The 103,259-nt window shown below is 33.0% G+C and overlaps 3 protein-coding genes across 25 annotated transcripts; 2 read left to right on the plus strand and 1 right to left on the minus strand.

Moving 5' to 3' along the window:
• Nucleotides 1–957: 957 nt before the first annotated feature.
• Nucleotides 958–67,023, minus strand: LOC132746467 (multiple epidermal growth factor-like domains protein 6). 20 transcript variants are annotated; one of them, XM_060735624.1, is made up of 62 exons: nucleotides 66,791–67,022; nucleotides 59,738–59,974; nucleotides 59,019–59,155; nucleotides 54,568–54,662; nucleotides 53,599–53,684; nucleotides 52,594–52,728; nucleotides 51,639–51,764; nucleotides 51,312–51,440; nucleotides 50,517–50,648; nucleotides 49,392–49,517; nucleotides 48,695–48,829; nucleotides 48,220–48,342; nucleotides 46,712–46,834; nucleotides 45,839–45,970; nucleotides 44,594–44,725; nucleotides 44,025–44,153; nucleotides 43,145–43,279; nucleotides 42,544–42,675; nucleotides 42,127–42,246; nucleotides 41,738–41,869; nucleotides 37,892–38,023; nucleotides 37,331–37,462; nucleotides 36,709–36,840; nucleotides 35,735–35,866; nucleotides 35,363–35,494; nucleotides 34,740–34,871; nucleotides 33,781–33,915; nucleotides 32,709–32,834; nucleotides 30,240–30,371; nucleotides 29,364–29,486; nucleotides 28,594–28,725; nucleotides 27,434–27,565; nucleotides 26,086–26,217; nucleotides 25,482–25,613; nucleotides 24,817–24,948; nucleotides 24,220–24,351; nucleotides 23,537–23,668; nucleotides 23,077–23,208; nucleotides 22,411–22,542; nucleotides 21,799–21,930; nucleotides 20,774–20,905; nucleotides 20,111–20,245; nucleotides 19,407–19,538; nucleotides 18,904–19,035; nucleotides 18,267–18,398; nucleotides 17,765–17,896; nucleotides 16,462–16,593; nucleotides 15,910–16,041; nucleotides 15,170–15,304; nucleotides 14,501–14,632; nucleotides 13,924–14,055; nucleotides 13,323–13,445; nucleotides 12,664–12,792; nucleotides 11,975–12,109; nucleotides 11,119–11,250; nucleotides 10,487–10,609; nucleotides 7,683–7,817; nucleotides 7,182–7,325; nucleotides 6,511–6,642; nucleotides 5,574–5,726; nucleotides 4,639–4,705; nucleotides 958–2,713 (listed from the first exon to the last, which is right to left on the minus strand). In XM_060735624.1, exons 2-62 carry the CDS (start codon nucleotides 59,946–59,948, stop codon nucleotides 2,701–2,703), a joined length of 7,842 nt encoding a protein of 2,613 aa, XP_060591607.1. In that variant the 5' UTR covers nucleotides 59,949–59,974; nucleotides 66,791–67,022; the 3' UTR covers nucleotides 958–2,700. The 20 variants fall into 20 exon arrangements, with proteins under 20 accessions (XP_060591607.1, XP_060591608.1, XP_060591613.1 ...); XM_060735625.1 differs by lacking the exon at nucleotides 66,791–67,022 and adding an exon at nucleotides 62,276–62,389; XM_060735630.1 differs by lacking the exons at nucleotides 23,537–23,668; nucleotides 24,220–24,351 and having other exon boundaries at nucleotides 66,791–67,023.
• LOC132746466 (uncharacterized) lies at nucleotides 55,955–58,920 on the plus strand. Its single transcript, XM_060735623.1, has one exon. The coding sequence runs from the start codon at nucleotides 56,597–56,599 to the stop codon at nucleotides 58,568–58,570; it is 1,974 nt and encodes a 657-aa protein (XP_060591606.1). The 5' UTR covers nucleotides 55,955–56,596; the 3' UTR covers nucleotides 58,571–58,920.
• Nucleotides 67,024–86,846: 19,823 nt separating the features above from the next.
• Nucleotides 86,847–97,710, plus strand: LOC132746452 (uncharacterized). Of its 4 annotated transcripts, none has more exons than XM_060735603.1 (2): nucleotides 86,847–86,933; nucleotides 95,532–97,710. In XM_060735603.1, exon 2 carries the CDS (start codon nucleotides 96,148–96,150, stop codon nucleotides 97,261–97,263), a length of 1,116 nt encoding a protein of 371 aa, XP_060591586.1. In that variant the 5' UTR covers nucleotides 86,847–86,933; nucleotides 95,532–96,147; the 3' UTR covers nucleotides 97,264–97,710. The 4 variants fall into 2 exon arrangements, with proteins under 4 accessions (XP_060591586.1, XP_060591588.1, XP_060591587.1 ...); XM_060735604.1 differs by lacking the exon at nucleotides 86,847–86,933 and adding an exon at nucleotides 94,769–94,883.
• Nucleotides 97,711–103,259: the final 5,549 nt, after the last annotated feature.

Genomic DNA, 103,259 nt, shown 5'->3' on the forward strand with positions numbered 1-103,259 from the left:
TTAATTGTTTGCTAATTCTTAGAAAATATATGATGAACTGACAGTTGCACTATTTTGACCTTCATGCTAAACTAACTAAATTATGATATTTGATGTACTTACATATGCACAATAATAAGAACATCACACAATTTGAAGATATAAATAGAGGATATTGAATGAGTGTAAGTTCAATACTGAATTTATTGCACGAGTTGAATAAAATTATATTATGCGAGCCTCTGGCGAGCATAATATTATTTTATTCAACGAGTGCAATAAATTCAGTAATGAACTTACACGAATTTAATATTCTATTTATCACACACCCAAAATAAAGACCGTTTAAAGTGAAATAAGAGTCATTTTTCATTGACGCGCCTATAGTATAATGCCATCATTTAGCGCGTCTTTACACTATGTTTGTATAACGCTAATGACGTCACGTCAAAATATATGCACGGCCGTGCAATACCATATTTACGGAGTCGTAAAATCGGCACGGGTGTGTGATAAACTAAATTAATAAACGGATGATGATTTGAACAAACTGAAAGTTAACGACGCGGGAAATCTGAAATTTGTACAAAAATGAGTACGGCAAAGCAAGAGAATATAAACTTAATTCAATACCGTAAAGCCTTATCCTAAAATGATTTCCTTTTGAATTTAGACTACCTATAAATTGACTGTCAGATTTTGTCACTACAACTATACATGTATATAACTTCTAAATTTCTATTTACAATTTCTACTAACTTTTTGATAGCCAACTTCCTATCAAATTTAAAAACGATAAAACATATTAAAGTATAAAAACCTTGTAGAAAAAATAAAGTAAACATGTAGAGTATTGGAGAAAACGCATGGAATGTTGTCAGTTATTTTTTCCTAGTTTTAATCGGACGGAATGCTGCCATTTTTGTCCTAGATTTGTACGCAGGGAATATTGTCGATCAGTTTGTCCTAGTTATAAACGCATAAAATGTGGTCAGTTATTTTGTCCTGGATTTGTACGCATGGAGTGTTGTCGATTATTTTGATTGTCCTTGTTTTATGCGCATGGAATATTGTCAGTTAATATGTCCATGATTCATACGCATGGAATGTTGTCGATTATTTTGCCATAGTTGTGTATGCAAGCAGCATGGAATATTATCAGTTATTTTGTCCTAGTTTTATGCGCATAGGGTATTGAACGCATGGAATTTTGAAGATTAATTTGTTTTAGTTTTGTATATAATTAAGGCACATTCGTTGCCGATTATATTGTCCTAGTTCTGCACGCATAAAAAATTGATAATATATCACATAATCAGTTTATGTTCCGTCAAACATTGTCAATATGCACATAAACAAATATTAAAGAATACACATGAAAAAAATAACCAAGGAAATAAAAAAAATCTTGGCTACTGTGAGTAAACATCAGAAAATAAAAGTATAAAATAATTTTGACTACATAATAAAGCTAAATATGTCTATATACCTGTAAAGAGTAATGATTGTTGAATATTTTTATTTATATAATGCCTTTATATATATAATGTTTGGCACCATTATACACTATATCAAACCCCTTACAAAATACATCATTTATATCATACTATAGGTGCATTTATGTTTACAAATATACGTCATATACTCAGTTGCAAAAGAAAGTGTCCTTTGATTACTTTTTTGTTGGATTCAACGTCGCACCAACACCGTGTATGCCATATGGCAACTTTCTAGGTTGACTGGAAGAAAAGTAAGACCTAAAGTGCCCTGCCGTGCATTATTTCAGGCAAGAACGTGTACCTGAGTTGAATCACCGAAGTTGCGCAAGCTCGCTGAATAGCTTTCTTACATGAAAGAATCCAACGTCTGTGTCGGGATTCGAACCGACAGCGGTGAGGGGCACGTGGTTTAAAGTCCATGACCTGGTATCAAAATTTGCCAATATGTATTTACCATACAATTTACCACGTGCACGCTTTCTTTTGTAATTAAGTGTATACAAAACAACAGTTATTATAACATTTAAATATAATACATAGGAAAACAAAACAATTCTTTAAAATATATCTTTTATACTCAACAATAAACAATTTTGATTTTTTTTTCTCTGTCAATGACAGGGGAATAAATGCTACACTTCAAAAAACTTAAACAGCTAAGAAATAACGTACATACAGTAAGCGTCTTATAAACAATGATGTGATCAGACCTGATCATATAAACGCTTGCAACATTTTCATTCAAAGACAATGATGCAGCCGAACATTTTCAATTATGGCATTTAATATACTGAACAATGATTAAAAACTTTACATGTATACTTTAATCACAGAGGAAGTTAAGTCTATTATTTTCGTATATGATTATGGTGAAAAAAATGTCAACAGGATTCATGTTAGAATGAGTTAAATGAAACGAAATAAATCAATCTAGACACATTAAAACCTAGACGAAACTGATATGAACCGGGAATAGCAAATATAGAACGTAGTCCCGATTGTCATATCCGATTACTATACAACTTACAGAAAATTTATGCGAGTTCTTAGTATTTTGATTCATAACTCATAATAAATCTTCAAGCGAAAATGTAAATGTCCGTTGTTTCTTGATTGTCTGAACACGCTGATGTCCTTTTGCCATGTTGTATATATGTACACACACCCGTTTGTTTTGCTACGAAATGTTTTCTTCACATTTTGCATTTTAGTGTCCGACTTATTATTCGAAGAATCTGAAAAGAAAAGTGCTACTCGATTAAAAAAAATAAAAAAGAAAATAAAGAATTATATTCAATATAAACTGTCAACTTGCACGAACAAGGCTAGATATAGTGTGACAGTTCCTGTCAAATGGACAAACAGTTTCTGTCAAAAGAAAAAACAGTTTCTGACAAAAGGACAAGCAGTTTCTTATAAACGAACAAAAAAAGTTTCTGATAAAAGGGGAAAAATGTTTCTGACATAATGAGAATGTAAATATTAAAAAATAAAAACAAAAACAACAACAACAACATTCTGATAAAAAATATATAGAAAAAAACGACACTATTTTTTTTCTCTGTTTTATTGTCAATTTAAAGGAAACCAACCAAACTGATGCTGGTATAACTTGACATTGCAAATATTTATGGACTCATTTTATTTCATTTATCTATACAAATGTAAATACTGGTGTAAATCTTACTTTTCTCTGTCAATGAAGTAGGAATAAATAAATATCAGTGAATTTAACAAACCGCCAAAACGTGTATATCATATAGGGCGGATCTAAACTGTAACATGCTACAGTAAACTTAGAGAAATTCATTTAAGTTAACAAGCGTTTGACATATTTTTTTATTTTATTTTGAACATGATTTATATTAAATGTATCATTTAAGTATCAAAGATTTATGTTGAAAATGTAGCTATTTCGTATATGTTTGTCACGCATAGTTGACTTTTAAACTAATTGACAATTCACCTGTATTAACAAACACTCTGCCCTATACCAAATTAAAGTCTTATAAAAGGTGTTTCTTTTTCATAAACCTAATTTGTGAATTCTTAGTGTTTGAATCAGACATTTCCAGCCTTACACGTGAACACACTAATTATAGCTTCAATTACATATCGATATATCATATTAAAATAGAGAACAGTCCTAATCCGTGAATTTCTATAATCAAAATAGAGAACAGTCCTAATCCGTGAATTTCTATAATCAAAATAGAGAACAGTCCTAATCCGTGAATTTCTATAATCAAAATAGAGAACAGTCCTAATCCGTGAATTTCTATAATCAAAATAGAGAACAGTCCTAATCCGTGTATTTCTATAATCAAAATAGAGAGCAGTCCTAATCCATGAATTTCTATAATCAAAATAGAGAACAGTCCTAATCCGTGTATTTCTATAATCAAAATAAAGAACAGTCCTAATCTGTGAATTTCTATAATCAAAATAAAGAACAGTCCTAATCCGTGAATTTCTATAATCAAAATAGAGAACAGTCCTAATCCGTGAATTTCTAGAACAGTCCTAATCCGTGAATTTCTATAATCAAAATAGAGAACAGTCCTAATCCGTGAATTTCTATAATCAAAATAGAGAACAGTCCTAATCCGTGAATTTCTATAATCAAAATAGAGAACAGTCCTAATCCGTGAATTTCTATAATCAAAATAGAGAACAGTCCTAATCCGTGAATTTCTATAATCAAAATAAAGAACAGTCCTAATCCGTAAATTTCTATAATCAAAATAGAGAACAGTCCTAATCCGTGAATTTCTATAATCAAAATAGAGAACAGTCCTAATCCGTGAATTTCTATAATCAAAATAGAGAACAGTCCTAATCTGTGAATTTCTATAATCAAAATAGACAACAGTCCTAATCCGTGAATTTCTATAACATGTATTTGAATAAAACATTGCCAACCTTAAAGGCCTATTGTGCTTGAGAAATGCTTTTATTTTTCCAAAATTTTTAACTCAGCTGTGCCTCAGGGGTATTCTACCCGTTATCGGGTGGACATATCCTCTTTCACCCAAACAGCCATATGTTATTTATATAATATTTACTTTTGGTCATCATATTTCATAACTATGCCAAGTGAAAACTTATTTCCACGACACAGTTTTCATTCAGCAGACGTTTTTATAATGTAACATTTTACCTGAGTAGTGCCAGTGTCAAACATACAACCATCATCGCCAATGACGTCATCGAATTTGGTAATGCTCCTGAAACATAAAGTGTATCATATTCAAGAGCTTGTTTGTTTCTATAAAGAAAATACAACGCATTACCTCATTTGGTTAAAATGAATTCAACATTATCCACGAAAACTCACTCGAATTTTTTTTAATTCTGAGACCCATGGCCGTCACATAGCCAGTACGTAACCAAACTCCGACACAGTGGTTTCCTTTTGCTTCGCTAAACAGAGGGTAGCCAATCAAATCACTGTGTGGAGTTTGGCCAGGTACCTGGCGGAACCGAAAACGATCAGCTTTTGCAACCACTTTAGGGACACTGGCCAGTCTGCACGACCGTAATAAACAGAAATACTTTAAGGTTCAAATGGACCGGCCCAAATTCAAAACAGGACCGTTTCATTATATAAATTCGCCAGGTAGATAGGATAAATTGAACCATTGTCTTACCCTGGACATTTTAATGGTAGACCTGCAATACTACATATTGTGTCCTAAGATGGAAAGCGAAAATAAAACTTAAATTGCAACAACTTTGCATAAAATCAATATAAAACCTCCACAACTGTCCAATACAAATACAAAATTGTCAAAAATATAAAATGTAAAGTATTACAAACAAAACTGAAAAAGTGTGTGTGACGGCGTGACTGAATGGTTAACGTGTCTGACTAGTGATCGACCGCGCAGATTCAAACCCCGTCAGGGGCACGCCTTTGTTTCCTTGAGCAAGAAACTTTACACTTATTGCTTAGTACTACAATGTACTAGTTGATTTCAGAAACAAATTCGACAGTGTTTCAGTAAGCTTATAGCTTCCAGAACAATTGAACTAAAATAAATTTGTATAAACTAAATGTTTGAAATGATCAAATAAGGCTGAAAAATGTCTTACCACCAGTGTAGCCTTCAATCGCAACACATATATCGTTGTTTATATTACCCTCGTAACCGTCCAAGCACTTGCATCTATCTGTATTGATCACGTCACACACTGCGTTACCGATTCCAAAACAATCAGCGTTGCTCGAGCAACGAGAGTTCAAAACTGATCAAATAAAACAGAAATTGCGTAATTGATTTAGGGTCATACCGACAGCTGTTATGGTCATACGAATGTTATCCAGTTTACTTGTAGATGAAGATCTTGTATAATATCATTTCATATCATGTCTTATCATATCATATCATATCATGTATTAACATATCATATCATGTCTTATCATATCATATCATATCATATCATATCATATCATATCAAGTCTTAACATATCATATAATATCATGTCTTATCATATCATATCATGTCTTATCATATCATGTCTTATCTATCATATCATTTCACGTCATATCATGTCTTATCATGTCATATCATAACAATACATTATTTCATATAATTACATATAATATTATATCATTTAATAACATCACATTATATCACATCATAACATATCATACTATATGATATCATAAAATATCATAACATATAATATCATATCATATCATATTGTATCCTTTCATATCATATCGTAACATATCTTACTATATAAGATCATTCACCATATCATATCACGTCATATTATATCTGTCATTTCATATCAAGTCACGTAATATTAGATCATGTCATATCAATCAATATCATATAATGTGATGTCATGTATAATGTCAAATCACGTCACATCATAGCATATCATTTATTTACATATCACGTCATATTATATCATGTCATTACATATCACGTAATTTATATCATGTCATTTCATATAAAGTCATATCATATCATGTCATGTTTCTCTGTAGAAAATCACTTTTAATAATACACATCAACGTACCTCTTGGCGAGCAGGTCCGGGATTTGAACTTATAGTTTGCTGGACAAACACATGTATCAGTACCGCCGACGTCACATCTGCCATTCACGATGGCGCCACATTCTGCCCCTATGTTACATGTATCCCCAATCTCTGAAAACATTTTGAATGTTTGTTTTACAGTTATTTTCAGGACAAATCGTCAACAACAGGAAGACGCATAAAACCCAAAAGCTAATATTTTAAGCCGCAGATAGCCACTCGCTCATTTATTCCGTTTAAAATTAGCAGATGACATGCTTTTTGCAATAACACATTTCCTAAACGGTAGTAAAAATAAAAAAATTAGCCGAAAGAAGGTTACTATACAACGGTCAATGAGCACATAGACGTACAGTAACAGTGACACAAATGGAAGAGGTTAGCCCTGATAAAGGCAGTTTTTTGCCGTCACTGCATACTAGGATCTGCCTACTATAAGCTCAGAGCGTGTTCTTGGTGAAACGAAGACCAATATACCAACGTCCTGGGAATCTCCATGGCGTGCACGTATCAAGGGGTGAGCTGGGATATAAACATTGTTTTAAAAGTTATAGCGTCGGCGTACCAACAACCAGCTAATCAGAGAGAAACGCATTTCAAAGCTATTACATGTATTAATAAATTATTGACGTAAAACCTCGAATTATTACCTCTCACAACACAGTCAACATGTGTAACATTTCTCTTCACCTTGTAAGCTGTCATACACACGCACGTTTGTGTATTGTCCGTGTCACATACCGCCATTGAGATCCCTTCACAATCGGCATTGTACCTACAGCTATCGCCAACAACTGAAAGAAAACAAATGATTAGTCTTTGTCACCAAAAGAAGGTTTGATGTGTCAAAAAGGGCCATAACCCTGCCAAAAAAGGATCAAATAACAAAACCCCGAACATATTCGCAAAAGTATTTAATGTCAATATTCTGTGAAAGTTTGGTTTAAATCACTTGAGAAATGTATGAATGTTGCGCAGAGAAAATAATTTACTGCTGCCCGCCAGCTGCCATAAAAACACAAAAATGTCTAAAAAACATAAAACAACCGGAAATAACTGGAAATAATCAAACAGAACTGAAGTAACCGGATAAAACTGGAAATAAACGGATACAGCTGACTGGAATAAGCGGGAACTGTTGGTTACTGTACCTTTTGGTGAGCATTCATTTGCGGACGTCTGCTTTGTCCAAGGTGGGCATACACATTTATTCGAGTTTCCCATGTCACAAACTGACCTCGTTGCCGCCCTGCAATCAACGTTGACAATGCAGCTGTCACCAAGCACTGTAATAAAGTTGCAATAACACAGTTAAAATAAAAGTCAAATATTCCTTCTTTGAATGCTATACTTTTTTTTTTAAATCAGAACCAATTCGTATAAAATATATATATAGTATAGTGCTGAAATTTATAAATCAACTTCAAAGTTCAAGGTTTTCATTAGAAGCGGTCAAATAAAATCATACAGACATATGTTCATTACATAAATAAAGGGTGATATAACATAAAGTTTACTTGAGACAAATGGCGTCAACCAAGGCGGTAACATTTAACCCATCTTAACATAAAACAAAATAACCACGAGTGTTCTGATTTCGCCAAAAAGATTGCTGTTGTTTTTAACATTTCTTCAGTCAAAAGCTCGTGTAAATCCGGTATACATAGGCACTTTCCGTATCATATACATATGAAATATGCATTGACATGACTCGGAGCAACAAAACAGTTTTATTGACTGGACGCTTTCAAAAGAAACAAGAGGGCCATGATGGCCCTGAGGTCGCTCACCTGTATATAGGCCCCCAACCCCCAACCCCCAACGTTGCAGGGCCAATTTAACCCAAGGGCTTTTATTTGCACAAACTCGGTAGACACCCATAAGAAGATGTTTCATGCTAAACATCTAAGCTCTAGCTCATTGGGCTTTTTGAAAGAAGATTTTTTAAAGTTTTTACTATACACATATAGTTAAAACAATGACACCCCTGGGGCCGGACCAGTTTTGACCCCAGGGCTTTTATTTGAACAAACTTTGTAGACACTTACTAGAAGATGTTTCATGCTTAATATCTAAGCTCTAGCTATTTGGGTTTTTTCAAAGAAGATTTTTAAGTTTTTGCAATACACATATAAAGAAAATCAATGACCACCGGGGCGGGGCCAATTTTGACCCCAGGTCTTTTATTTAAACAAACTTTGTAGACACTCACTAAAAGATGTTTCATGCTTAATATCTTAACTCTAGCTATTTGAGTTTTTTCAAAGAAGATTTTTTAAGTTGTTGCTATACACATATAAGGAAAATCAATGACCCCCGGGGCGGTGCCAATTTTGACCCCAGGGCTTTTATTTGAACAAACTTGGTAGACACTTATTAGAACATGTTTCATGCTAAATATCTTAGCTTTAACTCTTTTGGTTCTTTAAAAGAAGATTTTTTAAGTTTTTACTATATGCATATAGGAAAAATCAATGACCCCCTGGGGTGGGGCCAATTTTGACCCCAGGGCTTTTATTTGAACAAACTTGGTAGACACCTATTAGAACATGTTTGATGCTCAATATCTTAGCCATAGCTCTTTGAGTTCTTTAAAAGAAGATTTTTTAAGTTTTTACTATATGTATATAGGGAAAATCAATGACCCCCGGGGCGGGGCCAATTTTAACCCCAGGGCTTTTATTTGAACAGACTTGGTAGACACTTATTAGAACATGTTTGATGCTCAATATCTTAGCCATAGCTCTTTGAGTTCTTTAAAAGAAGATTTTTTAAGTTTTTACTATATGCATATAGGGAAAATCGATGACCCCCCGGGGCGGGGCCAATTTTGACCCTAGGGCTTTTATTTGAACAAACTTGGTAGACACCCATTAGAAAATGTTTCATGCTAAATATCTTAGCTGTAGCTCTTTTGGTTCTTTAAAAGAAGATATTTTAAGTTTTTACTATATGTATATAGGGAAAATCAATGACCCCCCGGGGCGGGGCCAATTTTTACCCAAGGGCTTTTATTTGAACAAACTTGGTAGACACTCACTAGAAGATGTTTCATGCCAAATATCTAAGCTCTAGCTCTTATGGTTTTTTAAAAGAAGATTTTTTACGTTTTTACTATATGTATATAGGGAAAATCAATGACCCCGTGGGCGGGGCCAATTTTGACCCAAGGGCTTTTATTTGAACAAACTTGGTAGACATTTATTAGAACATGTTTCATGCTAAATATCTTAGCTTTAACTCTTTTGGTTCTTTAAAAGAAGATTTTTTAAGTTTTTACTATATGCATATAGGGAAAATCAATGACCCCCCGGGGCGGGGCCAATTTTGACCCCAGGGCTTTTATTTGAACAAACTTGGTATACACCCATTAGAACATGTTTCATGCTAAATATCTTAGCTGTAGCTCTTTTGGTTCTTTAAAAGAAGATTTTTTAAGTTTTTACTATATGTATATAGGGAAAATCAATGACCCCCCGAGGCGGGGCCAATTTTGACCCCAGGGCTTTTACTTGAACAAACTTGGTAGACACTCACTAGAAGATGTTTCATGCCAAATATCTAAGCTCTAGCTCTTACGGTTTTTTAAAAGAAGATATTTAAAGTTTTTTCTTTCGGTTGCCATGGCAACCAGAGTTCTGCATGGAATTAAATTCTTTGAACAATTTTTAAAGGTGACCACCAAAGGAACATTCCTGTGAAGTTTGGATGAAATTGGCCTAGTGGTTAATGAGGAGATGTCATTTAAAGTAAAAGTTTACGGACGGACGGACGGACGACGGACGGACGCCGGACGAAAAGCGATCACAAAAGCTCACCCTGTCACTTTGTGACAGGTGAGCTAAAAATAAAGTACGTGCAATAACGACGTTTATTGCACTGATGCGGCCATTTAATGGTCGTATTACACTACGTTTTTTTTCCAAAAGATATTCCATATACATGTTTTATCTACCTTTAGGTAAACACCGGTTGTTATCCAATTTATAACCGGAAGGACAGGCACATGTGCTCGTCGTCGTATCACAAAAAGCTGTTGGAATAGCTCGACAGTCACTAGTGGTGGTACACACGATTTCTGAAATAAAATACCATCAAGAGGTGGAAGGAGAATGCAAAATTTTTGTACAGAAACAGATTTATCCGCGTACACTGTCGATCAGCTTTGTGCAAAGCAAACATCATTTGTTAGTTTGGAATAAAAAAACCCCATAATTTCCCCTCAAAGGAATTGAAATAGGAACCTTTCACGTACCCCTTTACTTTGAAAAAGAAACACAGCAAAACACAACAACAACACAGAGCACAATAATTATACCCAACTGGAAAGTAAAGTGCTTACCCTTTGCTACTAGTATAGCGGAAGATTAGTTTGAATATTCGTGACCAGTCTGACAAGAATTGATAACTTAAACATTTTCATCCTGGTTTACCTTAAATCAGGAATGGACAGTTCCAAAATGGAAGATGGACAAGACCATTTCAGAAATTCAGCAGATCAAGGACAGAAACTACAACATGGCGTTCTTGACAATGGGTAGAAGACTGGAAAGAATTATTTTTACAAATGTTTAAACATGTAAATACCTTGGCGGACGCATACTCCATTTTGTCGCAAGTACCCGGATGAACAAATGCATGTTCTTGTTCCTAAGGCGTCACAATAAGTGTTTGATTGTAGATTACAGTCGTTGTTACTTGAGCATACGTCATCGAGTCCTGTAAGAGACATTATTTTTCACAGAAATAAGCATTTTTTTGTGCATTTGAAAAATGTACTGTAGTTCTGTTACTTCTTCACTGTAACACCATTTGGCATAGTGAAGTCGTATGGAATAAAAAAATCAATGGAATGGCACGAAAGTGTCGCATTGAATGTTTTATGATAGCCGCCCTATGAACACATCTGCGGACGTTTCTAAATTCAAAATTGCACCATGTTTATGTTTAAATGTTGAATTCTGCTTAAGCCGGTGCAAGGGGTGTGAACGGTAGTTTGCCCTTGACAGTATCGTCCATGAATAGGACCAATCAAACTGAGCCTGCAAAATTTTCAATTTCGCTGTTTTGGACTTTCTTAAGGGATTTTTATTTTCTCTACTTTACTTTGAGAATTGTTATTGTTGAAAAAACAACAACAGGTAATTGCTTGTATATTCTAACATATTATCAAACAAAAAATAATATTTAGTAGTAATATCAGCACTCATCGGCAATTCATACGGCCGCATGAAAACAATACAACCCCCTATTGCAAGAAACAGTCATTAAAGAACAATAACAACAATGCCACTAGTGAATTTTACCAAAAAATCGGTTAAAATTAAAATAAACTTGTAATCACAACAGAGGCTTATGGCATCACAACGATTTGAGCAATTAAATCTTTAGATATGTATCTATCCAAGAAGAAAATATTAGTATATCAACACCGGAAATGTACCTCGGATGACACACGCCCCTTCTACTTGTTTGTAGCCAATAGAACACGCGCACTTGCTATCAAGGGCGCTACAAAACGCATGCGGGATGTTTCCACAATCGTCGCTGTTTCTACACCTGTCGCCAAGTCGAAGACCTAAAGTAAAAGTGCGTTTGTTTTACCCATTTGTAAAGTATTGTCTTAAGTACGAGATGCAAATTAGTTTAAAGAAGGAAATATTATTTAAAGATTTTTTGCAAATTTAAAATGACAAATAAAGAAATATTTGTGAAAAAGAATGTATCATCAAGAATAATCTTGCATCTTATTGGTTTTTGCTGGTAAAATTATTCTTTGATTTGCAAAAACTATTTTACAAGTCCATTGCACGTGTTTAGCAAATTAGCAGTATAAATATTAATGTTGAATATACATTAAACATTTTTTTCTATGTAAAAACCACACTAACTAATACATCTGTTTTACTGACAGATAGGTTAGTGTCACGCAATAAATCTGACCACTATTCAAAAAAAAAAAAACTCTTTTTTTTAAATATCCGATAAAAAATCCTACTCGACAAATATACAAATTGAGGTTAGTGATAAATACTAAAATTTATCCATTATTTATTTTATTTACCTACTTATTACTTGCCTTATCAGATAACTTTTTACATACCCCAAAAGTTTAACTATTTAAGCACTTACTTTTCAAGTAACATTGTCCATTTCTTGGCTCATATAGTTCTCGACAAACACAGACGGACGAACTTCTGTCACAGATTGCCCATGAAACTATCGTGCAGTCAGAATCTATTCTACACGTGTCACCGAGTCCTGCAATTATCATGTTGACATACTATAACGCACATGCTCTATCCAATAAGTATGTTTTGTTGGATTTTAGGTCACACCTAAACTGTTCATTCAAGTCATACGGCGAATTGACAATTTAACTGGTAGAAGACCTCAGGAGTCCCTCCATGCACAAGCAGGCACCTGAGTAGAACCACCGACATTTCACAAGCTAGTTACATGAAAAAAATCCTGATGGGACTCGAACCAACAGCGATGGGGGCAATGGATTTGAAGCTATGGAGGCCCTTTGACATATATTATATATACATTCTTAGATTTGTAAACTCAAGTGCTCAATCGCTTGAATTGCACGTAGGTTTATGAGTCAACAGGCAATACAATATGGAGGGTAATGGATGAAATATCGGATAGAATTGGTCAAATCTTGTTAATTGTATAAGTCCCCGTCAAGGAACGTCGACAATTATATATGTAGGTAATATACTAAAAAACATGGCGGATTGTGTGCCTCTTATATGCTCCTTATATGTATTTTGTACTAGAAATACCTCTTAGTCTACATTCGTTGGAACGCTCGATAAAATTTGATTGACATTTGCACACGTTGCCTTCACAAATTGATGACGCAACGCCCCTGCAGTTATCATTCACATCACATTTATCACCCAGTTCTAAAAATAGAAATGCATTAAAAATATCTGAAAATAGAATTACAAAATATTCTAAAAATGAAACAACATAACAGCAAAGGCCTGATGACACATGCATATTAACATTAACAAACTAACTTGAATTAATTCCAAAACAGTAGCGGTTCATGTACCTTTCATACTATAATAAAAATGTTTGCTTTATGATGGCTGATTTCTGCCATGCTGTCGCGGTTGAAGGGGCGGCAACACGTAAGAATGAAATAAGGTCTAAAAACTAAATTCTCGTTTTGTCGCACTGTTTTTATAGTTTTCTCGTTACTTTCTTTCGGCGCCCTTCAAACGCGACAAAACAAGAATTTATATTCTGTTGTTATTCCGTTTTTTGTGTTGTTGCCCCTTCAACTGCGACAAGACGAAGTAACGACATGGCTGAATTAGCAACCATAATTGATATATAATATGTAATTATTGATTAGAGATAAAAATGTGGCCTTACGTCTGACAATGCAGTTTCCATTCACGGCCTTGTACGGCGTTTGACAGATGCACGTGCTGGTATTTTGTGAGTCACACATTGCCCAGTTAACTTCAGAACAATCGTCATCCATGTTGCATGGTTTCCCTAATCCTGTGACATTATATATTTAAATGACGTCAAAGTTTGTATGCAATTTAACACGAAAATAACCTTGAAAAAAATTTTTTAATAGGAAAATAATTTCTTAACTATTGTGCAAGTTTGACTAACACCTTTGCAAATGTATCAAATACCTTTCATATAGATGTTCCTAGCGGCAATCTTATATTCACAATTATACAAATAAAAATGACATTATTGTGGCAACTTCCATGCAAAAAACAAAACAAACAAAACAAACAACAAATCAACAACATCAAAGCATTAAAGAAAAACAATTATATTGATTCTTACACAAGAGAAAAATATTGAGTTATTTATAAAAGTATATTCATAAAAAACAGGGAGAAACTTTTACTTGAATTAATTTCAGCTAAAAGAGAAATATCCGTTGTTATAAATTAAATACTAGCTTGTCAGGTGTTAAAATTTTCACCTATTCTTATACAAGCAGAGCCTCTTTGTTCATAATTGGAAGGACACGTGCATTTCCTTGGTAACGACAGACCACAAACAGCATCTGTAAGCGCCCCGCAGTCATCGTTCTCTTGACACAAATCTCCAAACCCTGGATTAAGAAATAAATATTTGTGAAAACAGCTTTTCCTTGTCATGTCACAACATGAAAATATACAAATGACCCGCACTCTTAAAATTTTACTTATTTACAAAAGTCAACTATATACACTCGTATATGTCATATAATTGGCTACACTAAGAATTAGAATTCAAAGCAATTTCTTGTTGCTTTTTGTGTCGTTTGGTAAGTCGATTCTTGGCGCTAAAATTATCCCTCTTGTCTGCCATACCCGTATATTCGGATTATTGCTTTCTGTAGATGATGCGGTCTTTTGTCGTCCATTTTGTTATCATGTCGTATTAAAGTCTCCATGCTGGTTGTCTTAAGGCAGGCGATTTACGGGAAAGCAATGGTCAAATCTTTTGAAATTATATATGTACAAACAATCATAAATCCTTAAAACTGTATTGTAGATTATCATAAATGACAGAAATTGGCCTAGTTAATTTTATAATAACCCAATGTTTCATAAATTATTTAGAAGAAATAAAAAATTCAAATTAAGGCTTGTCATCAAGTACTCACCTATACGGACACATCTGTTGTCATCTTGTCTATACGTAGAGGGACAAACACATGTTCTTGAGCTCCCCAAGTCACACACAGCGTTGGTTAGATGTACTGTACAGTCCAAGTTGGACGAACAGGTATCTCCAAAACCTTAAGGAATGGAAATTTGTAATAACTCTTAAATTCAAACAACTTCTTACTAATTAAAGCATGTATACACACAATAAGGCTGAGAATCAAAATTATTTAGAGATAAAATGCTAATGTTTTGTTACATTAAATTCTTGTTTAATATTGGCTTTTTATTTAGTTTTGAAATATGTTTCGTGGTATTGTTTACCTAGAAACATAACGTATATTTATATTAATTTTTAATATTTTAATTATATGGTTTTATCGCACTCATTTTTAAAATATTTTCACTAAACAAAAAAAATTTTTGCAGTTGGTGAAGGGTGAATTTTGTTAAGATCAGTTTAACCTTAAAAACTGGAAAATATTTTGACATGTTTTTATTTTTAATGCTTTAAACAACATTGAGTCCAAGATAATATCTGTTCCTTTTTCTTTTATTTTAAGGAGCTCATTATCGAAGGCGTTGTTCAGTCCCGAGCGGTCAACTAGGCCAGACCGACATTATGCAAACAGTTGGATCGCATGTTCTTCCTCTAATAGTACCAGCCAAACTAAGTACGGGTACAAATATGATAATTCAAAGCCTAACATGGAAGAGACTAGCAAAAACAAGTTGTTACCTATTCTTTCACAGAAATTATTGTTCCATCTATATCCTGACTGACAGATACAAGTTCTAGTGTTTGTTAAATCACATTGAGCTGAAGTTAGTCTTCCACAGTCGGCGTTAGTTCGGCAACTATCTCCATATCCTAGAGGAATTTGTTCATTCATTGATTAAATGAAATCAGTTGTTGTATTAAATCAATAACACATCAAAGAACTTTTAAGTTTTAAGCTTTCGGGATTATATCATTACAAGTGTTTGAATACCATACATATTAAAATGTAAAATTAACTATGCTCATTCTGATAATTCCTTGTTATCTATGTTATATATGTGTTGGTCATATCACTTACTTTGCTGTTAAATAGATGCTCACGATTATCAATCATGCAGGAGAGATGCTAAATTGCTCAACAAAAGCTCTTTTGTGATTTTATAGTTAAATTGAAACAAAAACTCACTAAAACATATACATGTATCTTGTACTAAAGATTTGTAGATGAAGCAAATTATGCATTAAGAATACTAGAAAAAAAAACAACAACAAAGGTAGGTGCAATATTACCTATTGCTACACACTGGCTGTTTTGTTGTCTGTAAGTAACTCGACATATACATGTGCGAGTATTCCCAGTATCACATTCAGCGTTGGATATCCCAACACAATCGGAATTAGATAAGCACTGGATGCCAAGCCCTTTAATATAAAAATAAACCTTGTATATATTATCACAACACTAAAGAATAAACAGCGACTTGTATAAAATCTTAAGTGAGCAAATTAATGAAAGGACTTTTAAGGGCTTTTTAAAACTACTTTGACAATTTTAGGGCCCACGCTTTTATATTTCGGTAAACTACATGTTTTGTATCACCTCAGCAGTTCAATTTACTCGGGATTATCACCTTTGCAAATGGACGTCACATACAAAATTTCAAAAAGAAAGAAATGTATACCATTTAAACTCCATTAAATATATAATTATAACTGACAATGCAATCAAATGTTGTATTTAAGACACTAACTAACCAAAAACTGTCATCTAACTCTTACATTGAATTCATGGGTATTGAGAATCTGAATGATACTATCAGGTCTAAAAGTGGATCCAGTTTTAAAGTCATTCTCAATATAAATGCCAACATCAGGATAATATGTCATCTGCACGAACTGTGCGATTGATACAATCCTCACTATTTTTAGCGACGTTTTAGGGTCATTTTAGTGGCAAGCTTGATGTACGAAAAGATTAAAGTCAATACTGAACTAATAAAGGGAGTTTGAATGTCTGTACGCACCATGTAAGTTAGGTTTTAACATTTAGAGACAATATTAACAATTTTTTGGCTAAACTATCTGCATGAATAGTCCTTACTGCTGCGTTAGTCACGCAGTAGATATTATTATGATAAATTCAGTGACTGCAAAAATCAGTCATTAATCGCACATAACATATATATTATCACTTGAAATATGTATGAATCGTTTTAATTTTCTGAAAATCTCAGTACATTTTGATTTAAAAATATTTTGGCTCATCTCGAGGCATGCAACTTTAATATAATTTAACAATGTTAAACAATCATGAAAGGCATAATGTGTTATCAATAGAAAAGGGCCTTAGTATCAATATATAAAAGACAAACATTTTTAATTCAACTGAGTAAGTGTCAGTTATTTCACAAAACCAATTTTTCAATAAATTCAAAGAAAAATTTCACACATGTTCCATGTTCTTTAGTAAAAAAATACGATATCATTCTATCAAATTCTGTGGGCATGTTACAAGAAAAATATATCACAAACGCAATTAAACAAATCTTATAATCGAAAAAATAAAGTACAACAACAAACCAAAAGTAGTTACCTATTCTTTCACAGATATTGTTGTTCCATCTATATCCAGTCTGACAGATACAAGTTCTAGTGTTTGTTAAATCACATTGAGCTGAAGTTAGTCTTCCACAGTCAGCGTTAGTTCTGCAACTATCTCCATATCCTAGTGACAGTTATACATGAATAATGATTGAGGCATTTATTTACTGCACGAGGTGGCTTTTACTTTAAAACTTGTGTTTATGGAACCTTTTTTCAAAATGTAATCTCAAATTACCTTTAAACCGGTATAATCATCTTAGATAAGGTCTTTTTTTAAATGTTTAACGCATTTACAATAGGGAACAATATAACACCAAATGAATTATCGAGAATGGCATCTTAAAGTTTCAAATAAGATATAATTGAAGTCAAATGAAAAACAACAGTAGAAAAATGATTCAAACCAAATAAAAGCATGACACATTTAAACAGGGGAGTGAAAAACAAAGGAACAATGTTATTAAGAATGACAAATGAAAGTACAATATTACCTATTGACACACATTGGCTGTTCTGTTGTCTATAAGTAACTTGACAAATGCACGTGCGTGTATTGGCAGTGTCACATTCAGCGTTTCCTATTCCAGCACAATCAAAGTTAGACGAGCACTGGATCCCGAGTCCTAAAATTTATAAAATTGAGGCATTTAAAATTGGTATGGGAGAATAAAAATTACTCGAACTTAATATAAAAATGTGGCCATTTTATCAAATGGTATATTAAAACTAGCTTCGATTTAAAAAATAAAGCAGATAACAAAAAAAAAACTAATGTGAAACAGTAGTTCAAAACATGTGAAGTAAATTGGTATATGATAACGAAACAAAAGCAAATATATGAGAGGAAATAAATGTCTGACAAACCTTGGGAAATTCAATCAACTCGAAGGGCATAAGTTCTTATTCATCAATCTAAAAATACTCTACTATTTCAATCTTACTATTTTTTACTTATTTAGTACATGTCAGATGTTAATGTTATACAAAAGGCTTTAGTGAAGAGGAAATATTTAAATTCTGGTGGCAAAAAGAATTTAAGTGTTACATGAATATTTATTGCAAACGCAAAAATAATTAAACAATAGTGATAATTCAAAAACTTAAACACAATTTAAAACAAGAAGATACCTATTCTTTCACAGATATTATTGTTCCATCTATATCCAGTCTGACAGATACAAGTTCTAGTGTTAGTTAAATCACATTGAGCTGAAGTTAGTCTGCCACAGTCGGCATTGGTTCTGCAGCTATCTCCATATCCTAACGACGTTTATAATAAAAATTTGAATTCATTTAAAATCTTCTTCAAAATATCAGCTTACATTGATATGATTTAAATGTGCCTATAAAGTTATGGTTTACTGTGAGGAAACCTTAACTATAGTACATGTATATAAAATATATTTATCTTAATTATCTTCATTTCAAATGATTTTTTTCTAGAATATTTGTTAAGTTTCTAGTCAATAAAATCCACTGTCTAAACTAGTAAGTAATTCTGATTTACATTGCTTACTTAAATTTGTTATGGTCGATGAATTTGGTACAATATTTCATAACAAAATAGCAAAAGACATAAAGATTTTATCTAAAGGAAATTAAAAAATTAACAAATTAACGGGCGATATTACCTATTGTCACACATTGACTGTTTTGTTGCCTATAAGTAACTTGACAAATGCACGTGCGTGTATTCGTAGTATCACATACAGCATTTCCTATTCCAGCACAATCAGAGTTAGATGAACACTGGATCCCAAGTCCTGAAATTTATGGGTGGCATTCAAAAGGTAAAGACAAAACAAAACATAATACAAACTCAATTGAAATTTACATGTGACAATTTGGTGAACTGTTTTGTCCCAAGATGAGCTTTGACTTTAAATCAAAGAAAATTTACAAATATCTGTCTCGTGCTAAACAACTTTTAAACACATGTAAAACAAAAGTTTTAACTGGGTGGTGCAAATGTGAAGATTTAAATCAAAGACAAAAACATGCTATAAGAAAATTTAAGTTTTGCCAAACACTGACTATATTCAACAACTCTCCTGTTGTACTTTTTTATTTCTTATTTCATATTCATAAATTTTATATATTTATGTATCCTAGTATTATGATTTGAGAACTTTCACATTTTTTTAGTTTTGTAGAAATTAAAAAGAAAGTTTGATCAAACTATCTTGGAAAATACAATTTTAGTACAGCATGAAATTGAATCACCAACGCATTTTTTTTTAAAACATCAATAGTGATAATTCAAAGACTTAAAAAGATATTTAAACAATTGTTATGATAATTCAAAGACTCAGACAGATATTTAAACAATTGTTACCTATTCTTTCACAGATATTGTTGCTGTTTAATCGGTATCCGGTCTGACAGATACAAGTTCTAGTATTTGTTAAATCACATTGAGCTGAAGTTAGTCTTCCACAATCGGCGTTGGTTCTACAACTTTCTCCATATCCTAAAGAGATGTTTACATAGGAATAAATACTAGCATTTAGATTAAATTAAATTTCAATATTGTTCCAGTTAAACAGGAATTCAATAATTAAACATTATTCAAGGTGTAAAATTAACATGTATTATTTTATAGATCAATTCTTAGAAAGTCAATTTATGAGAAATATAAAAGCACCTTTACACCAGTTAGTCACTCCTTTCCAGTATAGTTAGCCCTTCCCCGAAATAATAATTAATTGTGATAAGGTACCATGCAATTTTAATCGGCTACCTTTAACAAAGATTAAGTGTCACCATATTCTAACGCATTAACAAGCGGTAAGGTCAAGCACCAAATTCTTGAGAATGTCGTCTAACAGTTTAAAATAAGATAAATTATACTTATTTAGCAAAACCTTAAAAAGACATTTTTATCTGTTGGGAAAGTAAATTGAAGAATTACTGTAGCAAAATGTATCAATACTCAAAATACTCAAAATAACATGAGAAATTTAAAGTAGACGATTGACAAACGGGGGTACAATATTACCTATTGCCACACATTGGCTGTTCTGTTGTCTGTAAGTAACTTGACAAATGCACGTGCGTGTATTGGCAGTGTCACATTCAGCGTTTCCTATTCCAGCACAATCAGAGTTAGATGAACACCGGATCCCAAGTCCTAAAATTTATGGTAGGCATTCAAAATGTACAAGACATAACAAATTATAACACAAACTCAATTGAAATTTACAAGTGACAATGTGGTAGAATAACAATTACTCGAAATTAACTGAAATATTCTTTTGGCCATTTTATCAAATGGTATATCCCAAAATTAGCTTCAATTTAAAAATTAAAGCAGACAGCACACTTTTAGACTCGTGTAAAACAGTAGTTTGAAATACTTAAAGAAAATGGGTATATTTAAACGAAACAGAATAGATATTTCAAGTTGAATTAAAGGTCTGTTTGTTTGTTTGTTTGTTTGTTTGTTTGTTTCATTTTACGCCTTTTCCCAACAGTATTTCAGTCATATAGGCGGGTAGTTTCCTAACCATCGTTCCTGGAGAGTTACACCAGTACAAAACTACCTTCCTCCGTGCTAAACTACCAAAGCATCTCCCGGGGATCAAACCCACGCCAGAGAGGTAACTGGATTAGAAGTCATCGACTCTAACCCCTCGACCACGGAGGCGGTCACAATTAAAGGTCTGACAAACCTTGAGAAATTTAATCAACTCGAAAGGCAAGTGTTCTTATTCATAGATTTTACACATACTTTAGTATTCCAATCTGACTAATTTCAAACCTATTTAGTATACGTGTCATATGTTACATGTTATACAATGTAGAGAAAATATAAAAACAGAGTGCTGTCAAATTATTGAGGCAATGCAATTTAAGTGTAACATGATTTTTTATCGCAAAAGCAAATTTTTTTATCGCAAAAGAGAAAAAAAAATAAAATAAAAATAAATAAATAAATAAAATAAAAACATAAATAAGAAAAAAAATAATAAAAAAATAGTTATAATTTAAAGACTAATACACAATATAAAAACAAGCAGTTACCTATTCTTTCACAGAAATTATTGTTCCATCTATATCCTGTCTGACAGATACAAGTTCTAGTGTTTGTTAAATCACATTGAGCTGAAGTTAGTCTTCCACAGTCGGCGTTGGTTCTGCAACTATCTCCATATCCTAATGACATTTATATATATACAATTTAGACATGATATATTTATTAAAAGAATGAGACCTTAATACTGCCAGAGATGACTTGTATTTTAAAACTTGCGTTTGATTAAAGAACCTTTTCAAAATAAATAAAAAAACTAACATGTGGGTGGATTATGACTTTAAAAGTCAACTAAGTAAGTCATCTCTTTAAATAAAGGTATCCTGTAATTTAATTATCTTCATTTTACAAAGATGATCATAAATAATAATTATGCTCTTATACATTTTAAAGTGAAAACAGTCGACCAAAAATATTTTCAAGTATGGCATTTTTAGTTTCAAATAAGCCATACTTATTTGGCAAAAATCGAACTACAATAGAAAGATATTTTTATTTGTTGGGTAAGAGAAATGAAGAACAGCTGCAGTTAAATAAAGCAAAGCAAATAAAAACATGAGGATTTTAAATTAAATGAATAGCAAACGAAAGTACAATATTACCTATTGCCACACATTGGCTGTTTTGTTGTCTATAAGTAACTTGACAAATACATGTGCGTGTATTGGCAGTGTCACATTCAGCGTTTCCGATTCCAGCACAATCAAAGTCCGATGTGCATTGGATTCCAAGTCCTAAAAATTATTACATTGTTGCATTTATAGTTGGTACAGAAGAAAAAAGATTACTCAAATTTAATTGGAATATAAATGTGGAAGTTTACTAAATGTTACATCCCAGATTAACTTCGATTTGAAATTAATGCAGATAGTACAATATCAGGCTCCCTTAAAACAGTATCTTGGAATATGTGAAGCAAATGTGTATATTTAAATGGAACAAAAGCAAAGATATTAGTGGAATTAAAGGTCTGCCAAACCTTGGATATCTATACAACTCGAAGGGCAAATATTCTTATTCAAAAAATTTACACATACTAAAGTATTACAATTTGATTTTACACATACTAAAGTCTTCCAATTTGACTAATTTCCAATCTTTTTAGTAAATGTTTCATATGTTACATGTTATACAAAGGGATTAAGTGAAGAGAAAATATAAAAAAGAGTGCTATCAAATTCTGGTGGCAAAAAAATTTAAGTGTAACATGAATTTTTATCGCTGAAATGATTTTAAGACTAATACACAATATAAAAACAAATAGTGACCTATTCTTTCACAGAAATTATTGTTCCATCTATATCCTGACTGACAGATACAAGTTCTAGTGTTTGTTAAATCACATTGAGCTGAAGTTAGTCTTCCACAGTCGGCATTGGTTCTGCAACTATCTCCATATCCTAATGACATTTATATATATACAATTTAGACATGATATATTTATTTAAAAAATGAGACCTTAATTATGCTTGAGATGACTTGAACATTGATAATAATTATGCTCGTATACATTTTAAAGTGAAAGCAGTCAAGCAAAATCAATTCTCAAGTCTGGCATGTTTAGTTTCAAATAAGCCATACATATTTGGAAAAAATCGAACTACAATAAAAAATATTTTTATTTGTTGGGTAAGAGAAATGAAGAAAAGCTGTTGTTAAATGAAGCAAAGCAAATAAAAACATGAGGATTTTAAATTAAATGAATGGCAAACGAAATTACAATATTACCTATTGCCACACATTGGCTGTTTTGTTGTCTGTAAGTAACTTGACAAATACAGGTGCGTGTATTGGTAGTGTCACATTCAGCGTTTCCTATTCCAGCACAATCAAAGTCCGATGTGCATTGGATTCCAAGTCCTAAAAATTATAACATTGTTGCATTTATAGTTGGTATGGGAGAATAAACATTACTCGAACTTAATTGGAATATCAATGTGGCAATTTTATCAAATGGTATATCCCAGATTAACTTTGATTTAAATTAATGCAGACTGTACAATATCAGGCTCACTTAAAACAGTTGTTTGAAATATGTGAAGAAAATGTGTATATTTAAACGAAAAAAAGAAAAGATAAAAGTGGAATTAAAGGTCTACCAAACCTTGGGATATTTAATCAACTCGAAGGGCCAATGTTCTTATTCATAAATTTTACACATACTCTAGTATTCCAATTTGACTAATTTCAAATCTATATAGTAAACGTTTCATATGTTACATGTTATACAAAGGGGTTTAGTGTAGAGAAAATATCAAATAGAGTGCTTTCAAATTCAAGTGACAAAATATTTTAAGTGTAACATGAACTTTTATCGCAAAAGCAAAATCTTTCATCGCAAAAGCAAAAAAAATAAATCAAAAATAGTAATAATTGAAAGACTGAAACACAATTTAAAAACAAGCAGTTACCAATTCTTTCACAGAAATTATTGTTCCATCTATATCCTGACTGACATATACAAGTTCTAGTGTTTGTTAAATCACATTGAGCTGAGGTTAGTCTTCCACAGTCGGCATTACTTCTGCAACTATCTCCATATCCTAATGACATTTATATACATGATATTTTTATTTAAAGAACAAGACTCTAATACTACTGCCAGAGATGACTTGTATTTTAAAGCATGCATTTAATAAATGAACCTATTCAAAATAAAAAAAAACTTACATGTGTCTGGATCAGTACTTTAAAATTCAACTAAGTAAGTTACCTCTTTATCCGTAAAATTAGTTAAAAAATGTATCATGTAATTTCAATTATCCTCATTTTTCAAGGATGAACATTACATTTAAAAGTGGGAACAGTCAAGCAATAATAAAATCTCAAGTCTCGCAATTTTAGTTTAAAATAAGGCATACTTATTTGGCAAAAATCAAACTACAATAAAAATATATTTTTATTTGTTGTGTAAGAGAAATGAAGAACACATGTAGTAAAATGAAGCAAATCAAATAAAACATGAGGATTCTGAATTGAATGAATGGCAAACGAAAGTACAATATTACCTATTGCAACACATTGGCTGTTCTGTTGTCTGTAAGTAACTTGACAAATGCACGTGCGTGCATTCGCAGTGTCACATTCAGCGTTTCCTATTCCAGCACAATCAAAGTCTGAAGAGCACTGAATTCCAAGTCCTAAATATTATAACATTGTTGCATTTTTAGTTGGTACGGGAGAATAAAGATTACTCAAACGTAATTGGAATACAAATATTGCAACTTTATCAAATAGTGTATCCCAGATTTACTTCGATTTAAATTAATGTAGATAGTACATTAATAGGCTCACTTAAAATATGTGAAGCAAATGTGTATATTTAAACGAAACAAAAGCAAAGATATAAGTGGAATTAAAGGGCTACCAAACCTTGGGATATTTAATGAACTCGAAGGGCAAATGTTGTTATTCATAAATTTTACACATACTCTAGTATTCCAAATGGACTATTTTCAAATCTATTTAGTAAACGTTTATATGTTACATGTTACACAAAGAGCTTTATTGAAGAGAAAATATAAAATAGATTACTATCAAATTCAAATGGCAAATCCTTTTAAGTGTAACATGAATTTTTATCGTAAAAGTAAAATTTTTATCGCAAAAGCAAAAAAAAGTCAAAAGAGTAATAATTTAAAGACTAAAACACAATTCAAAAGCAAATAGTTACCTATTCTTTCACAGAAATTATTGTTCCATCTATATCCTGTCTGACAGATACAAGTTCTAGTGTTTGTTAAATCACATTGAGCTGAAGTTAGTCTTCCACAGTCGGTATTGGTTCTGCAACCATCTCCATATCCTAATGACATTTATATATATATGATATTTTTATTAAAAGAACGAGACCTTAATACTACTACCAGAGATGACTTGTATTTTAAAACATGCATTTAATAAATGAACCTATTCAAAATAAAAAAAAACTTACATGTGTCTGGATCAGTACTTTAAAATTCAACTAAGTAAATCACCTCTTTATCAGTAAATTAAGTTAACAAAAATGTATCTTATAATTTTAATTATTTTCATTTTACAAGGATGAACATTACATTTAAAAGTGGGAACAGTCAAGCAATAAAAAAAGTCTCAAGTATGGCATTTTTAGTTTCAAATAAGCCATACTTATTTGGCAAAAATCGAACTACAATAAAAAAGATATTTTTATTTCTTGGGTAAGAGAAATGAAGAGCACCTGTGGTAAAATGAAGCTAAACAAACCAAAACATAAGGAATTTAAACTAAAGGAATGGCAAACGGAGGTACAATATTACCTATTGTCACACATTGACTGTTTTGTTGCCGGTAAGTAACTTGACAAATGCACGTGCGTGTATTGGCAGTGTCACATTCAGCGTTTCCTATTCCAGCACAATCAAAGTCAGATGAGCACTGGATTCCAAGTCCTGTAAAACAAAATCACTATTAAAGAATACAAAACAAAACAAAATTATGCATTTAAAATGTACGTTTATTACATGTTAGTGCAATGATTATATTCTGTAAAAACATATATGGTAATAATGTAACTTTAGAAATGGATAATTAGTAGATATTTTTCGATAACCAAATGACGCAATTAACTGTCAAAGATATACTATGCTGATCTTTAGATAAAAATATTCGTATTGCAGAAATATATTGAATTATTAACTGAATGTGTATAATTTGAATAACTGAATGCACAAATTATGGCTGGGAAGCTACATTCCGTATAACTTATCTAGTTCAGATAGTTCTTTGTTGAAAAAGTAAACGCCATTTTTTTAAAAATAATATGTATTCATACTGCATTAAAAAAGCCTTTAGTGTACAGAATTTTACAAGTAACATATCTTCTCTTTTTTCCAATTAAACAGGTACTGTATAGCAATTATCAACATTTTCAAAATTCAAATTTACGCTAGTGCAAGTGTGCAAATGGCAATTGTAAAAAAGTTTAATATTTTTATACAAATTAGAAACATGTACAAAAGAGGCTCCGCTGGCATCAACAGCTTCAGAACATAGAATTTGAAATTCTTTCATGCTAGGTAAAATTATTTTTGCCACAGCAGCTAATAATAAGTCTGGGATAATGCATCAGTTATTTCATTCTGCAAATACATCAATTGTGTTACAAGAACACAGATGCAATATTTTCACGAGTGGCGTGGCCACGAGTGAAAATAGACTAGCTGGTGTTCACGAATGAAATATAGTTCAATTTTTTATGTAAAACAAAGAAATTTTCTTTTCACTTCATGATTTTTAAGTGATTTTAAGTATTTTTACCGATTTTGCAGTGTAACGTCGCGCATTTTCCTTCGTGACATCATCACGTCATGACGTCACATCTTAGTTTTGAAATATAGTGCTGTTAAATTTCTCTAATTTCGTTACATTTTTAACATGATGAATAATAAAATCGACTTTCTTTTCCTAAAGATGCAAAATTTACGTATGACAGCATTTATTTCTGCCTGTTATTCAATTTAGTTGTGATTTTCTATTCATTCGCATTCAGATATAGTCCGGTACAGTGAAAATTTTATGTTACAAATTTCAGTAGTGGTTTATCAGAATATAATCATCTGATATATTACAGTAAAACACTGGAAATCATGGAATACAATTTGTTACCTATTCTTTCACAGATATTATTGTTCCATCTATATCCAGTCTGACAGATACAAGTTCTAGTATTTGATAAATCACATTGAGCTGAAGTTAGTCTTCCACAGTCAGCGTTAGTTCTGCAACTATCTCCGTATCCTTAAACATGATAAAACAAGTTATTTGCAATTGCAAATAGATACTCGAAAGATAATCATATTTCTTGACCAATAATTAATTGTCTTTTCCATACTCATACTGGGCTATATATATAAGTTAGATAGTTCCCGATTTTTTTGAAAAAAATTCAACTCCCTTGCCAGAATTGGTAGACATTTGGAGAGCAATATTGTATATAATATAATTTACAAACTATATAAAAAGAAACACTATAATCAGCTGATTTAGGTGAATTATGAAATTCTTTTACATATATGAAGGAATATAGTACTTAAGCACCAATATGTTAAAAGATTTTTTTGAAGATGACAAAATTATGAGAAATTTTTATCTTATCTTAAGCATAAGCATACAAGTTTTATAAAAATGACCCTTAAAATGGCAAGGAGAGGTAAAAATTGCTATGTGAAATGCTTCTATAGGACCATTAACGAGTTGCCATATTATATATAGCTAAACGATATAATTGAATTATAGGTATAGAATGTGAAAAAAATATTTTTATGGAATGGCAAAACTCACAGAATTCATCACAATTAATTTTCTTTAAACAAGTATCGTTGCCGCCAAATAGGTGGGTCCCTTCGGGACGGATATTACGATCTGAACCGCAACATATGACAAAAATTTTTATCCTTCTTTACTGCGCCAATGTTATTTCACACATGGGGAAGATTATAAGGTCATTATACATGTACATTGCAATACTAAAGTCTATTTGACGAAATCATAGTTATCAAACCTGTACTGAATGAGGTGCTGACCGAACCTAATATAATTTTTGCAGCTGTGAACGAGTCCAATAGAATCAGTACTGTACTCGCCAATAGAGAGCGACATTTCTATTTCACACTACCAAACTAAAGACGAAACATCAAATACAATATGAATTTTATATGATTTTTTGGACTCTGATCATAAAATTAAGGTTAATTACTATAGAGATTTTGATATGGATTGTTGCACTTGCAAAAAAAGCAAAATGAAAATGAGAATTTATTTATAACCTATTGATACACATTGGCCGCTCAGTTCTCTGTAAGTAACTTGACAAACGCACGTGTCAGTATTCCCAATGTCACATTCAGCATTTCCTATTCCAGTACAATCAGAGTTAGATGAGCACTGGATCCCAAGCCCTTTAAAACAAAAATTATAATGATAGTTTAGTTTACATGCATGCCGATAAGTTTTAATGTAAGTTGTTACAACACAAGGGACGTTTTATTTTCGCTAAATGGTTTGTTTTTTCGAACAAGAAATGCATCGTTAAAAGTTTACGTTATCAAGTGTTAGCTTAAATTTAGTAAAAAAAGTTCTTAAGATGCTTAGATGGTACAAAAGATGGTCCAGATATTATTTTCACCAGTTTTTTTAAATATAATATTATTTCTAATGGGATAAAGTTTAGAGACCGCTCATTCTAGTGAATAAACAAATAATAAGTTCTTTTTTTTTGGAGGGGGGGGGGGGGGGCAGTATTTTGTTTCGTAGAGTGAAACCGCATGAATTTCTAATTGTTCAAAAACAGGGTTTAAACTACAAGAAAAAAAATCTGATTTATTTCTTGTTTCACTTTACGATAAAAATACTTATTTTTACCAAAGTAAATTCTATGTAAGTGTTACTCACAAAAAAGAGCGGGCTCACCACTTTATCCCATCAAAATTTATGAAGTTTTTAACCAAAGTTATAGAAGAAACTATTTTCTGGTTTTCTGGATCGTTTGTATGATTATATGACATTTCTTGAAAAAAATATCATCAAAAATATTTACCTCGCCTGAAACATTGGGTGCCTTCCTGGGTGTAACCGGAATTGCATCTACAGATCCCGGCATTACAATTAGCAAAGTTGACATTGGCACATTCAGAAGTGCTCACACAGGTGTCACCAAGACCTGATGTTAAAATTGAAACACATAATTGCATTTAGTGATTTTAGATTTTTTTGCAAGCAAGTTCTCAAAGGACCACTGAGGTTTTTTTGATATAACGGGACTTGAAATATTTTTGAGATAAATGTTCAATTTCATGTAGGTCTACATAGTAACTTGTGTGCAAATTTTTTAGATCATACGCTTAATAATATTTATTATAATTGTGAAAAAATGACCCAAACTATAAAAGCGTCGCAATGCTTTTCACTCAGATCGGACAAATGATAGCACAAAAATAGATTTCATTTTACTTCGGAGAATATTTTTAATTGTCTTTAGCATTATCTATTTGCTACAACTGTTCTATGTGAAAAAAATGTGGCATACCCTTGAAGCGTTAATTCTCAGCCATAAATAAGACAAAAACATAAGTTATAATTACGTTTAAACTTTAATATGCGGGGGTATCAACACAAAAGTATTGTAATATTAACAGACACCGACTAAACTTATTTCAGCTAGTCTAAAAAAAAACAATACTGTGACAAGTAAGTTTTGCATTCACTGATTTAAGAATTATATTAAAACTTGTGTAGCTACGTTATATTTTTTAATAGTATGTATAATTAAGATACAAACTATTGTTCACAAATATTTTCTTGTTTGCTAACGAATCATGTGTATTGACAACAAATCAAAATCTTAAATTACAAACTCTAATGTCTCAATCAGAAATCAATTTCAACTCATATCAAGATATATTAAATTACTAACCTATTTGTAAACAGGCGAGGTCGATTTGTTTGTACGTAAACGGACAGGCGCACACTCTCAAAACATCGTCACTACAAAAGGCAGCTTGAAGTGCCCCGCATTCTTCGTGTATAGTGCAACTTTCTCCAAACCCTGGCAAAAATGTATTTAGTTAAAAAGCATATTTTGCCTCAGAAATATATAAAAACATATCTTTTACTTCTTCCGAAACGCAAACATGAATTTAATAGTGTTTAAATAATGGTTTTATGGAATGTTGAATGCTTGTTCCCTGAAGAAAGTAGCGATAAATGTGAAATAATTTGTCATAAAAGTAGCAAAATTATCAACAGGTAGTATTTTGACTTCCACACAAAATACTTATTCGCTATAACAGTTCTTATTGCCAAAAAGCAACAGATGAGTAAGATGCATTAAGTTATAAGTCAATGAGTAACGTTTAAGACATGTTATTTCAAAAGTACACGAAAAACAAACAAGAGGGTCATGATGGCCCTAGATCGCTCACCTGACTTATCAAACTCATCCAAACAATTACCTAGACAAGCATTCTGACCAAGTCTCACGACAGGTGAGTCAAAAATGTGACCACTACAGTGTTAACAAGGATTATCCATATTTGAGCAGTGCGACCTAGTTTTTTACCCAGGTGACACATATTCAAACTTGACCTAGAAATCATCAAAACAATCTTTCAGACCAATTTCCAGGATACTTGTATCAAAACAGTAGCAACTAGAGTGTTAACAAGATTTTTCTATTTTTAGCTCTGGTGACCTAGTTTCACATGCGATTTCGAACTCATCCAAGCAATTACCTAGACAAGCATCCTGACCAAGTTTGATGATAATTGAGTCGAAAATGTGACCACTAGAATGTTTACAAGGTTTTTCCATATTTGGGCGTTGTGACCTAGTTTTTCATCCAAGATGACCCATGTTCGATCTTGACTTAGAAATCATCAAAACAAACTTTCAGACCAGTTAACAGAATATTTGGATCACAACAGTAGCCACTAGAGTGTTAACAAGATTTTTTTTTTAGCTCCTGTGACCTAGTTTTTCATACAAGATGTCCCATGTTCGATTTATTCCAAGCATAAATGACCTAGACAAGTTTCCTGACCAAGTTTGATGGCAATTGAGTCAAAATTGTGACCACTAGAGTGTGAACAAGGTTTTTCTATTTTTAGCTCTTGTGACTTTGTTTTTCATCCGAGATGACCCATGTTCGAACTCATCCGAGCCATTACCTAGACAAGCATCTTGATCAAGTTTGATGATGATTGATGCAAAAATGATACCGCTAGAGTGTTAACAAGGTTTTTCTATTTTTAGCTCAGGTGACCTACTTTTTCATCCGAGATGACCCATGTTCAAACTCATTTGAGCTATCACCTAGATAAACATCTTGACCAAGTTTGATGATGACTGATGCAAAAATGTGACCGCTAGAGTGTTAACAAGGTTTTTCTATTTTTAGCTCCTGTGACCTAGTTTTTCATCCGAGATGACCCATGTTCAATCACATCCGAGCTATTACCTAGACAAGCATCTTGATCAAGTTTGATGATGATTGATGCAAAAATGATACCGCTAGAATGTTAACAAGGTTTTTCTATTTATACTTCCAGTGACCTAGTTTTTCATCCTAGATGACCCATATTCGAACTCATCCGAGCTATTATCTAAACAAGCATCCTGACAAAGTTTGATTATGATTGGGTCAAAAATGTGACCACTAGAGTGTTCACAATGTTTTTTTTCCAATTTTAGCTCCTGTGACCTAGTTTTTCATCAGAGATAATCCATGTTCGAACTCATCCAAGCAATTGACTAGACAAGCATTCTGACCAAGTTTGATGATGATTGGTTCAAAAATGTGACCACTAGAGTGTTCACAAGGTTTTTCTATTTATAGCTCCTGTGACCTACTTTTTCATCCGAGATGACCCATGTTCGAACTTATCCGAGCTATTACCTAGACAAACATCCTGACAAAGTTTGATGATGATTGGGTCAAAAATGTGACCTCTAGAGTGTTCACAAGGCTTTCTATTTTTAGCTCTTGTGACCTAGTTTTTCATCCGAGATAAGCCATGTTCGAACTCATCCGAGCTTTGAACTAGATTAGCATCCTGACCAAGTTTGATGATGATTGAGGCAAAAATGCGACCGCTAGAGTGTTCACAAGCAATTGTGGACGGACGACGGACGACGAACGACGGACATTCACCGATCCTAAAAGCTCACCCTGAGCAAGCTCATGTGAGCCAAAAGCTTCTGAGATATAAATAAATGCATCTCTAAGGCATAGTGGGTCTTTATATATATGTATATTAGTTCTGTATTAGACATGCTGGAAAGAGATTTAATATATGGTTATAATGAGTAAGTAGATAAGTTAACGGGCCCGCATTGCAGACCCGGCCTTTCACTTCCTCGTGTTAATAAATATAAACCATCTTACCTCTGACTTGGCATTCTTGGTTAACCTGTTTGTACGCAGTAATACAAACACATTTGTTTGTTGCACCACAAAAGGAGTAACGGACACTCTGGCAGTCCGTGTTGCTATCACAGTCCGATCCAAGACCTGTAATATGAAAAAGAAGTCATAAGTAATAAACAGGCTATTTAAAGATCCTGTAACACAATTTGTTTTATGGTTTAAATATCATAAATATGACGCTCAAATTAAGATTCATAAATTTTGTAAGTTCCAAAAAGCATTATTTGTAAAAATATTACCGAATTTAACATTTCATTTAAATAAAAGGAGGTAATTAGAAATTTATTTTCTATAATGTCTAAGTCAAATGTGTCAATTAGAAATGAATGCATACTTAATGATACAAATATTTGCAGCACATATTTTACATATTCTTCGATGTTTGAAAATTGTTTTATTAGCATAATAAAATACATATATATATAATTTAACTTAAGTGTGGTATACAACCTCAATTACATCATACATGATCTGTTAACTGCCTATGATGTCTTAAATATCAGTTTATTCAAATTTAAAATGTCAAAAATATGCAGTTGGTCTCTTAGATATAGGTAATTCAGCTGTAATATATACTTGTACCAGTATTTGATTTAAAAATATACGAGCAATGTATACCTATGTAATCCTATATATATATATATATATATATATATCATATATGTAGAGTAGAAATCTATTTGCTTATAAATAGCATTAAAAGTCCGAGTGGTTAAGGTCGCTGACTTGAGATCACTGGTCCCTCACCGCTGTAGGTTCGATCCTCACTTGGGTCGAAATCTTTCATGTGAAGAAGCCATCCAGCTGGCTTACGGAAGGTCAGTGGTTCTACCCGGATGCCCGCTCGTGTCTGAAATAATGCCCGGAGGGGCACCCGGGGTCTTCCTCCACCAATAAAAGCTGGAAAAAAAATCGACGAAAAAATCTCGGCGGAACGCTCTAGGATGGCCCGACTTGAGTGTACGGTCGCCCATATGGGCTTTCCGGCGGCGACCTTAAATAAATGCATTAAACAAAACAAAAAAGTTACCTCGTATCACACAATTACCAGACTCGGCTTCATATGGTGAACGACATGCGCATGTTCTAGGAGATGTGTTTGGATTACAAAATGCGTTAGAAACGGATGAACAGTCACTGTCGACAGAACATACCGAGCCAAGCCCTGAAACATAAATAAATGAAATAGAGAGAGAAAAAAATTAAGAATTCCTATGGACGTTCAAAACGGCAAAATGGAAAATTTTTGTAGGCTCGGTTTCATCAAGCTACAATCCTTGTGACCTTTGACCTGAATAACGGCAGGTCTTATCTTACTAGTACAGAGCTAGACCCGTCTGTCTGCATCTTCTACTCGAAATTTTAACTAGTGTGTATATCGTCGGTTGTATAATTTTAGTATATTTATGTCGCCATGATTCTTTAACTGGCCAATAGATATAATATATTAGATTATATATTAAAATTAATTGACAGACTATTTATAAAATGACAAAAAAAAAGAATGATGAAGGTGACAAATACAAATAATGATAATTAAAATGATGATGATGATTATGATGTTGACTACAATGATGATGATGAAAACAGTAACAAGCATATGAAGATGATGGTGATGATGATTAAAAATCCAACTGATGCTAAAAATGATTATGATGATGATGATGATGGTGACAAAATTATACTGAAAATGATGGTGATGATATTGATGACTTCAGTGATGATGATGATGGTGGTGATGGTGACAAATCCAAATTATGCTGAAACTGATGATGATGATGACTACGATGCTGTCGAAAATGATATGATGATGATGACTTCAATGATGATGATGATGATAACGATGATGACTAAAATGATGACGATGATGAAGAAGAAGAAGATGATGATAATAATAATGATGATGATTATGATGATGATTATAATGATGATGATGATGATGATGATGATGATGATGATGATGATGATGATGATAATAATGGTTTATACCAGTTTGTTGACAAACGCCATTGATATTAACGTATGGTGACTGACAGACACATGTTCTTGGGAATGTCGTAGAACAGGTTGCCTGTTGAATCAGCGAGCAATCAGCATTTGATGAGCACGAGCCTCCTAAAACTAAATCCACATACATGTATGAATTATTTATACATTTTGATAGTTTCAGATTCGGAAATACTTTTATATTACCTTTTGTAGTAATGAACCCAACACTTCAAATATTTTTAAAACCACTCATGAGAAAACAAAACAAAACGATCAAAAAAGAACTCCACTAGCTGAGGTCTAAAAATTTTAGAATATGAAATTTAAATTCTTTTCATAGATCAGTTACGGTAAGATAATAAAACGATTAGAAAGAAATATTCTCAGAAATTAATTGAAAATCGTATATTTGTGCTGTTCTTAGATTAGTGTAAAAGCATTGCAACGCTTTTCAAACTTTGGTTAATTTTTCACAATTAAAATAATTATTTTGGAAAATCGGAGTGAGCGAATGATCTGACATTTTGCACATAAGTTTTTTAGTGTAGATCTTCTTCAAATTGAACGTAACAATAATCTCGAAAGAATTAAAAGTTTATTTTTATCAAATCACAATTTCTTACCAATTCGTTGACAGAAGCTGTTTAAGGATAATGTATAACCAACCAAACAAACACAAGTCCTAGAATTTGCGTCACAACGTGCAAGCAAAAGCCCGCCACATTGGCTGTCCGAAAGACAACTGTCTCCGAAACCTTCAAAAATAATAATATAAATAAATGAATAAATAAATGAATAAATAAATAAATAAATAAATTAATAAATAACATCACTGACATATCATTTTGTTACAATGTTGACGAAAAAAAACTTCCAAGTAGTAATAGTAAAATGTGATTTTGTTGCTATATCCGAAAGACAACTGTATGCGAAACCTACCTTAAAAATAAATAAATAAATGAATAAATAAATAAAATTAAACAAAAAAAACTTACGTCTTAGAACACACGCGTTATTTTCCTGCTTGTAAGCTGTAGAGCAAACACATCTGAAAGTAGACGCTGTGTCGCAGACGGCATTTGAAATTCCTCCGCAGTCACTGTCACGTGAACAAGAAGAACCAAGCCCTGTAAGATTAAAACGATACTTATATAAAAAAATTCTGGAACACACAATAGATAAAACTCCTGTTCTGTCCATGTCAAGATGTGCACTGCAGTGAAATATATTTTACGCATTTTCATTGGCGTTTTACCGGACTACTTTTTCTTAATTCAGCCAATACACAAAATTAATGGGGAAGTCTTTTAAATTGTAATGTCAAAAAAAGAAAAATGTATATAAATAAATAAATAATAAAAAGCAAATTCAAGCTTTTTTTCATCTTAAAATACAGGACTTATTTTCAACTTGTGGTATGAAAATTATCATATTTCACTCGTGGTTACTAATAGCCTAAAATTATATTCATAAATCAAATGGTGCACTTAAAATGAAAAACTATACAAAAGATGATATAAAAATTTCTTACTGAATTGATAATCAATGTGATTTTTGGCCGATTTGAGTGAAAAGCGAAAAGCGTTGCAACGCTTTCATTTTGGCGTCAATTTGCGCAAAGATGTTGATTGCCTCTGGGTAACGGAGTAAGCAAATTATCTTGAATTTTGCACAAGAGTTATTGGTCCAGACCTTTATACAGTCAAACAAATAAATTTTTGTTCCTTCATGTCAAAAACAATGTATTTGTTCACAAAATTTTATGTCAATGTCTTTCCCAGTATACCGGGTATTTTCCGCGACCATCACCCCACCCACGCAGCCACACTTAAGAGACAACCAAATACAACAAATACACAAAGGCTCCACGAAAGGTAAAACAAAAAGAGAAGACGGTTAGAGTAAATCCCCTTCCCCATTCCCATATTTCAACCCCATCATGCAGGGTTTAAAGAAAATAAAGGTTTACCAGTTTGTTGACAAACTCCATTGATATTGACGTATGTTGACTGACAAACACATGTTCTTGGGAATGTTGTAGAACAGGTTGCCTGTTGAAGCAACGAGCAATCGGCTTCCGATGAGCACGAGCCACCTAAAACTAAAACCAAATTTAAACTATTGATAAAAATTAAATATATGTTTTTCGAAATAATGACAGCATTGATAAACAACAAAAAAACTTTTTGAGCCGAAATGAAGGAATTCTTTATCACTTTTTTTGCGTTTGCTAAGAATAGACTAAAATATCTAAAAAATAAATAAATAGCAAGCATTCGAACTTGATATTAAAAGTTTGGAACACATTTTGTTAAGCAGACACAATAGGATTAACAATTTCATTATTGAGGTCAATGCCCCATCCACCGCATCTCCGCTTTTTTTTACATATTTATGTCTTAAAATTCAGAATAATATCCCTACTAACAGAATAATAGCATAGTTACGGATGCATACTTGATTATATGGTCTAGATTATATCTAAAGGTTTAACTTTTTTATTTTAAAAATTATCTTGTTCATGATGTTACTATTCCAATTTTGCGCAGAAATAAATATTTCAAGACTTTTCTTAAAGATAGTTTTCTTACCAATTCGTTGGCAGACGCTATTAAAGGCCAATGTATAACCAACCAAACAAACACAAGTCCTAGAATTTGCGTCACAACGTGCAAACGAAAGCCCGCCACATTGGTTATCCGAAAGACAACTGTCTCCGAAATCTTTAAATAGAAAACATATAAAAATCCGCTGTAATTCATAATTTTTGTTTAAAATCTTTCTTTTCCTATAGTTTGATAAAAGAATAATTTCTTAAACGATTGATAAAACAATGTCACGTTTATTATAACAGACCGCGTGAATTTTTTTTTAGATTAAAGCGGCCTTCAGCTTTTTTTTTTCTTTTTTTATTTAAAGATAAATCGTTTCATATAATTGACATATCAAAAGAATTTAGAATGAAAATGCAATTTGCCGTCGATAAAATATATAAAAAATAAGGAAGAAACCTTTGTTTCCCGATTTTCTATTTTTAGAAACGAACGTCACTGGAGTGCTATAAATAGCTCCAACAGTGAGAGAAAATGAAAATTCGTAACTGAGATACAACATAAAACACAGTTCCGTTGATATATTGACAAAATTCTTACTTCTTAGTACACAGGCGTTATTTTCCTGCTTGTATGCTGTAGCGCAAACACATTTGAAAGTAGACGATGTGTCGCAGACGACATTTGAAATTCCTCCGCAATCACTGTCACGTGAGCAAGAGGCGCCAAGCCCTATGAGATTAAAAAGGATAGCTATAGATATAAAATACGACAAAATGCCATTTCGAAGTAGCCCAAGTATCGTACTATAAGAAAGGTTATTTTGATACAAAATAATACTAAATAAAAAACAAGAGGGCCATGATGGCCCTGAAATCGCTCACCTGTATATAGGCCCCCCCCCCCCCCCCCCCAACGTTGCAGGGCCAATTTAACCCAAGGGCTTTTATTTGCACAAACTCGGTAGACACCCATAAGAAGATGTTTCATGCTAAACATCTAAGCTCTAGCTCATTGGGCTTTTTGAAAGAAGATTTTTTTAAAGTTTTTACTATACACATATAGTTAAAAACAATGACACCCCTGAGGCCAGACCAGTTTTGACCCCAGGGCTTTTATTTGAACAAACTTTGTAGACACTTACTAGAAGATGTTTCATGCTTAATATCTAAACTCTAGCTATTTGGGTTTTTTCAAAGAAGATTTTTAAGTTTTTGCTATACACATATAAAGAAAATCAATGACCCCCGGGGCGGGGCCAATTTTGACCCCAGGTCTTTTATTTGAACAAACTTTGTAGACACTCACTAAAAGATGTTTCATGCTTAATATCTTAACTCTAGTTATTTGGGTTTTTTCATATAAGGAAAATCAATGACCCCCGGGGCGGTGCCAATTTTGACCCCAGGGCTTTTATTTGAACAAACTTGGCAGACACCTATTAGAACATGTTTGATGCTAAATATCTTAGCCATAGCTCTTTGAGTTCTTTAAAAGAAGATTTTTTAAGTTTTTACTATATGCATATAGGGAAAATCAATAATCCCCCGGGGCGGGGCCAATTTTGACCCCAGGGCTTTTATTTGAACAAACTTGGTAGACACTTATTAGAATATGTTTCATGCTAAATATCTTAGCTGTAGCTCTTTTGGTTCTTTAAAAGAAGATTTTTTAAGTTTTTACTATATGTATATAGGGAAAATCAATGACCCCCCGGGGCGGGGCCAATTTTGACCCCAGGGCTTTTATTTGAACAAACTTGGTAGACACCTATTAGAACATGTTTGATGCTCAATATCTTAGCCATAGCTCTTTGAGTTCTTTAAAAGAAGATTTTTTAAGTTTTTACTATATGCATATAGGGAAAATCAATGACCCCCTGGGGCGGGGCCAATTTTGACCCCAGGGCTTTTATTTGAACAAACTTGGTAGACACCCATTAGAACATGTTTCATGCTAAATATCTTAGCTGTAGCTCTTTTGGTTCTTTAAAAGAAGATTTCTTAAGATTTTACTATATGCATATAGGGAAAATCAATGACCCCCCGGGGCGGGGCCAATTTTAACCCCAGGGCTTTTATTTGAACAAACTTGGTAGACACTTATTAGAACATGTTTCATGCTAAAAATCTTAGCTCTAGCTCTTTTGGTTCTTTAAAAGAAGATTTTTTAAGTTTTTACTATATGCATATAGGGAAAATCAATGACCCCCCTGGGGCGGGGCCAATTTTGACCCCAGGGCTTTTATTTGAACAAACTTGGTAGACACTTATTAGAACATGTTTGATGCTAAATATCTTAGCCATAGCTCTTTGAGTTCTTTAAAAGAAGATTTTTTAAGTTTTTACTATATGTATATAGGGAAAATCAATGACCCCCCGGGGCGGGGCCAATTTTGACCCCAGGGCTTTTATTTGAACAAACATGGTAGACACTCACTAGAAGATGTTTCATGCCAAATATCTTAGCTTTAACTCTTTTGGTTCTTTAAAAGAAGATTTTTAAGTTTTTACTATATGCATATAGGGAAAATCAATGACCCCGGGGGCGGGGCCAATTTTTACCCAAGGGCTTTTATTTGAACAAACTTGGTAGACACTTATTAGAACATGTTTCATGCTAAATATCTTAGCTTTAACTCTTTTGGTTCTTTAAAAGAAGATTTTTTAAGTTTTTACTATATGCATATAGGGAAAATCAATAACCCCCCGGGGCGGGGCCAATTTTGGCCCCAGGGCTTTTATTTGAACAAACTTGGTAGACACCTATTAGAACATGTTTGATGCTAAATATTTTAGCCATAGCTGTTTGAGTTCTTTTAAAGAAGATTTTTAAGTTTTTACTATATGCATATAGGGAAAAATCAATGACCCCCCGGGGCGGGGCCAATTTTGACCCCAGGGCTTTTATTTGAACAAACTTGGTAGACACCCATTAGAACATGTTTCATGCCAAATATCTTAGCTTTAACTCTTTTGGTTCTTTAAAAGAAGATTTTTTAAGTTTTTACTATATGCATATAGGGAAAATCAATGACCCCCTGGGGCGGGGCCAATTTTGACCCAAGGGCTTTTATTTGAACAAACTTGGTAGACACTTATTAGAACATGTTTCATGCTAAATATCTTAGCTTTAACTCTTTTGGTTCTTTAAAAGAAGATTTTTTTAAGTTTTTACTATATGCATATAGGGAAAATCAATGACCCCCTGGGGCGGGGCCAAATTTGGCGGGGCCAAATTTGGCCCCAGGGCTTTTATTTGAACAAACTTGGTAGACACCTATTAGAACATGTTTGATGCTAAATATTTTAGCCATAGCTCTTTGAGTTCTTTAAAAGAAGATTTTTTAAGTTTTTACTATATGCATATAGGGAAAAATCAATGACCCCCCGGGGCAGGGCCAATTTTGACCCCAGGGCTTTTATTTGAACAAACTTGGTAGACACCCATTAGAACATGTTTCATGCTAAATATCTTAGCTGTAGCTCTTTTGGTTCTTTAAAAGAAGATTTTTTAAGTTTTTACTATATGTATATAGGGAAAATCAATGACCCCCCGGGGCGGGGCCAATTTTGACCCCAGGGCTTTTATTTGAACAAACTTGGTAGACACTCACTAGAAGATGTTTCATGCCAAATATCTAAGCTCTAGCTCTTACGGTTTTTTAAAAGAAGACATTTAAAGTTTTTTCTTTCGGTTGCCATGGCAACCAGAGTTCTGCATGGAATTAAATTCTTTGAACAATTTTTAAAGGTGACCACCAAAGGAACATTCCTGTGAAGTTTGGATGAAATTGGCTTAGTGGTTTATGAGGAGATGTCATTTAAAGTAAAAGTTTACGGACGGACGGACGGACGGACGGACGGACGACGGACGGACGCCGGACGAAAAGCGATCACAAAAGCTCACCCTGTCACTTTGTGACAGGTGAGCTAACAACAGTGCCTCCATGCTTATATCATATAAATTACATTGAAAACGTGTAGATGTTTCAAAAATCAATGACAACATAAGCGTTGAATACTTATCAATTGAAAGATATAGGATATTATATCCTAAGCCATTCATGAACGCGCTGCTCTGATTTGTGGTGACGTCCAAGTACGCAAAATGACGTTTCCGTTAACGTGTGATTTTCCGGACGTGACTCAAGTTATATACCGTGGACGATAAAGCATCTCCCAGATCCGAAAAAACCTACACCGACCTCCATATTAGTCATTCATTGCATAATATCAAAATAACTTATTGAAGTTTTAACAAAATTCGAAAATAGATCTGTCTACATCTCAAACTACAATATGTTCAACTACTGATTCGTCACAGACCCCTGTGACGTCATTCGAACATGCCATGCAATGCTTCCTTTCGGCGGATTAATGTCAACACTTCACATTTTAAAAATCCATTTGTTGAATGGGGAAAAAGATAACAGTTCAAAATTACCTAAAAATTGACAAACTCCATTTACTGCTGTGTATGAAGTTTTACAAATACACGTTCGTGGAAAAGAAGTACCACAGGTCCCCTGTGTAATTAGTGAGCAATCACCTTCGGATGAACATGATTCACCAAGATCTAAAATTAGATAACAAGAGCATACGAAACCAAGAACTCAGTAAGGTTTAAACGCTCTTGAACTATCCCAGGTTAGGTTATTGGATAAGGATGAACAATCTTAGTTAATTAGCCAGCAGTATAGAGCCTGGTCAGATTGCACGGATGAATGCGTGCTGGTCTGGCTAAAGAATTATTGTCACTCACGCTTATATTCGTAATTAAACATTATTAACACGTTCACCATTTTTGTTAAACATCTTGAAAAAAAATCTTACTTATTCTCTGACAAAAGTTGTTGCTAAGCCTATAGCCTATCTGACAAACACACGTGACATCACATCGTGCAGCAGTGAGTCCACCGCAGTCTGTATCTGAATTACAACTGTCGCCGTATTCTATAAATAGAAAATATATAAATAGTAAAATGAAAAAAAAAATCTATAAATATTTATAAAGGGAAAAACGCATGATATATCACGACCTGCGTGTCTCTTTAAGCATGTCACTTTCGATTTACAATCAATTTATTGGAAAATATTTCAATAGAATCTTTTGTAGTTAACCTGGCGAAAAGTTGCAAAGCAATAGCACTAACTACAATTTTTGTCATGTCATCTTATCGGATCCGATATTCCTTTCGGACTACAGCAGCAAGGAAAATGTTATTTCGCTCAAGGATTGGTCGTACTTACGTCTTCGTTCACAAGTGTTACCGACTTGCTTGTAGAAAGGCGAACAGACACATTGAGACGTGAACGCTGTGTCGCAGACAACATTCGAAAGCCCTCCACAATCGCTGGTACTTGAGCAAGACGAACCAAGTCCTGTTGACAAGAAATTCTAGGTATTTAGTATTTTATTTTTTTATTGTTTATATTCAAATGCAAATTTAAATCCGAGTTTTAAAAATGAGAAGTTAGAAAGTGACTTTTCGTACATGACTTTGAAGACCTCTGATAAGGCATCTCTTGAACGATGTCAATAGATAAAAAAAATGATTTTCTTTAGTTAGAAGAAGAAAATAAACGCCAACAAAAATAGTGCACACTGTGTAGTCACAAAATATAGTCCCTAATAATTTACGATTACGCAATGCAATAAGTGTACCAATATTAGAAATGATGTGTGAATCGTCGCATTTTGTTGGTTTTCATATTGTAAGTATGCCAATTGGTTGTTATAAAGCACGTGGGCTTATGACGTCATGCAACATTAAATTACTACGCACATGATAACAACATGTTATGACACGGTAACCATGCCACATATTTATTTATTAAAATTTTGTCATACCTATGAATTCACACTGGTTGAAATTGGTCTGTCTGTATCCAGTCTGGCATACACAAGTTCTTGGAAAGTTTGGATTGCAGCGTGCTGAACTTACTCCTCCGCATTCTGAATCTGACTGACAACTGTCACCTAAAACTGTTTACGCATACAAAAAATAGTACCAGTATGATTATCTATTGATGGTTAATAAGAAGTCCTTAATACCCCGTAAAATGCAGACTGGCTTACCGGAAACAACAAAGAGCGTGTTCTTACATCACAAGAATTACACATTTAACAGTTCATCAACTAGTGATCATTCATCTACAAATAACCATCCGGTTATTCTTGTTTTTAGTATTGTAACTCATCAATTCTATCCGAAAAGAGACTTGTTTCTTTGCCATGAACTTATATATTATATACATGTATGTACCATATCATTTTATCTCAATATGATTCGTATGAGTTTCATAAAGCAATAAAATCTTGATTATTATTTTTACCTATCTGGAGCACAAAACTGATTTATTTCATATAATCTACTCGGGTATATCGTGCCTGTTCGTGGAGATTGTATGATCGAAAAATCATGAGGTTGATATCAACATTTTATACGGTTGAATCGTAAATATATTAATCTAATAAAGTGAGGCATCACGAATTCATGAAGTTGAAATTGTAAATTTATGTAGTTGAATTGATGAATTAATGACGCTTACCGGTATGTCGTAAAAAGGAATGTTAATACCTATGAAGTGCAGAATAATGCATGTATTTATAGATTGTTTAACCTTTAAGAAGCACCAAACATTTTACTCGCGAAATTTTATAAAATACTTATTCCCTGCATTTATAACCTCTAGCTTTGAAAACACAAATCTTTTCAATGCACACTAACCTCTCAGAACGCAATTGTTGTTTACAACTTTATAGGCAGTCTGGCAGACACATCGCAATAGATTCGAGTCGCAGACGATATTTGGAAGACCTCCGCAGTCACTGTCGCGAACGCAAGGCGTATCCAATCCTGCAGACAAAATAAACAAATCGAAATAAATGTTATAATTTTACAGGATATTGATTTCACTTTTGACTAGCATAAAAAATAATGCAGATTTTGACGAAGACTATGGTGGCTGATTGTGTCATTCGTGTTTTCGCCCCACGACCCCGCTTAGCGAAAAGTAAAGCTTTAACAATTTAAAATGGCGGGGTTGCGGGACGAAAGCACGTTTCTTAGCGGGGGCGCGCGGCGAAGTTTTATTCATTAAACTTCGGCCCGCGCCCTCGCGTTATAAGCGCGTTTCCGTCCCGCGACCCCGCCGTTTTATTTCTTAAATATATATTGTTTATATATCTGTGGCACAAATCAGCCACCATAGAAGACTGAAACAGAACAAAATGTTTAATAGTTTGAAAAAGGTTTTATAAGTACATATAATGTAATTGTAAAAACAATACTTTTACCTATAGCTTCGCAGACATTATTGCTGTTAAGCCTAAAACCGGACTTGCAGGAACAAACTCTCGAGTTTACGTCACACGCAGCGTTAGTGAGGGCGCTGCATTCGCTATCAGTCTGGCAGATATCTCCGAATCCTTGAAGAAAACAGTATATGATACATGTATAACGTTGAGATAAAGTACTTAAAAATATCAAGCTTTTGCATGACTTGTAGTGACTGTCAAGAAAAAGTATGTTCATTATTAATATACGTAAATCTTCAGCAAATTTGGTGGGGTTCGTACACTCAGTGCCTGAAAGGGCAGATGGACCCTCATTAAGCATAGATACCCAACTACCAACCAGCAAAGTTCTTAAAAAAGCAACTTGAAATAAGAAATCAACAAATCTAGCAATTTATTCTGTAAGTTAATAACAACTCGTGCGAACGGCTGACGGCATTACAATGGTTTTTTTCAATTATTAGGCATCCTCGGTAACCCACGCGTACTAGTTACTACGGAAGACAGGCGGTGACATTTCAACTTCTATAATTCTTTGTTTTATCTTCACGAATTTATAATTTCACTTTTATGAATTCACGATTGATTTCAACATACAGAATTCACAATTTCAACTTCATGAAGTCAACATTTCAACTTCATGAATTCACGATTTGAACATCATTAATTCACGATTTCAACTTCACGAAATCAGCTTCATGAACTCGTTTTGAACTGCACGATTTCAACTTCGTGAAGATAAAATCTTGATTTTTTGAAGTTAAAATCGTGAATTTCAAAACATCAATTCATGAAGTCGTAACCGTGAATTCCGTATGATGAAAACGTGAATATACGATGTTAAAATTGTGAATTCTCAAGATGAAATATCCCCATCGGTCTTTCATACGTTACATTATAATCTTCATTCATGATAAATGAGCCGCGTCACGACAAAACCAACGTAATGCATTTGCGACCAGCATGGATCCAGACCAGCCTGCGCATCCGCGCAGTCTGATAAGGATCCATGCTGTTCGCTATCAGTTTCTCTACTTGTAATATAGTTCCTGATCAGACTGCGCGGATGCGCAGGCTGGTCTGGATCCATGCTAGTCGCAAACCTATTATGTTTGTTTTGTCGTGACGAGGCTCAAATGCAATTCTGCGGTAGCAGTATCCATGGGTTTTGACTATGGAAAAACGATTGCTTGACGACAAGGAAAAGGGGAGCATTTTTTTATATTTATAGAATGGAAGACTTACTTCTTAATCTACAGGTCAAACCATCTTGTATGTATATAGTTGAGCAAACACATTTGAATGTTGTCACTGTGTCACATGCGGCATTACTTACAGCTGCACAGTCACTATTCCTTACACAGCTTGTACCAAGAGCTAGAAACCATTGAGAAAGAAAGTACAATTACAAATGCATAAGCATTCTTATTCCATTTTTTAATCTCGATGGTGAATGTGAGAAGTGAACTTGAATTCTAGAAAGTCCATTGTGCCAAATAAGGTATTCAAAGTAAAACGATACTCAACATCAATAGGAAATTGTTTGGTTAATGCACGGCCTGACAGATAAGCATGGCTCCAAACTAGTGACATCACTCTAGTTTTATTCCGTCTAGATATTACAGTTGCGGCGTGCCATAATTTAAGGTTTGCTCGCCGCGTGGGTTAAAATCCCGTCAGGGGCAAGCCGTTATTTCCGTAAGTAACAAACTTTACACTCACTGCTTGGTACTGGTGGGTTCATGGAATGGATTTGAGTGTTACAATAAGAACATAGCTTCCTATACAATCATACAATCGTACTTAAATAAATTTGTTTTACAAATTTTACGAATGGCCGAACGAGTCAAATGAAGTTTTTACATTTACTTGAATATATAACTGTATTTTTGCCGGCACATAAACGCCAAGCTTGGCAGAAAAAAATATGTAAGAATCTAGAAAATATGTAAGAATCTAGGTCTTGTCATTCCATGATTTTCAAATTTCCCTTTCTTGGTCCCATTTTGCCCCTTTGCTGAAACCCTTATGCTTTAGTAATTCATCATTTCTAAAAATAAATATTCAGACTGACGCACAAAACAAGGAATCTAAACAAACATTTCTAAATGTACTTACCAGCCTGTACACAGACATTAAAGTTTAAAATAAAACCGGACGGACAAGCACACCGAGCAGTGTCACAAATTGCCCCAGATATGCCACCGCATTCCTGATTGCTTAAGCACACGTCACCGATATCTAAAATAGATATATGTTACTTTAAAAGGAGCGATGAACTAAAACATAGACCAATTCAACAATTAGAAGATCGGCGTAAATCTATAAATAGTTCAAGGAATCTATAAATAAACCATGTATTCTAAGAATAGATCAGGAGATTTATAAATAGATATTTGTATCTTTACCATACATAGTGTATAACTTGCTCTACTTGCTCTTTTATAAGTATTCATGAAGATGATATAATTATGAAATATTTTATATTATTTTAAGCATATAATAAATTGGGAATGACCCTAAAAATGCGGAGATGTAATTATTGCTGTGTGGAAAGCATCTACTTCGCTATTTGGATAAAATAGTTACCGTAAGCATTTTTTTTACTGAAAACGAACAGCCTCCAAAGAAGCTGCAATTAAAACAAGAACCGGTTGAACCGGGTGCTCCCCGAGAAGGTTTTGGACAAAGGAAAGTGCCCTTCTATTCAATGAGATTTATCTATCTATAAAGTTTCGTGATGATATCTCTTATAGTTTCAGAGTAAAGTCCCGGATAAAATTCAAAGTGTATAAATTAACAAAGGGCAATAACTCCAAAATAAGACAAGACTGTGTTTAGGTTATTTACCATTGAGGTATATTTACCTACAAAGTTTCATGTTGATATCTCTAATTGTTTTAGAGTTATGTCCCAGACAAAAGTTAAAAAGTAAAAATAAACAAAGGGCAATAACTTCGAAATAAGGCAAGGCAGAGTTGTGATTCTTTAGCACTGCACTTTTACCCAATGAGACCTATCTACCTACAAAATTTCATGTTGATACCTCTTAAAGTTTAGAGTTATGTCCCGGATAAAGTTCAAAGTTTTAAAAATAAACAAAGGACAATAGTTCAAAAATTAGGCAAGGCAGAGTTACAGTTCTTGTGCACTGCACACCTACTCAATGAGATCTATCTACCTACAAAGTTTCATGTTGATACCTCTTATAGTTTTAGAGTTATGTCCCGGACAAAGTTCAAAAATTAAGCAAGTCAGTGTTACGGTTCTTATGCACTGCACACCTACTTAATGAGATCTATCTACCTACAAAGTTTCATGTTGATACCTCTTGTTGTTTCAAAGTTATGTCCCGGACAAGAAAAGTGGACGGACGGACGTTCCAACATTTTGGGTTTAGGGGCTATTTTCTTTGTTAGTTTCTTTGTTTTCTTAAGGGGTACTAGCCCATAAACCCTTTGATCACGGAATGAACCTATTGTTCTCTTTTGTTCTCTTTACTGTTTTATAGCCCCTAAACCCAAAATGTTTGCTCGGACAGACGGACGGACAGACAAGGCGGCGACTATATGCTCCCCCGAAATTTTTCGGGGAGCATAAAAAAAAATCAGAAGTTAAGAACCGACCTCTCATAACACATGTGTTGCTTTCAACTTTAAAAGTTGTTGGACACGAACATGTATTTGCACTACAAAAAGCAGACGACACCCACTGGCAATCAAAATCATTCGTACATGCCTCGCCAAGTCCTGAAATGAAATACTTTGTTTCTAAAATGTTCAATAGTATCGAATGATCGTTTTAAAGATAAACATATTTAATAGCTATAGGTGTTGAAAACTAACTGTTTATCTTAGTCTAATGATATAAATGTCTGTCGAAAATTAACAGCGCTTTTCAATTTTGGGTCTTTTTTTTCACAATTAAAATAATTATTCAGTGAGAATGGAGTTAGCGAATGATCTGAAATTATGTACACAAGTTATTGGTCTAACCCTGTATCACATTTTAATCAAAAATCAATCTTCAAAAAAGAAAAGAAAAGTCCAGTGCAATTAATAAACTTCAGTGGAGTATTATTTTAAAGAAACGTGTACTTACCAATAATTTGGCATCCCTGGTTCACCTGTCTGTAACCCACCTGACAGCCACACACGAACGGAGAAACTTGGAAGTTACAAATACCTCCAAGGTAGCTTGCACAGTCACTACTTGCAGAACACACATCACCTATTTCTAAAATTATACAACACGTGACATTAATAATAATCACGTGACTTGAGCATAGATCAATTGACTTTATTAATAAATATCACAGATTTAAATGTACGATGAAATATATGGATTATATTATTTTAATAATATTGATCACGTAATTCAAATGTGAATCACGTGACTTAAATTAGATCACGTGACTTAAAGTAAAGTAAACATATCATGTAAATTAACCGCATCTACCATATTAAAAGACATTAAAAGATCACGTGATTTAAAGTAAAGTAAACATGTCATGTAAATTAACTGCAACTTCTATATTAAAAGACAAATATATGACCGTATTCTTTTTGCCTCAAATATTCAAATTTGAAACATATTCAAATAAATGTATTTCTTCTGTAATATGTATACGGATACGGTTTATCTAATAAATTTTTGTCAATATCAGTAATTTTTAAACAGAATTAGCCTTCCACGAGCACTAAGACTTTAGATTCCAAAATGTGGCGATTTTATTCCAAAAACAACAACAACAAAAGAAACAATCATAACAAAACAACAATTGTTCATAATTTGTTACCTTTGCGCGTACACGTGAAATCCGAAGTTCTTGTAAAACCTGCTGGGCACGTGCATGTATTAGATGCACATGTACCGGAAGTAATCAACCCGCATTGATCAGTGCTAATGCACGAGTCACCCAAACCTAGTTTTGAATAAAGAAAAGCAAAATCAAATAAACACAAAATATAAGTTTTACAAACCACTCTGTAAACAAATATTAAATACATGTAACAAGTATACAAATCTCCAAAGTTTAAAGCGGCCTTGAGCTTTTCTAAAGACTGAATATGTAATTTTAAGATAAATCTTTCATATAATTGCCAAATTAAAAAATAAGGTGGAAAATTAAATTTGTCGACGATAAAATAGAAACCCCTAAATACCTTTAATCTACCGGCCAGCTCACTATATTTAAATTAGTAAAGCTGGGTCTTCTATTTTTAGAAACGAACGTCACTGACGTGTTATAAATAGCCCTCGGGTGTGAAATTTCCAAGAACAAATTACCGAAACACTTAGTTGAAAAAACAATTATTGTTTTTTTTTCCAACAGAAAATAAAAGTTGAAGGACGCTTTTACCCATCGAAATGCTGGAGATTGATAAACTTTGTACAAGAGATAGATACCAAATATAAGTGATTTTCAAAAATAGTTTACATTTGTAGTTCTAGACATAAAGAATGGACATTTGATCAGGACTTGACATCATTTACTAGTGTTTAAACATATGGGTAGAACATATAGCTGTAGCTGTGTTTGCATTGTTAGTTAGATTTTTAAAGCTGCACACCTCCAGATAAGCAAAAATATTTCAATAAAATCAAACCCTGAGAAAAACGTACTGAGATGTTAGGAAAAGAAAAAAGATTCAAAATTCCAGTAATAGTTTGCATGTGATTATTGACCTATTTTGATCTCTTTTTTATCTAACATGGGTTCTAAGTGCCATTGATAATGTGTAAATTGCATTCTTTTTGGTAACTTTACAATATTATACTTTTAAATACATTTCAAATTTTCATGAAAATTAGCATGATTCTTGAGGCCTGCTGCTTATAAGGTCATATAATAACAAGAGGATTTGGCTATTCTAACTGTATGCAGTCTGACATCAAAATGGACTATTTCAACAAAACTTACGTCTTTGGTCGCAAGACCCTGTTGTCCTCTCTATGTACGTGGGCAGACAGACACACCGGTTCACTCCAGTGTCACAGAAGGAAGATGGTATTCCTATGCAGTCATTGTTGGAAGAACAGCTATCACCAAGAGCTAAAATGTGCGGGAAAATTATAACTTCTTGCACGAGCATTTTGAAAAAAAAAACAAAAAAAACGGGACGTAAAATGGGATGGCCTCTAGTGGACGGTCGGCGTCGTGACAGTGAGCCGGGCTTTATCTCCTAAATGCGCGAGGGATTTTAGTATTACTTTCAAGATACAAATTTCACGACCATAAGACGTTTTGTCCACGGCCATGAGACGTTAGGTCATTCAGTAAAATGTCAATGTCACACTTAGAGCTCAAAGTAAAAAACTTGTTCATAGCAAAACTTACATTGCGATATTTAATATCATTTAGCTAAAATGTTCGTCATTGTGAGATTGTGTGTTCCGTTAAAAATTCATGCCCCTGTTGCCAAGGTCAAAATTGCATGCATATTTAAAGATGCCACTAAGTCACTAAATCATAAACTTTAAGAACTTCATTATCATTTTTTTCTTTCAAGAAATATTTCATAAGAATATCCAAATGAAACATTTGATAAATTTATATAGGTTTTATCAATATTTGAAATACTTATGTTAAATGTACCCATTGTAGACCAATTCATTTTAAATTGATTCACTTTATTCAACAGAGAATAGAGAACACATTTCTTACGGTGGTCAGTAGGTACAAGTTTAACTGTAATATATAAAACCTTGCCCATACCTTTGGTCACACAAGAAGTGCCTGATTGAAAATAAGGTGAAGGACAATAACACGTTCTGGTCCCCGTGTTACACCTTGCCCAGTTTACAAGCGCACAATTAGAGTCTGTCGAACAAGTATCGCCAAGACCTAAAAAGTTCAAGGTCATACAAATATTTTCTTATGGCAATATTTTTCAGCGACAAAAACAACAAAAAATATTTGTTTTAAAAAGACGCATTAAATTGATTGATGGAAAACGGACACAAAGCTAGTGTTGCCTCGAACAAACTATAAATACCTTAACATATTGGCAAGCATAGATAATAAAGTAACCTAATCACGAACCTATTGGCGAGCAGGAGTTTGACAATTGTTGGGAAGTTGTTGAGCATCCACATTGTCCATTTGTGCCACAGATGCCCTGGACAATACCTTGACAGTCGGCATTTGAAGTACAAGTGTCGCCAAAACCTGCATTAGAAATCAAGCTTGCTGATTAATTTGACAAAATCCATTTAGATACAGCTCATTTTTGAACAGCACGATTCCAGCCTTGAATGTTCACCTATTGTCAAAAAGGCATAAGTGTCTTATTAGAATTAGGGTAATAAATTCGTCAAAACTCGTGAATTTCCGGGTTTTTTTGGCGGGTAATAGGCCTCATTAAAAACCTAGACAACGCTTCGGTATAACTCACAAACAACACAGCCTGGACTTTTTCCTATATTTATCTATCACCGTAATTTCTATTTATAGCACCGTAACTTCTATTTATAGCACAGTAACTTCTATTTATAACATAAATTCTATTTATATTCCCGTAATCTCCATAATTAGCAAATAGAGACAAGCAAGTCTGTGGTATACATATTTGGCTAAAGTATTTGCTTCTTTACATTTAGCTATGTTACGATAAGTAAATTTATTGATATTTCCTTCAAAAAGGGGCTTAACTCAATTCATATAAAGCACCATAATAGAAAAAAAGTTTCATTTAATTTCAGCAAAATTGCATAATACATGTAACAGGAAATAAAGTACCTTACACGAATTTGAAATCAGATTATGTATTGGTTGCTGCAAGTTTAGTTATCTGCTCTTGTAAATGGGCTAAACAAGCAACAAGGGCAGATAACTCATAAAGTAGGATAGTGAACCTATTTTTTTCATATTTTTTTTTCAATTATGATTCATTGAATTTTGCAAAGTACGAGAAAAATTATATTCACTAGTTGAAATTTACTCTCTCTGTAAATGTTAAAGATGATTATAGGAAACGTTTTATATTATTTTTCTTTACCTCTCAAAGTGCACTGATATTTATTGGTGACTTTGTATGCCGAAGGACACACACAAGTGAAAGTACCAAACGTATCACATCTCCCGTTTGTAACCGCAGAACAATCACTGTTAGAAGAGCAAGTATCTCCAATGCCTATATGAAAATGAACCAATCAAATCAATTGTTACAATTTTTGATATAGCTAAAGATACATTTACACCAATCAAATGGAATGTTATTTACATTTTACTAAAAGCACTCTATATCGAGTTTGATAATGTATTTCTATACGTAGCATCTATATTAATCATAATATTAAAAAGGATTTGAAAATATTTGTATTTTGCCGGTGACTCAATGGCTTTCTCTAAATATTGCACTACTAATAGGGCCCTTCTACCGATACGTTGTAGAAATCAAATTCTTAAATAGGTTCGAATTCAGCCTCAGAAGATATACGTTATTCAATGAACGTCGTCTGCTGGGTTACAGACGAACCGCGGTTAAACCAAGGAACCTACTTGAAATCAAAACAAATGCTGTTCATTCGCGGCCCTCGCGACAAAAGATCTTGATTAACTGTAGTTTTGCATCAAACCTGAACATTGTCGGCAAGTTGGAAATGATTTGTATAATTTAACTACAACTTGCCCCTCACCGCTGTGGGTTTGAATCCTAACAAGGATTTTGGATCCTTTCATGCTAGGAAGCTATCCAGCCACCTTACTTCTACTCAGGTACCCGTTCATTCCTGATTTAATGCAGAGGAGGACACCTGAGGTCATCCTCCACCAGTAAAGCTGGAAACGTCGCCATGCCAGTGTGACGTAAAACCCAATCAATCAAACAAATAAATAAAAAGTATAATCTAATTAAAGCATTAAGAAAAAGTAAAACTGTTTCAGAGTATATTGATATTGTATTATTTGCTTGTTTGTTAATTTGTTTTTTTTTATTTGTATTGCTTTCCACGTCTAGGAATCAAGTATATGACACCTTTTGTGCCATGTGGAGAAGACTTACCTCTTTGACAAGCGGTGGAGTCGTATGTAATTGCCTGAGATGTTAGTTTATTCCAAAATACAGACCGAGACTGAACGACCGTACATCTGAAAAATACGCAAACTACATTATAAATAAATGCTTTATACTTTGTTCTTTTAAAGTTTACATGAAGAATTTTAAGCGTTTTAATTTTCAATTATTTTTAGCGAGTTAGAAAATTATACAGCCCTAACATTAAATATGCCATCATTCAAAAGAAAATGAAAATATTCACTTTTTAACACTGACTTAAGACTTTTACCATTAATTTTAACAAAATATTTCTTTATAATTCCAAAAAACCACGATAATGCAAACGGAACACCATAAATCGCATCTTCTCAGTCATTTCCGTCAAACTTCAGATAAGGAGTAAGAATACACAGAACGGATACGGTATTTCGGTCTAACCTACGCTAATAAAATAAACATGTAAAAACAATAACAATTTAATGCTGGGAGTTGTTCCCCCCCCCCCCCAATATATCGAGTATAAGTCCATTTAAATTTAAGTAAATGTATAGATATAAAAGTAAACAGTACATTATTTAAGTACAAAATGTCTACTTGTTGACATTAATTCGGATTTGTTTATACATTATATTTGTTTGTACATCACTGGGCATTTTTAAACTGATTATGATTGTCAGACGCATTTTCAATAAAATTTTTTACCAAAGCAGACTTTATTTCCCTGTGTATGTCAAAAATATACGTTGGCTATACATTATCAAAGATAACACTCTAATTTTTCGTTTCTAAAACCACGTGGGAGAACTACTTTCAATCCGTAATAAGTCCGAGGTTATTATGAATAACAGCCGAAATGTTCCTATTGGCTTTATCATTAAAAAACATTATACAAAAAGTGATAAACATGATCAAATTGATAAATTAATTGAGTAAATAATGATATATGAAAAATCAAAAAACAAAAAAAAACCTTACACTATATACACAGTACCAGTACTGGTAGAAGACGGTCGCCACTGGAATCTGAATGACGTTTTGACGTTTGAATTCGAATGGGTCAGCGACGATCGCTAAAATCAGAAAACATATTTTTTATAATGTATTCAAATTGCTCACTGGTAATGCATTTGCGTGAGTGAAATTTCATACATTTTTCGTTCATAACATAATCATATTATATGGTGGCTGGTTTGGTACACATTGCGCGTTGCGGTGTCGATAGCGACAACACAACTTGTATTGATATCGCCTTATCGTCCTGTCGTCTTGTCGCTAGCGAAACGCACCAAACGGCGTGTTGTCTCACTGTCATTTTGTCGCTAGCGAAGCACGCAAAACGTCTCGTTGTCGTGCGGCCCGTGGTCACGATGTCACTAATCCTTCGATTTGAGCCAAGCGACAATGTGATATCGCCACCACAGACGCTTGGGGGTCAGATCCTGTCCCCAACGTGATACGCCCTTGTAAACACTCTAGCAAAACTATTTTAATATTTAAACACGAATGGGACATATATTACAACGATAAAAATGGTTTTCAAACAAGTTTTACATATATGAAAAAATACCGTATACCATCAAGTCTCAATGGTATACGGTATTTTTTTCATATATGTAAAAATTGTTTGAAAACCATTTTTATCGTTGTAATATATGTCCCATTCGTGTTTAAATATTAAAATAGTTTTGCTAGAGTGTTTACAAGGGCGTATCACGTTGGGGGCAGGATCTGACACCCAAGCGTCTGTGATCGCCACAACACGCCGCACAACAACGCGCCGTTTGGCTTGCATTGTTAGCGACAGGACGACAAGACGAAAGTCGCTAGCGACAACACGACGCACATTAGTGTTCCAGATCAGCCACCATAATATTAGGCAATAATCTTTAATACATGTTTGTATAATTATCCATCAATATTATAATAAATTTTAAGTATAGAGAATCTAGCTGTATTATAAATAAATGAATGAACGAATGGATGAATGAATGAATGAAAAAATAAATGAACAAATGAATGAATGAATGAATGAATGAATGAATGAATGAATGAACGACTGATCGAGTAACTTCGTTCAATAGAGGACATTGGATGAGTATAAGTTCACTTGAGTTATTATGCGATTTGGATCAAATTATATAATGCGAGCCTGTGGCGAGCAAAATATTATTTTTTATTCAAAGAGTTCAATAAATTCAGTAATAACCCCCTACATGAATGTCTTATTCTTTTTATTACATACCCCAAAAAGTGCAAAAGAAAACTGTTTTTATTGACGCGCCGATAGTGTAACGTGCTTGCACTACGATTGTGTAACGCAAATGACGTCACGTCAAAATATATGCACGACCGTGCAATAGAGCAACGTCGGGTATTACCGACTATCGGTAGTTATGGACAGTAATAATTATAATGTATTATCATGTCCATTATTTAGTACAAAATAGCTATTTTACGTCACTTATGATGTCATCAAGTATCCTGGAAGTCTGCGATGCCATTTTTTTCTGCAGAACCTAAAACACATTCTAACGAAAGCGAGCCAAAAAAAGGTACCGTATACGTTATTTATTTAAAAACATGCCTTACCCGCGCAGTTAAAACGGGTATAATCTATTTATTTCTTGCACGTTACTTTAAAGTGTTAAAATAACAATAAATGCCATTTTATTTGATTGCATGAACGTTTATCTTTGACATGTAGTGAAAAGATACTGTTTCGATTATGTGTGTCATTATAAGCGGGGTTGTCGATGAATACCGACAAAAATTGACCGTTAAGGCAAATATCGACAGGTTGTGTATGCATCCAAGTTAAATCATTAAATATGCCTATCTAATGGAAATGTCCTTATTATTAGTGTTAATTAAAGCTGTAACTTTGTTTTTCATTGTTATTAAGACAAATAAAGATTAATTTATGCTAATAAAATAAAAATCAATAACGGATAATTAGATAATACCTTTTTACTTCAATTTAATATCTTTTTTTGTGTATATACATATGTTTTTTACTTATTTCAGAATGTCTGGCCAACTGTTTAGTAAGAAGAGGCGTCAATATTCTCCTACGAAATTGGCAACAGCTCTTACCATGGTTAAGACAGGAGCAATGTCTAAAAATAAAGCTTCTAAAATGTACGGCATACCAAGAACAACGTTGATTGACAAGTTGTCTGGACGAACGGCGGAGGGGGTGGTACGTCCGGGTCCATCGACTGTCCTCACGTCAGCGGAGGAAGACGTCCTTGTACAATACTCAATACTCATGGCATCAATTGGTTACCCTCTGACCCGGAATGAACTTTTGAATGAGGTCAAGGTCATTATGGATATTGACGGCCGCCAGAATCCTTTTAAGAATAACAAACCAGGCAAAGACTGGTTCTATGCGTTCAAGAGGCGACACCCAGAGTTACGTGAACGCCAGGCAATGACTCTTGGTCATCAGAGAGCAATCGTTAACAAGGCCATGATTGATGGGTGGTTCGCAGGATTATTCGATTATCTGGCAAAAGAAATACCCGATCATGAGGTTCTTAAGAATGACCCGCGTCGCATATTCAATGCGGACGAGAGTGGTTTCCCTCTCTGTTTCAAAACGGGAAAGGTTCTTGCCGAAAAAGGTGCTCGTCACGTATATAATGTAACAACCAGCAACAAAACACAACTCACGGTCATGGTTTGTTTTAACGCTTTTGGCGACTATGTTCCGCCATTGATTGTATTTCCAGGCGAACGTCTGCGAGACACTGGTATTCATCAGTTTCCAGAAGCTATTTATGGCAACAGCGCGAATGGCTGGATGGACACAGACTTATTTGTTGCATTCCTGCAACACTTCTCTGCTTTCATTGATGCTAAGTGTATCACTAAACCAGTTCTCTTGTTTGTGGACGGACACTCCACGCACATATCTCGTGCTGCAGCAACATTCTGCGCTAACAGCGGGATAATATTATATTGTCTTTTGCCAAACGCGACGCATATTTTGCAACCATGCGATGTCGGCTTCTTCTCACCCATGAAATCGTCGTGGAAAAGGCAGGTTAAACTTTGGCAACTTGACCACATCGGAGAAGCGCTTACGAAAAAGAATTTCCCGGGAGTGTTCAAATCCGCGTGGGACTCTGTCACCACTTTTGACAATGCTGCACATGGTTTTCGACGTTCCGGATTATTTCCCTTGAATCCAAACGGCATAGATATTTCTAAATTGGAGCCGTCAAAGGTAGCTAATCCTCCCTGCACCGCTGGCGGAGATGCTGCAACAGTTTCTGCTGCAACCACTGTAACATGTACCACAAGTGAAACTTGCACAGCAGCCTCTTCTGCAAATGGCTCAACTACGAATAATTGCAAAACTGCGTTCATTAATAGTTTATCCTCTGCTCACTTACCAAATACGGTTTCTTGTAGGCAAACTTTTGTTTCGCCAGCTTTTCAGTGTCTTACTGTTCCAGAGCCAAAGCAACGGAAAGTAGTAAATCGATTTTCAGAAAAATTACCTAAGGCTATTTCTGGATCTGCGGCACTGAAAATGTTCGAGGAAAGAGAGGCTAAAAAGGCTGCCGAATTGGTTGAAAAGTTAAAAAGAAAAGAAGAAAAAGAAAAGAAAAAACTAGAAAAGGAGAAAATGAAAGAAGAAAAAAGATTACAAAGAGAAGAAGCCAAACAAAAAAGGAAGATGGAAAGAAAATCTAAACAAAAACAGAAACGTTCAAGAAGAGATAGTAGTAGTTCATCCGATAGTGATACAGTGCGAGTGCAGTTCATGGATTCTGATGACGCCTTTGACGAATCTAAACTCTGTCCCGGATGTAAAACATCAGAGAGCGTTGATGATGATGATGAATGGGTCAAGTGCCTAAAATGCCCACGACAGTGGCACGTGCTTTGTACCGGGGATGCCGTGCTTCTTGAAATTCCAGCAAATCAGCTTGCAAACTATCCTTTCTATTGCGAGTACTGTATTTAAAGGGAAAATTATGTCGAAATAAAGTAATGTCACTTACTTGTTCTCACAGATCGTAATAAGTAATGAAATAAACTAATGTTATGATCATTTTTCAGGTTTAACATATTTTTTTTAAAATTTACTTCACCTGTCGATAAATGCCTCCAGTAGTCGGTAACTGCCTCACATAGTCTTTGTACTGTTAGAACGTTATTGCATCTAATAAACAAAGTCAGTATACAAACATATGAATTTGTTTTAGATTAAAGGCAAACTGAATCATCTAAAATAAACCTAGGGTCTAAACGGGAAAATCGGTTAATTTATTAACAAATGATGTTAAACCTGTCGATGATACCCGACATTGCTCTACCATTTTTACAGAGTCGCAGAAGCAGCACGGATATGTGATAAATGTATATGACGAAGATTCCACAATACATGTATACGTATATAAGTTTAGTATTACCGAGCCACAGTTATTTTGGGCCGTAGATGATGTATCTGTGTCAATCAGTACCCCATCTGTTACACTGACGCTGGGATTTTGTCGTGGTTGGCATAAAAATCCTTTGAAAGTCTGTGTCCCTACTACGGTCAGCGTCACTGAAATATGCGCACAACATTTGAAACGTCACATTTCAATTTCACAAATGGACGGAAGTCGTGTTCGTTCTAATAATTGTTTGGCTCTTAAGCTTGAAGAAAATATACCAGGGCTCACTTGGCAAAGGTCATTAGAATAGTAAAAAATCAGAGTTTGTAAATTTCTGATTTATGATAAAGAAGATCTAATTATACATGTATAAACAGTGCAATTATCAATGTTCCTTTCAATTTATAAGTAGAATCGGAATATAATCCAAATTAAAAATTAAAACAAAAATTATAAAGCCAGCTACTTCCTGTTTAGATCAGTCTTATTTGTATAAGTCTTAAAATCATTCATGGCTAAATGATTAAATTCACTGATTTAGAGTCATTTGCTTTTCGTCTTTATGGGTTCGAAACGCACTTGTTACTATAATATCTTAAGTGAAAGGAATACAAGTACGCTAAAGAAAGGGTGTTACAATCAGGTGTCTGCATATGATAGTAATTAATTGAGTGTTATCTGAGGTCCCCCCCACCCTGCAAGTAAACTTGCCCTTAAAGTTAACAGAGCCGAAGTGGCAAAAAATGACCTACCATCTACATTTCTGGTCGAGCAGTAAGTCTGGGAAGAAAGCTGGATGACATAATTGGACGGTCCTGTTTGCGGTAAGGTGCCGGAAGTGATCATAGGTGACGTCGGCAACATATCAACGCACGCACTTGCAGGCGCACCATTTGAATAAGCTTGCACGGTTTTCACGGACCCACCGATACACAGTAGAAGGATTATCAACGTCTTATTCATTTCTCAACAGCGAAAACTTTTTCATTCTGAAAAAGGAAAAATAATTTGATATTCATATTAATTTAATAGTTTCAAGAAATTTTTGTTTCATTTTGTGTCAATACAAAATGCTTTTTTTACTTTTTTATCTTATATTTCTGGTCCGAATTATTCCAGGCACGAGCGATATTTGAAAGAAAGAACGAATGGGGGAAAAAACAACAATAAAATACAAAAAACACAATACAATCCAACAATTCCCCAAAAAGAAAGAAAGAAAAAAAAACAACAACAACAGCAACACAACGACAACAACATCAACATCAACAACGTCAAAACAGCACAAATAAACTAAACAGCAACACCAACAAAAAAAAAAGAGTGAAAAACAACAACAACAACAACAACAAATAAACAAGATTGGTGCCAGGAACAACCTGATCTTGATCCTGCTGAGTCCATGTACGCGTTGAAGCACGTGGTTTAACGAAGTTATGTCATGCGCAGGACACCATGGTACTGTATGCGCAAAAACACAACAAAGAGAAAAAAAAACAACAACAAAAAACAACAACAACAAAAGACAACAACAAAATGAATAAATAAGGAGATAAAAAGAATAAAAGGTGGAAGTGTTTCCTGCATTCATAACTTCGTCTTTCTTCCCTTCCCTGAATATCTAATAGTTCCAAAACTATAACATTTTGGCAGAAAAAGTCAAATGACACGCACCTGCTCAGAAACGTTTTTGTTGTAGAAATCGAATTTTCAATTTTGTCGGAATCACATTGAAACACGTTTCTAAATGGTGAAAGTGGTGTCCATAATTTTACGATGAACGTGACATCCTCAATTATGCGATGTTTATGTTTCAATGTGTGTGTCCTTTGTAGCTGTTGTTGTTGTCTATCCTTAATGAGGGTTCATCCATCAATTCAGGCACTGAGAGTACGGGCATGTCACCAGTCATGCCCTTTAAATGTTTTGAAATCGAAAGTGGTGACCTATTTGATTGAAATTCAGTAATTCACTGAATAAGCCCAAAAAGAATGCAATTATTTTTATTTGTTATTAATGAAAAAATGCACGGGAGGCCAATAAGACCATTATATGCATTTTGTTAAGATGTTGAATGTGTTGCTGCCTAAAATAAAGGATCAAGAAGCGGACACGCAAGGGTAAATGACATAGGCCATACGGACACTCGGGCAAGCAGCAAGCAATGCTTGTGTCCAATTTAAATTTGGGGAATTGATACTAAATCTACGGAAGCAAACATATGTCATCTTTGCGAATACGAATGGTGATAAGAGAACATTACTGAAAGCCGGCCAATGAAAACAAGGGTATCCCAAGAGCTATATTTAGAATGCAAGGGTTCAAGCCAATGAGAACAAGGGTATCCCAAGAGCTATATTTAGAATGCAAGGGTTCAAGCCAATGAGAACAAGGGTATCCCAAGAGCTATATTTAGAATACAAGGGTTCAGAGCGGAACTACTTTTCGCCTTTTACTATCTTTATACTTTCCTTCCTTTGAGCCCACGATTTATACATGTACATATTGAGTTATTCCAGTCATTCCGACATAATATAATATCGGCTATATAACTTTATAGTCTATATCAGTTAGAAATGAAAGACCCTGGTTAACTTGATTAAGAAACTGAACGCTTGTCTCCCCCAAATTCTATAAATTGTTCATGCGCAGTAATACGTTTGGTAAAACTGGAAAGAAAATAGATCCGCGTATATGATTCACAGATCATATATCAATGTACGAAATTTAGAACGTCTGTCCTCACCCATTCGAAAAAGCCAGCCCCAATTCACCGATTCAAACACCATGAAGAAGTATAATCACTAATTTAATCCTAGAAATTGATCCATCCTTGAAGCCGTAAATAAATGTTTAATTTTCAGAGATAGTTTAGAAGAAAAAAATGCATAATAATTAAAAGTTTAGCTGTGAATTCTTGTAATAAAAATTTGTGTATTTGGAGTTATATGTGTTTATACATATGACCATTGGGAAACGTTTTTCGTGGAACCTTATACATTTTATCATTTTTTTCAAACATGATTTTCTTCAATCGCAAAAAAACTTTTTGCCGCCGGCCACACCCCGTTGCAAACCAGTTTAAAAGCAGAACATTTTGGATATTAAATCATAAAATATAATGTGCATAGTTATACATAAATATACTTTGATGCATTATATTTATAAAAGTTTAACTTAACGTTCTCATTCAAAGCGAAAATACACTAAATAAAATTTTCGTGAAATACACGTACTTTCAAGGTACAGTAACATTTTTTCAAAGTTAAACACAATACTTGATTACTTACGATTTAGAGCTAAAACGTTAACATCCGAAAATGAACAACAATTTAAAGTATTAATTCAGGGTGTGTAAATTTTGGCCAGTGAAAATTTTTAGGTATAAGGCTGTTAAACTTGTTGAATAGGTCTAAAAATAGCATCAATTGTGTCGAGGGTAATTCAAGCATTTATTCTATAGTAGTATAATATATCATAAATGATCAAATAATTTAACAAAATAACATATAATAATGGTTTATTCAATTAAAGACCTCGGTGAAATATGGTGTATCAAGTTATGCAGAAGAGAGTTTGTGCGTGCTGGAGTGCCCGGATCAGGATCGACCGCGTCACAGCGCGAGAGATCTTATGCGTCTGTTTTCAAGCGCGCGGTTCCAAGACATTGTCAGTGTGTTTTTGCGCGTGCTGTCCGCGCGCTTTTGAGGGAATGCGTTATTTTATTCCTGTTTTGTAGATATATGCGCATGCGGGCGACAATATATAAAACATTACAATGCATGCATATACCTGATGTTCAACATTCAACTTCCTACCTTATTTAAATCTAATACAAATATAGACTATTAATGAAACTTCATTTTATGCAGAAACAAAATCAGGTTTTAATGCCTTCATGCTTTATGTATAAAGTTAGAAAACACCTCCATGTTGCGTGCAAAAGCATTGTTTACTAATGTAATCGAATTAATAATTAAAAGAAAACTTTTATATAGAATAGTGTAATGAAGCTACTGTTAACTGAAAAATTTCTTTTACCTTTTACATGGCTTAATATAATTTACATTTCACTTGATAAAACATGTTTTTTACATGACATAATGAATAATATCTTTTTTCACGGTTTAATGAGTTACATATTTTACATGGTATTATTAGATTGATGTTTTACAAGCCTTCTTTAGAAACATAATGAAAATAATTCATAAATAAGACATAATGTAATAGAGCTTTTACATGACATAATCAATTATATCTTTACCTGACACAGTGAAAAAGATCGTTTACCTGGTGAAATTAAATAGATCGTCAACATAACATTACTGAATCAAATTCTGACGTAGCATAATGAATTATATCTATTACACGTACAAAATGTAAGGAAGTAGATCTTGTACTTGACATGGTAACATAGTTATATTTTACATGACATTATTGAATAAATCTTTGACATAACATGACATAATTAAATATATCATTTACTTTGCATGGATAAATAAGTATGTTTATGTTTACATGGCATAATGAAATAGATCTTTTATTTGGCATTATTTAATAAATCTCTGACACGACATAGAGAAATATACATACATACATACATCTTTTACTTTGCACAGAGAAATAGATATTTTACATGACATAATATAATGAAATAGATATTTTACATGACATTATTGAATCATCTTTGACATGTGATGACATGACATAATGAAAAATCTTTGTATGAGAAAATATATATTTGTGCTTGACATAATTTTATTGATCTTTTACATAACATAATTGAATACAATATATAGGTAATGGATGTTATGTTACAATAAAATATATCGTTATAATGACTTGTTAAAGATATTCGATTTGTTATTCAAAAGTATTTAAAAGAAAAACAAACATCATGTCCTTGCAAAGAGGGCCTTGAAATCGTCTATGTGTGTCTACTTGTTAACAATGTAAACGAATTCCTAATTGAATTTGAATTGGTGTTGTAGTCAAATTTTTATCCTCGGATAGTGTAAATATTATTTTGCATATAAGGAAGTGTGAAACTTCAATTTTAATTTGACTATAAAATTTTAATGTGTTTTTCTTCAGCTTTAAAAGATAGTCATAACCAACACTCTAAGTGTTTGTTTAACTGCACATGTAAAGAAATTGAATAGAAATAAATAGCTTTAATTATCAGTATTGTGTGATCAGGCGAACCTGATTAAATAACGTTTTTATACATTTTCTTCCACATTTTTAATTATTTATATTTTATTTCCAATTTTGATTAAGCAATTAAGGCCAGGGTTAAATCTTTAACCCTCAAAAATAAGATTTAACCCTTACCGCGCTAAATATCTTAAATAGACGTGTCAATCTATTAATCTGAACAAAACAAAAATCATCATTCTTTACGTAAAACTTCAAAATATGTACTGAAGATCAGGATAGCGCCGATTATATGATCAAACAGGCTGGATGTGCCGCCTAATATCGGCCTAAGCTTGCCGCATGGGTAGAAACAGTTGCCGCTAGCAATTAGGTTATGGGTTAAAATATATAAAATTAATCGAGTCGAAATACTATTAAGTCAAGGTCTAATTGTCACGTACCTATGTCAAAATGTAACAGTCATTATCTATATTAAATCTTTTTTCCTTTTCAAAAACATTTCAATAAAGACCATTAGCACACGAAATTGACACCAAATTTGTTGAATTCTTGCAATGTATATCGATGATTTAAGAAGAAGAATAAAAATCCAGATGGTAAGCAAAAACGCGCTTATGTTAGAAAATAATAATATTCTAAGACTTGTTTTGTAAAAATAGTTACATTTTCTATTGAAATAAGTCAACTGTGTCAGTAAATAAAGCGCTAAGGTATCAAAACGCCTCAAAAATGCTTATTTATCATCAGATTGGAAAGAACGTTGTTTTCCTATAAGGAAAAATTACAAAATTATGTTTAATTATGTCACTTTTATGTGTTTTGAGCAAAAAATAGTAGATTCCTTTCATGTTTTATCTGCTACATAATTGAATATAAAAGTAAAAAATAAGAAGCTCGGATTTGTTTGGATGATTAATGTTAGGAAGATATCATTTCAAACAATTAAGCGACTAGTTGGGAAAAAACTCACATTTTCAAAGAATTATATTTAGGTTCATCCAAATGTTATAATGTCTCCTGTTTAAAGTGTTACAATTGATATTTATGCTGTAGCAGTAAAAATAGAACAAGGTAATAAACAGATAAAGTGATGATGATGGTGATGATGATAATGATGATGATAATAAGAAAATGGAGGCTGAAGAAGTAGGTGGAGAAGAGGAAAAAGGAAGATTATGATGACGAAATAGAAGAAGCAATAGAAGAAGAAGAAGAAGAGAAGATGATGAAGAAGAAGAAGAAGATGATGATGAAGAAGAAGATGATGGTGGTGTAGTGAAAAGAAAACAAAGAAGCTGAAAGTGAGATGATTACGATGATTATGATGACGATTACAACGAAGAAGACAATAATGATGACGCTACAGTATGGGAGTAACTATTGAGAATATGACGACGTTAATTATAATGACAATAATGATCCATCCTAATGACTACGACGACGACGACGATGATGATGATGATGAAGTTGATGATGGATGATGACGACGGCGGCGATGATGATGTTAATTATGATGATGATGTTGTTGTTGATTATGATGATGATGATGATGATGATGATGAAGTTGATGATGGGTGATGACGACAACGACGAAGGCGGCGATGATGATGTTAATGATGATGATGATGTTGTTGTTGTTGTTGTTGTTGTTGATGATGATGATGATAATGATGATGATGATGATGATGATGATGAAGTTGATGATAGGTGATGACGACAACGACGAAGGCGGTGATGATGATGTTAATGATGATGATGATGTTGTTGTTGTCGATGATGATGATGATGATGATGATGATGATGATGATGATGATGATGATGATGATGATGATGATGATGATGATGATGATGATGATGATGATGATGTCGTTGATGATAATGTTGATGACGATGATAACTACGATGTCGAGTGTGATAATTATTTTATTTCCTTTACAAGAAGTCAGTTAGTATTGATAATCAAAAACACAAGTTGCATACAATGTCAAGTATACTAAATTACGTCAGATTACGTCATATTACGTCATGATAATTAATACATTAAGTAACAATTTTATCAAGGTAATAATTCAGGACATGTTCTGTTCTGCTCTGTTTTTAAAAAAAAACAGGAAGTTTGAATTGAAATCAAGCATGTAATACGATCTGTTAAGTCATATATAGTAAACACCAAATGAAAAACAATATGTATTTAGTATACGTTACGTTTGTACTGTGTATTGTAGGCTTAATGCAAATTGCAGTTAAAATGCTTATATTGATTATTGATTATTAAATACGTTGTACCAAATATAACAAGAGGAAGTTATTTTCAACGTCTGTCTAATAATTCAAACGTGTTTAAATAAATTATGCATAACACTTTAGAGTCTACATGGTCTGCTAGGTGTAATAATGTAATAATCTATATTCTGTTCTGTTCTGTTTTAATACATTTATTTTGCTACATTAAATATGTATATCGTACAAATATGAATCAATTTCATTCAACAAAGTAAATATAAGCTTCCCAATCTGTTTTATGAGCAAAAATTAATCGACCAAACAAGTATTAAATATCGATTTTGTCTTTTAAACGCATGATAGTTAAAAAAAAATAAATAAAGCAATTTAAAAATGAAAGAAACACAACAATTTTGCCTTACCGGGTATGCTTTATTCACATGTAAAGTCCATTTACGAAAAATATGCACTAGTATAGTAAAACTTGACACTGAAAAGGATAAATTACTAAATGTTCATACACCAAGCGTAAATTGAAAGAGATCCTATTCTCGTCGCCAATAAACCGGGTACACAATTATTACCATACAATTAACAAGCATAATAGTATGGAAGACCGCGGACGAATTGTCACCTTGTTTGATTTATATAATATTTGTTTTCTTTAAACCAACGGGGTATTCTATAAACTGTTTAAAATCGGAAGATGATGTTTTAACTTGGTAAAATTATTGTAATTTTTTGTATGATTTGCGCTTTGTACAAAGAATTTTGGATGTATCACTATTCGTAAAAGTTTGTTTCGCTTCGGGTGTATATAAATGGTTGCGTAAACGCTTTTTAAATGGAAACATATTTAATGGGTTTTCATGAATAATTTAATAACCGTAAGTAACCGTAAGTAATATTATCGAAAATGAAAACATTCATATTTCACGGATATTTGATATTAGCCCATATTTGTTTTTTGTTGATTTTTTGGCTCATTTATGGTGATGAAGTCAAACTTTACTTTGCCTTTTTTGCAGTGTAAAATTACAAATGTACAATTTCAACATGTCATACAACTCGGTTGTCTGCAGTTTAACCGAAGTATGAATTACTAACTTTTCGTGAAACTGTGTACATTTAAATCTTGACGAACTATTGCCTTCCTGTAGAAGCATTTAACGGAGGTCAACAATGAGGCAGGCGAATACTATAAAATCTATGTACACTGTTTAGGTTGGATTTTGCTGTGACAAATTTTACAAAGGAAAAAAGGCCCTTGAGACACCTCTGTATTCATTTGTATACTGGGAAACGCCTGTATATTATTGTCGATCTTCCGCAAGTTTGCATAAATATTGGCGGCGTGGCCGTGTGGTTAACGCGTCGGACTAGTAATCTAAGGATTGCTGACCGCGTGGGTTAAAACTCTGTTAGGGGCAAGCCGTTGTTTCCTTGAGCAAGAAACTTTACATTTATTGCTTAGTACTGGTTGGTTCCAGGAACGGATTCGAGAGTGTTTCAATAAGCTTATAGCTTCCAACACAATCGAACTAAAATAAATTTGTATAAACTAAATATTGTACTTCGCTCGTACTCTCGGTACGTGGACGTCGTTGAGAAGGCACGGGCATCGGCAGGTAATTTGAACTCGGATGGCGGAAAATAAACAGAGACCAGAACTTGTACTTGCAGAACAGCTGCCGATGTTCTGACTGAAGCCTTCCTAGTGGCCATACAGAGTAAGCAGAAAAGACGAGGAAAGGTGTAAGGGTGCGTGAGTCCAAAGCACGAAGTGACTGCTTGAAAGGCACGCCATTTTCTTAGCACCAACAGTCCTTTACAGGCATATATCCTTTTCATATTGTCTCACGTTACTGTACATTTAGGTTCTCATTTGCCGCCGTTCCTACACTTAAACTAAACCCAATGTATATACAATCTTAAGATCCTTACGCTCCCTTCGGAGCTCACTGAATACACTCACGTTACTTCAGGCAGTACTGTAATCGATATCGAAACATTCGACCGATGCGCAAGAAAGTATAGGCTCCTTAACCAAATATGACTCTAAGAGGTAAGGTAAATGTTCAAAGGTAGCTCTTTTTTCTACCTCACATTGTAGGTAAAACCTTACTTTGCATTAGTTAAGTTGACACACTGACATTGCCAGGTTAGGTAAACACACACACATACACGCACGCACGCACACACGCACGCACACACACATGCACACACGCACGCACGCATTAAAGCTTAAAGCGTCTCTGTTGAGAATCGTACACGCAGTGGTGAGTACCGGCGTCATAAGCATCTGTAGCCATTTGGCAAAAGAGGTTATATTAACTCTCGAATTGTCTCGTGTCGGTGGACCGGGAATTTTAATAGCACGAATGCACTTCCATTTATAATGGAATTATAGCTTTGCTGAAATTACAATTTGAACTAAATGACTTGTTTGTGATACTGTTAATTTTATAAAGCGAAGGAACGAATAAAAGAGATATTTTGACATTGATTACAATCAATTTCCCCACACAACTTTTGTGTTTTCCTTGCGACCAAACACGGACGAATTACGTTGGTTTGCGTTGGTTTGTTTGAGTCCTTCGTGCGAGGTCTCTTATCCGGAAAGAGCCGATGATTTAACGAATGGATACAAAAGCGATTTGACCAAGGTCTATATTGTCGCCTTTTCATTCTGATATCCCTTAAACTAGTAATGGAATTTCCCAAAATGGAAGCTGAACAAGTCCATTTTAGAAATACAGCATGTAAAGGTTCTAGTGTCCTAGACTTTTATAAGTCCAATCTGTGTATTATGAACGCTTCCACTAATAAGAACAATCGTGAGTTTTCTAAAAATAAAATACTGTAACGTGAATCAGAAGGATTGGCAATTTTCATTAAATGTCCACAATGAAACACTTTCTTTTTATAACAATAGTGCATTGCCTATTCCTTTCTAATCATATATTAACATTTAATGAAAAAGAACAAAAAATATGAGCGTAAAATTTATATTATTTTTTCTTTGAATTGTTATAAACGCTTATTTATTAATTTCTTTTTGAAACTATCAGTCTACGTCTATAAACATGAGTTTTTTCGTAAATATAATCATAATTATATCGTTTTATAACTGTTGCATTCAGTATTTTCAAAAGAAAAGCCCAATGTGTACAGTGCATATATTTTAAGCATACAGCGTGTCTTGCAAAAAAAAAAAAAAATCCGAAATATGATTACATATTTACTTTACATTTATCTAAAGCATTTTTTGGTAATAATAAAGCCCTTTTCACAAATTTCAATAGCGAACAGTTTATCACTTTTACAAAAAACTAAGTTAGAAAAAAAAATCTCATGCGGTATGCAATTATCCATCTTGCCCACAAATAACTTCGTACCAATTCAAAATATACTACCCATTTTCGTATCAAAACTGAAAACATCTTTCAATGATTTATCTTTAAACTGTACTAAAATTCTCTACTATTACAGTTTTCTTTTATTTCATAATTGTAAAATATTGTAGAGATCTGAGCGCGGTTTATTGTTAACAGTCTTCGCTACCCGAAGCTATTATGTTTATTCATTGAATAGAAAAATGAGAATAGGGTTGAATTAAAGGAATGTACCACGGTAAGATGAGAACCTATTTATCAAGGCGACCTTAATGCTGATGAAATTGATTGTTGCAAAGATACGGTCGTTAACCCTCCATAAATACGTTAAATAACTTTAAATACACTTTTAAAAAATCCCAGTAAAAGTGTAAATTAGGAAATAATGTATTGTGTGGTACACATGAACATGCGAGATTTTAATTGCTGTGAATGCAGTTTATTATGTGAAACACGACATTGGCGCAAAATTGGAGAGAAAAAAATGTTGAAAATCATATGAACACTGCAAAATTAATTTTTTACTTCCCGTTTAACGCCTTATTTTCCGAATGATTTATTTTGGTCATATCGCACCTGTTTAAATTATATGTAGAAGATATGCATAACTTTGCAACAAGTTCTAAATGCCTCCCCACAAAATATAAAATATTAAAGGCTCATTATACAGAAATGTTATCATTAATGTTTCATTTCTCGAAAGCTGGTTATGTTTGGTATCTTGTTACAGTTTCCAAAAGCATTTTCATTTTTTATATACATGAAGTGTCTTTTGCATCTTAAGTTATGTTGGCAAATGGTATAATTATAGTGAATTAGCTTTTTTGTATGGAAGTCAAAATACTACAATAACTTTGTCTACATTTTGCTACCTGTACGACACATAGCTGCACGTGCAGAGCTACTTTTTTTCCAGTTATATAACATCTAACAAGTAGTTAATCAATTATATACTAGTAAACATTATTAAACACATGTTTGACAGTTTTAAATAATTTAAAAAATATGGATTTTAGAGACATAATGTATACCTTTAAGTTTACATGTATTTTTCACTAAAATTTATAAATTGTTAGCTCATATAGAAAGATAGACGAGTCAATTTAAGATATTTAGCACTGCACGCCTCCAGATGAGTAAAAAAATATCAAGAAAATCAATATTGAGAAAAATATAAAAACATTTTAAGAAAGGTAAAATCATTAAAGATCCAAGTTATATTTTAATAAGTAATGTGCGGTTTATGATTGATTTTACGGTATTTTATCATCATATCTTTAAGGGCTGCTTTTGCATATTTTGACCACCTTTTGGTAGTTTTCTAGGATTGTAAGTGCCGATTGCAATATGTAAATTACTATTTTTGTTCACCTCACACTATTTTACTTTCATATACATTTCTTAAGTTTTCACAAAAATAATATGAATCTGCAGGCGTGCTGCTTTAATAGGGTAAAGGGTTAACGTCTTAGCAAAAAATCAACAACACGCTCAGCAATTCAAATCTCATTCCCAAAGCACAAAAAACACATATTAATATATAAAACCACTTAAATCTAGTGTAATTAATCAAAAAGAAGAAATTCATGTAATCATTGCAGTCAACCATGGTAAAATTTAAGTTACAGCAGGTACGTATATTAACCTGGTTACAGCCGGCAGAAAAAAACACAACTCGAGATAATATCAGATTTAATACATCTTATTTTCGAATTAAATGTTCACTGTAGTAAATCATTACTGCTCTTCTTCTTTTTACATGTATAGACATATAATTGAAACTTGAAACCAGAGTAGGTTAGGCAAGGTTTCTTTTGAAAATATTTTCAATGAACATACCAACTGAAAAGATTAAAAAAAATTGAATTAAAGTTCCATACATAAACTTATATATTACATAAAAGTTCTTTGATTCATTGTAGCATCTATCAACTAATCATGGCCGCTTCATTCATTACTGTCTCATATTCACGAACAAAGCGACTGCACGTTATGATGGGCAAATGACGTCACATATGACGTCATTTTCCGTAGGACGTTTTTTTCGTACAAAGAAACAATCTCATCACTTAAGGGGCAACAATCTCGTAATTTGTAATCTTTTTTAACTAAAATTCAACAAATGTAGATTAAATGAATCCACACGCATACACACGCACACATACACACGGACACACGCACACACATATAATTATATCTATCACATACACGTGCCACTTTTAGGACTCCAGAAAACGGTATTGCACGGCCGTGCATATATACTTTGACATGAGGTCATTTGCTTATACAGTCATAGTGTAAAGACGCGCTAAATGTTAGTGTTACACTTCAGGCGCGTCATTGAACAAGAGCCATCGCCGGGCGGGGACAACGCTCGACTTGTTTGTTTTTTATTTTTAAACGGTTTACATAAATCTTAAAGAAAACTAGTAATGTGTCCGTAGGACACGTGTGCCCCCACATTCCACTGTTTTGTCAATCTACTGACTCAAGGTCAGATATGTTTTTGGCCACATGCAACACATTTTTCTGTAAAGTTTCATGACTATAGGTCAAATACTTTTTGAGCTACGCACAACACAAGTTAAATTATTTTTTTTGTCTAAGTCAAGGGCAATAACTCTGAAAGAACAGAAAATATTCACAAGCGAAACCCAGGTACATGCTGAGTAACATTTTGTGTAAAGTTTCATGACCATAGGTCAAACACTTTTTGAACTACACATGTTTAAATTGAAAATTTAACTAAGTCGTGGGAAATATTGAATAAATCCTCAAGCAAACCCCCAGGTGCACAACTACACTTGTTGACTAAAATTCCTGATAAGTTTAATGACTCTAGGTTAGATACTTTTTGGGCTGCGCACAACACAAATTAAAAAATGCAAATTCAAGGGCAATATCTCTGACAAAACAGAATTTATCTACAAGCAAAGAACCAGGTGTACAACTTCACATGCTGATCAACATTCATGTAAGGTCAAATACTTTTTGCGACACAAGTTGAAAATTGCAAATTGTAACTAAGTCAAGGGCATTAACTCTAAAGATACAATTTTTTACTAAGTCAAGGAAAATAACAAATACTTGATAAATCCACACGCAAATACTTAGGTGCACAACTTCACATGATGACAAACATTTCTGTAGAGTTTTATTACTCTAGGTCAAATACTTTTTGAGGTACGTGCGAAACTACATGAAAACGGACAGACGGACTGACAATGGTAAATCTAAATGCCAGTCCGCCTATAGTGGGGGCACAAAAAGTTAAGTTTTCCTTTTTTAATTTCAAAAGTTCTGCCTAGTCACACTAGTTTTGTTTAAGTATGAATCCGTTCCATAAATAAATGACAATGTTAAGAAAATATAATCAAAATTCATTCATTTGACAGTCAAGGTCACTTAAAGATCAAGGTCATTTATAAATTATTCCACATGTCTGTTTGGTCACAAGGGTTTTTTTGGCAACAGATGAATCCAGTTCGTACATAAATAACAAAATTATGACAACTAAACCAAAATTCAATACTTTGACTTGGACAGTCAAATTCATTTAAAGCTCAAGATCGGTTCATCCTTTTAGAATATCTTGTCCAAAAGGTTGTTTTGTCTATGTATGAAAATAATCCATTAACAAGTTACAAAGTTATAGCCAATTATAGCGATAATCAGTGAAAATAAAATAATTTGACCTTCAAGGTCAAGGTCATAAAGAGCCAAAGTCAATTTAAGTTTGATATACATGAAGGTCTCATCATAAAGAAAGTTCTGTTATAATATGAAGTCAATCCATTCAATAATAAGAAAGTTACAACCCATTATAGCAAAAATCGAGATTAAATAATTTGACCAAGGTCAAGGACATGTATGAGTGAAGGTCAATGTCTGTCTGATTATCTTGAAGGGCTATCCTAAAAGATTATTATGTTCAAGTTTAAAGACAATACATACAAAAACCTCCAAAGTTTTAGCCACTAAAAGCAAAAAAAAAAAAAAAAAAAAAAAAAAAAAAAAAAGCAAAAATTTGGTTATTCATGGATTTAGGTAAGGGTTAGTCTGGTCCACTGAAAAATCTTGTCTTAAGGGTTGTTGTGGCCAAGTATAAAGACAATACACAAAGAACTTAAAAAGTTATGATCAAGGTACAAGACTGCGGACCTAAACGGCAACAGCAACGGCAATGACTGTAACATACCTCTATTTATTTTATTTTTTTCTGCAATAAAAAAGCCGAGCTAAAATGGCTCTTTTTCAAGGTCTTCACTTTAATGATTTTATTCAACTTGTTGAATAAAATCAGTATTGAACCTTCACTCATTCAATGTCTTATATATATGTACCCTGTGTATATGGTGAAAGACTGTTTTCTTATATTCAATGTATGTACCCTGTGTATAGCATGACCCTGTTTAATGCAGTCAGCAGCCAATAAGAAAAATGTAATGACAAAAAAGCAAGAAGGCCATTATGGCTAGAAAAGGTCACAATTATAAAATGGTGAAGTAGATCAATAGGTGGGACCAATTTCAATCAAAGGGGCATGATTTATATTTTACTTTTATAGAGGAACATCACACAATTCTACATATTTTCTGTAGATCATATGGCTAAAGACAACCAATGCTATACAAGTCTATGTTAGCAAACATCTAAGCTCTCAGCAATTAAGATTCTAAAACAAAATTTTAAAGCTCATGTTTCCTGATTATGTTAATTGTCTTTGTTACCACGGCAAACATTATGATAAATTGTCTATGTTAATTGCCATGGTAAAAATCATGATAAACAAATTATCTATGTAACCATGGTAAAAATCATGATAAATTAGTTGTTTATGTTACCATGGTAAACATCATGCTAAATTATTGTCTATGTTTCCATGGTAAACATCATGATGAATTAATTGTCTATGATACCATTGTAATTATCATGATTATTTATTGTCTATGTTACCATATTTAACATCGCTAGTGAAAAAAGTAGTCGTCTATGTTACCATGGTAAACATCATGATAAATCAATTGTCTTTGTAACCATGGTAAACATCATGACAAATTAATTGTCTATAATACCATGATAAACATCATGGAAAACTACTTGTCTATGTTACCATGGTAAACATAATGATTAATTTATTGTCTATGTTACCATATTTAACATCGCTAGTGAAAAAAGTAGTCGTCTATGTAACCGTGGTAAATTTATTGTCTATTTTACCATGGTAAACATCATGAAAAATTAATTGTCTATGTAATCATGGTAAACATTATGATAAATTAATTGTCTATGTAACCATTGTAAACATCATGATAAAATAAGTGTCTATGTAACCATGATAAACATCATAATTAATTATTTGTCTATGTTACCATGGAAAACATCATGATTTATTAATTGTCTATGTTACCATGGTCAACATCATGATAAAATAACTGTCTATGTTACTTAGGTAAACATCATGGAAAACTACTTGCCTATGTTACCAAGGTAAACATCATGACAAATTAATTGTCTATGTTACCATGGTAAACATCACGGAAAACTACTTGTCTATGTTACCATGGTAAACATCATGATAAATTAAATGTCTTTCTTACCATATTTAACATCGCTAGTGAAAAATAAATTGTCTATGTTACCATAGTAAACATCATGATAAATTTATTGTCTATGTTACGATGATAAACATCATGATAACTTAATTGTCTATGTTACCATGGTAAACATGATGATAAATTTATTGTCTATGTTACCATATTGCACATCGCTAGTGAAAAATTAATTGTCTATGTAATCACGGTAAACATAATGATAAATTTATTGTCTTTGTTACCATGGTAAACATCATGATTTATTGATTGTCTATGTTACCATGGTAAACATCATGAAAAATTAATTTCTGTGTTACCATGGTAAACATCATGATAAATTAATTGTCTATGTTACCATATTGCACATCGCTAGTGAAAAATTAATTGTCTATGTTATCATGGTAAACATCATGATAAATTTAATGTCTATGTTACCATGGTAAACGTCATGATATATTAATTGTCTATGTTACCATGGTAAACATCATGATAAATTTAATGTCTATGTTACCATGGTAAACGTCATGATAAATTAATTGTCTATGATACAATTGTAAACATCATGATAAATTAATTGTCTTTGTAACCACAGTTACAGCATGGTAAAAATATGTTAGATAGTATGGAAATTTATGTTTATTTTCTAAATATATTGTGTTATTTGTGTTTTCTTTAATTTTTCAATCTTGACTAACTTTTATTGTGCTAATTATATGCCTTAAAGGTTTTTGATGAAAGTTCAGAAACAATATGTTTTAATTCATTCTTAACATATTAATGATCGAGAATTATACATAATTAAATCTATAATTATTATCATGACAGCAAAATCACTCAATTATGAATAACGCTAAGTTTGTGACAATTAAGTTCCTAAAGAGTGATCAATTTTTATATTTCTTTATTTGCTTTTTTTATGATTTTAAGAAGATAATGCACAAGTTAATCGATGCTATTTTGGTTTTAACATCTTTTTTATATTCTAAGATGTTTATAATGAAAAAGGGTTAGACAAGCTATCTAATTATTCGCGTATATCATTTTTGACTTTCTAAAATCAATGTTATAGTAATGTTTGTTTTTACTTTTTTACCCTTGACGTCATGAACATGATATCAACTAAAGTAAGGATTCAAAAATAAAATGTACAAAAAGGCACACATTTTAATATTTAACCATACCAGTCATATCAGTAGGTTAACAATGTCCATGCTTTAAATCCTAGGTAAACAAGAATCATTGATAATAAGAAATTTTGTCTCGTCCTTACTATGTCCAGTTTCGTGAGTTCTTACTGTTTATATATGAAAGGGACACAATTAACTCTCAAAACAACTGTAAGGATGAGGAGGTGAGTTGTTTCCCTTCACAATTTCATTCAAACCACAAGAGGAAGTAAAGAATTTCCACCTATCTGGTCAAACAAAAGAAAGCAGTTTTTCTTGATTATTTCTATGAAATACTATTTATTCAACATTCAAAGTAAGTTTAAAATTTTATACTTAACACACAATTTTTCATATATATTTTGATAGTGTTTTTGATTCAAGTGTCTCCCTTTGAACAATTAAACAACTAAACAAAAACAAGAGGGCCATGATGGCCTTAGATCGCTCACCTGACCCATCAAACTCATCCGAACAATTTCCTAGACAAGCATTCTGACCAAGTTTCATGACAGGTGAGTCAAAATGTGACCACTAGAGTGTTAACTAGGATTATCCATATTTGAGTAGTGTGACCTAGTTTTTTTACCCAGGTGATCCATATTCGAACAAAACAAACTTTCAGACCAATTCCAGGAGATTTGGATGAAAACAGTAGCCACTAGAGTGTTAACAAGATTTTTCTATTTTAGCTACGGTGACCTAGTTTTTTTATCCGAGATGACCCATGTTCGAACTCATCCGAGCTATTACCTACACAAGCATGCTGATTAAGCTTGATGATGATTGAGGCAAAAATGTGACCGCTAGAGTGTTAACAAGGTTTATCTTTTTTAGCTCCACTGACCTAGTTTTTCATCCGAGATAAGCCATGTTCAAACTCTTTCAAGCTATCAACTAGATAAGCATCCTGACCAAGTTTTATGATGATTGAGGCAAACATTTGACCGCTAGAGTGTTAACAAGGTTTTTGTTTTTTTAGCTCCAGTGACCTAGTTTTTCATCCGAGATAACCCATGTTCGACTTCATCTGAGCTATCAACTAGATAAGCTTTCTGACCAAGTTTGATGATGATTGAGGCAAAAGTGTGACCGCTAGAGTGTTAACAAGGTTTTTATATATTTAGCTCCTCAGACCTAGTTTTTCATCCGAGATGACCCATTTTCGAACTCATCCGAGCTATCAACTAGAAAAGCATTCTGACCATGTTTAATGATGATTGAGGCAAAAATGTGACCGCTATAGTGTTAACGAACAAGTGTGGACGGACGACGGACATTCAACGATCCTAAAAGCTCACCCTGAGCAAGCTCATCCGAGCTATCAACAAAAAAACCCCCCCCAACATATTTCTTCTAATGAATTTTGTAGTTCAATGAAATAGAAATACAAATAATAAAGTTTTATATTATCATGCATATATATAATATGATATATACATATGATATATATATTGTGGGGTTTTATATATCTTTAAGATACCAAAGAATATAATTTATTCTCCTTTACATTTTCACTTAAAACTGAAAGAGGAAGTAAAATTAGCAAAATTTAATATTCCACCCATATGGTCAAATGAAAAGAACTATTTTCTCTTGATTATTTTTAAAGAAATATTACTAAATCCAACATTCAAATTAAGTTTAAAACTGAATTTTAGTACACAATTTCACACTTATATTGAATGAATTATGTAAGAAAAGGTTACATGAATATTTGAATAGTGTTTAATTTTAGTGTCTCTCCTACATCAAAATTCTGAAAACAAATTATTCAAATTTACATAAAAGAAGAAAATACCCTAACCAAATAGAGAAAAAATGCAATACTTTTGATCAATTGATATCTACCCAAACTTATTTACTAGAATCTTATTTTCATAATGTCCAGATTGGCTCTCCTGTTCTGTTTTGTTCTAGGATAAGTACCAAGAAGATGTATGTGACAAAATTAATTTGACTGCTGACTTAAACAATTTTTCCTTTACTAATACATTACAGAATGTTTCAAGAACATGACTACAGAGAAAACCTATCATTGAAGTTATCAGATGTTTTAGATGACATTGGTGTCAATGAAAGAATGGTGATGAGAAGGAGAAGAACAATCATGCTGATAGAGACTATGGGTAATATCACACACAGGTTAATTGATACAAGTACGATTGTATATCATCTAGGGAGTCAGAGTGAAGGTACAACTACTATAGGACTTAATTCAGACTTTGATCAACTATACTGTGATCATGATTTCAATATAATACAAGACTGGTCAGAATGGGAACACGGCAAGTTAAACTACCTCATGGTACAGGATGAGAACACTGCCCCTGGTTATTGTTTCTTACATAGGCTCAGAGATGATGAACCTCTTCCTGCCACTGTCATTCATGATGAACACCATATAACTGATAGAAGTGGAAGAGTATTGTTTAGAAACACAGCATTTAAAAGTGTCATTCAGGGTGCTGTAAGTCATGGACCATCAAATGCTTTACAAGGACATGATGGATTCTGTGATACAGACTATGTGCCAGCTTTTCATTGTAAATCATGGCCTCAATCAGCATCAGGTTGGTTAGACAGACAAAGTATTGGCAGATGGCCAACACAAGACATGAGAAGATATGCAGCCAGTACTGGGTGTTTTGTTGTTCCAACAGGGAGTAAGGTCAGTGCAAATTCTGAACTGGAATGGAGAATATCTACATCATTGACAGAAAGGTGCCTTATACTTAATCTAAATATAACACAAATTAGGTGCTATGTATTTTTGAAAATTATTCTTAAATCCTTCCCTTATCCTCAAGATGAAATCAATATATCAAGTTTCATGTGCAAAACAGTACTGTTATATTGTATAGAAAACACAGAGACAAGTGTATGGAAAGAAAATAATTTATTTACATGTTTAACATACTGCTTATTGGAATTACACAGTTGTGTACAGAATGATCGTTGTTCACATTTCATTATACCGCACAATAATTTGATGGCAGGGCAATTTACAGCTGAGACAAAACATGAACTTTCAAAAATTATTTGTGAACTTATAGAGAATGATGGACAAAGGTTACTTGGGACTGATATTGATGATCTTGGTCATAGACTACAAGTGAAACTGAACAGGGTACCACATGGAGTTTACTATTTTCGTACTTCTCTTGAAATATCTGAAAACGTTTTGACCGTTGGATGTATTGACATTGCACACGACACAAGTGAGTTGCATAAATTTGTTTTACACAGTTTACACAGCAAGAACATAACGAAAATGAAGCAATATGTTTGTAAACTAATGACCTTCAGAGATAATGGTAATAGGTTACAACAGGCTGCATTTAAGTTTCTAGCACCTTTTTGTTTTACCACACATGGATCTTTAATAGCATCATCCAGCATTGGTGAAAATAATCAAGTGTCACCTCAAGCATTGGTCTGGCTATCAGCTGGTTTAAACTCAGATATCTCATCTAGCAGACTTAAACTGGCTTCAGTGTTCTATAGTACAGGAGATATGGAGAAAGCTGAACTAATTCTGAAACACATTGAACAACAATTTTACTCTAATCCTGTTTTACCTTTCTGTGGCTGCTGGGAGAAGCCTATACCAGCAGTAACAGCAGAATTCAAGAGGGTATGTGGTGAGGAAAGTGAGGATTTTATCAAACATATAACAGCTTTTTGTGTCAGATTTATTAAAAAAGAGATGAACTGTACTCCTCATGAACTACACTATGAAATGTTTAGATCTACACAAGATGACATGTTACACAGAAATAAAGATATAGACTGTTGGATGGACTGGGCTGTAGTTGACTCTCTACCTTTCCTTTACTTCTTACAATACAAGGTCTACAATCATCAACACAGAAATCAAGATCAACGACAAGCACTAAGTAAACTTATAAGAACCATTGTAACAGAAAGAAACCTTAAACATAGAGAAACAGCTTTTAATCTTTTAGGGCAATGTATGGAACAAGAACACAGACCACAAGAGGCATTAAAATGCTACATGCTTTCTCTTCAACAAAGGGCAAGAAACAATGTAGCAAACATCCATATATGTAAGCTCCTTTCTGGCTTAATGATTAACCAATAAAATGGGATCAAAAATAAGAAGAAAGTTTGAAGACTATAGTTTTCAATGATCATATACTTCTTGTGTGTATCAAACTGATATATAGGCATGTCATTACATTTTTTTATAATTTACAATATAATTTTGAAATAATAATAAACATGATAAATTGAAAGAATGAATTCAACTTCAATTATTTGAATATCTGACGTTACGTTTGAGAGTCAAGAACCTCTTTAATGCTCATGAAAACAAATTTTAAATTTGGTTTTATAAGATGGAAATGAAGTTTTTTTTCAAGAGTCTTAACTGTTACACACACACACACACACGCACGCGCGCGCACACACGCACGCACGCACGCACACACGCGAGCACGCACGCACGCACGCACGCACACACACAGACAGACAGACAGACAGACAGACAGACAGACAGACACACACACACACACACACACACACACACACACACACACACACACACACACACACACACACACACACACACACACACACACACACACACACACACATACATACATACATACATACATACATACATACATACATACATACATACATACATACATACATACATACATACATACATACATACATACATACATACATACATACATACATACATACATACATACATACAAACATACATACATACATACATACATACATACATACATACATACATACATACATACAAACATACATACATACATACATACATACATACATACATACATACATACATACATACATACATACATACATACATACATACATACATACATACATACATACATACATACATACATACATACATACATACATACATACATACATACATACATACATACATACCTTATGAATTCAACCACTCAAGCTTGGAAAAAAATCCTGTTCAGAAATATTTCAGAATTGAAAATTACACGTAATGTTCATGTATAACCAAACGTTGATGTATGGTTTATATTTAGATATAATTACATTTATAACGTTACGGTGAAGCAATTATCAGAAAATGTAATTAACGGAAATCTATAAGAAACTGTGAACTATGGTATATATACATGTAGTATTGAATTATGTATATAATATTTATGTGTATTGGGACCCATGTTCGAGACTTGTCATCGGTGATTAACTGTGCAAATACCACTATATTGTTAAGGAAAACACGTATACGGGCCAAGAATAAAGATCAGAAATCTTGAGCATACAGGAGGGTCTGGGAGAAAAAACACGGCGATTTATCAAGGGATGAAACAAACAAATGAACGTAGTTTTCTCCCATTAGTACAGGACGCCCGTTTGTGCTCTTCATGTGGCGTTTGTCTAGTCAAAGAATAATATTAAAATTCTTATTTGAGTTTAGAATCCATGAAAAAGGATTAATGATTTAAAATGCAGAATGTTTTCATGTATGCAATGTTTCATTAATAATAGGTCGCCGTATAAATATTTGTATCATGTACATTTTGGCTAAGTTTCATTTTATTGGACAAACGACCACCCGATATCTGCAGGGACGGTGTCCTGATGCAGATGGTGAAGTTTTCACGAAATGACTTCATAGTATTCGAGTAATGCTGCTTAAAATCGTTATTTTGACCCTTTTATCAGTGTTTTGTCACACTAAACGAGAATCAGTAAAGACCAAATAAGTTATTATTCATATATGAAAACAAATAGCAGAAAAAATCTTGTGAAAGATTGTATAAGAAATTTTATATAATTTTACAGAAAATTATCATTAAATTGATGATTTAGGGTCTTTATATTCAAACTTTCATTGCCACAAACCAGTCTTACAGTAAAATGCTTTGGTAATGGACCACATCCTAAGCTCGTGACAAATCGGCATATTTCGCCCATGTCCGATGTTTATATAAACCAATAAGCCTCCGTATGATCCAGAGCAAGGAAAAAAATTCTCGGGTAAGCGCTCGTTAAATAAACATTAAATATGAAAAATGTCGAGACCTTCCGATACTTCACGAGCCCTTGACTGTTTTCAATTTTATTATTAATTAAACGTTAGTGAGTGGCGAATGAAGTAACAAACGGACAAAACGCAAACCATCATAAAAAATTACTTAATTTATGCGACAAAGGTTGGGTCAATAAAAATCAAATGTTACGATTTAAAAATAGAAGGGGAGTGATATGGGCCTAGTGGTAAGGGAGACTGTCCCTCAACCCTCGGATCGTGGGTTCGAGTCCTTTTCTGGTCCTCCACGACACCAATACTGGTCGGTTCCAGGAAGCGGACACATATTTGATTGACATATTTAATTGGAATAATAAAAAATAAAATATCAACTCATCTGATTTAGATGAATCTAGAAGAGAAATGAAACAATTGAATCAATCTTGTTATTAGCGGAATGATTTATAACGTCGGGAGCTTGATATATATCGATCAGTTAGAGTTGTTTCCCTTTAGATGTTTGATGTTAATTACATGTTAAATACCGAAAAAAAGTGTTAACGCCATAATAATGATTTAATTGCATATTATCAAAGTTTAATTACAATTCACCATAAATTATTGTTTTATTTGACACGGGATATGATAAATGATATAGACGCACACCCTTTATACCTTTGTCTGAACGCAAAACGATTATCAGTTATTTATTGCTTTAGGATTAATAGCTTGCCAGTAATTATGTAAAATAACATGTAAATTTCGTGCACGTTTGAACGTACACAGAACTTGTTAACATCTATTTTCACACGTATTTTACTTTGAAATTTGCATATTTGTTCTCGTCTAGAATTTATTCCAGTCACAGGTTGTAAAAAAGCTGTCGCGATTGATTTTCATATTCTTATCATCCAATGTACATAGTGTAAAATAATATCTTAGTAAAAGTTAACTTTATAATAATATTGTATCTGTCGTGCTTTTAAAATGTCTTCAAAAATATTGTCGTTGATTTCGGTAATAAAATAATGTAAACAATAATATATTTCATTACAAAAAGGCAAATGTTTCACTTTAAAAAGGTAGGACTTCGAGGGGAATATGGAAAGAGGTTCATAAGGCAGTAAATTGAGGGGTGTATGATAAAAGGGATATAAGGCATAGATTCGAGGGGTATATGAGAAGAGGGATATAAGGAAAGAAGTCGAGGGTATATGAGAATTGGGGCATAAGGCAGAGATTCGAGGGGAATATGAGAAGAGGGACATAAGACAGGGTTTCGAGGTGTATATGAAAAGAGAGATGTAAGGCAGGGTTTCGAGGTGTATATGAAAAGAGGGATGTAAGGCAGGGATTCTAGTGGAATATGAGAAGGATATAAGGCAGAGATACAAGGGGTATATGAGAAGAGGGATATAAGGCGGTATACGAGGGGTATATGACAAGAGGGATATAAGGCAGGAATTCTCGGGGAATATGAGAAGAAGGATATAAGGCATGATTACGAGGGGTATATAAGGAAACCATTCGAGGGTATATGCGAAGAGGATATAAGACAGGTATACGAGGGGAATATGAGAAGAAGAATATAAGTTAGGGATTCGAGGGTACATGAGAAAAGGGACAAAAGTCAGGGATACGAGGGATACTTGAGAAGAGGGACAAAAGGCAAGGATACGAGGGGACTACGAGAAGAGGGATATAAGGCAGAGTTTTGAGGGGTACATGAGGAGACGGACATAAGGCAAGGATACGAGGGGAACTTGAGAAGAGGGATATAAGGCAGGGTTTTGAGGGGTACATGAAAAGGGGGACATAAGGCAGGGATAAGAGGGGTACATGAAAAAGGGACATAAGGCAGGGATACAAGGGGTATATGAGAAGAGGGATATAAGGGAGGGCTACGAGGGGTACATGAGAAGAGGGATATAAGGCAGGGATACGACGGTATATGAGAAGAGGGACAAAAGGCAAGGATACGAAGGGACTATGAGAAGATATCAGGAAGGGTTTTGAGGGGTACATAAGAAGAGGGACATAAGGCAAGGATACGAGGGGAACATGGGAAGAGGGATATAAGGCAGGGATTAAAGTAAAGGGGAATATGAAAAGAAGGATATAAGGCATGGATAAAAGGGGTACATGAAAAGGGGGACATAAGGCAGGGATACAAGGGGTATATGAAAAGAGTGATATAAGGGAGGGATACGAGTGGTACACGAGAAGAGGGATATCAGGCAGGGATACGACGGGTATTCGAGGAGAGGGATATAAGGCAGGGATACGAGGGGTATGTGAGAAGAGGGATATAAGGCAGGGATTCGTAGGGTATATAAGAAGAGGGAAATGAGGCAGGGTTTCGAGGTGTTTATGAGAGGAGGGATATAAGGCAGGGATTCGAGGGTATATGACAATGAGACTAGGTATATAAGGCAGGTGTGTATGAGAAGAGTGGTGTAAGGCAAAGATACGAGGTATATGATGAGAGGGTTACAAGGGAAGTAAATAGAGAAGAGATATATAACAGGGGAGGAGGGCATAAATTTGAAGAGAGCTTAAGATGATTCGTTTTGTAAGTATGCATTTTGAAGAAACTGACCTGAAAGAACGTTCATGTGATATATTGTCCCCTTCATGGCATGTGCGCTTGAAGAAAGTGCAGCTTCATTTGTGGCTTTCACAATAAGTTTGAACAATTAGCTGACATGTTAACCTCATGAAAGAATATACCTGTACAATCTTTACGTTTTTAGTTTCTGTCGACACATGCACTTAAACATATATGGTGTTTGTTTACAAAGTAATAATTGTTCGTTCTGAGAAAATGCACCGTTTGAAAGAAGCTTTTAATTGTCATTTGAACCCAGGCTTTAATATGTAACAGACTGAACACACCCAAAACATGCACTTACTAATTTTTTTCCAATGTACTTAAATAAACACCCAATGTGATTATGAAATGGTATATAAAACCCGTCAAAGTTAACATCATCAAAAGTGTGTGTGTTCAATAAATCAATTGCACTCACCTTTGTGGGAAGTTTTGTTGTTTGAAGCACAATTTGGCCATAGAGGTTTTAATTTAATTCGGTTACATAAATTACATCACTTAAAAACGTGTTGAATAAATCAAAGGTATTCTTAAATTAATATGACTGTTAACATTACATAAATGATTATCTGTCAGTGAACGGTGCATCTTTAAAAACGATTATTATTGTTTTGATATTGATAATGACATCATAACGATTATTATTTTTGTGATATTGATAATGTCATCATATCTGCTCTTTCCGTTAAAATTTGATAACTTACTGTCACGAAGAGTGGCAAGGAATTTATTACACCTCATTATCTCTCGGTCACGTCGCAGAAATGCTTGGCTAGACTTCAATACACCAAGAAAATGTTGACAGGTGCTAGTTTATACGGACGGAGGGTAACTTCGCAGCACATGATGTAGTAAATCATAACATCCGGAGTCTATAATTTAGCTGCCAATATCCTGACTAACTTGTCGAATTATCGTGATTACATGTGCAAACAGCATGTAAACTTGTTAAAGTGCAGACAACATGTAAACTTACCATATCCATTTTCAAAGTGCTGAAAAGGGCAATAACTTGGAATATGATATATAATAATAATGATAATTATATATATGTAATAATTTGACCTTCAAGGTTATTTATGTGTGAAAGTCAATGTCTACCTGGTTAACTTGACGGTCTATCCTAAAACATTATTATGTTCAAATTTGAAGACAACCCTTAACAAATACAACAAAGTTATAATCACTTAATTTTTAAGGTTATTATAACACATTTTTTTGTCACATCTAGGCAGGCAATCCACCTAAAAGGCTTTTCTGGATAACGAACCAGTAATAACCAATTTCTCCACAAGTGTCTGTCTACGTAATCAAATGATTTATGAATCTGCACTGAGAGACAAATAGCCATTCAACTCATTGTCAAATTAGGCCAAAAATCATGATAACTTTTCTATCTGCATAATGCTTGAATAAAGTATCAATTACTCACAGTGATTGATAAACATGTTTCATTCTTAAAATAATATAACTATGTTATTCTTTAAAATAATATGATGTTTTAATACTTTCTATATTATTTGAATAGAAAGAATTTTATACAAAATTAAGCCTTATATTATCAGTGTATTTTTACAATGCATTGACAGAATATAAAAAAAATCTAAAAGGGACATTATTCAATTAACTCTCATAACAACTGTAAGGAAGAGGACATAAGTTATTTCCCTTTACAATTGCATTCAAAACCAAAAGAGGAAGTGATAAAACGGAAAGAAACAGTTTTTCTTGATTATTTATGAAATACTATTAAATTCCAACATTAAAAGTAAGTTTAAAACTTTATTCTAAATACACGATTTCTCATTTAAAAAGTATTTCATGGAATATTTCTCCGAGGGTTTTAATCTTAGTGTCTCCCTTTTATCAATCTAAAAAGCAACATAATTGTTGGAACGAATCCTTTAAGGTGACAACAGACACTTTCCGTGGTACTCACATAAATGTCATTTAAACCAACCTATTTTAGTAATAATTGTTATTTATTTAATCTTTATGCATTAAATGTCGCTGATCATCATAAAAAATAATATATTTGAAAAAAAATGCCTTTGTAAATGATTGATATTTAATAAAAATCCTAAAATTTTAAATCGTCATATCAAAGTCATTTTTTATTTTTTTGTTATCAAACTTTTGGAAAATAAACATACTAATAATATCTGGGGAACCGTGTCTCAAATTTTTTCTATCTTTTCTCAAAAAAAATATTACGTAACGTCAAACAATTTATGCGACTTTTTTCACCATACATATTACGTAATTTAAGATAATTAAGTCGCTGATTGAGCAAACAAAAATCCCTGACACGGTTCCCTCCGTAAATGAATTCCCTTTCATGTGCTTTAAACCGCATGTTAATTGCTTGATTATTAAAAAAGTTATGCCGATTCAAAGTTAGTCCGACCCGCATCAAACGAAGTGTCATAAATCGGCTGTTCTCTCTCGGACCCCTACGTTTCACGCTAAATAATTGCATAATACACAAATATCGCACCAGAGAGGGTCACAGGTTGCGGTAACATACTCTAACAACATTTTATGACCCAGTGACATCTGACCAATTAAAAAGTTGCTGATTAATTGGCGCCCGCGCCGAAGCGCGGCGCCCCTTTATGGAATGAAATCAGATTTTGTGAAAGGGCGACAGCAACTTCTCGAGCCTTTTAGTCGGTCATAATAAAAGCCGATCATTCCGATCGGTATGAGGGTGCTTGATTATTATTAATTAAAACTGAAATGTCGCGATATGTACAATGAATAGCGAACTGGAGGATTTCGCAATGCAAACATTTTCAAATGCGTCTCTTCGGTTTTTTTATTTATCATTTTGTAGTACACAGTGGGTTATCATGGTATGTTAAAATGATGACCTAAATATTCCGAAAATCTATTTATAGAGGGATGTACTCCTATCGGTAATTCCGGTCTCTCCCGGTCTATTTTGACCGGGAAACTAGTGATCACACGTTTATTGTCCGGTCTCTCCCGGTTTTGGAGTAGATGTTTGTAATCGTTACAGAAAAGAACAAATATTTTACAGATAAATAAGCTTTTTTCCAAAATGAATGTTTGTCACTTAGTTTGGTTACAATAATTAATAAACATAGATCAACTCTCAAATTTATTGATTATTATTATACATAAGTGTACATACAATTCGAAAAAAAAAACCACCACCAACAACAACAATAGCATGTTTCATTTTATCTATATGAGATAATATGTACAATAATTGTGAAAAAAGGTACATTTTTATGGTTTTAATATGACACTATCAACTTTGAAACATTTTATTTAATTTGTCATTCGTGTTTAGTAAAGATGCCGAGGAATTATTCAAAGTTACAAATTAGATTTTATTAATTATATAATTGATTGATAATTTAAAAAATGATAAAGAAAAATACAAATGTACATGTAAATGGTTTAAGAATAAACAATATAATTATAATTATATTGAAAGATTAACCATAATTTACTGACTTTTTCCAGTTAAGTTTTGACTTATAATCGTCGGTCAATATGACAATTGAATTCTTAAAATTTATTTTACAATTTTAATAAAAAAAAGAGTAGTAAACGTAAAAAACACAGTATTAAAATAACACATAAAAACACAAAAAAGAGAGGAAAACAATATTGAATTTCATAAAATCTGTATTTTTGCTATTAAAATAGATATTACAATTATTGTATAATAAACCTATAATGCTCAACATGACATGGTAATATAACCAGTGTCATATTTTTACTAAGTGTGAACAGATACCTTAAGAGGGGGTCTTCGCTAACAGCGATTACATAATAAGGGACAATTCCACAAGTGTGGTGTTGATCATGCGTTACACATATGGATTATAAATGATTGTATACATGTATATCCGTTTGCTATTAATAATTACGATCATAAAGAAATAACAAGTAATATTCTAAATCTCTAGCATGCCATTTCAAAAGTTCATAATGAACAATGTCTTCCGTCCGTTCATTATGGTAAAAACCAATTAACCATTGAAAAGTTTATAAGAATATCTTGACATCATATGTCTACTAGTTCATCTTCACTTTCTGCATTTCTTGCTTGGACGCCCTTTGATGCTTTGCATCAATGCTTTTCATTGTATCAGTTTTATAACAGAAATTTTCTTCAAATTTAACGTGATTTACTGTCCGTCTGGTATCGGTCGAAATATTCACGTGACTTTCGGTAAAATTTGAGGCACTCGGTGGGGGAAAATGGAACGTATTTGCGCACCGCTAGCGGGGTATTTTATTGTTTCACTTTTGAAGTTTATTATCATCAGCATTATTATTATATTATACCAGTGTCACTCTGTCTGTGTATTCGTGTAATGAAATTCCGTTAAAATATAAATTAAAATAACAAAAAACTGAGCTTCTGGCGGTATTTTAAAGGCCATCGGTAGATTGTACAAATAAGAACGGGGATATTAAATATTTTTTTCCTCCAAATTGAATAAATGCTTCACATATTTTAATAGAAATAAAAGGTATCACGTCGAAAATTAATTCCTTAAGATAAATGAAAATAGCTCTGGAAAATCGTAAATGTCAAAAGTCTTGGGTATTTGCATTAGATAACAACTTAAAATGGCACTATGCAAATTGAAGAATGTTTTGTAAAAAACTTAACGGAAAAATTGCCTTATTGAAAAAAAATATCGTATTTTTTGCAATTTTTGATATGAATTATTGTTTTACAATGCATATATTATTGCCCATTATGGACTATTGTTGTATCATAATGGGGTAAAGGAAAAACAAAACTACATAAATAATGTTTGTAATTTACAAAAACGAATTGCTAAAATCATTTACAGCAACCTCAAAGATTCCGTCAATAAATCTAATTGAAACTCTTAATTGGTTACCGTTCCTTGACAGATGTAATACACAACGGCGGTGCTTTGTTTTTAAAACTTTAAAAATAACATGGCACCGACTTATATGACAGAACTGATGACTTATATCCGACAACAAAAATATATAACTTAAGTCTAGTGCACGAAAAAATATTGTATTTATGGAGACAAGACCTAAAACAATTATATTAAAGACAATTTTTATGGCATGAACATTTGGAACAATATACCTTTCATATTCGTAATGTTAACAACCTTAAATGTTTTAAAAGAAAAAATACAAAGCATATCTTGATGTTCATATGAATGAATGAGTGAGTGAATGAATAAATTGATAAATATATGAACAACGAATGAAACGAAACGAAGAATATGCAATATTTACGTATATTTTAAACAAATTGTTTTGAGTGTTCTGTCGAAAGTATATGAGTTCATTTATTCTTAAAATACATATTATACATTTCACACATTTTTTCTAACCTATGCATGTCCTGTTGATTGTTGTTTTCTATTTCAGAAGGCCAGCATTGGAAATAAGATATATATGATTGTTATTGTATGTTCTTAATGTGTAACCTTCTTTAAATAAAGATATTATTATTATTATTATTATTATTATCATTATGATCTGACCTTCTTGACTTCTATTATCATGAAAATCATCTATGCACGGTATAGATATCCAGTTTCTACTGGGATATACAATAAATTCCATACTTTGTCCCAGGTTTATTAGAACTGTGTTCCATTTACTGGCGAACAATTTATTCAAAGCATTCACTGATAATATATATTAATATCTTTTTTATTGATTCATAGAGAAATAATCATCCTTAAACAATCTAAAATGGTTAAGAAATTTGTCAGGGACACCTTACCGCAAGTCATATAGGCGTTCACATAAAAAATGTTGTCTGTTTTTGTTGTTCTCTTACTTGACATTGTTAGAAAACGAGGTTGAATGTAAAGCAAGCCGTTGAATCCGTACAAAAGTCCATAAACTCAATGTAATATCTATCAGATTAACGGGACAGACAAATTATTTTTACACATTATGGATATTTTAGCAACTATATTTTTAATCAACCCCGTGGTCGTGCGATTTGTTGCTATGCTTAATTATTTATGTTCCATACATTATGTTACGTACATTGGCCGACAATTTCTTATTTTATAAAAAATGCCAAATAAACGGTAGACGATATTCATAAAAGATGTACGGTATTTGTACGATACATGATGGACCAGTATGGACCGGTAATTCTCACATATATGGAACTACCGATTTCCCTCATTGATGCCTCAACAGGGGGCGGAGCGTTATCGATAATCGACAGGTTACGCGAATAGCAGATAAAAATGGTACAGGTACCGTTTTTAAAACGTTTAAAAACACATTTTTTTGGACTAACTGCTTTCAAAATTAAATCACGAATGTGTTCAGAAAAGGTTGATAAATCTACAAAGCAAAAATCTCATTTTAGGTATTTTCAGTGATAATTGACTCCGTTGTCACCTTAATTCACTTTAATAGAAAAATACATAATTAAGTTTTATATTATCATATATTGTTAGGATGTATTGTGGTGTTAATGTATATATATGAAAATATATATATAATAAAAATAATTCATTAACTTTAATAACATTCATACGAAAGAAGAAGGGACTTATTTCCCTTTACAATTTCATCCAAAACAAAAAGAGGAAGTACAATAAGCATATATTCAACGCATCTGGTAAAATGAAAAAAAATCTCTTAATAAAAACGAGTATTATTCAATCCGTAAGTTTAAAACTTTATTTTATGTACAGAATTTCACATTAAAATAACAATGTAAACATCATGAAAAATTAATTGTCTATGTAACCATGGTAAACATTATGATAAATTTATTGTTTATGTTGCCACGGTAAACATGATGATAAATCAGTTGTCTATGTTACCATGGTAAACATCGTGATAAATTAATTGTCAATGTTACCATGGTAAATATCATGATAAATCAATTGTCTATGTTACCATGGTAAACATAATGAAAAAATTAATTGTCTATGTAACCATGATAAACATCATGATCAATCAATTGTCTATGTTACCATGGTAAACATCATGAACAATGAATTGTCTATGTAGCCATGGTAAATATCATGATAAATTAATTGTCTATGTTACCATGGTAAACATCGTGATGAATTAATTGTCTATGTCACCATGGTAAACATCATGATAAATTAATTGTCTTTGTTACCACGGTAAACATCATCATCATTCAATTGTCTATGTTACCATGGTAAACATCATGAAAAATGAATTGTCTATGTAGCCATGGTAAACATCAGGATAAATTAATTGTCTATGTTACCATGGTAAACATCATGATGAATTATTTGTCTATGTTACCATGGTAAATATCATGATGAATTAATTGTCTATGTTACCATGGTAAACATCATGGTAAATTAACTGTCTTTGTTACCATGGCAAACATCATGCTATATTTATTGTCTATGTAACCATGGCAAACATCATGAAAAATTTATTGTCTATGTTACCAGGGTAAACATCATGATAAATAATTTGTCTATGTTACCATGGTTAACATCATGATATATTTATTGTCTATGTTACCATGGTAAAAATCATGATAAATATATTGTCTATGTTACCATGGTAAACATCATGATAAATTAATTGTCTATGTTACCATGGTAAACATCATGATAAATTATTGTCTATGTTACCATGGTAAACATCATGATAAATTAATTGTCTATGTTACCATGGTAAACATCATGATAAATCAATTGTCTATGTTACCATGGTAAACATCATGATAAATTAATTGTCTATATTACCATGGTAAACATCATAATATATTTATTGTCTATGTTACCACGGTAAACATGATGTTAAATTAGTTGCCTATGTTACCATGGTAAACATCATGATCAATCAATTGTCTATGTTACCATGATAAACATCATGAAAAATTAATTGTTTATGTAGCCATGGTAATCATCATGATAAATTAATTGTCTATGTAGCCATAGTAAACATCATGATAAATTAATTGTCTATGTTACGATGGTAAACATCATGATCAATTAATTGTATATGTAGCCATGGTAATCATCATGATAAATCCATTGTCTATGTTACCACGGTAAACATCATGATAAATTAATTGTGTATGTTACCATGGTAAACATCATGATCAATAATTGTCTATGTTACCATGGTAAACATCATGATATATTTATTGTCTATGTTACCACGGTAAACATGATGATAAATTAGTTGTCTATGTTATTATGGTAAACATCATGATAAATTAATAGTCTATGTAACCATGGTTAACATCATGCTCAATCAAATGTATGTGTTACCATGATAAACATCATGAAAAATTAATTGTCTATGTAGCCATGGTAATCATCATGATAAATTAATTGTCTATGTAGCCATAGTAAACATCATGATGAATTAATTGTCTATGTTACCATGGTAAACATCATGGTAAATTAATTGTCTATGTTACCATGGTAAACATCATGATATATTTACTGTCTATGTAACCATGGTAAACATCATGAAAAATTTATTGTCTATGTTACCATGGTAAACATCATGATAAATCATTTGTCTATGTTACCATGGTAAACATCATGATATATTTATTGACTATGTTACCACGGTAAACATGATGATAAATTATTTGTCTATGTTAAAATGGTAAACATCATTGAAAATTAATTGTCTATGTTACCATGGTGAACATCATGATAAATTAATTGTCTTTGTAACCACAGTTACAACATGATGAAAAGTATATCAGATAGTATCTGAAATATGTTTATTTTCTATATATATTGTGTAATTTGTGTTTTGTTCAATTTTTCAATCTTGACTCCCTTACTCAATTACGGATTACTCTTCGAGTTCGTTACAATTACATTCTTGATTTTTTTTTGTTTTTTTGCGGGTGCTTTTATATTGTCTTTGCAGAATATTATTTAATAGTTAGGTTTTAACATCTTTTTTTATTAAATATGTCTGTAATCTTTGATTTATTGGGTTTCACATCATACGAACATAGTGCAAGTCATATGGCGACGTTCCAGATTTACTGTAGGAGCTAGAAAGACCTCAATTGCCCCTCTGTGCATTATTTCAGGCACTTACTGGCACCTGAGGAGAAGCACCGACGTTCCGTAAGCTAGCTGGATAGCTTCCTCACATGAAAGAATTCAAAAGTGTCTGTCGTGATTCGAACCCACAGCTATGAGGGGCAAGCGGTTTGAAGTCAATAACCTCAACCACTCGGCCAGGGATATCCCATTTCTATAATGTAATGTGGTTAGACAAGTTATCTTATTATAGTCGTTTATCATTTTTGACTTTCTAAAATCAATGTTATAGTAATGTTTGTTTTTACCTTTTTACCCTTGACGTCATGAACATCAACTAAAAGTAAGGATTCAAAAATAAAATGTACAAAAAGCAAACATTTTAATATTTTACCATCCCAGTCATATCATTAGGTTAAGAATGTACATGCTTTAAATCCTAGGTAAACCTGAATCATTGATAATAAGGAAATTTTGTCTCGTCCTTACTATGTTCTTACTGTTTATATATGGAAGGGGCATTATTCAATTTACTCTCATAACAACTGTAATATTGAGGAAGTGAGTTGTTTCCCTTCACAAATTCGTTCAAACCAAAAGAGGAAGTAAAAATAGAAAAATTTCCACCTATCTGGTCAAACAATAAAAGCAGTTTTTCTTGATTATTTCTATGAAATACTATAAATCCAACAACCAAAGTAAGTTTCAAACTTTATTCTAAATACACAATTTCTCATATATAGTTTGATATATATTGTGTTTTTAATTCAAGTGTCTCCCTTTGAACAATTAAAAAAAACAATGAAATAGAAATACAAATAATAAAGTTTTATATTATCATGCATATATATAATATATATTGTGGGGTTTTATATATCTTAAAGATACCAAAGAAATGATTTATTCTCCTTTACTATTTCACTCAAAACTGAAAGAGGAAGTAAAATTAGCATAATTAAATATTCGACCCATCTGGTCAAATCAAATCCATTATTCAAATTAAGTTAAAACTGAATTTCAGTACACAATTTTACACTTATATTGAATGAATTATGTAAGAATGAATGAGTGTTTCATTTTAGTGTCTCTCTTACATCAAAATTCTGAAAACAAATTATTCAAGTTTACATAATAGAAGAAAATATCCTAACCAAATATAGAAAAAAATGCAATATTTTTGATCAATTGATATCTACCCAAACTTATTTATTAAAATCTTATTTTCATAATGTTCAGATTGGTACTCCTGTTCTGTTCTGTTCTAGGATAAGTAACAAGAAGAAGTATGTGACGAAATTAATTTGACTGCTGACTTAAACAGTTTTTCCATTACTAATACATTACAGAATGTTTCAAGAACCTGACTACAGAGAAAGCCTATCATTGATGTTATCAGAGGTTTTAGATGACATTGGTGTCAATGAAAGAATGGTGATGAGAAGGAGAAGACATTCAATGCTGAGAGAGACTATGAGTAATATCATGCACAGGTTAACTGATACAAACATTACTCTTTATTGTCTAGGGAGCAAGAGTGAAGGTACAACTACTATAGGACTTCATTCAGACGTTGATTTACTAGTCTGTCATTATGATGTCAATATAATACAAGACTGGTCAGAGTGGAAACATGGTAAGAAAAACTATCTCATGATACAGGATGAGAACACTACACCTGGCTATTGTTTCTTACAAAATCTCAGAGATGATGAACCTGTTCCTGTCACTGGCATTCATAATGAACACCATATAACTTATAGAAGTGGAAGAATTTTATTAAAAAACACAACATTTAATGGTTTAATTCAGGGTGCTGTAGATCATAGACCATCAAATGCTATACAAGGACAGCATGGATTCAGTGATACAGTCTATGTGCCAGCTTTTCATTGTAAATCATGGCATCAATCAGCATCAGGTTGGTAAGACAGACAAAGTATTGGCAGATGGCCAACACAAGACATGAGAAGATATGCAGCCAGTACTGGGTGTTTTGTTGTTCCAACAGGGAGTAAGGTCAGTGCAAATTCTGAACTGGAATGGAGAATATCTACATCATTGGCAGAAAGGTGCCTATTACTTAACCTAAATATAACACAAATAAGGTGCTATGTAGTATTGAAAATAATTCTTAAATCCTTCCCTAATCCTCAAGATGAAATCAATATATCAAGTTTTATGTGCAAAACAGTACTGTTATATTGTATAGAAAACACAGAGACAAGTGCATGGAAAGAAAATAATTTATTTACATGTTTAACATACTGCTTATTGGAATTACACAGTTGTGTACAGAATGATCATTGTTCACATTTCATTATACCGGACAATAATTTGATGGCAGGGCAATTTACAGCTGAGACAAAACATGAACTTTCAAAATATATTTGTGAATTCATACAGAATGATGGTCAAAGGTTACTTGGGATTGATATTGATGATCTTGGTCATAGACTTCAAGTTAAACTGAACAGGGCACCACATGGAGTATACTATTTTCGTTCTTCTCTTGAAATATCTGAACACGTTTTGACCGTGGGATATAAAGACATTGCACACGTCATAAGTGATTGTCATCAATTTGTTTTAGACAATTTACACAGTAAAAACATAACGACAATGAAGCAATCTGTTAGTAAACTAATGACCTTCAGAGATAATGGTAATAGGTTACAACATGCTGCATTTAAGTTTGTAGCACCTTTTCTTTTTACCACTTATGGGTCTGCCCTGGCATCATCCAGTATTGTTGAAAATAATCAAGTGACACCTGAAGAATTAGTTTGGCTATCAGCTGGTTTAAACTCAGATATCACATCTAGCAGACTTAAACTGGCTTCATTGTTCTACAGTACAGGAGATATGGAGAAAGCTGAATTAATTCTGAGACACATTGAACAACAATACGACTCTCATCCTGTTGCACCTATCTGTAGATGCAGGGAAACACCTACATTAACAGTAACAGCAGAATTCAAGAGGGTATGTTGTGAGCAAAGTGAGGACTGTATCAAACATATAACAGCATTTTGTGTCAGATTGATTTATACAGGAAGAGATGAACTGTGTTCCCTATGAACTACAATATGAAATGTTTAGATCTACACAAGATGACATGATACACAGAGATAAAGATAGAGACTATTGGATGGACTGGGCTGTAGTTGATTCTCTACCTTTCCTTTACTTCCTACAATATAAGATCTACAATCATCAAAACAGAAATCAAGATCAACAACAAGCACTAAGTAAACTTATAAGAAACATAGAAACTGATACAAACCTTGGACATAGAGAAACAGCTCTTAATCTTTTAGGGCAATGTATGGAACAAGAACACAGACCACAAGAGGCATTAAAATGCTACATGCTTTCTCTTCAACAAAGGGCAAGAAGCAATGCAGCAAATTTCCATATATCTAAGCTTCTTACTGGCTTACTGGTTAACCAATAAAAATGTGATCCAAATATAAGAAGAAAATTTGAAGACTATAGTTTTCAATGATCATATACTGCTTGCGTGTATCAAACTGATATATAGGCATGTCATTACATTTGTTATCACAATATAATTTTGAAATAATAATAAATATGATAAATTGAAAGAATGAATTCAACTTCAATGATTTGAATATCTGACTTTACATTTTAGAGTCAAGATTTTCTTTTGTAGATGACCATAACTTGCTCATGAAAACAAATTTTAAATTCGGTTTTATAAGATGAAGTTTTATGATGAAGAGTCTTAACTGTTACACACGCACAATTACGCACACAATCACGCACGCAAGCAGACAGACACACATACACACAAAACAAGTATCATTTTTGACCAAATAAGTTAATGAAAAAAAAAATTGGCAGAAAAAATCTTGTGATAAATTGAATGAGAAATTTTATTTAATTTTACTGAAAATAATCGTTAATATGATAATTTAGGGTACCTGAAATGTATCTTAATGAAACTTTATTTCATTTATCTATAAACTGTCATTACCAAAAACCATCTTACAGTAAAATGTTTTGGTACACACCACATCCTAAGCTTCGTGTAAAATTCGGCCCATAATTTCCGCCCATGTCCGGTTTTTATTAATAAACCAATAAAACCCTTCCTAATTGACCCAAGCAGCAATTTGAAAAACAAATTTCTCGGGCCCAATCGCTCCGTTAAATAAACATTAAATTAAAAAATTCGAGACTTCATACCGAATTTCACGAGCCCTTGACTTTTTTCAATTTTAACATTATTAAATAAAACGTTAGTGGAGTGGCGAATGGAAGTAAAAAACGGACAAAACGCAAACCATCATAAAAAAAATTACTTAATTTATGCGACACAGGTGGGGTCAATAAAAGTCAAATGTAACGATTAAAAAAATAGAAGGGGAGTGAAGGGCCTAGTGGTAAGGGAGACTGTCCCTCAACCCTCGGATCGTGGGTTCGAGTCCATTTGTGGTCCTCCACGACACAAATACTGGTCGGTTCCAGGAAGCGGACACATATTTGATTGACATATTAATTGGAATAATAAAAAATAAAATATCAATGATATAGACGCACACCCTTTATACCTTTATCTGAATTTAAAACGATTATCAGTTATTTATTGCTTTAGGATTAATAGCTTGCCAGTAATTACGTGTAAAATAACATGTAAATTTCGTGCACGTTCGAACGTTCACAGAACTTGTTAACTTTTTGCTTCAATTTCACACGTATTTTACTTTGAAATTTGCATATTTGTTCTCGTCTAGAATTAACTCAAGTCACATGTGGTAAAAAAGCTGTCGCGATTGATTTTCATATTTTTATCTCCAATGTACATAGTGTAAAATTTAATATCTTAGTAAAAGTTAACCCCTTATTAACAGCATTGTATCTCCTTCCAAAAGGATGTTTTCTTGCTTTTGAAATGTCTTCCAAAATATTACCGTTGATTTGTAAAAATATAATGTAAACAATGACATATTTCATTACAAAAAAGGAAAATATTTCACTTAAAGAAGGCAGGGATTCGAGGGGAATATGATAAGAGGGACATAAGACAGGGATTTGAAGGATACATGAAAAGGGGGACATAAGGCAGGGATACTAGGGGTATATAAGAAGAGGGATATAAGGCAGGGAAACGAAGGGTTTATTAGAAGAGGGATATAAGGCAGGGTTTCGAGGTGTATATGCGAAGAGGGACATAAGGAAGGGATACGAGGGGTATATAAGAAGAGGGATATAAGGCAGGGACACGAAGGGTTTATTAGAAGAGGGATATAAGGCAGGGAAACGAAGGGTTTATTAGAAGAGAGATATAAGGAAGGGATACGACGGGGATATGAGAAGAGGGATATAAGGCAAGGATTCGAGGGTATATAACTATGAGACTAGGTATATAAGGCAGGGTTTCCTTGTGTTTATGAGAAGAGTGGTGTAAGGCAGGGATACGAGGTACATGATGAGAGGCTTACAAGGGAAGTCAATGGAGAAGAGATATATAAGAGGGGAGGAGAGCTCAAATATGAAGAGAACTTATGATGATTCGTTTTGAAAGTATACAGAAACTGACCCGAAAGAACATACATGTGATATATCGTGCCCTCCATGACATGTTAGCTTGAAGAAAGTGCAGCTTCATTTGTGGCTTTCACAATAAGTTTGAACAATTAGCTGACATGTTAACCTCATGAAAGAATGTACCAGTGCAATCTTTACGTTTTTAGTTTCTGTCGACACATGCACTTAAACATATAATGTCTTTGTTAACAAAGTAATCTTTTGTTCTTTTAAGGAAAAAATGCCACTGTTTTAAAGAAGCTTTTTAATTTGCCATTGGAACCAAGGCCTATACTAATATGTAAAACATACTGAAACACACCCAAAAACATGCACTTACTAATTATGCTTTCCAATGTACTTAAAAGAAACACCCAATGTTGATTATGTAATGGATATAAAACCCGTTTCAAAAATTAACTATTCATTTCATATGTGCTTGTGTTCAATAAATCAATTACAACGCACCTTTGCGGGAAGTGATGTTGTTTGAAGCACAATTTGACCATAGAGTAGTTTTAATTTATTTCGAATACATAAATTACAAACAATACAAATACAAACAATATGTTAACTTGCCAAAATGTCATGATGACATGTGCAAACAGCATGTTAACTTGTCGAATTATCGTGATGACATGTGATAACAGGCATGTTAACTTGTCGAATTATCGTTGATGGACATATTGCGAAAGAACATTGTTAAAACTTGTCAAAGTTATGCCATGATGACTTGGTTTGCAAGGACAGCATGTTAACTTTGTCAAAAGTATTCATGATTACTTGTGGAAAACGACATGTTAACTTGTCCCAAATTTCCTGATTACTGTGTCAGACCCAACATGTAAAACTTATCGAATTTAATCCGTGATTGACATGTGCAAAACAGCATGTAACTTGTTCGAATTATCATTGATGACATTGTGGCAAACAACATGTTAACATGTAAAAGTAAATTGATAGTGACTTGTTGCAAATAACTTTGTTAACTTGGTGAAAGTATAATTGATGACTGTGCAGACAGCATGGTCTAACTTGTCCCAAAAATATCATGAAATACTTGCTTGAAAACGACATGTTTTAACTTGTCTCAAAATTTCCTAGATGACATGTGCAAAAACAGAATTTTAACTTCGTCGAACTATCATGAATGACTTGTGCAAACAGAATGTTTAAAACTTTGTCGAATTATCATAATGATTGTGCAGACAACATGTTAACTAACCATTTCCATTTTCATTGTGTGCTGAAAAGGGCCCAATAACTCGGAATATGTTATATATTTAATAATAATTAATAATTAATATAATAATAATAATAATAATAATATATAATAATTTGACCTCCAAGGTTATTTATTAAGTGAAAGTCAAAGGTCTGGCATGGTTAACTTTGACAGTCTATCCTAAAAGCATTATTATGTTCAAATTTGAAGACAATCCATTACAAATAAACACAGTTATAGCCACTTAATTTTTTAAGGTTATTATAACAACCATTTTCGGTCACATCTAGGTCAATCCACCTAAAAGACTTTTCTGGATAACTAACCAGTAATTACCAATTTCTCCGCAAGTGTCTGGCTAATAAAACAATTAAATTGATTTATGAATCAAGCACTGAGAGAAAAAAATAGCAGTTCAACTCAATGTCAAATTTAGGCCAAAAATCATGAATGACTTTTTTAATCTTGCATAATGCTTGAATAGAGTATCAATTACCACAGTGATTGACTAAACATGTTTCATTCATAAAAGAATATATAACTATGTTGTTTCTTTAAAATAAATGACTTGTTAAAAAATACTTTCTGTATTTATTTTAATAGAAAGAATTTTATACAACATTTAAGCCTTATTTTTATCAGTGTTATTTTTACAATGCATTGACCAAAATCTAAAAAAAAAATCTAAAAGGGACATTATTAAATTAACTCTCTCATAACAACTATAAGGAAGAGGACATAAGTTTATTTCCCTTTAACAATTGCATTCAAAACGAAAAGAGGAAGTGATAAAACGGAAAGAAAAAGTTTTTCTTGATTATAAATGAAATACTATTAAATTCCAACATTAAAAGTAAGTTTAAAACTTTATTCTAAATACACGATTTATCATTTAAAAAGTATTCGATGGAATATCTCTATGGGGTTTTTAATTTAAGTGTCTCCCTTTGATCAATCTAAAACGTAACATAATTGTGTGAATGAATTCTGTAATTCAGTTTAATAGAAAGATACATCATTAACTTTTATAATATCATATATTGTAAGATATATTGTGGTGTATATAAAATAAACATACTTCATTAACTTTAATAACATTCATAAGAAGGAATAAGGGAGTAATTTCCCTATACATTTTCATCCAAAACAGAAAGAGGAAGTACAATTAGCATATTTCCAACGTATCTGGTAAAATGAAAACAAATATTTTCTCCTAATTATTTTTTAAGGAAATACGAGTATTATTCAATCCAACATTCAAAGTAAGTGCGGGTGTTTTTTTATTGTCTTTGCAGAATATTATGTAATAGTTGGGTTTTAACATCTTTTTTTTATTTAAAAGATGTCTGTTTATGTTTGAATTAATTGGTTTTCACATCACACGAACACCAAAGTGCAATATGGCGACGTTTCCAGATTTTACTGGTGGACAGCTAGAAAAGACTTCAGGTGCCCCCTCTGTGCAATATTTAGGCCCACTAAACTGGCACCTGAGGAGAACCACTTGACGTTCCGTTAGCTAGCTGGATAGCTTTTCCTCACATGAAAAATTCTTAAGTATCTGTCGACCCAACAGTTATGAGGGCAAGTGGTTTGAATTAAATACCTCAACCATCGGTTTCAAGGGATATTCCCTTTCTATAATGTTTATAGGGTTTTTAACAAGTTTATTCTTATTATAGTCGTATTATCATTTTTTTGACTTTCCTTTAAAATTCAATTTATTACGTAAATGTTTGTTTTTACTTTTTTACCCCTTGACGTCATGAACATGGATATAATAACGTAAGGATTTCAAAAAAAATGGACAAAAAACACCATTTTTAAAATTTAACTCCTCTACGCTCAGTCATACGCGTAGGTTTCAATGCCCATGCTTTAAAATCCAGGTAAACAAGAGTCATTTGAATAATAAGTAAATTTTTCCTCGTCCTTCACTCACTATCGGTCCATTTCGTGTGTTCTTACTGTTTATATATGAAAGGGACACAATTTAAACTCTCAAAAACTGTAAGGATGAGGAGCGTGAGTTTGTTTCCCTTTCCATTTTCATTCAAAAACAGAGGAAGTAAAGAAATATCTGGTCAAACAAAAGAAAGCAGTTTTTTTTGATTATTTCTGTTAAATACTATGCCATTCAAACATTTTTAAAAGTAAGTTTTAAACTTTATTCTAATATTAATGGGGAATATTATCTTAATAGATCCAAAGGGGAAAAATTTTTTTTTTTCCTTTACTTTTTTTTAAAACTGAAAAAAAAAATTAAAATTAGGGCCAAAATTTTAAAATTCCACCCCTA

Source organism: Ruditapes philippinarum, unplaced genomic scaffold (assembly GCF_026571515.1).
Source record: "Ruditapes philippinarum isolate M1 unplaced genomic scaffold, ASM2657151v2 ctg612_1_1_1_1, whole genome shotgun sequence".
Classification (NCBI taxonomy): domain Eukaryota; kingdom Metazoa; phylum Mollusca; class Bivalvia; order Venerida; family Veneridae; genus Ruditapes; species Ruditapes philippinarum.

Coding starts and splice junctions, on each gene's coding strand:
- LOC132746466 (XM_060735623.1), top strand. CDS start 56,597: ATGTTTTTTACTTATTTCAGAATGTCTGGCCAACTGTTTAGTAAGAAG.
- LOC132746467 (XM_060735624.1), bottom strand. CDS start 59,948: ATGAATAAGACGTTGATAATCCTTCTACTGTGTATCGGTGGGTCCGTG. Junction 48,343..48,694: donor CCAGGGATGCCAAATTATTG/GTAAGTACACGT, acceptor ATTTCATTTCAG/GACTTGGCGAGGCATGTACG. Junction 28,726..29,363: donor CACCCAATGTTTCAGGCGAG/GTAAATATTTTT, acceptor TTTGTTTTAAAG/GGCTTGGGATCCAGTGCTCA.
- LOC132746452 (XM_060735603.1), top strand. CDS start 96,148: ATGAGAAGATATGCAGCCAGTACTGGGTGTTTTGTTGTTCCAACAGGG.